At 42.7% G+C, this 144,179-nt stretch overlaps 1 protein-coding gene and 1 non-coding gene across 2 annotated transcripts; both read left to right on the top strand.

The window, feature by feature from the left end:
• Positions 1–34,678: 34,678 nt before the first annotated feature.
• LOC126284538 (uncharacterized) lies at positions 34,679–97,885 on the top strand. Its single transcript, XM_049983538.1, has 6 exons — positions 34,679–34,819; positions 43,387–43,453; positions 49,147–49,211; positions 49,308–49,343; positions 92,212–92,332; positions 97,662–97,885. The coding sequence occupies exons 1-6, from the start codon at positions 34,751–34,753 to the stop codon at positions 97,724–97,726; spliced, it is 423 nt and encodes a 140-aa protein (XP_049839495.1). The 5' UTR covers positions 34,679–34,750; the 3' UTR covers positions 97,727–97,885.
• Positions 97,886–102,963: 5,078 nt separating this feature from the next.
• Positions 102,964–103,038, top strand: Trnas-cga (transfer RNA serine (anticodon CGA)). Its single transcript has one exon. It is a non-coding gene; the product is annotated as a tRNA-Ser (tRNA).
• The last annotated feature ends 41,141 nt before the right edge of the window (positions 103,039–144,179 follow it).

The raw sequence follows: 144,179 nt of genomic DNA, 5'->3' as shown, positions 1-144,179 counted from the left end.
GTTTCTATACTAATTAATTAAAAAATAACGAAAGAGCAAGGTTCAAATTACATCCGATTATCTGTACCTAGGTTATCTGTTTCCTTCAACCTGTGCAATGGTGTTAAGTAGTTGGGGTGTGATGTAGGCAATGTTATGTAACAGAACCCTTGCAAATCAAGAAATAATTGCTCTGATAGAGAAACTTAATGAAGTAAACCTAGTTAGAACCTAAAGAATTAATGCATATGTAGGAGGTATCCCCTCATTCGTTTTGCTCAGAACGTTCTATGGAAACGTAAGAAAAATTAAATTAATATAATTCCGATCACATCTCATGGAGTTCAGTGATAAAGAGAGTCAATTTGTTTTTCCGGTGCTTTCTGCTCAGACTTAAAGTAACCACCCTCATTAGACTGAACGATGGCAGTAACCAGATTACAAGAGCATCACGTAAATACAGCTGTGAAAAACGGCAATATTCTAAAATTTGCTGGTGGAATGCTGTCCTTAACAGGAAATGAGTGCTTCGAAGTGATTCATCGTCATTTTCATTATTTTTTAAGTTCCTCTATGCCTAGAGAAGAAAATCTATCTTGGAAGTATCGGAGAGCTTTACATTTACCTAATATCTATTTTCGGCAAATAATCTCATCCCAATGAATTTCCGTCACTGGGTATCCGAATTCATCATGTCTGTAGATACGCTAGTCTATGTTGGTGTATTGTCATTAAGAGCAAGTCCACGGCTTCTTTTGCTGCCTGAGGAGATATATCTTGAATAACAAGAGAAAACATACTGTTTCTTTATTCTGTGCATTGACAGCACAAATAAAATATCAACACTCAAACTTCGATTTTATTACCAGTATATTTGCAAATATTCAATTATTTACGACTGAAGTGCAGATATTCTCCTAGAGTGAAACACAAAACGTGTCTATCTTCCCTTGTCGGTGTCAGATCAGCCAGGCTCAGTCCTTAGCTGAGACATCGTCTTTCGAAAAATGTGTTATACTGAGTCGTTGTTTAAACTGAGCTGAACGCCAGTTTAAGGCTAAATTTTGTGCATCAGAATAAACATGGTCCATCATTACACGTTTCCCGTTCCGTTCATATTTATGATATGTACGTTGAACTGTGTTGTCGTGAGGACAGAAGCGCTAAGAATATGCATAAACAGAAATTGCTACAAAATTAGGTAAATAAAAAGTGCAATTTATTTTTTAATACTTTTCTTATAAGCACTTACTAAGTCATTACATGTGTAATACATAAAACTGCCTAGAGCGTTGCCACTGGACACCGTGAGTTTCTGATCTCAATCCAACAACAAATATGAACCGCAAACGTCTAAAAAAACGCGTTAGGGGCTATAAGCATTCAGTGTTCAGTGCAAAGCCCATCCCACGCAGTACCTTGCTATTTGTAACAGTGGTACAAGCGAAGCGACGGAATGTGATTTATATCTCGTTCTCGGTAGGCAGGTTGGCGCTACAGCTTTTTCGTTCCGACATGAACCGAGCCATGTTCGCACCAAGCGGCGCTGTCAACGTGGTTCTCATTTGTCTTTCGCCTATCATTATGGCACATTGTGCAGAGAGACAATGTCCTCTTTTCACGAAAGGACAAATGAGATGCCAAGTATCGTCACTTTACACTATTCGGACAAGCGTAAATGTATATAGTGAACTTGAAAAGCTTTGCAGGTGGAAATCAGACAAAATGTTTCATTCTCTGTAAATTTGATACATGAAACTATTTTATTATAAATAGATCGAAAACGTGACGTCTGTTATCGGAAAGAGCAACAGCGAAACTAACACTGTACACATATTACACTGTACTGCAAATAGTGGTGCAGATTGTGGAGCTATTATATAGCGATCTTTTCTGTTCAGACTTCTGAGACTGTATTTCAGAATCTGTGACGAATATTTTCTCCATTGCTGTTGTCCATTATTCAAGGTAATAGTCCGAGTTCAAATTTAACTATCTGATATACATTCAGCAGAAAGAGCTTTGGTGCAGGAGAGTTAAGTCTTATCTCTTTAATTTTATTGAGAACGAAGAGACTGTAGAAGATGGGGGGCTAAAATGGAAGATGGACAGAGATGATATGGCAGCTTGTTAGAGGAGAAATGAATATATTTTGTGAATGCAAGTTGTTTCTCGTGTGTTTACGGTTTGATGGTGACATTTGTGGAGGAGAGCCAAAACCCTGAGGAACTTGGAAGCAGTTTAGGATTTTCAGAGACGAGCGGAATGAACATGTCACCCGAAAGGTGTGATAGCGGATGATGCATTGAAGTATTGCAGTTTCGACAGAGAAGGGTGTATGACTACAGACTGGACAGAAGAGAAAGATGAAAGAACTGATATCTACTGACACAGATTTTTGAGAGAGTCGACAGAGAACAGAGAAACGAGAATTTAAAAAAGCAGAACAACAATAATCGTATGAGTTTACTCAAAGAAGTTTATGTTTAGTGAACAAAAGAAGTGACTGTGTACAGAGCAGACAAAAGCTACTTATTTTGACTCAGAGAAACTGGGAGATAGTAAGCTATGGAGGAGAGGTGGCCTACGTAATTATAAGTGGCTTGTATGGTATCTTTCTTTTAGACAAGGTGATGCTGAACAGTTGTAGGGAAGCAGCCAACTCACTCCATATAGAATTCATATGCTTTCCATTGTGTGCCAGCCTAGTCCGTTGTAGCAAGCTATGACATCGCGAATGTTGCGCAATACATTGAAAGTAAAGTAAATAATCTGAAAAGTTAATAGCATGTCAGGAGTGATGCTAAAATCATAATATGTTACGTTTCAGTTTAGTATCTTTAACAGTTTTCGAAATTTGGACATATTACGGAAAAATCATCAGCACAACAGGAAGGAGCTAAAAACTTCAAAAATTATATTAGGATTCCTTTTTCGTTGTAATTTAATGGAAACAGCATGCTGGATCTCACAAAGTATTGTTTTGGTTGAAATTCATTATTTTCTGTTTTTGTGTCCTAAAACTTCGCAAGCAAGATAGATTAGGTAAGTGATTAGATAACGCTAGGATGTTTTGATTTAGGTAGAGTGGAGACTCGCTATAATAACAAAGATTTGAGAAGTTTCCAAAAGGTAGCTATAAAACTATAGCTGGAGCGTCTCTCCAAAAGGCAAGTTCAGAGCTCATCTATTGTGTGCAGCATAAATAAAATAGTTCTCTCGCCAAAAGTATTTAACCTATCTACACTCCTGGAAATGGAAAAAAAAAACACATTGACACCGGTGTGTCAGACCCACCATACTTGCTCCAGACACTGCGAGGGGGCTCTACAAGCAATGATCACACGCACGGCACAGCGGACACACCAGGAACCATGGTGTTGGCCGTCGAATGGCGCTAGCTGCGCAGCATTTGTGCACCGCCGCCGTCATTGTCAGCCAGTTTGCATACGGAGCTCCATCGCAGTCTTTAACACTGGTAGCATGCCGCGACAGCGTGGACGTGAACCGTATGTGCAGTTGACGGACTTTGAGCGAGGGCGTATAGTGGGCATGCGGGAGGCCGGGTGGACGTACCGCCGAATTGCTCAACACGTGGGGCGTGAGGTCTCCACAGTACATCGATGTTGTCGCCAGTGGTCGGCGGAAGGTGCACGTACCCGTCGACCTGGGACCGGACAGCAGCGACGCACGGATGCACGCCAAGACCGTAGGATCCTACGCAGTGCCGTAGGGGACCGCACCGCCAGTTCCCAGCAAATTAGGGACATGTTGCTCCTGGTGTACCGGCGAGGACCATTCGCAACCGTCTCCATGAAGCTGGGCTACGGTCCCGCACACCGTTAGGCCGTCTTCCGCTCACGCCCCAACATCGTGCAGCCCGCCTCCAGTGGTGTCGCGACAGGCGTGAATGGAGGGACGAATGGAGACGTGTCGTCTTCAGCGATGAGTGACGCTTCTGCCTTGGTGCCAATGATGGTCGTATGCGTGTTTGGCGCCGTGCAGGTGAGCGATACAATCAGGACTGCATACGACCGGACCGAGGCACACAGGGCCAACACCAGAAATCATGGTGTGGGGAGCGATCTCCTACACTGGCCATACAACTCTGGTGATCGTCGAGGGGACACTGAATAGTGCACGGTACATCGAAACCGTCATCGAACCCATCGTTCTACCATTTCTAGACCGGCAAGGGAACTTGCTGTTCCAACAAGACAATGCACGTCTGCATGTAGCCCGTGCCACCCAACGTGCTCTAGAAGGTGTAAGTCAACTACCCTGGCCAGCAAGATCTCCGGATCTGTCCCCCATTGAGCATGTTTGGGACTGGATGAAGCGTCGTCTCACGCGGTCAGCAAGTCCAGCACGAACGCTGGTCCAACAGAGGCGCCAGGTGGAAATGGCATGGCAAGCCGTTCCACAGGACTACATCCAGCATCTCTACGATCGTCTCCATGGGAGAATAGCAGCCTGCATTGCTGCGAAAGGTGGATATACACTGTACTAGTGCCGATATTGTGCATGCTCTGTTGCCTGTGTCTATGTGCCTGTGGTTCTGTCAGTGTGATCATGTGATGTATCTGACCCCAGGAATGTGTCAATAAAGTTTCCCCTTCCTGGGACAATGAATTCACGGTGTTCTTATTTCAGTTTCCAGGAGTGAATATTGCCACAGAGATATCGCTCTTTTTCAGATGTTAAGATTCAGTTCTGTAGCAGTTTATTTACATGTACTCTTGGAAAAGATACACCGAAGTATGACGTTTTATTTACTGGAAACCAATTTATTGCACATTCTATTTAGCGCAATGAAATCAACAAGCAGTATTCAAGCAACAACTAAGTTATTGTAATAACACATGTTACATAACTTTAAAAGTTATGTGTCCCTCTGAAAGTCAGATCTGGAAGCTGGAGAGATCTCGAGAGTGTGAATAAGAGTCTGACCGCTCTTTCCACCAACCTGTCGTCCAGCTCAACCTTCGGTCGTGGGATCTCCTTCGACGGAGGCTGCTACGCAGTCAATTCTAACCTGTGATTGTGCTTTTTGCGGGATGCCACTTGCCCAGGTTAGTATCTGTATCTACAGAGGGCTAGATCTCTAGTATTGACAATGATAGTCGACGACACTTCTCATTAATGTGCCCAGTGGGGTTATTATTCAAATGTTTACACTGTCCTTTACAACTCTCGGCATAGCTTTCTTAATTGTGTGGCAACTTTTCCATCCAACTTATGAAATATGATACATGTGTACGGCTCTCCGGTACGCTCTAGACACAGCGAGTATTACACTTTCCCAACTAAGTTACGCCCGATATTGAGCACAAGTACGTCACTGAAGAGTACCCTAAATAAAGTGACCGTTACATATTCACATTTAAGTAACGCACGATACTGAGATACGCGTCCAAATCTCCCGAATGCCCCGAAACAGAGATGCGTGTCCGGCCCTCCAGAACGCCCGAAACAGTAACTAGCGCAGACCTAGTACCTCGTCTCTCACACGCCGAAAGGACACGAATGTGTCCGAAGCACTTCGTTTGCAATATCGTTACTCTTACGTTTCTCAAAACTGGTGAAATTTAATAAACAAAAATTATAGACTCGTAGCGTGATAATGAGAGACTACCATTTCAAAAACTGGATTAAATACGTACAATGAAAAGTACATAAATAATTAACGAGAGAAGTTTTGGCGCTAGCACCGGAACGTGCCGACCAATCAGGAGCAAGTTCTGTGCAACTGGCGGACCTCCCACGGGAATGGTATGTACTGTATCATCTGTTGCTAGCACCTCACACCAATTATGTACCATATGCTACGTCACATATATCAAGCGGCATCAAGGCTAGCTTCTAGGAAAACTAAATACTAGCGGCCATCGCCAGGAATATTGCAACTGACATTAAATTTTTAAATGTTTTATGAGTTAAGTCCCAGAGACCGCACTTCATAGGATGTGTTTCAGAAAAGTCACGCCGTGAACTAAGGGTTAACCAGCTGTAGCAACCGTTATGAGACAATCACTTTGCGGTAATGCTAAACAATACTCTCATTAAAAAACGCAAATTTTATCATATCAGGTTACAGTATCCTAACGACCACATCAGCAGACCGTCACGCTCCCAGTAGTATCCACCATGCATTCACAATGGGGCAATTTGTTACAATTTTACTCTAAGCTTCAATATATTTGATAAAATATCATTGTCATATACCGATGTATGTTGAAAACTTGACAAAGTTTTGCGGTAACGCAGCGATATACTAACCAGTATAATCAATCTTGTGTAATATGGAGATGTATAAGGTAATTTTTTTATAATTTTGCTGCAAACTAGCGATATATAGAAATCTTGGGCCTTATAGTCTTCACTGTGTAATAGAATAGCATGGAATGATTATAACATTTGCATTAATCTGAAAAAATAGTTGAAAGTGGGTAGTTGATGCAAAAGGGTCAGGTTGTAGGCAAAGGGAGGGGGTCGGGGGGGGGGGGTAATATGCAACATACCAGATGAGACAAGTAATGAGACTGATTTTCCTTGTAAGATGTGGCAACGCTGCAGGCTTGCATTGGTACAATATCTTTGACCTGGGTCTATAAGGTGATTCTAGTTCAAGTGGCACATCGACGAAACTGCTGAATCGTGTATTGTACTGTAATCAGTTAACACGTGTTTGTGTCTCTCGTCACGAAAATTGAACCGCATAATATTGTGCTATGGTGTGCCATCTGCTTTTGCGTTAAATTGGGTGAAAACGTGACAACAACTTACTGTAAGCTTCAGAAGGCTTTTGGAGAGGAGGTTGTGTCAAGAGCTCAAATTTTTCGTTGGCATTAAGCGTTTAGTGAAGGCAGAACAAATGTTGAAGATGAAGACCGCAGTGGACGATCATCAGCCTGACGGACGGATGTCAACTTGGCCAGGGTGCGTGAACTCGTACGATCTTATCGAAGATTATTCGTGAAAACGATTGCAGAAGAGCTGAGCATCAATCGAGAAACGGGTCGTCTAGTAATAACTGAAGAGCTTGGTATGAGAAAGATTTGTGCAAAAACAGTCCCCAAAAATCTCACACCACAACAGCGTGAAACGCGGAGAAATGTAGCAGCAGACCTGTTAGAGCAAACGGAAATCAATTCAGAATTGTTGAGCCATGTTATCACTGGTGATGAAAGTTGGTGTTTCCACTACGATCAAGAGACCAAACGCCAAAGTTCGCAATGGTGCTCAAAGGGATCACCCAGACCAAAAGAGCTCACATATCAAAGTCAAAAGTGAAATGCATGTTTGTGCTCTTCTAGGATTCCAAGGTAACTGTTCGTAAATAGTGGGTGCCTCCTGGACAAACAGTTAATCAATATTACTACAAAGAAATTTTAGAAGGACTTCGTAAAAGAGTTCTTCGTGTCCGCGCCAACATTGCTGATATTTGGATTCTACATAACGATAATGCGCCATCCCATACTGCTCTGTCAATACAGCAATTTTTAACGTCGATACAAATTTCAGTACTACCATAACCAACTTATTCACCAGATATCACTCCGTGTGACTTTTTTCTATTTCCAAGAGTCAAAACGGCTATCAAGGACACCATTTTCAAACAACACAAGGTGTACAAAAAGCTGTGACGAGGCTCTTGGAGGATATTACAGAAGATGAGTTCCAGAAATGTTACCTTGAATGGCGGAAGCGCTGGAAAAAGTGGGTGCAATCGGAAGGGAATTACTTTGAAGGAGATAACGCTAAACTTGACTAAAACGGTAAGCAACATTTTTTTCACATCAGTCTCATTACTTTATTGTCACACCTCGTATACAAGAACCTAGAGGGCAGAATAAGACCATAAGACCAAGAACGTAGAGCTCACATTAAAAAGGGTGTAAGGTATGTAGTCTTTCACTCCTACTCTTCAGGCTGTACACTAAAAAAGCAACGATGGAAATAAACCATGAGGCCGAGAGTGGGATTAAGATTCATGGAGAAAGGATATCAGTGATGACATGTGCTGATGACATTGTTATCCTCAGTGACAGTGAAGATGAATTACAGAATCTGCATGGAATGAATAGTCTAATGGGTACATGATATGTAATGAGATTAAACTGAACAAAGACGAAGGTAATGTGAGTAGCAGAAACGAGAACAGCGAGAAACTTAAGATCAGAATAGGTGGGCATAAAGTAAACAATTCTGATACATACTCAGCAAGACAACCAATGACTGATAGAGGGTGAAGGATATTATAAGACTAGTACTGGCAAAGAGAGCATACCTAAGAGAAGTTTGCTAGTATCAAACATAGGCGTTACTTTCAGGAACAGATTTCTGAGAACGTACTTTTGGAGTACGTAACTGTACAGTAGTGAAACAGAAGAGGATCGAGGTACTTGAGACGTAGTGCTACAGATGAATGTTGACAATTGGGTTGACTTATATGGTAAGGACTAAAGAGTTTGTAGGGAAGAAAGGAACATATGTGAAAAATGGGACAGTATTGCAGGACATATTTTAAGACATCAGGGAGTACCTAGCATGTTAGTGCAGAGAACTGTAGACGGTAAAATCTGTAGAGAAAGGCAGAGATTGGCATACATCTAGCAAATAATTGAGGACGTATGTTGCTATTTCCAAAAGGTTGACAAAAAGAAAAATTAGTTGTAGGCCCAGGCAAACCAGATGGAAGAATGATGATTAAAAAAACGAAAAAGCTGAGAAAGAGTAACCCTCATATCTTACCTGTATGAATGTGCATTGCTACTATTTAGTATGCTATTTCACTGAAGTGTGTTATAGAATAAGTCAGCCTTATCAACACAAAATGGATATTTGTAGTTTCTACTTGTATCAGTACAAGTCAGTCCTCAAAAAGTAAACTTTAACGCGCAAGTTAGAAACACTAGTGGGATGAGTGTTCTGCTACTTCACGGAGCAAATCTTTACGTACTTTGATAAATAATACAAAGCATCTAATCCCACTGCAGAGCTCGAAATTTCATAAGTAATATTATCTGTAGTGATTTTTGCATATTGTGATAAGAAGCTTGCTTATGTTGCAATTGTAATATTTAAGTATTTTGATTAACACAATTTCATTTTGGCGCCAGAATCGAATTTTTCAGAGATCGAACTTTCCTATGTGAAGATCCTGGTCCTTTCCAGTTTTCGACCATGTCGTGTTTACTCATCGTATTTGGTGCATGTCGAAGTTATGATTGCGTATTACGAAAATATGTACTTCAAGTGATTCAACGAATTGAAAATCTCATCAAAATGCACTACCTTTAGTGTAGTTTGTTGTGCTAAGGTTTTGAGAAATGAGACGTCAGTCGATAAATATACGGAGAGTGTACAATCCAGTTCAAAAGATACCTTAGCCAGTTGAGTGGGTTAAATACGTTTTTCTTGGTGTTTCGTCTTTACCACCTCACTGTGACACTTGTTCAGTTCGTTTTGGTACTACCAGTAACACAGCCTCACTCTAGCCTGGAATGGGCAATTTACGCACCATGCAATTGCTAGGAAAACACTCATATGGAAGGACTTGACCCTAAGGGTGTCAGCAGGATCAACCGTTTAATTTCAAAGTATATATTTATCATAAGCGTTCAGAACACGACAATGTCATTCAACAATTAATCAATCAAAAAAGGTTACTTTAAACCATCAATTAATACAGAATTTGCTTTACCAATATGAAGACTATGGAATATGACTCTAATTCAAACATAGAAATCAAGGTTCGCAGGTTCGCCAACGCTCATAATAAAAAGTGCAGTACAAATTTTTCCGTTACAAAAAAAATTGTTCAACAAAAAAATGCAGCCTTTAAGAAAGTTAACTGGATCAAAATAACAACAGAAGTTAACGTTTTTTCGTTAATAATGCTTTAGACAAATAAGATCCAGAACAAAACATAATTAAAGGAGGACTGAAAACCATTAATTAACATAGAAACAGACCAGATGCAAAAACATTGAACAGTACTGGAAGGAACGTCTTGGGACAAGCGAGACAAATAAGTTTCAGTTATTACATGAAATACTGGAGACCGAAGATCATTTTCCAACCACAATGAACACCAGCTTAACTTCGCGAATTAGTTACGTGGACTAGCTGCAACTGGCACAATACGTACACGGCTACACACAGCAGGATGTGCGGAATGACCAGCGCGACCTTCTCAGCAACCCAAGCGTGGACGATTAATGCAAGCAAGGTAGACCAACGCTACGACGGAAGTCACACCTATAATACACAAACCTTATTAGTTGATATAAAGGTGATTGCACGAGGTCAGTAGACCAAATTTGAACTACAGTATGAATATGAAATTTTCTTTAGCAACCGGTCGCAACAGGCCACTACGAATGAGACTGACACAAATTTAAGCAATCACACAAAACACTTCGATCTTACTATCTTAAAACCTCAGTAACTTGAAAAGATTACACGCACACGACACAGCAAAAAAAATTTAGAGAATAATAATTTTCAGTAAAATATTTATCTGGGTCACAAATTTACGTGACTAACACCTGCTGTCCTGGGCAGCATGCTACGTGTAAAATTGCAGAACTTAAAACGAGGCACATAAAGCTTCAATACAGTTTAACACAATTCCAGCTGTGCGCCTACGAGTAAATAACAGGTCATGTACACCCAACGGAATAACCGGCCGGTGACGTAACCGTAGTTAGCACTCCACATGGGCAGTACTGGAAAACAACAAGATTACCACCAGTTTTCAATACACACAAATACGTAACATAAAACAATTTGCTCACATGCAGCTTAAACAACCTCACATTGACCACAGCCGGAATCGAAGGAGCTGAAGACATATATTTAAAATACAATCGGAGGCCATCTCTCAGGCCCCCGGCAATAAAAATGCAGAAGGGAGCAGCTATAACGCTTTCGTCCAGAGCTCGCAACAGTAATACCTTCGCTTTCGGAAGATCGGCTTCGTTCATTGCAAATATGGCCTTTGTTGGGCAAACGGAAGGCGGCAAACATCTGTTCTGCCCATCGTGCAACCAAAATACGACATGACCACCAAGATAGCGACCACAGCATAACGCTGCCAACACTCACAGCTTGCGGACCTACCGCGGGCGAGCAGCACGGCCAACAGCGGACACTTCCTCGCAGATGGTGCCGCCAGGTTCGGGGAAACCTCGTCCCCGAAGATAAGCCTCCTCTCTCACGCTTACGATTAGCTTACCTCTACGCCCCAGAGCGCCACCTAGCCAAGCAGTGAGGCAGCGAACACAAGATACGCAAGCAGCCATGGATGAACTCGAAACGAGACCTCATGCTCAAAGCCTAAGACGAAACGCCAGCTATTCCTGCATTATTTTTCAGCATAATACAACATAGTAATTACACACTTATAGTAACTGAAAAATTATTTTACCTAACCTAAGTTCTGTAGTTATAGAAGGATCATATTTACAACTTGTACTTGGAAATAGCATTGTGGCACTTGATAATCCACACTCATGTTTTCAGCGTCAAGTATTGCCTACATTGTAAGTGTTTGCTTCCTGTAGCCTAAACACAATGTCAGGTTATAAGGCGCGCAAGCGAGCACAAACATACACACACACACACACACACACACACACACACACACACACACACACACACACACACACTGTCAGCCTTTAGTGTTAAAATATTATTTGGGTGCATAATTGAGCCGTGGTAAAATTAGCTCTATTGAAAAGTGCACCGCAGTCGCCTTCCGTTTCAGGTGGTGACACCGCTGTGGCAATCGCAGCTTTGGTGTCTCCCTCTGGTGGGAAAGGGGAAAAGTTGCCTCTCCTCGTGCATTTAAGGGGCGCTTTGAGCTCTGCAGTCAGTGAGTCTCTCAGTCTCTGAGTCTGGTCAGTTGGTCAGCCGGGTCAATGTGGGGCAGTCAGTGTCTGTATTTCGTCCGGAGTGCTAGTATCTCTTAAGGTCTGGCCAGACAGAATGCGGCCTGGCCGTCCGGCCTGTGGCCTTGAACCGCAGCCGGCAGGCCGCACTGTTGAATCGCTCGTTATGATATGGCGGCGGTCACACAGAGCGCGGCTTCGACGCAACGGCAACCGGCCTGCGGCACCGGCCGCCGCAGGGTTGTCACAGATTACAGATTCGCCGCAAGCCAGAGCCGCTGCTTGCTTCTGTTGGCGCACTCAACAGCTCTGCTGTCACACTGGAAGCAGCGGCGTGAGGCGGTTTCCGTCTTACAGCTCATAGTGCATGCGTCATGGACACAGAAGGACTTACAGAGGAGGAGAGAGAATAAAACTTTTTGTATGACACGTGGGATCATGATTTGGAGGTAGAATACTTTTGCCCTCGATATACTCTTGATAGAAAGCTGAATTCTCAGAAACAGTATTGACACTGTGACATCCATAACTTCCAATATCAACTACTGTAAACTCGTAGTACGGATAAACGATAGCCAGGAGAAGCAGTGAAAAGAAGTGTTTGTAACAGAAGAACTGGGATTCTCTATCCTTCGATCATTTTAACCTCATATGCTTCCCATCTATGCTTCCAAGGCAGTTCAGAAACCCCCAAAGTTCTAGAAATCCTTCTTCAGATTTCTTCCACATCTCTGTTGTAGGATTAGGTAAATACTTGGGCTGTAGAACAGTCCATATTGCCTGGCAAATTTGTTTCACAATTTCTGAGACTGTTGAAAGTCCTGACCGAAAAGAAAAGCTATTTTCTGGTGACTGTCGCTTGTAGTCAAGTATCTGAAGAAGATTGAAATGAATTATGCCGATAGGACGAATATGTAAGTTAACAACCAAAGATAAGTTTGTTTCAATTCAATGAGAATGTTATGAATACAATGAAACAAAACAATCTAATAAGTAGAAAGTTTTCTCTAGCGGGACATACGGAACTAGATGTTACTATCGCTTGCTGTATTCGTAAACACTACATACAAATTTATCACTCCACTCGTAACTACATAGTGGGATAGCACTTTCTTCCGTCGAACCTTTCATATGATATAGCAAAACTGAAGTGGAATAATTTATATGACTTCTGTTTGAAGCACAAAGAGGCCACAACCTGTATAACTTACCTCAAACAAATGGCTAGTCTGTGCCTTGTATCAACTGACTTTATCCAGTTCGTTTTACACTTCTCGGTGCTATCGTTATAACAGGCGATGCAGTTCCTCGAGCCGGCCAGAGTGGCCGAGCGGTTCTAGGCGCTACAGTCTGGAACCACGGCGACCGCTACTTTTGCAGGTTCGAATCCTGCCTAGGGCATGGATGTGTGTGATCTCCTTAGGTCAATTAAGTTTAAGTAGTTCTAAGTTCTAGGGAACTTACGACCTCAGCAGTGGAGTCCCATAGTGCTCAGAGCCATTTGAACCAGTTCCTTGAAACATTCTTGCGACATACGAAAATATTTGAAGAACCTTCTTCATCAGATTCTAGATCAATACACAGACTATTGTATTCTCCTAAGCTTTCTCTCTTGCTATTCTTCTTGGTGCCATTTCGTATCGCTAGTGGGAGCTACTCATTTCTGCACTTAAAACACTTAAAAAAAGGACTCACACAAAGGTGACGTGTCCCTCGTGAAGCTTCCAAATCATCTAACGCCAAGACAATGACGCTACGCATGCAAGCTTAATAATGGGGTTCGGCCCTTTCCACAGTGTAACAGCTGACGCATCAAGAGCCGCTGTGGCCGGTGAGCCAGCCCTTGCCTGTGTGGCGTCCCTGAACGCTGACGGGCCCAGATTTTGTCTGGCCAGGCCTTCAGGTCTTCAGTCTGTTCGAGTTTTAGGTCTGGTCAGACAAAATCATGCCTGCCGCTGAGACGCACGGCGCAGCGGGAGGCCGGGCCCGTCAGCGTTCAGGGACGCGACACAGGCGACGGCTGGCTCACCAGCAGCAGCGGCTCTTGATGCGTCAGCTGTTGCACTGTGGAAAGGGCCGAACCCCATTATTAAGCTTGACTGCGTAGCGCGATAAGTGCAGAAATGAGTAGCTTGCACTAACGATACAAAATGGCACCAATAAGAGGAGATGTTGGGTGCACGATATTAATAGCAAGAGAGAAAGCTTAGGAGCATCCCATCGTCTGTGTATTAATGTATGACGAAGATATTTTCGTATTTCGCGAGAATATTTCGAGGAACTGCATCGCCTTATATAAAGGTAGCACCGAGAAGTGCACAACGAACTGGAGAAAGGCAATTGATACAAGGCACAGAGTTAAGTTTTACCATTTGTGGCCTCTTTGTGCTTCAAACAGAAGTCATGTAATTTATCCCATTTCAGTTTTGCTGTATCATATGAAAGGTTCGGCGGATTTATCTGCAGTGTTTACGAGTACAGCAAACGACAGAACATCTAGTTCCGTATATTCCACTAGAGAGAATTTTCTACTTAATAGTTTGTTTTGTTTCATTGTATTCATAACATTGTCACTGAATTTAAATAAACATATCTTTGTTTTGTTTTTGTCCGGGACCGCGCGACAGCCTCTGATTGCGCGCCGGCCACCAGGCGACGGTGTCAAGCGCCAAGCGCCAACCGCCAACCCTTCCCTGCCCTTTTTACTTCTTCTTCTTGGGCGAAGCCTTCGCCTTAGACGGCGTCGCCGTCGCCTTCTTCGGGCGCGGCGCCTTCGGCTTCTTCGTCGGAACCTTGGCGGCCTTCTTCGCCTTCGACGGCGACTTGGCCTTGGCCGGCTTGGCCGCAGCCGCCTTCTTCGCACCCGCGGGAGCGGCCGACGCCGCAGACGCCTTCTTGGCGGCGCCCGCCTTCCTACCGGTCGCCGCCTTCACGCCGCCAGCCTTCTTTGCGCCGGCCGCACGGGCCCCCTTCTTCTCCTTGCTGGCCGGAGCGGCGCGCTTCTTCTTCGCACCACCGCCACCACGAGCCTTGCCGCCCTCGGCCGCCCCGCCGCCGGCGCCGGCAAGCTTGAAAGAGCCCGACGCGCCCTTCCCCTTCGTCTGCACCAGCTCGCCAGCCACGACGGCCGACTTGAGGTACTTCTTGATAAAGGGCGCCAGCTTCTCCGCGTCCAGCTTGTAGTGCGCGGCAATGTACTTCTTGATCGCCTGCAGCGACGACCCGCCGCGCTCCTTCAGACTCTTGATGGCGGCCGTCACCATCTCAGAGGTGCGCGGGTGCGCAGGCTTGGCGCGCGGCTTCTTCGCAGACGACGCAGACTTGGCCTTCTTCGTAGTGCCGGTGGCGGCGGGTGCCGCGGCAGTCTCGTTTTAGGAAGTAAAATAACTGATGATGGTCGAAGTAGAGAGGATATAAAATGTAGACTGGCAATGGCAAGGAAAGCGTTTCTGAAGAAGAGAAATTTGTTTACATCGAATATAGATTTATGTATCAGGAAGTCGTTTCTGAAAGTATTTGTTTGGAGTGTAGCCATGTATGGAAGTGAAACATGGACGATTACTAGTTTGGACAAGAAGAGAATAGAAGCTTTCGAAATGTGGTGCTACAGAAGAATACTGAAGATAAGGTGGATAGATCACGTAACTAATGAGGAGGTATTGAATAGGATTGGGGAGAAGAGAAGTTTGTGGCACAACTTGACTAGAAGAAGGGATCGGTTGGTAGGACATGTTTTGAGGCATCAAGGGATCACAAATTTAGCATTGGAGGGCAGCGTGGAGGGTAAAAATCGTAGAGGGAGACCGAGAGATGAGTACACTAAGCAGATTCAGAAGAATGTAGGTTGCAGTAGGTACTGGGAGATGAAGCAGCTTGCACAGGATAGAGTAGCATGGAGAGCTGCATCAAACCAGTCTCAGGACTGAAGACGACAACAACAACCATCTTTGGTCGTTAACTTATCTGTTCGTTCTATCGGCATAACTTATTTTAATCGTTTCCAGATACTTGACTACCGGCGACAGTTACCAGACCATAGCTTTTTGTGCTCGTATAGGACGTTCAACAGTCTCAGAAATCGTGAAACTAGTGTGCCAGGAAATATGGACTGTTCTACACCTCCAAATCAGGATCGCGTGTATTATACAAAAAGTTGTGTTGTCTCACCTCCTCTATAAGTCTTTCTGTGTCCATGATGCATGCACTACGAGCTGCAAGACAAAAACCACCTCACTCCGCTGTTTCCAGTGTGACCACAGAGCAGTTTAGTGCGCCAACAGAGGCAAGCAGCCGCTCCGGCTTGCGGCGAATCTGTAATGTGTGACAACCCTGCGGCGACCGGTGCGGCAGGCCGCATGCCGATGCGTCAGAGCCGCACTCTGTGTGGCCGCCGCCATACAGTAACGAGCGATTCAACAGTGCTGCCTGCAGGCTACGGTTCAAGGCCACAGGCCGGACGGCCAAGCCGCATTCTGCCTGGCCAGGCGTTTAGGCAAAGGTCATTGGCGGTTGGATCGATCGGTTGGTCGGTCACGCACTGGGACACAAGATGACTTGTCCGTCTTGAGCGTCGGAGCGTGTGAGGTCGCCACGTGAGTCCAGTGGGCCGCGGCGTATAGCGAGGGGTAATGGCTTCGCGGCCGACACGAGAGCAACAGGAGTCAACCCTCGACATCGGTCTGGCCGGCGCGAGCTGCGACGCTGTGAGAAGATCGGCGCGCTTTCCTGCATCCGTTGAAGCGGCTGGCAGTGTACGGTTCCGGTGAGCGTTTTGGGGATGCTGCATCAGGTCTTCGCCCGACATCGCAGTTTATTAGAAGTTAAGTGATTCGTTATATGCTGTTTCATTTAATTGTTAAATTCTACTAGTTTTCTTGGCCACAATCTAGTCCCCAGCTTGCTCGTCTGTGTCCCGTCCTCATTTGTTAGGCAGTTAGTGTCTGTCTATCTGTCTGTCTGGCGTACTTTAATAGCTGCCTCTGTAATGTTTGTCGGATTCGTTGTTAACGAATTTATTACTTAAGGTGTAAAGGCCGAATTTCTGATATATGTTTTTATTTTGCCTATCATCTTGAGAGGCGGTATATGTGTAATGTAAAGCATGTTTGTACATTTTATGTAAGATTACTTTCATGGTTTTTTTAAATGGTTATTTTAGTATATAAATTTACCACTCTTCCACCGTAAGAGTTTTCTTTTGAAAACAAGTTGCAACTTCAGTGGCAAGTAATTTTTTTAGTGTGAATGTTTTCCACCATTTCCATCGTTCCTATGGGGTGCATAGCTTATGTGTTTGTGTGAGTTGTCAAAATTTTTAGTTTTAAGTAGTCTGGTGTGTTGCGGATTTGCGCCAGTGTAGTTTTTCAGAGGTTGTTATGAGCGGTTGTGACTACGGCCTTGTTAAAAGGGAGCGGCAAGGTTCGCATCCCGAAATATAAAAAAAAAAATTAAGAAAAATTTTTATTCCTGCAGCTGAATAAATTGACAGAAGGTGCTATTGATGGTAATTTTAAATCTGTTCTTTTTTTTAAAAAAAAGGAAAGGGTTTTTAGGAATAAAATTTCCATTAGTTGTAAGAAATTGGTTTTCATCAGTTACCCACTGGCAACTACTTCCACGCTCACATAGTGTGATTAAATGTGTTAATGTTCTTGACGAATCGCTAGTAAATAAAGTAAATTCTATGATAAATATTTTGAAAGTAAATCCACGATTCAAGAATGAATATTTGTTCGTTCCACCTGTCAGTGCATTGGCTGCTTAATGTATGAACTAGCTTCAGCCATACTTGTTTTGTGCTGTTGTAAAACAATTTAGACACTGAAATGTCATTGTGGCACATCATTTAAGAATTTGGCAAGGGACACTCGCTCTTCCAAGACTAAAATATTATTTTACCGAACAGATGTTTTACAGAATACTGACATTTTTGTTTTGGTAATAATATACTTACATTTTACAGGCAAGAGATGTATTGTACAGTTATAGATCAATAATAAAGACAATTACGTTTTGGGAATCTTTATTTTTGGCTCCATAGTGCCAGACACCATGTACAGTATACAAATCAAACAATGCTGAATGACAAGTAGCGAGCTAACATCCCATACATCTTCTGGCTCACATGCGGTTCCTCTTCGTCGAAATGTCTTGGCTCAAACTTGTCCAGGGGTGGAACCGTACGTGTCGTATTACACGCCCTAAATTAGACACTTGTGACCCTTTGGTGAAATTGTCTAGCTGATAGCATGTTCGCGTAATTCTATGAAGTTATTATGACTTGTAATACCAGTAACAGTAATATCAAGAACTAAATTAACCACCCATAAATGATGTAGGCCGTATAGTTCCGATTTTGTTATAATAATGTTTATAGAGAAAGCAAAATAATAGCAAAAGTGGTCGTATTTGGAATTACTATTATACTCGAGCGCATATCCATTTGACACAGTTCTATCACTCACAATCTCATCACGAAACACAAGTCCAATACTCCACTTCGTTAACTACGCGAAAAGTTACAGTTCACACCATGCCCGAGGCCGGCTCAGAGACCATGTCCCAAGGTATCTAAGCGTTTTCACTTCCTATCTGCTTGAAGACCGACTGTCCTCTTTGGCGTCCCACGTTTCTCACGCGCCGAATATCCTCGCCCAACTCATCAGGTAGTTCCCTTTCCTGAAGCCGTCCACCTGATTAGCTGCAGCTTATTCTACATTATTTTACATTGTAACATATTTAAATAATCAAAGCTTGACCACTTTGACGTTCTAAATAAAGTTACAATAATACCCATTAAATAATAAACGTTAAATTCAGGAAGAATATATTAATTCCAATCCCAAGGAAAGCAGGTGTTGACAGATGTGAAAATTACCGAACTACCAGTTTAATAAGCCACAGCTGCAAAATACTAACTCGAATTCTTTACAGACGAATGGAAAAACTAGAAGAAGCCGACCACGGGGAAGATCAGTTTGGATTCCGTATTGGAACACGTGAGGCAATACTGACCCTACGACTTATCTTAGAAGGCATACCTACGTTTCTAGCATTTGTAGACTTAGAGATAGTTTTGGCAATGTTGACTGGAATACTCTCTTTCAAATTCTAAAGGTGGCAGGGGTAAAATACAGGGAGCGAAAGCCTATTTACAATTAGTACAGAAACCAGATTGGAGTTATAAGAGTCGAGGGACATCAAAGGGAAACAGTGGTTGGGAAGGGGGTGAGACAGGGTTGTAGCTTTTCCCCGATGTTATTCAATCTGTATATTGAGCTAGCAGTGAAGGAAACAAAAGAAAAATTCGGTGTACGTATCAAAATCCATGGAGAAGAAATAAAAAGTTTGAAGTTCGCTGATGACATTGTAATTCTGTCAGAGACAGGACAGGTATAGAAAGAGCAGTTGAACGGAATAGATAGTGTCTTGAAAGGAGGATATAAGATGAACATCAACAAAAGCAAAATGGGGATAACAGAATGTATTCGATTTACGTCAGGTGATGCTGAGGGAATTATATTAGGAAATGAGACAAAGTAGTGAATGAGTTCTGCTATTTGGGGAGCAAAATAACTGATGATGGTCGAAATAGAGAGGATATAAAATATAGACTGGCAATGGCAAGGAAATCGTTTCTGAAGAAGAGAAATTATTAACACAGAGTATAGATTTGTCAGAAAGTCTTTTCTGAAAGTATTTGTATGGAAGTGCCATGTATGGTAGTGAAACATGGACGATAAATAGTTTCGACAAGAAGAGAATAGAAGCTCAAGGAATCTGGTGCTACAGAAGAATGCTGAAGAGTTGATGGGTAGATCGTAAAACTATTGAGGAGGTATTGAATAGGATTGGGGAGATGAGCCGTTTATGGCACAGCTTGACTAGAAGAAGGGTTCGATAGGTAGGTCTAGTTGTGAGGCATGAAGGGACCACCAATCTAGTATTGGAGGGCAGCGTGGTGGGTAAAAATCGTAGAGGGAGACCAAGAGATGTATACACTAAGCAGATTCATAAGGATGTAGGTTGCAGTGGGTACTGGGAGATGAAGAAGCTTGCACAGGGTACAGTGGCATGGAGAACTGCATGAAACAAGTCTCAGGACTGAAGATCACAACCACAAATTCTTTTACATAAAACCAATACAATTTCTTTCTTAACTTTGAACGTCATGCCAGTAGACTTGCACCAACGTGCTTTCTGATAAATAAATAAGAACAATTGTAAGTATTATGTACTAAACTTTACAAGAAATAGACTGTTACTTAATGAATCAAAAACGTGCCAATGCTGTCATCGTTCAAAGTGTTTTCTGTGGAGGAAATGATGATCTGATGCTTAACTGAAATACTAATAATTTAAATTTACTATATCTTTTAAACAAATAAAGATACAGAGTTGATATTTACAACATTTGTTATTTTAATGATTCGCTTCTATATGAAATGTCGATAGTTAAAATCGACTTAGGCGTTCAGATTGAAGCATTCAGGTCTTTCTAAGAAAACTTGTGAATTTATCTTTAACAGTAAATCCTGAACTATTACCGATATGATCAATATTCAAATTTTATTGGGATGACCATGAAATTTTATGAAGTATGGTGGATTAAAATTATTGTGGCTTAATTCCCTGAACTACTACAGAATTAAATCGTTTCCATGAATGTTTCCCTTTATGGCTGATCTTAGGTCCTCCATATTTAACACTGCTACGTCTCCCTGGCCACAAACGCCTTCTACTGGATTTCCCCAGACGTAGGTTCTCGTCTGTCTCACTCGCTCAGTATAGCGGTAGGCCTCAATAGACAATGGACGCCTGTGAGTTTCCCCATATCGTGGTGAATCTGTGCTCTTTGTGTCACACGGTCCTGGACGACAGGATTCGTTTCACAATTCCTGTAGGATGACTCTTTCGGCCATATATTTAAATGAGAGCGCTCGTTAACTCACAAAGTCAACTTACCTTGTAAATTAGATCACCGATATGTCAAGTGAATTGTAATAAATGCTGTAAATATTTTAGATGTGAGAATATTTACTTTTGGAAGCCATTCTGCCTGTCACGAAGTGCTGTACAAAGACTGAACTATGGTCATAAACTGTATATATCACTCACGTACTTTTGGATATGGCGCTAATTTATGCAAAATTTGGTCCTACAAGTACTTCCATACATAGCGACTCTAAAGCTACATACTAATTGGCAGTTCGTTTTAAGTAGTGGTAAAATACTGGGCTCAGGATATCTGTTTCATTTTAAAAATTAGCATTTACTAATTACCGTATCTCAAATTAATAACCGACATAATGCCACTATCAGTTTATGCAGTCCGCCATCCCGGATGCTGACTTAATTCCTCTGCTCCAACATCTAGGCAATATATATATATATATATATATATATATATATATATATATATATATATATATATGTGTGTGTGTGTGTGTGTGTGTGTGTGTGTATGTGTGTGTGTGTGTGTGTGTGTGCGTGTGTCCATGTGGGTGAGACGTCATGTGCATGGTAAAGAGTGTGTGCCAGCACAAGGGTAGATAAAGCATACGAGATAGTAGATAGCTCTCAGCCATGGTGTTAGTAAATCAGAAATCTATCAGTTGCAGCCCATGTCATCGACTATGGAAACAAGTGGTGATCCCGTTGTCTACTCAGTGGCACCCCATATCATTATGCTAGTTGATGGACATTTATGAAGGTGGCTACGTTTGTTCTTCTCACTGTATCCACACCAGAAAGCATCATTCGTGATGCATTACATAAATCAGAGATTTGTCTTAATACATGACATTAACCCCCTCGGGAGTCGAGTAAGGATGACAGCCGCACCACTGCTACAGAGAAGACCTGTATTTTCGTGGAGGTGGACTGACTGTAGTTACGATTGCTGTAGAAGGTACAGCGGGAGTCCAACACACAGGCAGAAACCAAGAGCTGTTTACTGCAAAGTTATGTCATTTTATGTTAAATCAAAAAAATGGCTCTGAGTACTATGGGACTTAACTGCTGAGTTCATCAGTCCCCTAGAACTTAGAACTTCTTAAACCTAAGTGACCTAAGGACATCACACATATCCATGCCCGAGGCAGGATTCGAACCTACGACCGTAGCGGTCGCGCGGTCCCAGACTGAAGCGCCTAGAACTGCTCGGCCACTCCGGCCGGCTTATGTAAAAATCAGATAGTTTTATGCATTCCAGTTAATTGTCTAAGTAAAGGACTGTAGTGATTGTAGACTTGTGCTGGAACTTGAGTGTGAACTCGGTGCAGTATTAACGCCGATACAGTAATGTTGAGATATTCTAAAGTTTTAGTTTCTCTCTGGTCGTCGTTTAGATATTGTCCTGTTATCCCAGTAAACAGTTTGCCGGCAGTTTCAGATTCCCTGAAATTTAGCCAGTCAAAATAGGTGAATTGGAGCTACTGGCGAATATGTAAAAAATTACAATTGCAATTCTCTGTGTTAGACAGATTAGCCACTATATTGCATTTGTGTCATTTGTGTTTAGTATCATTAATAGATATGGAAGCGTATATACATAGCGTAAACAGCGACAGATGTGCAGTAAGCACTTACAAGTGTACAAACATACCATGTACTTTTGCAAGACAGTGATATCAGCTTCTGACGGAGTTTTAAATGGGCCACATTGTGGCTCTCCATTTGGCCAGATGATCGAGTCAACCAGAACGTAGTTCTCTAGCGCATACAAACGTCGCAGTTAGTTAATTACACCGCGTAGGGTTTATTCTTTAGTACCAGTCACGAAACGGCACTTAAGAAAGCAAAGTTTATTTTCTTACAGTCTTGTCCTGGATAAATGATTTTCTGTTATGTCTGAAACTTGCTTTGATATCCGCCAGTCAAAATTTACACTATGTAATCTAAAGTATCTGGACACCTGGCTGAAAATGACTTAAATGTTCGTGACGCTCTCCATCGGTTATGCTGGAATTCAATATGGAGTTGGCCCACCCTTAGCCTGATGACAGTCTCCATTCTCGCAGACATCGTTCAGTCAGGTGAAGGAAGGTTTCCTGGGGAATGACAGCCCGTTCTTCACGCAGTGCTGCACTGATGAGAGGTATCGCTGTCGGTCGGTGAGGCCTGGCACGAAGTCGGCGTTCCAAAATTTCCCAATGATGTTCTATAGGTTTCAGGTCAGTATATTACAGGGATGTTATAGACATGCAACCATTCCTCCACAGGCCGTGCATTATGAACAGGTGCTCGATCATGTTCAAAGATGCAATCGCCATCCTCGAATTGACCTAACTGAAAGTGTCCTGTGACTAGGGCCTCCCGTCGTGTAGACCGTTCGTAGGGTGCAAGTCTTTCGATTTGACTCCACATAGACGACTTGAGCGTCAAATGTTCAAATGTGTGTGAAATCTTATGGGACTCAACTGCTAAGGTCATCAGTCTCTAAGCTTACACACTACTTAACCTAAATTATCCTAAGGACAAACACACACTAATACCTGAGGGAGGACTCGAACCTCCGCCGGGACCAGCCGACTTGCGCGTCGATAAGGATGAAATGATGATGATGGTGATTAGGACAACACAACACCCAGTCCCTGAGCGGAGAAAAGACCCAGCCGGGAATCATACCCGGGCCCTTAGGATTGACATGCTGTCACACTGGCCACTCAGATACCGGGGGCGGTCAGCGAATTGCTCTTCAACAGTGGGAGGCAAGAAGGATCTTAAGACATCAGTGAAGGCCTGTGCTGGGGTACTGCCATGCAAAACAACAAGGGCAGCAAGCTCTCTCCAAGAAAAACACGACCTTACCATAACACCACCGCCTTCGAATTCTACTGTTGGCGTTACACACGCTGGCAGATTACGTTCACCGGGCATTCACCATACCCACACCGTACCATCGGATGCGCCACATTCTGTACCGTGATTCGTCACTCCACACAACGTTTATCCACTATTCAAACTCCCAATGATAACGCTCCTTGCAACAAACGAGGTGTAATGTTTGGCTTATGAGCAGCCACTCGAACCTGAAATCCAATTTTTCTCAACTCTCGCTTAACTGCCATAGTACTTGCAGGGGATCCTGATACAGTTTGGAATTCCTATGTGATGGTCTGGATAGATCTCTGCCTATTACACATTACGACCCTCTCCAACTGTCGGTGGTCTCTGTCATTCAACAGATGAGGTCGGACTGTACGCTTTTGTGCAGTACGTGTCCTTTCACGTCTCCACTTCACTACCTCACTACCACATCGGAAACAGGGGACCTAGGGATGTTTAGGAGTGTGTGTGTGTGGGGGGGGGGGGGGGGAGGGCGGGGGGAGGGTGATGCGTGGTACTGTCTGCCCCCTATTCTTAGAAAAAAATGACATCTGACCTGCTAGTTAATATTTTAAAGTATTGAAACAGATATGTATCCCTATTGTTCTAAATCTTTCAGCAAATTCTATAAATACTATAACTTATTAGGACAACATAATGTGCAAATAGTCAATTAGTATGGCGTACTACTTAGGCAATTTCGAGACATTATGAAGAGAAGTTTCACATGTTAGTGATGTACCGGTGCGTTGCGACTCTTGAGCACGAGCTGCTGTCGTAATGAGGTTAGCTTTCAATTTCCGTAATCAGTGGAACCCACTAATGGAGTCCCACTCATCTTTTTATTTATAGTTTTCAACACTAGTCATATTATGCCGCAGATACTACATTTCAAAGTTAGTCTGATGAAAAGACACGTGTATTTGTATGAACTGTTATTGAATTTCAAACGTTATTTGACTGCTAACTAATTTTTATTACTACAAAATAAATTGCGAAACTTTCAAACTTTATCAAGTGACTTCAGTTTTGTTCATATTTCATAGGCAACAAACGAGAAATTGCTTCTCGTAAGGATGCTACTAAAATACATTGAATCGTACATCGGTCAATATTCGGGACCAGTATTTGCGGAAATATTACGGTAGCATGACTTGTATGGAGCTTGAACGCTAAACATGTGGCCGCTGGTGTCTCGTGCTCAGGGCCGCCATGAACCGGCATCACTAACGCGTAAAAGTTCTCTTGTGATTTCTCGAAACTTGGGGCCTTCCCTTGTTAGTAGTAGGTGTCAATTCTCATAATGAATGACATGTTCAGTACTTTCAAGTAGTGAAGTATCGTCCACTTGTAAAACGTGAAGTATTTAAAAATTAAGGAATCCAATACAGTAATCTGCTACTTAAATTAATGCATCATGGTAGTATATACACGATTTCACAGAAAGTGCACAAAAGCGAGGAGTCGTGTAGAAATAAAAACAGTTGATATTTCTGTCAGTAAAGATATTGTCTTCCCTTACCGACCATTGCTTATGTAGAAAGATTTTCACGCTTTATTACTAAATAACATGAAACAAGAAAACCATTAAATACATTGATATATGAACAAAATTCACTAATCTACAAAAGCACTGTTCACGTATTGCAACGATCATAAATAAAATACAGTACACCTTCTTCGTGCACTGTATCCATTCATCTTCAAACGATTTACAGCATGTTACACTTGTTTTCGTCTGTCTATAGAGTGTACCTACCAAATTCCAGCTTCTAATGGCGCTTTTTATTTCTTGCATCACTATTTTGAACTATTTACTTGTTTGCTTCTGGTAGACAAATCAGACGTTTCTCTATCGAGCGCTTATTCTGTCTTCAATAACTTCAAACTTTCGCGGCCATGTCAGCAACTGTATAAATATTAATTTTAATTTTAATGATGAACAGCAGCAGTTGCACAGTTTACCTAGAAATTTACCTAGGTTTCAGTCGGGATAACCCAACCTTCTTCAGAATAACGGTATCTATAGTTTGCCCATAGTGGACATAGTAAAACTAAAACTACAAATCCATAAATTATCGTCAGAATGTAAAACTTCTGTGACACTGCCTCGGCCAGACTTCGCGACCGCGATGTGACAGCCCCGAGTGCTGTACTGGAACTATGGACACACGATAGATACTGTTATTCTGTAGAAGGTTGGGTTTTCCCAAAAGAAACCTAGGTAAATTTCTAGGTAAACGGTGCTAGTGAGGCTGTTCATTATTAAAATCAAAGTTAACCTGACTTCCGTTCCTCTCCTCTTTGCCTTTATTGGATCACTAAAGTGCTCCTAGGGACATGAAAAGACACAGCTGCCTGCCTGACTGTCACTGTCTACATCTATGTCTACATTACCGTAGACACTCCGAAAGCCACCGTATTCAGTTTTTGTAATCCACATATTCTCTTGAGTTCATTATCTTTTCATTTCCTCCATATTCCCAGCCATTTCAATTTGAAAAGAAGAGGAAGAGTTTTTGTTAATTTTCCCCTAACGTTCGGGCTAGTCGTTACTGGAAGACGACCGGGGTTCAGATACTACACGGCGATCACGCAATGATAACGATACCAATTGCGTATTGTGTAATACCAGATGTCCTGAATCTTTTACGGCTGCCGTATCCTCAAAAACTACAATTAAAATAAATGTAGAAATTAATTCAATTACTCACCTCAGAAAAGTCTACTACAGTCTTGAAACTACATTATTGGCTATTATAACTGCTGCACCACGAATATGATTTGCTGCAGACGCGAAATTTAACCGACAGGAAGAAGATGCTGTGATATGCAAATGATTAGCTTTTCAGAGCATTCACACAAGGTTGGCGCCGATGGCGACACCTACAACGTTCTGACATGAGGAAAGTTTCCAACCGATTTCTCATAGACAAACAGCAGTTGACCGGCGTAGCCCGGTTAAACGTTGATGTGATGCTTCGTGTAAGGAGGAGAAAAGCGTACCATCACGTTTCCGACTTTGATGAAGGTCGAATTGTAGCCTATCGCAATTGCGGTTTATCGAATCGAGACATTGCTGCTCGCGTTGGTCGAGATCCAATGACTGTTAGCAGGATATGGAATCGGTTGGTTCAGGAGGGTAATACGGAACGCGGTGCTGGATCCCAACGGCCTCGTATCACTAGCAGTAGAGATAACAGCCATCTTATCCATATGGCTGTAACGGATGGTGCAGCCACGTCTCGATCCCTGATTCAACACATGGTGACTTTTGCTAGACAACAACCCTCTCCACTAACAGTTGGACGAGATTTGCAGCAGCATCGACTATCAGCTAGGAGACCATGGCTGCGGTTGCCCTTGACGCTGCGTCACAGACAGAAGCGCCTGCGATGGTGTACTGAGCGACGAACCTGAGTGCACGAATGGCAAATCGTCATTTATTCGGATGAATCCAGGTTCTGTTTACAGCATCATGATGGTCACATCCGTGTTTGGCGACATCGCGGTGAACGCACATTGGAAGCGTGTATTCGTCATCGCCATAGTGGCGTATCACCCGGCGTGATGGTATTGGGAGCAACTGGTCACACGTCTCTGTCACCTCGTGTTCGCATTGACGGCACTTTGAAGAATGGACGTTACATTTCAGATGTGTTACGACCCGTGGCACTACCCTTCATTCGATCCCTGCGAAACCCTACATTTCAGCAGGATAATGGACGACCGCATGTTACAGGTCCTGTACAGGCCTTTCTGGATACAGAAATTGTTCGACTGCTGCCCTGGCCAGCACATTCTCCAAATCGCTCACCAATCGAAAACTTCTGGTGAATTGTGGCCGACAACTGGCTTGTCACAATACACCAGTCACTACTCTTTATGAACTGTGGTATCGTGTTGAAGCTGCATGGGCAGCTGTAACTGCACACGCCATCCAAGCTCTGATGCTCCGCTCAGGAGGGTCAAGACTGTTATTACGGCTAGAGGTGGTTGTTCTGGATACTGATTTGTCAGGATCTATGCATCCAAATTGGGTGAAAATATAATCACATGTCAGGTCTAGTATAACATATTTGTCCAAGGAATACCCGTTTAACATCTGCGTTTCTTTTTGGTGTAGCAATTTTAATGGCCAGTATTGTAGCTTGTTATGCGCTCCTCTTACAGAAACAACAATATACGCTCACAACTCACAAATAACTGAACGCAGGACAAAATGCCCGATGTGTCATGAGTGGGATCATGACGTCACCCACTCACCACTTGTATCTTCTACCAACAAATACCAGAAACAGGTACTAGTAATGGCCGGTACTGTAACACGATCGATACTGTAGGACTCTTCTCTAATGTTTTTGTTGTTTTCATACAGTACCGCCAGCTTGGTGTTATATGTTATCGAAGTGGTTTGATACTGCTGATAGCATGATAAGAGATTTTTCGGACAGGACTTCCAGCAAATCATTAGCCCTTTAAGAGTGTGTTGTTAACATCAAGTCAACAACCATTATAGAACTCTATTCATGTTTGTGGTTTTTTGTTGGGTGGACATAAAGTACCTTCCCCCCTCCCCTTGACACCTCCCCCCGGAACCCCTTGGTAATGTGAGTAATGGAAGAAGCGCTGTCATTGGTAGGGTTAACAATCTCTTTTGTTGCTTCCTTCCTAATACAACGCTAGTATCGTCTCCGAAAAGTACTACTTCTGCCAGTTGAATGATAGTGGAAGATCATACGCACAACAGGAATAGGAATTGTTCCAATTTCTTAGCACCGCCGCTTATCATTTTAGCGTTCTGTTTGCTAATAATGGTCGAAATATGCTGTGTGTAAGATCATCATTTTCATTAAACTTGCAATCTTGTATCAGTTTACCAATATGTAAACCTTGACACCTCGGAAAGACAACAAGAAACACGAAATTCCGATATTTTATTGTTTAAGTCTTGTAATGTTTGGTCGACGATTGTATAAACAGTAATCTTAGTCTAGCATTTCTTCTGGAATCTAAACCGTTTTAATCTAAGTGCCCTGTTTCTACATAAATGAGAGACTACTATTGAGTTCATTGCCTTTTGTGGTATTGTGCAAAACGTTCCAGGAAGTAAACTGGTCGATAACTATTTAAGTATTTTTTGTCACTTTCTTGTAATGAGGTTTGACAGTTACATATTTTCAACTGTTTGATTACACGACTTACTTGGTTTTCTAGCGTATTTTCTGATTAGCTTTTAGGAAAGCAACTTTAAAATGTTGACATAAATTTGCTATAGGAAAACCTTAATGTGACATAAGTATCTCTTTCTATATATATCGCATCCCGTATCATATATTTTAACTTTCTCTTGAAACATTACATCCGGTTTTCGTTATTAAGCCTCACTGTTTTGTTTCAGTCTGCTTCAGGGCTGTAAGATGCTATAATGTTTATTTCCAGTTTCTGTGCATTTTGATCAGACAGACCATTAACAGGTGGGTTCACATCTGGTTCAATTTGAGCACTTTGAATAAATATGCTCTAATATCAAAAACTGGATTAAGGCACTCAAATAATTCTTCCAGTTCATTTTCGTTGTCTGTAGTTTTTAAGAAATCTGCGTTTAAATCTACACAAACAACTAACTTTTTCTTCTTGTTTGACAGGTAACTCAATAGCGCATTTAGATTTGTCACAAATAGCTGTAACTTCTTAGAGGGGATTTGTAGGCTGTTACAATTACCACGGAAGTATTCCGCAGTAACATTTAAAAAGCAAATACTTCTAGGTTCTGGTCCATGCTAAAGTTGTTCATCTCTATACTTTTGACTATTGTCCAGTTCTTAAAAATATTGCAACTATTACTTTTTCCATATTAGTTCTACACAGAAATGATAATAATCCATATTCAATGATATTCGATATTTCCATTTCTGTGGTTACATGACACAAAATGTGTCACTTCGTAATTTTCCATATCTCCTAGGTAAGCGAGAAAGACACATACCTTGTTTTCGAACCCCCTAACATTCTGATGAAACACATTTATTTTATTCTATAAAAACTATTGTGTATAATACTATTCCTGTTCCTTTCTTATTTCTTTGAAGGCTTTCTGTCTATAACCTGACTAAAAAAGAAAAAAAAAATGAACGCCTCTGACTCTAGAATTCTCAGGTATTTTGAAACGTGTTCGTGTGCTTGTGTCCCGCCTTTCACTCTCTGACAAATGCTCAGCTAATCTGTCCTTCCTTTTCGTATCAGGTGCAAGCCATGGTGTGTGTATCCAAGTATCTCAACTGTAGCAATGGGCACAGCACAGATACGATGCTTTGTTTCGGTGAAAAGCAATCCACTATACTACCAGTTTACATGTTTGGTATGTCTGTCAACCAAGGGATGGTCTTGGCACTTGAAAACCTCCACAAACTCTACACAGATATGTGCTGTTACTGCTCCTATATCCTCCATGTCATCTTCAATACTATAAGTTGCTGGTCTGGCTGTTTCCTGCTCCTCCTACGGAATGTACCTGACACTCTCCATCAAAATTTCTACGTTCTATCGTCTGGCTAAACTAGGCACAAGGTTTCACCATGCGTGTGACGAAATATTCCGCCTGATATTCCACTTCATGGGAAAGTGATGGCAAGGATACTCTTCAAGGTTACAGTCGACCACCTCCAGCCACCACAAGGACGGATCACCATATTGTGGACTAAGCACATGTTAACTACTTCAAATCGAAGCCTGCAACCGAGAATGTTGACTTCCTGCAACATTCTGTCGTTATGCACAACTGATCCGAGACTAGAAGCAGCCGGAGGGAATTACCGTCCGAAGTACAGGCTGCCGTGAACACCGTAACACAAACTGTTGCGTCTAGAGAGATCCCGTGACCAGAAGACAGGGACTGCTGAACATATCGAAATACCTTGTACGTAATTTGACGACACTGTGTCTACTGTCGGCTGTTTCAAACGGTTACAGTGAAAGAATGACTCAGAGTTTCATTACCGAGCATCAGTATGATTCAGCATTGTTCCTGACGCCAACTGCTTGCTGTTAGCATGTATCTGTGTACCCTTGTTGCTTATTTCCATGATTAAAATTTTTCTAGCACATTCATATCCAGGTTTGTTCCACTGACGTTCTTGTCACTAAAATGTGAGGTTCGCTGTTCAGTGTGACAAGTGCAGTATTGGCAATAGTTGCTTACAACGTTTCTTGGCGCCTTGTGAGAAAATTGGAAGCTACCATCACAAGCACGATATTAAGTTAGGAGCAAGGTAATTTGATTATCAAATATTGGCTTAATTAGCGACTGCTGACAATCCACTTTAAAAGACATGACTTTCAAATATTATTTAATGTGTGTCCAGTGTTTCTGAAGTCTTGTAATCGCTAATTTGGTAGATTTTATGAATGTATTGATTTGTTTAATGTGTCCAATCTTACGATTATGTCACTATTCTCATTGTGGTAGGATTAGATATTATCCCATATAGTTCTGAAACTAAGCATTTTCTAAGATCAGAATTAATTTCTGCTGAGGTCTATTGCCTTAAAGGAAGCTAAATTCAATTTGCACAAGGTATGTGGATTTGTTATTGTCTGTGAGATTTTAACTACAAAACGAATGTTGGTCACTCATTTTCTTGTACAATTAATTTCTTCTACCTAGAGAAGATTGCTTTTTTACTTTTCATTACTGCATTGTGCCTTTCGTTGAAATGGGCAAGTTATGGACTACCCTAATTTCCTTTATGATGTACAATTACTTGGGCTGGTTGACTTTGTTGAAGTAAGTTTTTTATGATATAATGAAATGCAGCTGATAGACACGTGGTGCAGGAAGTGGCAACTGACCCTTAACACAGACAAATGTAATGTATTGCGAATACAAAGAAAAAAGGATCCTTTATTGTATGATTATATGATAGCGGAGCAAACACTGGTAGCAGCTACTTCTGTAAAATATCTGGGAGTATGCGTACGGAACGATTTGAAGTGGAATGATCTTATAAAATTAGTTGTTGGTAAGGTGGGTGCCAGGTTGAGGTTCATTGGGAGAGTCCTTAGAAAATGTAGTCCATCAACAAAGGAGGTGGCTTACAAAACACTCGTTCGACCTATACTTGAGTTTTGCTCATCAGTGTGGGATCCGTACCAGGTCGGGTTGGCAGAGGAGATGCAGAAGATCCAAACAACAGCGGCGCATTTCGTCACAGGGTATTTTGGTAAGTGTGACAGCGTTACGGAGATGTCTAGCAAACTCAAGTGGCAGACTCTGCAAGAGAGGCGCTCTGCATCGCGGTGTAGCTTGCTGTCCAGGTTTCGAGAGGGTGCGTTTCTGGATGAGGTATCGAATATATTGCTTCCCCCTACTTATACCTCCCGAGGAGATCACGAATGTAAAATTAGAGAGATTCGAGAGCGCACGGAGTCTTTCTGGCAGTCGTTCTTCCCGCGAACCATACGCGACTGGAACAGGAAAGTGAGGTGATGACAGTCGCACGTAAAGTGTCCTCCGCCACACCCCGTTGGGTGGCTTGCGGAGTATAAATGTAGATGTATATTTACATTTAGATGTAAAGATATAGTACCGATAGTGGCACTGGTGGTTGTTTTTCTCCCACGTACCTTTAACCTGCACACAAACGCATCATTTTCGTTGGCAGATCAAGAACAAAATTGTACCCTTACTTTCCTACTTTGCTTACCTTTTGTTATGTGAAATAAGTGAAGCAGCCGTCCGTGATACTCTCATGAGTAATGCGACTCGTGGGGCACTGCCAAAGAATTAATGCGTGTACTCTACATCTACATTTACATCTACATCCATACTCCGCAAGCCACCTGACGGTGTGTGGCGGAGGGTACCCTGAGTACCTCTATCGGTTCTCCCTTCTATTCCAGTCTCGTATTGTACGTGGAAACAAGGATTGTCGGTATGCTTCTGTGTGGGCTGTAATCTCTCTGATTTTATCCTCATGGTCTCTTCGCGAGATATACGTAGGAGGGAGCAATATACTGCTTGACTCTTCGGTGAAGGTATGTTCTCGAAACTTTAACAAAAGCCCGTACCGAGCTACTGATCGTTTCTCCTGCAGTGTCTTCCACTGGAGTTTATCTATCATCTCCGTAACGCTTTCGCGATTACTAAATGATCCTGTAACGAAGCGCGCTGCTCTCCGTTGGATCTTCTCTATCTCTTCTATCAACCCTGTCTGGTGCGTATCCCACACTGCCGAGCAGTATTCAAGCAGTGGGCGAACAAGCGTACTGTAACCTACTTCCTTTGTTGTCGGATTGCAATTCCTTAGGATTCTTCCAATGAATCTCAGTCTGGCACTGACTCCACGAAGAGACGAATATTTCTGCATGAAACGAAATATTTGACGAACCTTACTAAACTATGTACCTTGTAACATTAATGATCGAAGCAAGGACAAAGAGACTGACTTCTTCAGAAGAAAAAGTGTTCACATTAATGTGTTACTATAAACTGGTTAAAGCGAATGTTATGATACAGAACCGTTTATATCATTAACAAGACTAGATGGCTGCCTAGGGCTGCAAAATTTTAGGGATGGAAAAGGGAGCAAAAATTAGTTTCACATTGAACACCGAGAGAATTAAGCTAGTGAGGAAAGAAATTGAAAAAGAGGAAACCTTAACACACTGAATTGTTTTCAAAAGCATACGTAACTGTATCTTTATAATTCTTTAATTGCTTTGAGGAAACAACAAACATTACTCCTACCTGCCTCAAAACGAAAGCAGTCACTACTGAAACTGTGACCAAATCAGTGGACTAGAAACAGTCGACCGTCCCTAACTTAGGGCCACTGACTGCAGGGAAAAAAAATCCAGTGCCTCACAAGGATTCAAATCCGAACCAGTTCCGGAAGAGTGATTAGAATACAATCCCTTAGACTTCGGCGCCACTGGGATGGCTAATAAAATTTGTAGAATTGTCAGTAGAAAATGAAAACATGCCGACCTTATTTGATCGTAAGGAAGTGGGTACTGAAAATAACGAGATTTGTTCTTCATACTAAACACATTTCAATCACAACAGAAGCTAAACAACACCACGAATATTCAGATGAAGTAGTCTGATGTTGCGGCATATCTCCCATTTGTGCAGCAAATTTCTAAATTCAAGGAAAAGTTCATCTGCACCAGAAAATGGTTCCCAACCTTTACTAGCCCATATACTTGTAACGAAATAAAATAACTATTTCATGCCAAATTTGATTTCACCGGTGTATTCAGCTGAGTTCTAGTTTAAAATGGTCATCACATTCATCTTATTTCAATTACTTTTAGGAATTTCAAAAACTGGGAAAAAATAATAAATTGAAGATATTTATTGTCTTCAATCAGTTTTAAAGAAACTGAGGACATAGCAGGACATAGTAGAGACCATTGTTAGCAAAAAAAAGGGCGTCATTTTTCAGTTCTCTCTTAGGGCGGCAAAGCAACTAGCAATGGCACTGCCGAAATAAATTTGTTGTAAAATATTTTGCTACTCGCATGTTTTCAATGTGCCGATTTGCTCCAGATTTAATGGCCTTATGGTTGATGCGACAGTAACACCTAATATCATTTATTTCTTATTGTGGAAGCACTTCAAAAACATTAGTTAATCACTGCTGCAAGTTTGTATCCTGTGCCGTCAAGACGTACGCAACACTGGCCTATGAAGGAAAGAGAAAGGCTCATGGCGTGCGTTAAACCGTGGCGTGATTTATTACCTGTTCGCTCAAGGCGGGGCAAGGCTAATTTTTTTGTTGTTGCATCAAATACTATGTTTACATAATACGGCACTGTCTACCGAATTACCTTGGTCCTGACAGCACTCAACAGTAACCGGAAACAGAGGATGTCCTTTTCACGGTGCAGGTGTGACAGTTGTGGCACCCATAGTTACATCACAGTGTCTGTACCTACATAAAAGGTATACGAGAAGTAGAAATCCCGCCAGTCGACGCCTAGATAAATAGTGCACAGGCACCATCTGCGCATAGCTGAATTTCGTATATATATTACTAGCAATGAGGGTGCTAAAGATTTGCTGTTTTATCTGTGCTATCATAGTTAAGATTTCCTGTGACTCTGGTGAGGTAAGTATTTCACTTTATGACGTTGTGAAAAATATTGTAAATGAACAGTATGTCTATAGGTAACTAACCAGAGTTATTTTCTGATAATTCATTTAGATCCTCTGTCGAGGGTTATGAGATGCCATTTCCCTGTTTTTCCTAATAATTTCTGTACATGTATTTCTTATTTTTTGTACGCATAGAGGAGATTTTGCGTAGAGTCTATTACCACATTCAGATCAAAGCAGGTGACAGCCCTAGAGTACTAATTTTGATATTCTGGCGATTCTCTTTTCTTTAAGTGTTGGTGTTTGCAAACGTTGTCTTGTTGATGATCATCCCAACCTCCTTTTTCTGAGCTCTGTTCAGAACATTTCAGAAAATTTATTTCCTTAAGCTATGTTACTGATTTCAAAGATTATTTGCCCATACACCACCGGCCGTTGTGGCCGAGCGGTTCTATGCGCTTCAGTCTGGAGCCGCGCGACCGCTACCGTCGCTGGTTCGAATCCTGCCACTGGCATGGATGTGTGTGATGTCCTTAGGTTAGCTAGGTTTAAGTACTTCTATGTTCTAGGGGACTGATGTTGAGTCCCATAGTGCTCAGAGCCATTTGAACCATGTGTCGATATACCCTTCAAAGCACTGCTCTTCCCTAAACACACACTTTTCGCAGCGGTGTTTCCATCTCGCGAGGCAGTCCTGCATAGTTTCATTTCAGTTGGCCTTTAAAGTGTGTGCGACGAATTTGCTCTGTGACAGTGATAAGCACATATACAGACGGCAGGAGTATCACGCGCAAAAGGTATAAAAGGGCACTGTACTGGCGGAGCTGTCATCTGCAGTCAGGTAGTTTCATGTGGATAGTTTTTCCACGTGATTGTGGCCGTGCGACGGGAATTAACAGCATTTGAAAGCGGAGTAGTAGTTGGAGCTAGACGAATGTGACATTCCACATCGGAAATCATTAGCGAATTCAATATTCCGAGTGTGCCTTGAATTACTCCACGTATTATTTCTCACCACGGACAATGCAGTGGTCGATGCCCTTCACTTAACGGCCGAGAGCAGCAGCCTTTGCGTAGAGTTGTCAGTGCTAATAGATAAGCATCAGTGAGCAAAATTAAGGCAGAAATTAGTGTGAAAGGTAAGGTGAACGTATCCCTTAGGATAGTGCGGCGAATGTGGCGTTCATCGCTGTGGCACCACACGACAGACGCAAGTGTCTTTGCTGATAGTACGCCATCGCGTGCAGCGCCTCTTCTGCGCTCGTGACCATATCGGTTGGACCTAAGGCGACTGAAAAACGTTGTCCTGTTCGGGAGAGTCCTGAGTTTAGTTGGTTTCGACTCAGGTCTTTCAGTGCTCTGTCAAACTCTTCACGCAGTATCGTATCTCCCATTTCATCTTCATCTACATCCTCTTCCATTTCCATAATATTGTCCACCAGTACATCGCCCTTGTATACACCCTCTATATGCTCCTTCCACCTTTCAGCTTTCCCTTCTTTGCTTAGAACTGGGTTTCCATCTGAGCTCTTGATGTTCATACAAGTGGTTATCTTATCTCCAAAGGTCTCTTTAATTTTCCTGTAGGCAGTATCTATCTAACGCCTAATGAGATAAGCTTCTACATCCTTTCATTTGTCCTCTAGCCATCCCTGCTTAGCCATTTTGCACTTCCTGTCGATCTCCTTTTTGAGACATTTGTATTCCTTTTTGCCTGCTTCATTTATTGCATTTTCTCCTTTCATCAATTAAATTCAATATTTCTTCTGTTACCCAAGGACTTCTACTAGCTCTCGTCTTTTTACCTACTTGATCCTCTGCTGCCTTCACTATTTCATTCCTCAAAGCTACCCATTCTTCTTCTAGTGTATTTCTTTCCCCCATTCCTGTCAATTGTTCCCTTATGCTCTCCCTGAAACTCTGTACAATCTCTGATTCTTTAAGTTTATCCAGGTCCCATCTCCTTAAATTCCCATCTTTTTGCAGTTTCTTCAGTTTTCAGGTCATAACCAATGGATTGTGGTCAGAGTCCACATCTGACCCTGGAAATGTCTTACAATTTAAAACCTGGTTCCTAGATCTCTGTCTTACCATTATATAATCTATCTGATACCTTTTAGTATCTCCAGGGTTCTTCCATGTATACAGCCTTCTTTCATGACTCATAAACCAAGTGTTACCTATTATTAAGTTGTGCTCTGTGCAAAATTCTACCCAGCGGCTTCCTCTTTCATTTCTTAGCCTCAATCCATATCCACCTACTACGTTTCCTTCCCTCCCTTTTCCTACACTCGAATTCCAGTCACCCATGACTATTAAATTTTCGTCTCCCTTCACTATCTGAATAATTTCTTTCATCATACATTTCTTCAATTTCTTCGTCATCTGCAGAGCTAGTTGGCATATAAACTTGTACTACTGTAGTGGGTGTGGGCTTCGTATCTATGCGTTCACTATGCTGTTTGTAGTAGCTTACTTGCACTCCTATTTTCCTACTCATTATTAAACCTACTCCTGCATTACCCGTCTTTGATTTTGTGTTTATAACCCTGTAGTCACATGACCAGAAGTCTTGTTCCTCCTGCCACCGAACTTCACTAATTCCCACTATATCTAACTTTAACCTATCCATTTCCCTTTTTCTGTTTTCTAACCTACCTGCCCGATTAAGGTATCTGACATTCCACGCTCCGATACGTAGAACACCACTTTTCTTTCTCCTGATAACGACATTCTCTTGAGTAGTCCCCGCCCGGTGATCCGAATGGGGGACTATTTTACCTCCGGAATATTTTACCCAAGAGGACGCCATCATCATTTAATCATACAGTAAAGCTGCATGCACAGTTAGTACGAAGAATATTCTGGACAGTTCCAGAGTGTGTTATCAGTGTGAAATTTTCTTTTGCCGTAAGCTAATAATCACAATCGCTTACTGCTGCGGAAAAAGAACCAAGCCTTTCGCCGTTGTTCACTGCGTTTTACTATAATTTATTTGTACTGTACTGTTCTGTTTCATTTCCAACTACTGACGACTTCTACTAGATGCAACAGTCTTCTGAATGTTTCGATGTGCCACCAAAGCCTCTAATGTGACGACCTTTCTATTTCTCCTTCTTCAAGAATATCTACATCTACATACTTACACCATAAGCCACAGTATGGTGCATGCAGGAGGGTATCTTGCCTCAGTACTAGTCATTCTCTTTCCTATTTAAGTCGCAAATGGAGTGAGGGAAAAAAGACTCTCTAAATAACTTTATATGATCCCTAATATATCTTATCTTGTCGTACAGTCCTTACAAGAAATGTAAATCGGCAACAGTAAAAGATGTCAGCAGTCGGTCAAAATATCGGTTCTGTAAATTTTCTTCTCTCTGGAGATTTCCATTGGAGTTCACTCAACCTCTCCGTAACAGTCGTCTGCTTAAAGGACAAAACCGATAACAAATCTAAGAGCACGTTTCTGAACTGCTTCGATGTCTACCTTAGGACAGACCTGGTGAGGATGACATAAATTCGAGTATTACTCAATGATGGGTAGAACTATTGTTCTACATGTGGTCCCTATTACGGGTACGCTACACATACATAAATTTCTCCTAGTGAACGGCAGTCGACCACTTACCTTTCCACCTTATCTCCAATTACTTATATTTTTCTAAGTTGACCATATCAAACATAAAATCTGTCAAAGACATCCTCAATCCTTGCACAGACACTCAAGGCCCTGACATTTCGGAAAACCTATTCCACAGACAAGGATTTTCGTTAACTGTCTGTATCAGACTCTTTCCGAATATCTTCGAATATGAGTTTCGTTCTAGTGGTTGTTTGTAACTCCATGCTAATTTGTGGATAGAAGTCTCAAGGAAATTCATTACATTCGGACATTACATTCTACATATGCTGTAGAATTCTGCAGCAACCCGATGCGCAAGATACGGTCTCATAATTTTGGGCTCTATTCCTTTAGCCTTCTTGTACAAGTATACAGGAATTGCCTCCTCTTTTGCCCAATGCCTTGGGAATTTCCGCTAGACGAATGATTTGCGATAAACGCAAGCTACGTAAGAGGGCGATGGCGAAATGTACTCTATGTAAAACCGACCTAAAATTCCATCTGGATCTGGAAACCTTTGTTTTCAACCCTTTCAGATTCATCTCAGTGACACGTATGTTTATTTTTATGTTATCCGTATGGTACTGGTCGAACTATTGTACGAGGGCTAATTTTTTTCATGATCTGACCAATAGCGAAATTAAAACCACAGTGAAAATCCGATGAAACTTTGTGCAGATGTGTTCTGAAGTGTATCTAGTATTCCTACCAATCGTCTCAAGTCGTCCTTTTCAATCACGAGGCCACAATGAGTGCATAAAGATGTACAGAACACTGAAGCCTCCTACAGTTTGTGAAGTGCAAGCCATTGTTCAATTTCTTCATGACGAGAGTTTCAGCCTCATTTCAAGCAGCCCACATAACTGTCATGCATGACACCAAAGTGCGGCCGTGGTGCAGGAACCTTGGGGCTGGACGTAATAGATATTCATCATGCAGGCAGTTAGGTAAGGAAGCGAGCGTCAGCCGATGATCTTGTTCAGCGAGTGGATCGAAGTGGATCGGGCAGCTGGAGAAAATTGTCCATGGAAGGCAATACAGAACAAGCGAAGAGGAACACTATCACCATGCATTGTCGCTCTTCAAGAAAATGCTTAGCCATACTTTGCAACTGCAACGAAGTCGCTCCTGCAGCATTTTCTTTTGGAATTGTTTGATCACCCACCATACAGACCAGACTTGGCAACCTCTGATTTCCACATCTTTAGTCACAAGAACAGCTGATTAAGAGGACAGAATTTTGACGCAGACAACGTAATTTAGACAAGTGCAAAGAACTTCTGGAAGGCAGAGGCAGTTGCCTTCTATGATGAGGGTGTTAGAAGATTTGTTCAATACTATGATAAATATGTACGTCGGAGCGGTTACTATGAGAGAAGAAGACGGAAAGTTAAGTTAAATGTTGCAAATAAAATATCTTTTGTTTCCATTTTGGTATAGATGTCGTAAGTGATTGAACCTTGAAAAAAAAAATAAAGAATTACCCTTGTATTTTTATACGACGATCCCTCGTGAATAAAAGTTCAACTTTTCTTAAACTGTCTTTTCTTGCCATATCATATTATTCAACGAATTTCACGTAAGAGGCCTGCGAGTAGCTTAGTGTCTTTATGTACGACCAAAATTGTCGCTGGTTCTTGGCAAAATTTTCGGCTGAACTGAGCCTGTGGGAGTAATTTTATGATTTGCCTATCGATATTTTTCTAGGCTATAACTATTGCCTGTCGACATTTCCTCGCCCTTTTTGAACCAAGGGTGCAAGAATCTCTGCTTGCTCAGAATTTTCCCAGTTTAGGTATTAAAACCAGGTTGGTCTTACAACTGCTTTTCTGCTCTTTTCGGCCTGAATAATCACCTAGACTTCATGATGGACTTAATAACAGCAGTAACAATCATCAGTAAGACAACATAATGACCACCAGTGCCTGTGAAGCCCGCATCTCGTGGTCGTGCGGTAGCTTTCTCGCCTCCCACGCCCGGGTTCCCGGGTTCGATTCCCGGCGGGGTCAGGGATTTTCTCTGCCTCGTGATGGCTGGGTGTTGTGTGATGTCCTTAGGTTAGTTAGGTTTACGTTGTTCTAAGTTCTAGGGGACTGATGACCATAGATGTTAAGTGCCATAGTGCTCAGAGCCATTTGAACCAGTCCCTGTCTCTATTCTGACATTGTTGAAAGTGTCAGGCCTGGTTGGTTGTTGCTGCAAGGTCTAAAATATTTGGATTGGTTGGGCCAGCTCTAAATAGCTGCTGAAGACGTTTTTCGGCTAACGTCTTCAGAATTACAAGGCTGTTTGGTCGTATAGTCCACAAAGTATCCATATAGGTTTCAATCTATAATCGGCAGCTTACCGTTACGTAAAACTAGCATCATATGATAGGGGTACTTCCTCGCTACTGAACTACACTTTCTTTGACTTATTTCACAACTACTACAGCGAAATCCGGTAGCCGGTGATAACATCCGGTGATCAGACTAACTTCAACGACGCCGGTTACTCGCCTCCAGATAACTCCGCAGTTAGGCTCAATTTCAACCTCCGTAAACACAACGTGTTCGTCGACTGCAGTTGACACTTCCCAACTATGGCGGCTAGTCTGTTTTCTCGACGCACCTCCTGTGCCCCGTTAGATATATCCAAACTTTCTACTTAGGGTTTCATTCAGTCCTCGTTTCCTAATATAGTTTCCATCTCCGACAACGGTCTCAACTGGTAATTAAACTCAAATCTCTCTTTTTTCTCCGAGTAGTGTTTCAGCGCTATATCCTCCATTTATTAGGAATTATTCGGTAATTTACTGTCATAAATTTGACATTCGAGTGGTCTTTACTTTGTGTGCGATCTGATTGCGCACACTACGTTTAGACTGGCAAGCGTTCATCAGTGGACGTCAAACTATCACCTAGCCTACTAAAATTCCTTGTACAAACACTTGCTATGTGAGCAGCTGCTTCCTCTGCATGGTGCACCACTCATCTATTAATGGATGTACCACGATCCTCCACCTCATAGCTCAGGTCCAGAAAACTGCAGCCGAGACCGTCTCAGAATCGAATTGGCCTGTAGCTGACGCCTTCCACTCGGATCCAGACAAAGTGAGCCAGGGAATTTTGAGTACTATTCTGGAAATTAGAAGCTATGCTGTCACCTGCGTGGGAGCCAGCAGTCTTCACCACTTCCACTAGCCGCCCTAACGAGCCGAGGTTGGCCATGGAACCCAAGCGAAACACGTCATCGGTGCCGACATGAGTCAAAGCTTCTAAATGACTGCACCCTGTAGTCCCGACAGCCGAAGCCAGAGCCTCCGATATAATTCGGTTGAAGTTCCCGGTTAGAAATACGGAGCGCACATTGGACTTCTTTCCAGCCCTATACGCTCTTCCCCTAAGGGTATGCATTACACGCCTAACAATGAGGAGCTCACCATGTATCTGCTCGGAACCTCCTGAAGGAGCGTCATCTTGTCCCGTCTTAGGGAGAATGCAGGCGGCGACACCGCCAGTCCCCACACTGTCTCTCCACTATGAGTGGTGTGATCGCATTGCAACATATTAACAAAGGAAATGAGTGTTCCGTATGAATCAGTGGTAAACATTTTGTAAATGAATCCATCTTAAAGAATGCGCCATTTTGGGCTACGCAGTCAACAGACACCCACGGCTTGCCATCTGATGCGACTGTTTCTCCGCATACACTATGGCCCTAGGTAGCAACCTCCAGATAGCCGTCCGTTGCCAAAAACGTCTTCAGTTGTTCGCAAAACTAAGGACAGCTTCTCGTGCGTCCGCACACACTATGCACACACCTTATGCCTCCTAACATTAAAAATCGAATTGAAACAAAGGGTAGGCCAGATGAATGAAAAAGAGCCTCGTTAGCTTGTAGACAAAGGGCTGTCCTAGCAAACTTGTTAGAAACACACCTGAAAACAGACACTGGCATTACGATCCGAGATGCTGGACGGCGGTCATATGTGCGTGAGGTGTGATTACTTGTGTTTGTAAATGTGGGTGTCTTCTTTTCTGAAGAAGACTTTGGCAGAGAGCTGTCTGCAACACAACGTGTCATCTTTACGGTGAACACCAGTTTATAAAACTTCAGATGTTCAAATGTGTGTGAAATCTTATGGGACTTAACGGTTAAGGTGATCAGTCCCTAAGCTTACACACTACTTAATCTAAATTATCCTAAGGACAAACACACACACACACCCATGCCCGAGGACACGAACCTCCGCCGGGACCAGCCGCGCAGTCCATGACTGCAGCGCCTTATAAAACTTCCTAACTGGTTAAAACTGTGTGCCGGACCGAGAGTCGAACTTGAGTCCTTCGCCTTTCGCGGGCAAGTGCTCTACCATCTGAGTCGCCCAAGCGCGGCCCACCACCCGTCCCCACAGCTTCAGTTCTACCAGTATCTCGTCTCCCACCTTCCAAAACTACACAGATGTTCTTCGACCAATCTAGCAGAACTAGGATTCCTAGAAGAAAGGGTATTGCGGAAACATGGCTTAACCACAGCCAGGGGCTGCAAGGTTCGCAGAAGAGCTTCTGTAAAGTTTGGAATGTTGGAGAGGAGGTACTGGCAGAACTGAAGCTGTGAGGACTGCTCCTGAGTCGTGCTTGGGTACCTCAGATGGTAGAGCATTTGTACGCGAAAGGCAAAGGTCCCGAGTTCGAGTCTCGGTTCGGCACACAGTTTTAATCTGCGAGAGAGTTTCATAACAGCACACACTCCGCTGCAAAGTGAAAATATCATTCTGGGGCAGTTTATACTTTTCCTTCTGTTGTCAATGTTACAACCTGGAGTTTCCATTGTTTGTTACACGACGTACGTTATATGTGCATCAAGTACTTCGTATATTTCCTATATCAATCTATCTCCTTTTTAATTAAAAGGGATTTTTGTATTTTTTGTAAAAGAAATATTTCCACTTTACTTCATAATAATATTGTTTTCAGGTCACAGAAGAAACTGAAGATCAAGGAATTGTGATGAAATGTGCAAATGAAGTGGGCTTGTCAAGAGGTTTGTACTCAGTGCTTCCTCGGTGTACCATTAAGAAATCTGTAACTTCACGTCACCTGATGACGTACGAAAGTAACTCAATAAGCCATGCTACCAATTTCTTTTCTTCTTACACCTTCATTTGAAATTTCAAATGGCTATGCCATACAGTTATTATCCACCATATATATAAACTATTTTGTGCAGCTTCTGGCGAAGAAAATGGAGAAGATTACACACATTCAACTCACATGTTCGTCAGATGTGAAGATTGAATTCTGCTTGGACTAAACGCTTGGTGTCTCTATATTTCACTCTACTTACTTCGGTTTAGAGATTGAAAGTATTGTCTGAAACACGTAGACTTCGGAGGCCCTTCCTTGCAGCAGTTCAGGTGAACACTCCCAAAATTTTGTCACAGTTCATTTTTATGTTCTCGGGGGATGCATGGCTGTCTGGTGGAAGCTGTGTTTTTTTCCATTATTTCTTGCTCATATTCGAGGGGTATTTTAATGTTGCAAGTATCACTACGAAAAATAAATTTCAGTTCCGATAACTATTTTATTCATTGTTTACCGGCACTTATCGGCCATCCTGATATATAATGAAATTTACCCATCTCTGTAACGCTGCTCTTTGCTGGAGAAACCATTACAAAATGGCGCAGTCGACTGATAATGAAGAGGAGGAGAGCACTATTTTATTTTGTGCAATTGAGCTGTGTGCTACATTACAGCGACGCGAGAGTTACAATGTATGGGGCATTACGACCACAGTCGCGTATCTCAAGACGAAAACAAAACATTAATTACGCAACTTTGTTTTTCGTTGTGATAATTAAAGCTTTCTGGACAAATTGTTGTAGATGACTATGATGAGTTTATTTCTAATGGTCTCGCAGCAATGTAGTTTTCCGTTACGTTGAAGGATTGAGAATGCTGCTGATTGATATTGCCACTTAGTAGGAACGTAAAGTGGCTGTACACTGTCGCATAAGTCAGCAATCGAATTCGGAATGTTTAGGAAACCATGACACGACACTGTCTGGATACGGTGATTGGTAATTTTACTCAGTAGCCAACGAAGAGGAATACTTCAAACCAAATTAGCTAATGTCTAGGCGACTCCACGGTGATTTTGTGCAGATTCACAGTCGAGGACGAAACTACAATCCATTAAACACTTTTAATTCTTAGCAACAGCTCTGATAAACGTTAGTAAGTTCCCGCTTAAGAAGGTTAAATCCATCTGTCAGGTGTAGAGCTTATGGAATCTGCTTTTAAGACTTCCCAGTGCGTGCTCCTGACACAGTGCCAGGGCCAAGGTAGGCGTATACGAGCGTAGCTACATTACTGTGACCAATTACCAAAAGATTGAATTACTTTCTCTTGCAGCTCGGAGCACTACAAGATGTGCAGGGAAAGAGTCAGCAGGGTCCTGGTAAGACAGTGATGTGGAACCCAGCCGACGTCAAATCAGTGGCCAGCTGCGAATGGTTTCTCGTCTGAGAATCCACGGCACCAACAGCACCATCGAGCTGGTATCATAGATTCTCTATTGAAGTAGAACTCAAGGAGTTATGGTGGCCACGGAAATATGGTACACTCATCCTGGTGCACATCGAACCACGTACACAGAGAGCTGTGCGATACGCTGCGTTGTCCTGCAGGTAGATGCCATCGTGCCGCGGAAACTGCATGTACAGGGTGTTACAAAAAGCTACGGCCAAACATTCAGGAAACATTCCTCTCACACAAATAAAGAAAAGATGTTATGTGGACATGTGTCCGGAAACGCTTAATTTCCTTGTTGGAGCTCATTTTAGTTTCGTCAGTATGTACTGTACTTCCTCGATTCACCGCCAGTTGGCCCAATTGAAAGAAAGTAATGTTGTCTTCCGTGCTTGTGTTGACATGAGACTCATTGCTCTACAGTACTAGCATGAAGTACATCAGTACGTAGCATCAACAGGTTAGTGGTTTTGCAGTCCGTACAATGTTTACAAATGCGGAATTTGCAGATGCCCATTTGATGTATGGATTAGCACGGGGCAATAGTCGGAGCAATAGTCGTGGCTCGGTATGTTTGTATCGAGACAGATTTTCAGAACGAAGGTGTCCCGACAATAAGACGTTCGAAGGATTTGATCGGCGTCTTAGGGAGAACGGAACATTCCAGCCTATGACTCGCGACTCGGGAAGACCTAGAACGACGAGGACACCTGCAATGGACAAGGAAATTCTTCGTGCAGTTGACGATAACCCTAATGTCAGCGTCAGAGAAGTTGCTGCTGTACAAGGTAACGTTGACCGCGTGAAGGTATGGAGAGTGCTACGGGAGAACCAGTTGTTTCCGTACCATGTACAGCGTGTGCAGGCACTATCAGCAGCTGATTGGCCTCCACGGGTACACTTCTGAGAATGGTTCATCCAACAATGTGTCAATCCTCATTTCGGTGCAAATGTTGTTTTTACGGATGAGGCTTCATTCCAACGTGAACAAATTGTAAATTTTCGCAAACAACATGTGTGGGCTGACGAGAATCCGCACGCAATTGTGCAATCACATCATCAACATTGATTTTCTGTGAACGTTTGGGCAGGCATTGTTGGTGATGTCTTGATTGGGACCCATGTTCTTACACCTACGCTCAAAGGAGCAGGTTATCATGATTTCATAAGGGATAGTTTACCTGTGCTACTAGAACACGTGCCTTTACAAGTACGACACAACATGTGGTTCATGCACGATGGAGTTCCTGAACATTTCAGTCGAAGTGTTCGTACGCTTCTCAACAAGAGATTCGGTGACCAATGGATTGGTAGAGGCGGACCAATTCCATTGCCTCCACGCTCTCCTGACCTCAACCCTCTTGACTTTCATTTATGGGGGCACTTGAAAGCTTTTGTCTACGCAACCGCGGTACCAAATGTAGAGTCTCTTTGTGCTCGTATTGTGGACGGTTGTGATACAATACGCGATTCTCCATGGCTGCATCAGAGCATCAGGGATTCCATGCGATGGAGGGTCCTCGCTAACGGAGGACATTTTCAACATTTCGTGTAACAAAGTGTTTGAAGCCACGCTGGTACGCTCTGCTACTGTGTGTTTCCATTCTATGATTAATGTGATTTGAAGAGAAGTAATATAATGAGCTCTAACATGGAAAGTAAGCGTTTCCGGACACATGTCCACATAACATATTTTCTGTCTTTGTGTGTGAGGAATGTTTCCTGAAAGTTTGGCCGTACCTTTTTGTAACACCCTGTATAGGTCAACGTGGTCCCCGAGGTTTGATGCATACTTGCGTTGATCCGCTGCGTCTTGCAAACTGGACGAAAGAGATTAAATGGTCCCTAATGTTAGATGCACACTTGTGTTGATGCATTGCGTCTTCCGAGTAAAGGGATCACCCAGGGGCTGCCCTCCGGCATGGACCCTGTTGGCGATTGTTACAGGGTACTACTTTCAGACATGCCACGTCTTAAGCGCCAATCACCATGCGACCGATGGAGCATACATTGTGATTCATCTGTCACGACTCATTGGACATCCACTTGCGATACTGGCGTATAAATTCCACCCTTCGTCGCCAATGTACTGCAGTCGGAATAGGTACTGTGGAAGCCCATATGCAGCAACGACTGCCGATCGGCCTTTGATGAAATGCTGTTGATATCTACTTGCTTCAGCTAGGGGGTCAGTTGCTCAAGAGTTGCAGGTCTGTCTGCCCGGACACATCTTCTCAGACGTATTTCAACCCTCTTCTCTGTAGCCCGAGGTGCACCGCAGTTGCATCGTCGCCTGCTTCCGATAGCGCCATTGTGCCATACACGGTATACCTTGATCACAGCTGTACGCGAACAGTTTACAGACTTTGCCGTTTCGGAAATGCTTACATCCCTGGCCCTAAGGCCAATTATAACTCCCTTTTGAGCGGCAGATAAGTCGCTTCTTTTCCACACAACGAGAACGACTGCACTATTTTCCTCATCTGAACGACATGTTTCATACAGCCTCTGCTGATCGTGCGGCCACTGTTAGTGGTTATTACACACTGATGTCGAAGATAGATTCAAATCACATGGCAAGGGGGCTAAATTAAAAATAAAAGAGTAATATTAATGAATAAATGCAATAATTTTACTAGCTGTGTGACCGATTACGAAGTCTCGTAACTGTTTGGCACTGACTAGTATTAGCACGCAATCTGACTGCATAAAATAAAAATAAAGAATGAGAAGGAATTTCCATTAAGACGATTGTTTAATTAAGTGCCCTGCAGCTATAAAAGCTAAGAAACAACAAAGCACAAGAGTAACTGTTCTGTGTGTGGTAGTGTGACTCAACGTACATGTATCTGGCTCGGTTCTTTCTCAATACAACAAAATATTTTAAACACAATTTACAATGAACTAACTGAAAAAGCAGAGATACTGTAATTGCACATAGAAACCAGAATTACAAGTCTAATAAATGCACACGAGCCAGATGGTTTGTACCTGTGAGCAAGAGGGATTGTTATTAAAGAAAACTGTAATATCTTTTTACCTCATTATATATTGACGAAAATATTCCACTGTAACAGCATCATAAACCAAAAGCCCGTTTCCTTTCTCAAATATATTCTGACAATTGCATCTTCTTCCATCTATACATTACACCAGTACAACGTTTCAGTCAACACTCAAATCGTCTACTCTCTCGCCCAACAGAACAACGACTGCTCTCGACATCCTTTGAACTACTAATGCGCCCAGTGGAGGCGGCGGAATAATAATCTTTGGCGCAATCTCTGGCGCTGTGACTCAGTGTAGCCACGTTTCAACATGAATAAGAATGGACCGTATGTAATTGGTCCTTTCAAACTGTATCATTTGATCCTTGGAGGTAGGAGTTTAATGAAAAAATTCCAGAGGGTTACACAAGCGAGAGCGCTTACACGACGAAAACTTTACAACTGACATTTTAAGATTAAAATTCACGAATATTTATTACGCTATGTACTAATTAACTCAGTATGGGATTTGTGGCCCTGAATCATTTTAATTTAATTTGAAGCCATGTTGAGTCCCTTTACATAAGAATTTTAATGCTACTGATGGACTCGAAAACTAGATGTGTCGTTAGGTCAACGTGGGAATACGTAGGTGTCGTCTGCTGCAGAGTCCCATGTTGAAAAATGAGCTCTGAACGCTGTGCTGCGAGGCGCTCGTGAACTCACCACCACTGTGTCCTGTCTGCCACTGACTGTGGCCTATCTTGCTTAACTGAGCGGACAATCGTCCGATATCCACTTTCAGCGATGAGATGTGGGCATCCAACACCTCGTCTGTTACACGTGGGTTCGCCGCATTTCATCCACTATTCGCAGGTACTGAAGACAGTGGCAGCGGAAAAGCCGAGCAGATTCGTCGTTTTCGAGATTCTCGTTCCCAGTGACTAAGCCACAGCAAAGTGTACCGTATCAAAATCAGCTACGTCAGTGTTTCCTCCTTTACCGATCCGTATGGTCGATAGAATGCTTCCCCATTCGCCTCTGCTCTGCTTGTAGACTTGTCTTATAGTGTCATGTGCGTACAAAGCCACTAGGTGCCATTTAGTTTCACGTTGGGTAGCGGTTATAATATTTTGTATCAAGAGTGTATGTATATAACGTTGAGCTGTTTCTTAAACACCAGCATTAATATTTTTATGTTTGTCTTTATCTCCAGATATAGCTGAGACCATATTGAGGAACAATTTTACCGTTCCCGATGAGACTAATGAAAACCAAAGAGTAAGTGTAATAAAATGATTATCATCATAATAATAAAATGTAATTTGCACAATAAGACTCCGTAATAAAGACCACTGATGGTGCGTCTCTTTTCAGTGTTACGTTCACTGCATCGGACTGAAGATGCGATACGTAAGTATTTCCCTTAATTTAGAAATATGATATTTGTGATGTAATGACACGCTCAGACACAAACTTCCATTATGTTGATGTTTTCATGTCACAAACTGCACTCATACACACAAATGTAAATGCTGGGCAGGGGGTCGCCGGGGGTGGGGGAGGCGGGTGGGGGAGGCGGGTGGGGGGTGGGGGGAAGCGGGCGGGTATAATTTAGCTGAAATTAGCTGCTGGGCCGCGGCGAATAAGTACGATACAGCAGTATCGGTGTTGTTGAGGAGAACAATGCAAAGTCCTTCGGACATGCGTATGCGTAAACCGGGATATCTGGGTTCGATTCTCATTTCGGCACAAATTTTCATTCGCTTCAGCCTCTTGTTGTTCACAGCTGCCAATAAATGTCATTTATTTAATAACGTCGGTAGTCGTACCTGTTCTTGCTCGGACATTTATACAATTTACACTACTGGTGACTAAAATTGCTAAACCAAGAAGAAATAGAGATAATAAACGGGTATTCATTGCACAAATATATTATACTATAACTGACATGTGACTACATTGTCACGTAATTCGGGTGCATAGATCCTGAGAAATCAGTACCGAGAACAATCACCTCTGGCCGTAATAAGGGCCTTAATACGCCTCGGCATTGAGTCAAACACAGTTTGGATGGCGTGTACAGGGACAGCTGCCCATGCAGCTTCAACACGATCCGGCAGTTCATCAACAGTTGCGACTGGCGTATTCTGACGAGCCAGTTGCTCGGCCACCATTGACCAGACGTCTCCAATTGGTGAGAGATCTGGAGGATGTACTGGCCAGGGTAGCAGTCGAACATTTTCTGTATCCAGAAAGGCCAGTATAGGACCTGCAACATGCCGACGTGTGTTATTCCGCTGAAATGTAGGGTTTCGCAATTATCGAATGAAGGGTAGAGAACACACCTGAAATGTAACGTCCACTGTTCAAAGTGCCGTTAACATGAACAAGAGGTGACCGAGACGTGGAACCAATGGCACCCCATACCATCATGCCGAGTGATAAGCCAGTATGGTGATGACGAATACATGCTTCCAAAGTTGCGTTCACCGTGATGTCGACAACTACGGATGCGACCATCGTGATGCTGTAAACAGAACCTGGATTCATCCGAAAAAAATGACGTTTTGCCATTCGTGCATACAGGTTCGTCGTTGAGTACACAATTGCAGGCGCTCCTGTCGTGAAGATGGTTGTTGTCTTGCAAACGTCCCCATCTATTGTCTCAGGGATCGAGACGTGGCTGCACGATCCGTTACAGCCATGCAGATAACATGCTTGTCATCTCGACAGCTAGTGATACGAGGCCGTTGGGATCCAGCACAGCGTTCCGTATTACCCTCCTGAACCCACCGATTCCATATTCTGCTAATAGTCATTGGACCTCGACCAATGCGAGCAGCAATGTCGCGATACGATAAACCGTAATCCGATAGGCTACAATGCGACCGTTATCAAAGTCGGAAACGTGATGGTATGCATTTCTCCTCCTTACACGAGCCATCACATCAACGTTTCACCAGGCAAAGCCGGTCAACTGCTGTTTGTGTATGAGAAATCGGTTGGAAACTTTCCTCAAGTCAGCACGTTGTACGTGTCGCCATCGGCGCCAACCTTGTGTGAATGCTCTGAAAAGTTAATGATTTGTATATCACAGCATCTTATTCCTGTCGGTTAAATTTCGCGTCTGTAGCACGTCATCTCCGTGCTGTAGCAATTTTAATGGCCAGTAATGTACCTACCAAACGATAACAAGCAGCGACTTTCAATTAAAGTATCCCCTGTACGGGAATTATTTATCGGGATTTTGTGGTGGTGGAAAAGTCCTTTACGACTGAAGCTAGGTTCGTCATTCGTTTTCACGTTATTTATAAAGTGTTCGTCACCTTCCACTTGGTGCCAAAGCCATTCACAGAACTGCACATCTCGAATGCGATGTTCTGGCTGTTGGTGTAATGGTATGGATGCAACAAGTCAAATAAAAGTGTTTGAGATAGGTAGAACTTCCTTGCAGTATCACGGGTACTTTCCTGAAGTAACTGATACGGTATCAAAAATCGTGTCGTCTGTGGAGCACAACTAGTCTTTGCACGAGGTCTATCCGCCGAGATGGTTAGCGCTGTGGTTAGCACAGTGGACTCGCATGGGGGAAGGCGACGGTTCAAACACACGCTCGGACATTCTGATTTAGGTTTCCCGTATTTTCCGTAAATCGCTTTAAGGCAAATGCCGGGATGCTCCCTTCTCTATCCTACATCTACATAATACTCCGCAATCCACCATACGATGCGTGGTGGAGGGTACCTCGTACCACAACTAGCTTCTTCTCTCCCTGTTCCAATCCTAAACAGAACGAGGGAGAAATGACTGCCTATATGTACGAGCTATAATCTCTCTTATCTTATGTTTGTGGTCTTTCCGCGAAACATCAGTTGGCGGCAGTAAAATTGTACTGCAGTCAGCCTCAAATGCTGTTTCTCTAAATTTTCCCAGTAGCGATTTACGAAAAGAACGCCTCCTTTCCTCCAGAGACTCCCACCGAGTTCCTGAAACATTTCCGTTACACTCGCGTGATGATCAAACCTACTATTAACAAATCTAGATGCCCGCCTCTGAATTGCTTCTATGTCCTCCCTCAATCCGACCTGATAGGGATCCCAAACGCTCGAGCAGTACCCAAGAATAGGTCGCATTAGTGTTTTATAAGCAGTCTCCTTGACAGATGAACCACATCTTCTCAAAATTCTACCAATGAACCGAAGACGACTATCCGCCTTCATCACAACTGCCATTACATGCATGTCCCACTTTATATCGCTCTGGAATGTTACCCCCAAATATTAAATCGACGTGACTGTGTCAAGCGCTCAACTACTAAAGCAGTCTTCAAACATTACGGGATTCTTTTTTCTATTCATCTGCATTAATTTACATTTATTGATATTTACAATTAGCTACCATTCTTTACACAAATCACAAATCCTGTCCAAGTCATCTTGTATCCTCCTACAGTCACTCAACGACGAAACCTTCCCGTACACCATAGCAGCAAACAGCTGCACATTGCTATCCACCCTATTCAAAAGATCATTTACGTAGATAGAAAACAACAACGGACCTACCACACTTCCCTGGGGCACACCAGATTATACCCGCACCTCCGATGAACACTCACCATCGAGGACAACATACTGGGTTATATTACTTAAGAAGTCTTCGAGCCACTCACATATTTGGGAACCAATCCCATATGCTCGTACCTTAGTTAGGAGTGTGCATCGGGGCACCGAGTCAAACGCTTTCCGGAAGTCAAGGAATATGGCATCCATCTGATGCCCTTCATCCATGGTTCGCAAGATATCATGTGAAAAAAGGGCGAGTTGCGTTTCGCAGGAGCGACGCTTTCTAAAGCCGTGCTGATACATGCACAGCAACTTCTCTATCTCAAGGAAATTCGTTATATTCGAACTAAGAGTACGTTCGAGAATCCTGCAACAAACCGATGTCAAGGATATTCATCTGTAATTTTGAGGATCCGTCCTTCTACCCTTCTTATATACAGGCGTCACCTGCGGTTTTTTCCCGTCGCTCGGGACTTTACTTGGGGCAAGGGATTCGCGATAAATGCAAGCTAAGTAAGGAGCCAAAAACGAACTAGAATCTCATCAAGACCCATTCAGCTGCTTCACAACCGCAGGGATGTCTATCACTATGTCCTCCATACGGGAATCTGTACGAGACTCAAGCGGCGGTGTGTTTGTACGATCCTCGTGCGTGAAAGATTTCTCAAACGCAAAATTTAAAATTTCAGCCTTCGTTTTGCTGTATTCCGTTGCCAGGCCAGACTGATCAGTGAATGACTGGATGGAAGCCTTCGACCCGCTTATTGATTTTACGTAAGACCAGAATTTCCTTTGGATTTCAGCTAGACATTTAGCCAAGGTATAACGGTGGTAGTGGTTGAATGCTTCGCGCATCGCTCTTTTTACAGCAGCACGAATCATTACTAACTTTTGCCTGTCCTTATTCTCCCGATCTTTCTTGTAGCGCGAGTGCAACTGTTTTGCATCCTGACCGTTCTCCGAGTTGCGCTGTTAAGCCACGGTGTGTATTTTCCGTCCCTAAACCACTTTTTCGGTACATACTTCTCCAATGGGTGATTTACAATGTGTTTAAAATTATCCCATAATTCTTCCATGTCCATCGTATCGGAAGCAAATGAAGTCGATTCATTTACTAAATGGGATGCTAACAACTGCTTAGCTGCTCTTTCTAATAAGAATACTCTCCTAGCCTTCTTGACTGACTTTTCAACTTTCGTAACCATAGTCGTAATGACAACATCATGATCACTAATCCCTGTCTAAACACCTTCACCGTCGATGACGTCTGGTCTGTTCGTGGCTACCAGATCTAAAATATTTCAATTACGCGTTGGCTGTCGATTTAGCTGCTCAAAATAATTTTCTGATAATGTGTTCAAAAGTAATTCACACGACGGCTTGTCTGTATCACCTGTACTGAAAGAATAGACACCCCAGTCTACACTATGTAGGTTGAAGTCGCCTCCCACTAATATAGTATGATACGGGTAATTCTACGAAACAGAGTGCAGATTCCCTTTGAACCATACTAGGACTTTCACGGTGGAATCTGGTGGCCGGTAATAACACCCAACAATTAACTTTACTTCTCCTAGCCCTGTTAAACGTGTAGATAACTTCACAATCACCTTCTACTTCTACCTCAGTAGACACAATATTTTTGTCAACTGCAATGAAGACACCACCTCTAACGGTGTCTAACTTTCCGATACACGTTCCAAACCTCACTAAATATTTCAGAACTTCCTATCTCAGGGTTCAGCCAGGTCTCAGTACCAAGAATAATTTGGGCGCCACACGCTTCCTGGAGGTCAGTAAATTCAGTAACTTTATTTCGAACACACTGAAAATTTACTGCTAATAACTCGATGCCTAATTCGCACTTGCGCTCCGTCCCTAATGATCTCAATGCCGTTGGGTTCTTATAAGCCAATCTCCTCCTCCTTCCACCGCCCTCTGTCCATTACTTCTGACCGAAGATTAGCAGCTGTCTGAAGACGTTGCTCCCGGTGATGAAAAACATTCTTATCGACATGGTGACTTTGAGTGTACCTTGTAGGATACGCATGAACAGCAGCAGCAGTTTGGTTATCGGGTCCAGAAAGCACCAAAAACATATCAGGAGGCCGACGAACGTGAACCTGACACGACCAGTTATGGCTGCACACTACGCAGGTGGTAGACACATGCAAGTCGTTTAATTTATCTCACTGTGACAGGCTGTTGCCATATGACAAAACGATGTCCTGCTTATAAACACGAGAACTATGGAACAGACGTCTAAAAAATTAAAACTCGAATTTCACGTGGATTCGAGCCATAGCTCCAAGGTTGGTGTGGATTTGACCTATACTGAGCAGTCTACTCAGTGAGCTACGACGGACTGTACTAGGATGCATGGTGATACACGTTCTATTATACATTTCAGTGTGCTGCAGGATGTAACACTGTGGCCAGCTCCTTGTTTTCATACATGCGTTTTCAAAACGCATCCCATCTGATTCTGATAGATAAACATTCGTCTTGAATCTGGGTTAAGAATCGCATACCTATATCCAAGTAACGCCTTTTTTCTTCACCCTGTAGCGTTATTTTGAATTTGTTCTGGATGCCTTTTGGGGTCGTCACAGGCGTCAGTTAAGCTAAAGAAGGAAATTCGTGTGCACCAATTGCATGTGAACCATATTAACGTTTTTGTGATTGTTGTATCTTATTTTCTGAGGCGTACATTGGAGGCCAACACAGTATTAGCTAAACTAGTATGGAAAAACTAGTATAACCACACTCAGATAGTCTGATTTACAAGGCCAGTGTTGATTTTCCTACTATGTGCTTTCTAACCGGCCACTATTTGCTGCTCTGTCTCGTTAGCTAACTCTGGATGTTCCTGAAAGAAGCTTGATTGAGATTAATTGAATCGATGAGATGGATCAAGGATCATGTTCAGATTCCAGCCGCTACCGTGGCGCCATGGACTCCGACGACGGTTTTACCAATCACTTTACCAATCTCTTCTCTTCCCAGCAAGCACCGTCTGTCTGACCATGTACCAGAGTCCATTCTACCTGCTACGTATAACGTGTGGTTCGGCGCATCACGCCCGCAGCCTGACGCGACTCCGACGTCAGTGTCAACACCACAGACTGCTGATAACCTCCAGGCCGATGATGCTGGTCTCACGTTGTTTACCGTCCCCGCGAGGCCTTCCTCCCGGGCACCCACGACATCCTCCCGACTTCTGAAATAAGCTCACCTAAACGGTGCAAGAGGCAAGAGGAGGCCTCGTACGGTCTAGGAAAGAGACAACTTACCTCCTCCTGAAGCCTCGGAGAAGCTACACAAAAAACAAGAGTGATTACATGACTCCGGATCTGGCTGCGCCTGTACCTACACCGCCGTCTCTCTCGGATGTACTTGAACCTATGGAATCCATCGTTACGACTGCCGCCGAGACTTTTTCCACTCCAACGGACTTGAAGGAACATTAGAACACCATGACAGCAACCTCAGTGACGTGGAGTGACGACGACGATGACGATGAGCATCACACACGGGGGACCAAGTTACCCCTGACGAAGACCTCGTTAAGCTGACGCCAACGCCGTCAGGTGGTGTACTGCACGGCTCGCTGCTGCCTCAGTCCTCTTCATCCCCCGCTGATGGAGCTCCCCTCCATGGCGGGGCTCGACTCCAAACGTACTGAGACACAACGATTAACAGTAACTACTTTAGCTCTCGAGTGAAAACTGATCTGCTGCAACAGATGATATGGATATCGGACGTAGACATAGCACTACTACAGGAAATGCATTTGCCCACACGTCCGAACGTCACGGGGTATAGCACTTACCCTCTCTTGGTGACTAAGTGACATTTGGCGTAGCCATACGGCCCGCGAGAGCATGGCGGTAACTGATGTCACATAGCTTCCGTCCACCAGAGGCATGGAGATTATCATCCCCATCCTCAGACTCCACAGACAGATATGAGAGTGCACGCATCTACTCACAGGAAATCGCTTCTTTACTTCTTCGGCTCTGACCATTATTGTGATGTGAAATATGTCTTTCATCCCACAGATCAAATACCCCACCACAACACCCGTCAATAACTGTGCTTTGTCGTCCGTGATCTATTGCTCTGCGACAATTGGAAAGCTCGGCACGGCGACGCACCTGAATATACTAGGGCTATTCGGAAAGTGAGGAACGATGGGTCGCGAAATGGAAACCACCGTGAAAATTCGACGAGGCTTTTCACAGACGTTTTCGGCAGTGTCTCTAGTATGCCCGTCGTTCGCATCAAGACGCTCTTTTCAGTTGTGAGCGCACTGTGAGCGAGTTAAGGTGCCTAGGACAACAATGTTTCCCCCCAAGTAGGAGGGTCCGCTGAGAGGTTTCCCCTTAATGAATGCAGCCAATCTAACACAGCTGTCACGCACTTTCTTCTTCATGGCATTTCTAAGCCGCACTCTGCTCCTGCAGCCTTTTCGATGGGAAGTGTTCGATTGCCAACAACATAGCCGTAATTGCCTCGTCCTGAGTATCATCTCTGTTCACATGAAACGCTGTATACGAAGACAATACTTGGGCGCAGGCTGCGCGCTATAGACCAGCGTAGAAAATTATCGCAGAGCACAGGCGGCTGCCCTCTATGACGATGGTGTTGGAAATTTGATATAACGATCCGACTAATGTCTAACTCAGAGCGGCGACTATGTAAAAAAAAAGTACACCGAAGGTGTAGCTAAATGCGCAAAGAAAACAGTTTGGATTTTCACTGTGGTTTCCATTTCGCGGCCGATCGGTCCTGAGTTTCAGAACAACCCTCGTACTTACGAGACGGGTCAGTATGCGAACCATCTCGGCATGATTTACGTCTCTTGGGAACTCACGCCTGCAGTTCAAGATACAGAGCTTTGGTCCTTGGCCTTCCCGTACCATCGTGCCTATATCTGCAATATTCTCCTTCGGCAACAAGTGGTCTGGAGCAGGCGGCCACCGTGGAAATTAAACAACTCCCACCTCCGCGATTCCGAATGTCTTGAACGTGTTATCGAGACATGGGTTACTGTGGACGTTCGAACAACCCTACCACAACAACGGTCAAAATTTAATAATTTTTGTGGTTTTGCTCACGCTACTAAATACTGAATTTTCGGGCAACAGCAAAGTTATTATGTGGCAGGTGTCATCAGAGCACAGTTAATAAAGTCATTTCATGTAATAATGAATAAACTAGGCACTTATCTTTTCGTGTTTCCCACGCTGGTCTCGTTGTAGAATCATAGCTCAATCGTCGAAAATCTAGGTGGTGATGATTCCAAGCTCGGAATCTGCGATATTCAGAAGTTTTGTAGATGCGCTTCACAAACCATTCTTGAACATTAAACCTTTGAAAGTGAGCACAATGGTGATGTAAAAAAATAATCAGCACTCCGAATTTAAGTTACGCTTCTTTTTTATTGCTTGTGTTGCAATATCACGTAACACACAAAACATCACTTCACAATACAAAACATACTTGAAAACATCTTCCTCACTGTTAAAGTTCACATTTTATAAGCTGACTAAAATAGCGTCTTTCCAACATGTCGTCCAAGATTTGACTTTTTCGAGGCCCGAGTCTCTAACTACAAACTAATAATCACTTACGCGCCCATAAATCAGAGTTACAAGTACGTCAAAGATCATAGTGACAAAAGAAAGAATACACACAAGAATAATATCATTGCAACATAAAGATATCGACGTGTCAGAGTACCTCTACATTAATTAAATAAAATCTGAATGTTGGCCGGTCGGGGTGGCGGAGCGGTTCTAGGCGCTACAGTCTGGAAACCGCGCGACCGCTACGGTCGCAGGTTCGAATCCTGCCTCGGGCATGGATGTGTGTGATGTCCTTAGGTTAGTTAGGTTTAAGTAGTTCTAAGTTCTAGGGGACTGATGACCTCAGTAGTTAAGTCCCATAGTGCTCATAGCCATTTGAACCATTTTTCTGAATGTAGTCTCAGAAACAAAGTAGAATATTGCTGGTATCGAGAGGTTGAGGTGCCGTAATGGTTACGTAATTCAAGTACCATTACAACGTCCCTTGCCTAAGTACTTCACAACTCTGGCTGCAATGTGTGCAACCTGCCATCAGAGCTACCTTGATTCAGTACTGCAAGGATTTGCTGTATGACGCCGGTGAACTACCGAATATTTCTACGCCTTCCTCCGTGACCTGGTGACCCACCAATGTAACCCGGTGGGTATGCAGTAGGATTAAGGCACATATCGTGATGTAGACACTACAGGGGGTGGTATCGAAGACCAGACATCAACACTGAGCGGCACAGGAAATCCCCACCTCTAACAACGACGACAACGACTCATCACCGAGATCTACATCTGAAGCGCCCAGCACGTCACTTGTCATGACGCAATCGTCAGTGCCTTTGTCGACCACTGCGCACATTGTATAAAGAGGCGTCTGCGAAGAACACCCAAGCTGAGAAGTTTGTGATACCACACGTCACACGAGTCCTCCCCTGCGATGTGAGGACGAACTGGCGGAACCAGCTACTTGCGACGAGATCAACGATTCAGCGTCAAAGAGGCTTCAAATACACTCCTGGAAATTGAAATAAGAACACCGTGAATTCATTGTCCCAGGAAGGGGAAACTTTATTGACACATTCCCGGGGTCAGATACATCACATGATCACACTGACAGAACCACAGGCACATAGACACAGGCTACAGAGCATGCACAATGTCGGCACTAGTACAGTGTATATCCACCTTTCGCAGCAATGCAGGCTGCTATTCTCGCATGGAGACGATCGTAGAGATGCTGGAAGTAGTCCTGTGCTACGGCTTGCCATGCCATTTCCACCTAGCGCCTCAGTTGGACCAGCGTTCGTGCTGGACGTGCAGACCGCGTGAGACGACGCTTCATCCTGTCTCAAACATGCTCAATGGGGGACATTGTTCTGTTGGAACAGCAAGTTCCCTTGCCGGTCTAGGAATGGTAGAACGATGGGTTCGAATACGGTTTGGATGTACCGTGCACTATTAAGTGTTCCCTCGACGATCACCAGAGGTGTACGGTCAGTGTAGGAAATCTCTCCCCACACCATGATACCTGGTGTTGGCCCTGTGTGCCTCGGTCGTATGCAGTCCTGATTGTGGCGCTCACCTGCACGCATACGACCATCATTGGCACCAAGGCAGAAGCGACTCTCATCGCTGAAGACGACACGTCTCCATTCGTCCCTCCATTCACGCCTGTCGCGACACCACTGGAGGCGGGCTGCACGATGTTGGGGCGTGAGCGGAAGACGGCCTAACGGTGTGCGGGACAGTAGCCCAGCTTCATGGAGACGGTTGCGAATGGTCCTCGCCGATACCACAGGAGCAACAGTGTCCCTAATTTGCTGGGAAGTGGCGGTGCGGTGTCCTACGGCACTGCGTAGGATCCTACGGTCTTGGCGTGCATCCGTGCATCCCTGCGGTCCTGTCCCAGGTCGACGGGCACGTGCACCTTCCGCCGACCACTGGCGACAACATCGATGTACTGTGGAGACCTCACGCCCCACGTGTTGAGCAATTCGGCGGTACGTCCACCCGGCCTCCCGCATGCCCACTATACGCCCTCGCTCAAAGTCCGTCAACTGCACATACGGTTCACGTCCACGCTGTCGCGGCATGCTACCAGTGTTAAAGACTGCGATGGAGCTCCGTATGCCACGGCAAACTGGCTGACACTGACGGCGGCGGTGCACAAATGCTGCGCAGCTAGCGCCATTCGACGGCCAACACCGCGGTTCCTGGTGTGTCCGCTGTGCCGTGCGTGTGATCATTGCTTGTACAGCCCTCTCGCAGTGTCCGGAGCATGTATGGTGGGTCTGACACACCGGTGTCAATGTGTTCTTTTTTCCATTTCCAGGAGTGTAAGTAACCTGTCGTTGACGTTTTGCCGACACAGTTTCATTGCGCGTTTCTTGCGCTAATGACGTCGTGGTGGACAATGTTTCATGAACTGTTAATTCCTGACGGCACTATACTGCTAGCGTTTGTCACGGGAAAAGCTGACGTCGTGAGACTACATCATATCACCGCCCCAGCATAACGCCGATTATAAAACATTAGCACGCCTCCTCATGACGCGCTTTCGCATGGTTCCCCACTGGATTCCCTTCCAAGAACATACAATGCCAGGTGGTTCAGTTAATATACAAACGGCCTCAGGGGAATGACACGACATAATCGCACTGGCAGCGGCGTGCAGGTTTCTCGCCGAGATGGTCACCATTGACTTTGACAGCGCATTCGACAAGGTGTGGCATCGTGTTCTCCGTACCGGGTATAACGGTTTCCCCAGCCCCCTTTATTGCTGTCATCTGCCACCTGTAAAGCGGCGCAGCGCAAATGGCCGTGTGGTGGTTCCAGTAACTATTAATAGTGTAGAACCGCTTTACTGTAACCATTGCAGGTGCATTCCAGAATTTTCCACCTCGTCCGTGACGATGCCCTCCGTTCGACTTGTGCTGTCATCATTGATGTCTGGATACTGGTCGACAGTTCGTTGCCTGCTACCTTTGCGTTCTGCTGTATTCGATTGACACGTGAAGTTTAGTCCATCCTAAGGATAATTATTTCTTCGTCACCAAAAACGTGCGGTTATATGGGCCAAAGGACGGACGTTCACTTACCAGCATAGTGATGGCTATAAACCATGCCTTGGCTTCTAGCTACTTACAAACCGCCCACAAGAAATTCGAGATCAGAATGCGCTACTGGACCTTCTTCACCAGTCACTTTCGCGCAATCGTGACGTGAGCAAAACTCAGCTGGAAGGTGCCACACGTGGTCTCCACTGACACCCCACTCCCTCCCCTCACCCTGCCACCTGATGCTGAAGGCTGAGACTCTAGGCGCTACATTTCTTTATCTTACGCCACCCATGGGCTAGGCGTAGCTACTTTGATTCATAATCATAGCGTCTCAGGTGCCACGTTAGAATACCGCCGCTGCTTAAATTTTGATTAATAATCAGCACTGGCGACCGAAGAATTCCGGCATAAGAAGTCACACCTCATTGTGCCAAAGGGCCTTGTCAAAGAGGGTGGAGGAACGGACAGAGCTTCAGGGCACTATCTACTCCAGGGGTGGGAAACTATCTCTAAAGACGGAAGAATCAACAATGATCAACGACATGAGGCAGCAGAAGGCAATGGAAACCACTAAATTAAAGACAAGTAACGTGTATCGACAGGTGGTCTGTGGTAGAAAAAGTGCCATCATCTCTCCATTGGCATAAGGTTCCGAAATAGTCCGCCATTCGAATCTATGGGAGGGGACTGTCAAGTAGAAGGTTACTATGAGAAAAAGGTTGAGTAATCAACGGAAGGATAACGTTCTATGAGTCACAGGGTGAAATGTCAGAACCTTGAACGTTTTAGGGAAACTAGAATAATCTGTAAAGAGCAAGGCTAAGGCTCAATCTAGATATAGTAGGAATCAGTGAAGTGGAAAAAAGATAAGGATTTCTGGTCAGATGAGTATAGGGCAATATCAACAGCAGCAGAAAATGAGATAGCGCGAGTTTGATTCGTTATGAATAGGAAGATAGGGCAGGGAGTATGTTACTGGGAACAGCTCAGTGACAGGATAGTTCATGTCAGAATCGACAGCATACCAACACCTACAACGATAGTTCGGATATAAAAAACTACGTCGCAAGCTGATGTTGAAGACATAGAGAAAGCGTATGAGGATATCGAAAGGGTTATACAGTATGTCAAGGGATTTGAAAATCTAATAGCCATGGGAGACTGGAATACAGTTGTAGGGAAAGAAGTAGAAGAAAATGTTACAGGTGGGTTTGGGACAAGGAGAGAAGAGATAAGCTAATAGATTTTTGTAACAAGTTTCATCTAGTAAGAGCGAATACTCTGTTCAAGAATCACAAGAGGAGGGTTGTGCTTGGAAAAGTCCGGGTGATACGGGAAGATTTCACTTAGATTGCATCATGGTCAGACAAAGATTCCGAAATCAGATACTGGATTGTAAGGTGTACACAGGAGAAGATACAGATTCGGATCGCAATTTAGTAGTGATGTAGAGTAGGCTGAAGTTTAAGACGTTAATCAGGAAAAATCATCACGCAAAGAAGTGGCATAAGGTCATACTGTTGGCTCAATTGAAGGAAGGTAATGTTGACTTCGGTGCTTGTGTTGACATGAGACTCATTGCTCTACAGCACTAGCATCAGGCACATAAGTACGTAGCATCAACAGGTTAGTGTTCATCACGAACGTGGATGTGCAGTCAGTGCAATGTTTACAAATGCGGAGTTGGCAGATGCCCATTTGATGTATGGATTATCACGGGGCAATAGCCGTGGCGCGATACGTTTCTATCGAGACAAATTTCCAGAACGAAGGTGTCCCGACGGGAAGACGTTCGAAGAAATTGATCAGCGTCTTGGGAACATGGAACATTCCAGCCTATGCCTCGCGACTGGGGAAGATCTATAACGACTAGGACACCTGAAATGGACAAGGCAATTCTTCGTGCAGTTGACGATAACCCTAATGTCAGCGCCAGAGCAGTTGCTGCTGTACAAGGTAACGTTGACCACGTCAAGGTATGGAGAGTGCTAAGGGAGAACCAGTTGTTTCCGTACCATGTACAGCGTGTGCAGGCACTATCAGCAGCTGATTGGCCTCCACGGGTACACTTCTGCGAATGGTTCATCCAACAATGTGTCAATCCTCATTTCAGTGCAAATGTTGTTTTTACGGATGAGGCTTCATTCCAACGTGAACAAATTGTAAATTTTCGCAATCAACATGTGTGGGCTGACGAGAATCCGCACGCAATTGTGCAATCACATCATCAACACAGATTTTCTGTGAACATTTGGGCAGGCATTGATGGTGATGTCTTTATTGGGACCCATGTTCTTCCACCTACGCTCTAAAAGTACGTCGCAACATGTGGTTCATGCACGATGGAGCTTCTGCGCATTTCAGTCGAAGTGTTCTTACGCTTCTCAACAACAGCTTCGGTGACCGATGGATTGGTGGAGGCGGACCATGGCTTCCACGCTCTCCTGACCGCAACCCTTTTGACTTTCATTGATGGGGGCATTTGAAAACTCTTGTCTTTCGCAACAATGAAGATAACTGCGAAGAAACGATGAGTAAAGGGAGAAATCCTTCAAATGTTCGATGAATGTAGGAAGTACAAAAGTGTCCCATGAAACTCAGGAGTAAAGAAACACACGTCGGTGGGAAATGAAATAAATAGGAAGTGCAGGGTAACTACAAGGAAATGGCTGCAGGAAAAATGCGAAGACGTCGAAAACGAAATGATTGTCGTAAGGACAGACTCAGCATAAGGGAAAGTCAAATCACCCTTCGGTGACATTAAAAGCAAATGTGATAACATTAAGAGCGCAACGGGAAATCCACTGTGAAATGCAGAGGGGAGAGTGGATACGTAAGAAGCGTACACTGAAAGCCTCTATGAGAGGAAATATTTGTCTGCTGTGATAGAAGAAGGAACAGGAGTCGATTCAGAAGAGATTGGGAATCCAGTATTGGAATCAGAATTTAAAAAAGCTTTCGAGGGCTTAAGATCTAATAAGGCAGAAGGGATACGTAACATTCCATCAGAGTTTCTAAGATCATTGGAGAAAGTGGCAACAAAACGACTATTAACGTTGGTTTGTAGAATGTATGAGTCTGGCGACATATCATATTACTTTCGGGAAAGCATCATCCACACAATTCCGAAGACGGCAAGAGCCGGCAAATGTGAGAATTACCGCTTAACAGCTACCGCATCCAAGTTGCTTATAAGAATAATATACAGCAGACAGTAAAAAAGACAATTGGTGATGCGCTAGATGGCGATCAGTTTGGCTTTAGGAAAGGTAAAGGCACGAGAGAGGCAAATCGACGTTGTGATTAATAACGGAAGCAAGACTAAAGAAAAATCAAAACACTTCCATAGGTTTTGTCGACCTGGAAAAAGCGATTGACAATGTAAAATGGTGCAAGATGTTGGAAATTTTGAGAAAAGTAGCCGTATGTTATAGGGTGAGACTGTTCATACACAATATGTCCAAGAGCCCAAAGGAAATAATGAGCGTGGACGACCAAGAACGAATTGCTTGTATTGAAAAGGATGTAAGAGAAGGATGTTGTATTTCACCCTACTGTTCAATCTGTTCATCGAGGAAGCAATGATGCAAATAAAGGGTATCAATGATACTATTCTCTGATGATATTGGCATCCTGAGTGAAAGGGAACAAGAATTAAATGATCTAATGAGTTCACAGTATGTATTGACAGTAAATCAAAGAAAAACGAAGGTAAAGGGAAGTAGGAGAAATGAGAACAGCGAGAAATTTAACATCAAGGTTGATGGTCAGGAAGTTGATCAAGTTAAAGAAATTTTGCTACCTAGGCAGTAAAATAGTCGAGTTGGAAGAGCACTTGCCCTCGAAAGGCAAAGGTCCCTAGTTCGAGTCTCGGTGTGGCACACAGTTTTAATCTGCCAGGAAGTTTCATTAAAATAACCAATGACGGACGGAGAAAGGAGGACATCAAATGTAGACTGTGTTGTTGGTGTGGTGTTCAGTCCAGAGATTGGTTTGATGCAGCTCTCCATGCTACTCTAACCTGTGCAATCTTCTTCATCTCCCAGTACCTACTGCAACATACGTCCTTCTGAATCTGCTTAGTGTATTCATTTCTTGGTCTCCCTCTATGATTTTTACCCTCCACGCTGCCCTCCAATACTAAATTGGTGATCCCTTGATGCCTCAGCACATGTCCTACCAACCGATCCCTACTTCTAGTCAAGTGGTGCCACAAACTTCCCCCCAATCCTATTCAATACTTCCTCATTAGTTATGTGATCTACCCATATAATCTTCAGCATTCTTCTGTAGCACCACATTTCGAAAGCTTCTATTCTCTTCTTGTCCAGACTATTTATCGTCCATGTTTCACTCCCATATATGGCTACACTTTCAGAAACGACTTCCTGACACTTAAATCTATACTCGACGTTAACAAATTTCTGTTCTTCAGATACGCTTTTCTTGTCTACATTTTATATCCTCTCTACTTCGACCATTCTCAGTTATTTTGCTCCCCAAATAGCAAACTCCTTTACTACTTTAAGCGTCTCATTTTGTAATCTAATTCCCTCAGCAACACCCGATTTAATTCGACTACATTCCATTATCTTCGTTTTGCTTTTGTTGATTTCCTTCTGACATCCTCCTTTCAAGACACTGTCCATTCCGTTCAACTGTTCTTCCTAGTCATTTGCTGTGTCTGACAGAATTACAATGTCATCGCGAATCTCAAAATTTTTATTCCTGCTCCATGGATTTTAATTCCTATACTGATTTTTTTTCCTTTACGGCTTGCTCAATATACATATTAAACAACATCGGGGATAGGCTACAAACCTGTCTCACTCCACTGTTTCCCTTTCATGCCACCTACTCTTATTACTGTCGTCTGGTTTCTATACAAATTGTAAATCCGTTTTCGCTGCCTGTATTTTACCCCTGCCACCTATTCCAGTGAACTTTGTCAAAAACTTTCTACAAATTCTAGAAACCTTGGTTTGTCTTTCCTTAATCTGTCTTCTAAGATAAGTCGGAGGATCCGTATTGCCTCACGTGTTCCAACATTTCTAAGAAATCCAAACTGACGATCCCCGAGGTCGGCTTCTACCAGTTTTTTCATTCGTCTGTAAAGAATTCGTGTTAGTATTTTACAGCCAGGGCTTATTAACCTCATAGTTCGGTAATTTTTACATCTGTCAACAGCTGTTTTCTTTGGGATTGGAATTATTATATTCTTCTTGAAGTCTGATAGTATTTAGCCCTCATATCTTGCTCACCAGATGGTAGAGTTTTGTCAGGGCTGCCTCTCACAAGGCTATCTGTAGTTCTAATGGGATATTGTCTACTCCAGGGCTCTTGCTTCAACTTAGTTCTGTCAGTGCACTATCAAATTTTACATGCAGTATCATATCTCCCATTTCTTCTTCAACTTCATCCTCTTCCAATTCCATAATATTGTCCTCAAGAAAATCGTTATTGTATAGACCGTCCATTTGCATCTTCCACCTTTCTGTTCTCCCATCTTTGCTTGGAACTGGGTTTCCTTCTCAGCTCTTGATGTTCATGCTAGTGGTTCTCTTTCTCCAAAGCTCTGATTAATTTTCCTGTTGGCAGTATCTGTATTACCCCTAGTGACATTTGTCCAGCCATCCCTGCTTAGCCATTTTGCACTTCATGTCGATCTCATTTTTGAGACGATTGTATTCCTTTTTATCTGCTTCATTTACTGCATTTTTGTGATTTCTCCTTTTATCAATTAAATTCAGAATCTCTTCTGTTACCAAATGATTTCTAGTAGCCCTCGTCTTTTTACGTAAATGATACTCTGCTGCCTTCACTATTTCATCTCTTAAATCTACCCACTGTTCTTCTACTGTATTTCTTTCCCCCATTCTTGTCAATCGTTCCCTAATGCTCTCCCTGGAAATCTCTACAATCTATAGTTCTGTCAGTTTATCCAGGTTCCACCTCCTTAAATTCCCACCTTTTTGCAGTTTCTAAGTTCATAACCAATAGATTGTGGTCAGTGTCCACATCTGCCCCTGGAAATGTCTTACAATTTAAAACCTGGTTACCATTATATAATCTATCTGATACCTTTTAGTATCTCCAGGGTTCTTCCATGTATACAACCTTCTTCCATGACTCTTAAACCAAGTGTTAGCTATGATAATGTTATGCTCTGTTCAAAATTCTACCAGGCGGCTTGCTCTTTCATTCCTTACCCCCATTCCATATTCACCTACTTTGTTTCCTTCTCATCGTTTTCCTAACATAGAATTACAGTAACCCATGACTATTAAATTTTCGTCTCCTTTCACTATCTGAATAATTTCTTTTATCTCATCATACATTTCGCCAATCTCTTCGTCATCTGCGGAGCTAATTGGCATATAAACTTGTACTACTTTGGTAGGCGTGGGCTTCGTATCTATCTTTGCCACAATAATGCGTTCACTATGCTGTTTGTGGTAGCTTACCCGCATTCCTATTTTGCTATTCATTATTAAACCTACTCCAGCGTTACCCCTATTTCATTTTGTATTTATAGCCCTGAAGTCACCTGACCAGAATTCTTGTTCCTCCTACCCACCGAACTTCACTAATTCCCACTATATCTAACTTTAACCTACGCATTTCCATTTTTAAATTTTCTAGCCTACCAGCCTGATTAAGGGATCTTACATTCCACGCTCCGACCCGTAGAACGCCAGTTTTCTTTCTCCTGATAACAACGTCATCCTTAATAGTCCCCGCCCGGAGATCCGAATGGGGGACTATTTTACCTCCGGAATATTTTACCCAAGAGGACGCCATCATCATTGAATCCTACAGTAAAGCTGCATGCCCTCGGGAAAAATTACAGCTGTAGTTTCCCCTTGATTTTATCCGTTCGCAGTGCCAGCACAGCAAGGCCGTTTTGGTTAGTGTTACAAGGCTAGATTAGTCAATCATCCAGACTGTTGCCCCTACAGTTACTACAGCCACTCTTCAGGAATAACACGTTTCTCTGCCCTCTCAACAGATACCCGTCCGCTGTGGGTGCACTTACGGTACGGCTACCTGTATCGCTGAGTCACGCTTCTCTGAAATAAGGTTAGCACAGGAGAGCAATTCGTGGAGGACCGCATCAAAGCTTTGAGAACATTGATGATCAAAAATAGAAAATGCCACATGGCGGTAGGCACATAGATTGAGACCCATTTCTCCATTCGTTTCGGAAAGGATAAGTACATTTCCGGTTTTGTTTATTACGATATGTTATACCACACATCCTCCAAAATAATGGCAAATTCAGTAGCAGATGATGGAGATGAACAGAAATCATGCCCCTTTGTCTCTAAATTAAACCACAAGGCTCATCTGGTGGTAGCTGCCGTGATGGGACAATTCATTGCCGTCTTCACAAAATGAGTCCTTTGCAATGCGAGTTGTGTCAATAGTGGCCCTATCATCTTGGATTACATCACCATCATTGGGGAACAAACGTTGTACTACGGGACGGAACTGACCAACCAAATGTTAACATAATTATTGCCGGTAATGCGACCTTTCAGAGCAATCATGGGGCCCATGAAATACCACGATACGGCTGTCCAGATAGACTTCAAAACCACTTCATCTTTCACTCTCGGGACGTAAATACGTCCTCAGATTGGAAACAGTATGGAAGAAGACTCGTTCGGCCAAATGATTCTTTCCACAGCTCTACAGTCCAGGTTTTATGTATCTGGCACCACGTTTTTCTCTTTTATGCAGCAGTGATCAGCGGTTTTCCATATTCCTGCTGATGGAGCTCCCTTCGCGCTGTTTGACGCTGACAGTATTCGTGTGGCATTTAGCTCTGCAGTTGCTTCTGCAAATGCAGTTCTCTCCATTTTCGTCATAGTCCTTTCAGATACCGTCCACCATGCCCACTCATCACGTACTTTCGTCCACGTTCCTAATTACCGGATGATGCTCCACAAGAGGCCATACGTTTGACCCCCGACCGTCATAGAGACTATCCAGCCTATCAAATTCTTGCCTCGGCAGGCCTATCCATCACCCATAACCGATCAGGCAACAGAAACGCTTCAGGTGACTTCCGCGCCTACATTACTTAAAGAAGTAAAATAACCGTAACATGGACTTTGAGTACGAGTTCAAAATTCTTTGCATCTATAAGCAAACTTTGAAAACCACAGTGTAATGAACGGCAGAGGGTACGGAAAACGAGAAGAACGACTGTTTTAATGCCTTGTTATTAGTGTAAGGTATCCTAACAATATTATTTTTTCAATAATTCACAGTATTTGGGTAGATGTAAAATGATCAGATTCCTTAATGAATGATACATGGGCTGGTTGTATCCTACTGGGCACTGCTCTCCACTCTGGACTATCCACAGCGTGTGGACTGCATAACTATTGCAACCTACAACCATTTGAACCTGTCGGCAGCATATATTTGGTCTCCCTTTGCCATTGCTACCTACAAATTAAATTTTCGTAGATGCCCTCGATTTTGTGCTCACCAACATGTGGCTTAAATTAATAAATTTGTGTCATAAATCTCTTTTTTTGATGATCTGGTTGAGTATCTCCTCATTAGCTGCCTTTATTCTTCTGGAATGGTATAAATATTATAAACTAGTGGTGTATCCAAGAACCGTGGTATCTCCATGCAGAGCATGATATACATTTCGTCGATATTACTTCGAATGTACTCCACAATCTCAGGTTTTCTTCGTCAGGAAATGTGATATAAATGCGACTACTGCGGTAGTTGCACAGTCACACATGAGAAAAACCACAAGGGAAATCTTGGGTGTTGCCCGTTCCATAACCTCACGTGCTACTGGCATCAGTTTCGCATAAAATAGCCTCGTTATTCTTAAGGTCAATTACTGAACCTGTAAGACGCATGCTGAGAGTGGCATTGTGTTCATGGAACAAGTTATAACAGACGGTAGGATTCGCGCATAGTACTACTGTCGAGCGATATTCGGTGTAGGAGCATGAAATGTACAATTCAAGATGATTTTATGCATCGTTCTTAATGTATCGTCTGTACCTGTATTGCTCATTCTTTGTGGTCATGTGACTAGAGACAAATGCTTCGACCATTGGACAAGTACCAACAGTCTGAACTCATTCGGCATAGTTCCATATGAAAACGATTTCTGAAAAGCTGCGATCATTCAGAGGAGAGAACTCTGAAATATTCCTGACGTAATACGTATTCAGTGTCGTTGTGTGATGGTAGCCAAGTAACATCGTCCCGATACAGTTATATTTGAACAACCAGACAACCTTCTTCATTTCAGTTTTGTACTGGACTCTACACAAAAAGCCTGGGAGGGGTTGGTTGCTACCGACAGACGATAACACCATTGATGCTTGAGTAAGTCTCAAATGGATGGGGGGCTGGAACCGGACAAAGGGCAGTCATGCAGCCAAGACCTACGCACATGCACTACCTTATAATTTTCAGTACAAACATAGCCACATGAACCAGCAGTTTCCAATGGAAAACACAGCTCAAAATGGTTTCCCATTTGTCAGCTGAAATATTGTAATAAGACGTCGCTGACATTACGCTGCCGTCTCGAAAATATGTCATGGAAAATTCTGTCGTACTAAACCACTGAGGATGTCATCAAGGGCCTCCGGCAAACTTTCCGATCCTGTACATAATTTTTTTCATACTACTCTTATCTAGTTTGATGAACCCCGCTACGAATTACTGCACTTGTGCCAAGAAATTCATGTCAGCAGTTGTGCCCATCAATTATATGTTGAACATACTCCAATCTCTTTTTTCCCTACAAATCTTACCATGTACAGTTCTCTGTTGTACTTAGAACTTATTCCTTGACGTCTTATCACATGTCTTATCATCATCATCACATGTCTCATCATCCTTACTTTTCCAAATGTCCCTCTCGTTACTGATTCTTCTGAGGACCTCGTTTCTTACCTGTACGCAGCTTAGTGTAAGGATGGATTGTATTGATAACACAAGCTGCACGCAGTGGATCAGGAATTATATATTGATGCAAGTTTAGCGATGAAAACTTTATGAATATAGAGACAAAGTATCACTATAGTATGAGAGTAATTAATTACTTGTTAGCATCGTCTGAATATCAGTGGCACATGTAGCGTACATGAGTTCTCTGGTAACGCACGTAATGACTTGATGCTACATACACCGACGACTAATCAAATGGATATGTCGCCTTTTCCAAGCAGATGCCTTCAATTTATCCGCGAGGGTTTTGGACGGCAGTTCTCCCCCCGCAAACCACTTCGCCTTAATTTACAGTAGTTGCGTGAACTGTGCAAAGACATCTGGTGCACATAGCTACAGAAACAAACAAAGGACTTCTTGGATCCTTCCACACAAAATTGCTGTTGTATTGCGTCCGGAGGTGGACTTACACTCTAGTAAGGAGGTGGTATCTGCCAAAGATACTGAGAGGCCATGCCTCTGACTCCACATTCTGTAATGATTCGTCGATGTTTAAAACTTTGGCGCCCAAACGTGGCTTCGCGTTTTTTTTTTCTTTATTCAATTTCAATTCCCCACAGGGGCTGGTTGGCAGCAGCATATGCCCGGCTCTTCCGCCAAAATACAATAATGATACATCAGAAAACATTTAAAATTACAAAGGAAAAAAATAGTGGACAAAAATATAAGAAAGGAGGAACAAAATGGACGAGAACAGCCTAAAATGGTGTAACTTTCATGGTGAAGTTCCACATCCGGGAGGGGGAGGTGCTGGAAAGTGCCCTGATTAAGGTGGTGGAGAGTGTGGAGTCGGAGAAAGGGAGGGAGCAACAGAGGTGCGACAACGGGCGGGGGATGGACGGCCTTGTAAAATCAGGTGAGTGCGAGATACAGGAAATGCTGGCATAGGATATGGCAGATGAGGGATTTGTAGGTGTGGAGGTTGGTGTAAGGATGTAATCCCCATACCCAGCAGACAAAATGAACTGGTCAAGGTGGGTTTGGAGGGTGCGTTGAAACCATTAAAGTATAGGATAGTGAGCCAGGAAGGTGGTGTCATCAGAATATTAGAGATAGTGGGCAGGTGGGGGTGGCTTGGGCATATCAGCGGTGTACAGAAGATAGAGGAGAGGGTAGAGGATGGAGGCCTGGGGGACGCCAGCTGTAGATAAAAGACACGGGGATTTGGTGTTGAGGAGGTTGACATAGGAAGGATGGCATGAGAGGCAGGAACCGACCAGACAGACAAAATTGAAAGGCATGGTGTAGGATTAGAGTTTAAATAGGAGATTGGGATGCCATACACGGTCATAAGCATTTTGGGTGTCAAGCGAAACAAAAATGATGGAGCAGTGGGAGTCAAGCTGTAGGGTTGGAAACCACACTGGGTAAGGGGGAGGAAGTGGTGTTGATTAAGGTGCTGGTGGATACGACAGGAGAGGATGGAGTCGAAGACCTTTCTGAAGATGGAGGTGAGGCAGGTGGGATGACAGGAAGAGATGACTGAAGGGGATTGGTTGGTTTTGAGGAATAAGAGAATGTAGGAAACCCCCCTTAGGTCAGGGTAGAAGCAAGTAGAGAGGATGACGCTAAAGGGATGGGCAAGGACAGTAAGGATGGAGAAGTGGCTTTCAGTAAGGTGGCAGTAGGTGACACAGTCGTGACCAGAGGCTGTGTAGCATTTGTACTGGAGGAAAAGTGTAATGTCTTGTGTTGTGTTTGGACTGTTGATGTCAGAGGGGGTCAACTGCCCCAAGTACTGGAGACTAGGAACAAGTGGAGCGACCAAGTTATCGGCGAGTTTCATGATGGTGGGGAAAAGAGAATAATCAAAATGGAGATCATCAGGGATGGAGAATACCTTGAAAAGGCGTGGGAAGCGGTCAGCCATACTGAGGTTGTTGGGAAGGGGGCGGTAATTATGGAGAAGGAGGTAATGGGGTGCAGAATGGGAACCAGTAAGTCGATGGCAGCCAGACCAGTACTAGGAGGAGTTGATAGGGCGGCGTTGAGCTACATCTGGCGCCAGTCCCAACGTTTCTTTGCTGTAAGTGTCGCTGTATTTGTCTTCTGAAAGAAGGGCGAGGTGTGGATGATGTCATCAGGATGGTGATTGGTAAGAGGGTGGCTTTGGAGCTGGGTGGCGATGGATTCCTGGTAGGCATTCCAGTTGTCACAACATTAGTCATGGACGGCCTTGGGAGGGGTTGCAGGTTTGGGAGCTGGAGGGAATGGTGAGTAGATGTCATGGTAAGAAGGACGGGGATATGGTCGCTAGCTGTGAGGTCAAGGATTTCGATGGCAATATTCCTGAGGAGGTTGGCAGAGGCAATGACAACATCGAGGGTGGTGTCCTTTTCAGTACAGGTGTGCTGAGGAAAGGGAACAAGGTCACCTTCGATCGTTGAGAGGAACTGATGCCAATGTCGAAGTTTGGGAGTGAAGCAGCTATGGATGTTGATGTTGGTGGCTATCACTTAGCTGGGGGAGGTGCGGTCAGTGTTGGAGATTTAGTCATAAAGAAGAGGAGCAGTGGAGCAAACATAGATGGTGGCGCAGGTAATGGTGAGGGAGAAGTAGAAGACGCTGAGAATAAAGTGTTCATTGGGGTCATTGAGGAGGGTTTTTGGCCAGATGGGGAATACGTTTAAGGTGGTCAATTGCGACTCCATCCTGGTCCTGAGTATCAGGGGCATGAGTGCTGTTGAGGGTATAGAGAGAGGTGCCGATAGAATGGTGGGGCTGGAGAAAGGTTTAATTCAAGTGTAAGGTGTAGACGTGGTGGTGAGCGAGAATGATCTTGAGTAGGTATTTGTTGGTGTGGATGGAAGGAGTGGATGTCCTGGAAGAGGAAGTAACACTCGTGTCGCGCTATGACGGGACAAGTGGAGGGGGGGGGGGAGGGAAGGGAAGAAGGTTAAACTAGGGTGTCGAGACAGGTGAAGGTGAAGTGGGTGTGGTTGTGAGAGTAAGTGGCAAAGGTGTTCAGGTGGAAGATAGAGTGGGTGACAAGGGAGATCTGTTGGAAGGTGTGGGGATGCTGAAAAGGAAAAATGTTTTGGAGGACCGTGGCAAGGAAACAGATGATGTCCTCAGCCATGCAGGTGGACAGAGGGAATTGTTGGGGGGATGGGGGGTTCAACGGGATAGACTGGGACTGTAAGCTCGGGGGTCGCAGGAGAGGCTTTAGCTGTACACTTGTGGGAATAGGTGGGATGGGGGCCATTGTAGGTGTTACAGGAAGGAGGAGGCGAGAGGTTTGGGCTGTTTTTAAGAAAGTGGGAGGCCTTGTAATGGAAACAGGTGGGGGGATTTTTGCAGTTAGGTGATCATTGTACATGAGGCATCAGTGGCAGTGGTAGGATTGGGGAGCGAACTTGGAGGATTCAACAGGGTTGCGATGATGGAAAATCATGGCACCCTGTGTGAGGAGATGGTGGATTCCTAATAGACCTGCATGAGATAGTTGGGACCCAAAGCATTGTGTATAAGCTGGGCAGAGCAGATTTCCAGTTCTGGGTGGGAGTTCAGTTCCACCAACATGACATCCTCCATGAACACTGGGCTGAGCGAAGAGATCACGGCTGTGTAGGTGGGTGGACGACGGGGAGGCTGGGGGCTGGTGAGGAGAGGAAGATACGAGGAAGTGAATCAGAGGTGTTTGGGGGCCAACCATAATGCATGGAAGATTATGGAGGGGGAAGGAGACTTGATGAGGACTGATTGCCTGTGAGGACTGAGCTGGGAGATGAGAGTACCAGGGAGATACTTCCGTATCTGCCTGCTGAGGGTACAGGTGTCAAGCAACTTATTGTCTGGGGTTGACAGGACAGTGGTATGGAGGGTGGGGGCTGGAGTATGGGTGGGCTCAGGAGGGGTGGTATGTATGAGGATGACAGGAGAGAGGGAGATTGTGGTGACTTTTTGTGGGAAGTGGCGGGAGCATAGTCCTCCATGACACGTTTTTGGGGATTTTGAAGACTGCACGCTGGGGGGAGGGAAGAGGTACAAGGAGGACAGGGAGGTGGCACGTGGCAGGTCTCGTTGGCGTGGTGAAGATGCGAGAGGGTTAGCTGGTTCAGTAGTGCCAATGGTGGCCAGGTGTGCAGCAGACACAGATGATGAAGAGGCGGGATGGCTGCAGAGGTGGATGCGGAGGCATCCATGAGGGCGGGGGCAAGTGTGAGAGATGCTGTGGTTGTGGAGGCTGGCAGAAGGGTGTAGATGTGGTGATACATGGCAGGGGAGGAAATGGGTGAATGGGTGAGTGGAGGAAGAGGAGGCGAGGTGTGTGGAGGGAGGCCAGGGGCGGCGTTCCAAGAAGTGACAGTGGAAGAGGGAGGTGTACATGACAGTGGAGATGGAAAGACCCTTGATGAATGGACGGCTGCAGACGGAAAGCAGGCGGTGGCGGCAGCGGCGATTGACGAACAGCTCGTAGTGGTGGCGATGGACGGTGGCGGACAGACGAACAACCGGCGGCGACGGCGATGGACGGCAGCGGCGACCAACGGACGAACAGACAATAGGTGATAAGGAGCACCGGGCGGCCTCGGCTGCGGGGAACTGGCAGGAAGGCAGTAAAGGGGACGAACGGACAACAGCGGTGGCGGCGGCGATTGCGGAAGGACGACAATGACAGGCAGGCTGGCGAACAGACAGATGGACTGACGGATGGATGGACGAACTGACAGCAACAGCAACAGGCGCTTCGAAAGCGTAGATTCCACCCTGCCTCTACCCCAGGCTTTCGAATCTGTCGCCTTCGAAGGATAGGATTACACCCTCTACATCCGTGGCTTCGCCTATTCATCCTTTACCCATAACTGACAGTAGCATACGAAGGCCCGATAAGCTTCGCCATTTCCGAGATTCACATTCTCAGGCGCCAGTAAATAATGATCACACTTTTGTTCGTTTTTAAGTGGGTTTTCCAAACTGCAGTGCTATATCACGGGTATAATTGATTTGCTGTTATTCTCTATTGCGATCCTGTATATCTCTTCTGCTGCGTCGCTTATCTGCAATATCTGCAACCCACAACGTCACCAGATGCGCTCAGATTCAGTACGGGTACAGCATTTAAGATCATCAGACTATAAAATTGTGGCCTTTCTTTTCTGGACGTTCTGAGACATGTACTGGATGTCAGTAACATTTAAAGTTCATCTTTCATGTTAATCATTGTTTGATGAAAAATATGTGCGCATGTAAAAGTGATGTTAGTCCATGAATGAATGCCCCCCATCCTAATTCCATAATTTTCCTCAGATCTCCATCTCGCTTTCCTCTTCCGTTTACCTCTCACACAAGGATTCTTTACCGACTCATCAAATTCGCACGTATCCTCAAACACACAGAACATCCGAGAACAACCTACACCATCTCCAAACTCGGCTCCAATATTCCATCAATTTTCTAATCCTCGTATGTTACCGTGAATTTACCAACATATTCCACCAACCACACACCTATAAATCATACCCATAATCTCCCAAAGGCTTGAATGATCTCCCCCCTCCCATGTCATGAACTCAACCCCAACGTTTATCCATGCTACCACCTCTAAGTCCACTCTACTCATTCCATATCATCAGGACTCCATCCCCTCCTAATATTCCCTTACCACCATTTTTCCCCACCTGCCTTTTTTTACCTACCGCCCTTTCCCTTTCACCTCTTAGCCTCACCAAAACCCCATTCCCACTCAAAACTCACCTTTGGCCCAACAGCCACACCTACCCCATGCAGTGCAACAGTCCCCATCATCATATCACCACATTCCTACGCTCCTCACCTACGAAACCATTCCCCTTCATCAACAGACTCGCTATCCCAGGACAAGTCTTTCCAGTTTTAGTGCTTCTTTCAAACCTCAGTGATTCATCACGATGCCTTAAGTGTTTTAAACATGCTCTTACTCTATTTCGTTTTACCTTTTATTGTTGCTATTTTTAACTACGAGGGCAACCAGTCATTTCTGTTGTATATATAAAAATTTCATTTTCAGCATTAAAAAGTTTTGAATTCATTGTATCTATCTCCCCTTCTTGTTATTTGTCTATTTTCCCATTTAGGTTTTGTTTTCATTTGGCTGAAGAACGGGTTCAATAAAGAAAAAAATTAAAAGAAAACAATGACTTACTTGGGAGAGTGATTAGAACCACGTGATTCAAAAAATATGTGTTTATTGATAGAAACAGACTGCAAAATTCGAAGTCATAATATTTAATTCCTCCCCCCATTAACCACGGACCTTGCGTTGCTGGTGAGGCTTGCGTGCCTCAGTGATGTAGATAGCCGTACCGTAGGTGCAACCACAACGGAGTGGTATCTGTAGAGAGGCCAGACAAATCTGTGGTTCCTGAAGTGGGGCAGCAGCCTTTTCAGTAGTTGCAAGGGCAACAGTCTGGATGATTGACTGATCTGGCCTCATAACAATAACCAAAACGGCCTTGCTGAGCTGGTGCAGCGAACGGCTGAAAGCAAGGGGAAACAACGGCCGTAATTGTACCCGAGGGCATGCTTAAATGGTTAAATGATAATGGCTTCCTCTTGCGTAAAATATTCCGGAGGTAAGATAGTCGCCCATTCGGATCTCCAGGCGGGGACTACTCAAGAGAATGTCGTTATCAGGAGAAAGAAAACTGGCGTTTGCCGGCCGCGGTGGTCTAGCGGTTCTAGGCGCGCAGTCCGGAACCGCGGACTGCAACGGTCGCAGGTTCGAATCCTGCCTCGGGCATGGATGTGTGTGATGTCCTTAGGTTAGTTAGGTTTAAGTAGTTCTAAGTTCTAGGGGACTGATGACCACAGATGTTAAGTCCCGTAGCCCTCAGAGCCATTTGAACCATTTTTTAAAACTGGCGATCTACGGATCAAAGCGTGGAATGTCAGATCCCTTAATCGGCAGGTAGGTTAGAAAACTTAAAAAGGGAAATGGATAGGTTAAAGTTAGATATAGTGGGAATTAATGAAGTTCGGTGGAAGGAGGAACAAGACTTCTGGTCAGGTGACTACAGGGTTATAAACACAAAATCAAATAGGGGTAATGTAGGAGTAGGTTTAATAATGAATAGGAAAATAGGAATGCGGGTAGGCTACTAAACTGTAAGACATTTCCAGGGGCAATCTATTGATTATGAACTGTAGGTTAAAACTGGAGAATTTGCAAAAAGGTGGGAATTTAAGGAGATCGGATCAGGATAAACAGACTAAACCAGAGGTTGTACAGAGCTTCAGGGAGAGCATAACGGAACAATTGGCAGCAGTGGGGGAAAGAAGTACAGTAGAAGAAGAATGGGTAGCTCTGAGGGATGAAGTAGTGAAGGCAGCCGAGTATCAAGTAGGTAAAAAGATGAGGGCTAGTAGAAATCCTTGGGTGACAGAAGAAATACTGAATTTAATTGATGAAAGGAGAAAATAAAAAAATGCAGTAAATGAAGCAGACAAAAAGAAATACAAACGTCTCAAAAATGGTATCGACAGGGAATGCAAAATGGCTAAGCACGTATGTCTAGAGAACAAATGTAAGAATATAGAGGCTTATCTCACTAGGGATAAGATAGATGCAGCCTACAGGAAAATTAAAGAGTCCTTTGGAGATAAGATAACAACTTGTATGGATATCAAAAGCTCAGATATAAACCCAGTTCTAAGCAAAGAAGGGAAAGCAGAAAGGTGGGACGAGTATTTAGAGGGTCTATACAAGTGCGATGTACTTGAGGACAATATTATGGAAATGGAAGAGTATGTAGATGAAGATGAAATGGAAGATATGATACTGCTTGAACAGTTTGACAGAGCACTGAACGATCTGAGTCGGAACAAGGCCCCGGGAGTAGACAACATTCCATTAGAACTACTGACAGCCTTGGGAGAGCCCGTCCTGACGAAACTCTACCATCTGGTGCGCAAGATGTATGAAACAGGAGAAATACCCTCAGACTCCAAGAAGAATATAATAATTCCAATCCCAAAGATAGCAGGTGTTCACAAGTGTGAAAATTACTATCAGTTTAATAAGTCACAGCTGCAAAATACTAACGCGGATTCTTTACAGACGAATAGTAAAACTAGTAGAAGATAAGTTTGGATTCCGTAGAAATACTGGAACACGTGAGGCAATACTGACCCTACGACGTATCTCAGTAGCTAGATTAAGGAAAGGCAAACCTAAGTTTCTATCATTTGTAGACTTAGAGAAAGCTTTTGATAATGTTGACTGGAATACTCTCTTTCAAATTATGAAGGTGGTAGGGGTAAAACACAGGGAGCGAAAGGCTATTTACAATTTGTACAGAAACCACATGGCAGTTATAAGAGTTGAGGGACACGAAAAGAAAGCAGTGGTTGGGAAGGGAGTGAGACAGGGTTGTAGTCTCTCCCCGATGTTATTCAGTCTGTATATTGAACAAGTAGTGAAGGAAACAAAGGAAAACCTTAGAGATGGTATTAAAATCCATGGAGAAGAAATAAAAACTTTGAGGCTCGCCGATGACCTTGTAATTCTGTCAGAGACAACAAAGGACTTGGAAGAGCAGTTGAACGGAATGGACAGTGTCTTGAAAGGAGGATATAAGATGAACATCAACAAAATCGAAACGAGGATAATGGAATGTAGTCAAATTAAGTGAGGTGATGCTAAGGGAATTAGATTAGGAAATGAGACACTTAAAGTAGTAAAGGAATTTTGCTATTTGGGGAGCAAAATAACTGATGATGGTCGAAGTAGAGAGGATATAAAATGTAGACTTTCAATGGCAAGGAAATCGTATCTGAAGAAGAGATATTTGTTAACATCGAGTATAGATTTAAGTGTCAGGAAGTCATTTCTGAAAGTCTTTGTATGGAGTGTAGCCATGTATGGAAGTGAAACATGGACGATCAATAGTTTGGACAAGAAGAGAATAGAAGCTTTTGAAAAGTGGTGCTACAGAAAAATGCTCAAGATTAGATGGGTACATCACATAACTAATGAGGAAGTATTGAATAGGATTGGGGAGAAGTTTGTGGTACCAATTGACTAAAAGAAGGGATCTGTTGGTAGGACATGTGTTGACGCATCAAGGGATTACCAATTTAGTATTGTAGGGCAGCGTGAAGGGTAAAATTCATAGAGGGAGACCAAGAGATGAATACACCAAGCTGATTCAGAAGGATGTAGGTTGCAGTAGGTACTGAGAGATGAAGAAGCTTTCACAGGATAGAGTAGCATGGAGAGCTGCATCAAACCAGTCTCAGGACTGAAGACCACAACAACAAATATTTAATCATTTTATTACAAATCCTCTAGGTGTCCGCCGGCAGCAGCAAAGATAACTTCTGCATGACAAATAATCCTGAGCAAATAGGGAGTATTACAAATGGAACACGGGTTAGAGGCCACAAAGTCGTTGCAGCAGGACTGTATACCGTTACATCCAAATAGAGGAAAGTTAAACGCAAAATATATCTATTAAGAAAACAGATAAAAATTCAGTTGGTCTTCTTAAGGGATAGCCTCCATTCATTAAAATCAGCTTATTTTTGCTTAGATCAAAGCAATATCCCCAAGATTGTCGAAGTTCTACGAAAGCTTGAACGTTAGAGCTAACTTAAATGCGTCATGCATTTTAGTGCGAGATGCATTTAATAGCTTCATCAATGAAGCTCTCTCTCGATATTTGACAGAAAAGCCAAAGATATTCTGTGTAGTGTCTAACGCAAAGAGCGGAAGCACACAGTCAACGCCACCACTGCACGATAGCAATGTTGATGTTACTGATGTCACTAGAGCAGACTTATTAAACAAGTTTCTCTAGAATTCCTTCACCAAAGAAGACGACGTAAATAATCTATTATCCGAAACAACTGACCACGTAGATATCCTCGAGACCTTGTACATAGATTATATACCAATTAGGATCCTTTAAGAGTATGCTTCATCCTAAGCCGCCATATGCTACTTATCGCTAGTAAACGATCTGTGTCTAAGGACTGGAGAGTAGCACGGACCGGATGAACACTCAAGAATGAATATGGGTCTAATGTGCTGACTTACAGATCTTTACCACTATGATATGTAGTAGTATTTACGAGGATATAATGCGTTCGAAAATTACGAAGTATCTCGAAGAAAACGATTTATTGGCAAATATGCAGTAGGGACTAAAAAAATTATTTTTGTGAAATGCAATCAGTTTTTTTTTATTTTCGCGAAGTATTGAGTCGTGTTGACAGGCGATATCTAATTGATTCCATATTTTTAGATACCCAGAAGGCTTTTGACACTCACAAGTAAATTCTAATCAAATTGCTTGCCTACGGGGTATTGTCTAAGTTGGGCGACTGGTTTCGTGATTCGCTGTCAGAAAGGTCATACTTTGGAGCAAGTGACGGAAAGTCATCGAGTAAGACGTAAATACAAAAACAGTAATAATATCTAGCGTTCCCGAATGCAGTGTTATAGATCATGTGCTGTTCGTGATCTATATACACGATTTAGGAAACAATCTATGTAGCCATCCTCGATAGTGTGCAAATGATGCTGTAATTTATCGTAAAGTCATGAGATAACGTCATCAAACAGAAACATTATTTGGATAAGGTATTTGTATGGTGCGAAAATTGTCAATTGACTCTAAATAACGAAAAGTGTGAAGTAATTCCGCTAAATTTCTATTACAGTATAAATAACAGAAATCTGAAGGCTGTGAATTGAAGTATGTATGAAGAGATTACAATTCCGTACAACGTAAACTGGAACGATCATGTAGATAATTTTGTGGGAAAGCGAACCACAGACTGATATTTGTTTGCAGAACACTTAGTATATTCAACAGATCTGACAAACAGACTGCTGACACTAGGCTCTTCTGAAGTACTGCTGCGTGGTACGGAGTCCGTATCAGACAGGACTGACAGAGAGTATCGAGAAGTTTCTAAGAAGGGCAGCTCTTATTGTACTGTCGTAAACAGGGGAGACAGTGTTACGGTTATGATATGTGAATTAGGGTGGCAGTTATTAAAACGAAGCATTCTTTAGTAGTCGACCGAGAGAGACGCAGCAACAGGGAAGTAACCGCTTTTGTGACATTTACGAGCTCGTAACCTGGAGAGAATTTTATTATATCATCTTTGTGCTTCAATAGTTTAGTTTTTTGTGTTTCTGCGCGTAAATTTAATATCTCCAGGCACAGTTCCCACGTTTTCGTTTGCGTCGGAAAGCAAACCGTTTTTATGACATATTAAAAGTTGCTAATCAGGGGCAAATTATTTAGTTTCACATGAGTGCTTCGGTAGTTAGGTTTTTAAATTTCTGCGTGTTACTAGACACAGTTCCTGCGTTTTCGACAGGGTCTGTAGCACAGTTGCGCAGCAGGTGCCCATAGTCCGTTTATATGCATAGGTTAGTTTTCCACAGTATGGACAGGGGCATCAATTCTTCTGTGCGGATGCGAGCCGAGTTGGTGACACTTCACTCTCAGCTTCAGGCTCTGATAGCTTCGGTTTCACAGCTTGAGGTTGCAGTTAATGGGCCCCACTGTTATGGGCCGGCCGTGGGGATCCAACGGACAATGTTCACTCCATGTGCACACCGGGTGGTATTCTAGATGTGGAAAGGATCCTCCCGGATGCCACGACGAGAACAGGGTGTAACCAACTGCAGGTGGTCGCTCACATCGGTACCAATTATGTTTGTCACTTTGGATCAGAAGGAAATCTCTCTGGTTTCGAGCGGCTAACAGAGGTGGTACAGGCTACCAGTCTATCTTGAAAGCAGACCTGACCATGTGCAGCATAGTCGACAGGACCGATTGCGGGCCTCTGGTTCAGAGCCGAGTGGAGGGTCTGAATCAAAGGCTCAGACGGTTCTGCGACAGTGTAGGATGCAGATTCCTCGACTTGCGCCAAAGGATGGTTGGGTTTCAGATTCCGCTGAATACGTCAAGTGTCCACTACACGCAGGAGGCAGCTACACAGGTAGCAGGGACTTTGTGGCCTGGACTGGGCGGTTTTTTAGGTTGGAGGGTCTTGGGGAAATACAAGAAGGGCTTGTCACAAAGGGTGCAGGCCGAGCACAGGAAGAACGCAGATACAGGCACAGTTGGTGGCGGCCGCCGTGGTCCCAGGTCCCAGGTTCGAATCCTGCCTAGGGCATGGACGTGTGTGATGCCTTTAGGTTGGTTGGTTAGGTTTCTAGGGGACTGATAACCTCAGAAGTTAAATCCCATAGTGCTCAGACCCATTTCAACCATTTTTTTTTTTTTACAATCGGTATAACAATTGTAAATTGTAGCAGTGTTAGGAAAGTACCAGAGCTCCAAGCGCTAATAGAGAGCACTGATGCTCAAATCATTATAGGCACTGAAAGCTGGTTGAAGCCTGATAAAAGATCAGCCGAAACTTTTGCGAAGAACCTAACGGTGTTCAGAAAGGATAGGTTAAACACGTTTGGCGGTGGCGTGTTTGTTGCTGTCAGAGGTAGTTTAATTTTCGCGAATTTGAAGTAGATACTTCCTGTGAGTTAGAATGGGCAGAGGTCATTCTTGGCAACCAGAATAAAATAATAACCGGATCCTTTTACCGACCTCCCAATTCAGGTAGTACAACTGCTGAAAGATTCAAAGAAATCTTGGGTTTGATTTTAAACACATACCCGGTTCATACGATAATACTTCGTTGTGACTTTAATTTACTTTTTATATGTTGGTGAAAATACATGTTTCATTCTGGAGGCACGCATAAAATGTCATCCGAAACTGTTCTAAATGCATTATCTGAGATTTATTTCGAGCATTAAGTTCATGAGCCCACGCGAATTGTAAAAGGTTGTGGAAACACACTCGACCTCTTAGCAACAAATAATCCTGAGTTAACAACGAGCATCAAACCTGATACAGGGATTAGTGAACACAGTGTTGTCGTGGCGAGATTGAATATTGTAACCCCCAAATCCTAAAAAAAAGCGAACTATATACCTATTCAAAAAAGCAGATAAAAATTAACTTAACCCCTTGCTGAGAGACAATCTCCAGCGATTCCAAATTAATAATACAAGTGTAGACCAGATGTGGCTTGAATTCAAAAAAATAGTACCAGCAGCAACTGAGCGATTTATACCAAATAAATTAACAAACGACGGAGCTGATCATCGGTGGTACACAAAACGGGTTAGAACAATGTTGCAGAAACGACGAAAGAAACATCTCAAATTTAAACAGACGCTGAATCCCCTAGATTGCCGATCTTTTACAGATGCTCGAAATTTAGAACGGACTACAATGTGAGATGCTTATAACAGTATTCACAACGAAGCTTTGTCTCGAAACATGGGTGAAAATCCAATGAGATTCTGGTCATATGTGAAGTATCTTAGCTGCATGAAACACTCAATGCCTTCTCTGCGCGATAGCAATGGAGATGCTATCAAAGACATTACTGCCAAGGCAGAGTTACTAAAAACAGCCTTCCAAAATGCCGTCAGAAAAGATGACGAACTAAATAATCCAGAAGTCGTATCGACAACAGCTGCCAACATGAGTAACGTAGAAGTAACTATCCTCGGAGTAGTGAAGCAGCATATATCACTTAATAAAATCAAGTCTTCTGGTTCAAAGTTTATACCAGTTATGTTCCTGTCGGATTATGCTGATACATTAGCTCCATACTTAACAATTATATACCACCGTTCGCTCGGCGAAAGATCCGTACCCAAAGACTGGGAAGTTTGCACAGGTCACACCAATATTAAAGAAAGCTAGTTGGAGTAATCCACTTAATTACAGAGGTATATCGTTAACGTCGATATGCAGCAGGATTTTGAAACATGTATTGTGTTCGAACATTATGAATTACCTGGAATAAAATTGTCTATTGTCACACAGTCAACATGGGTTTAGAAGTCTTCGTTCCTGTGAAACACAACTAGCTCTATATTCATATGAAGTGTTGAGTGCTATTGACAAGGGATTTCAGCTCGATTCCGTATTTCTGGATTTTCGGAAGGCTTTTGACAGTGCACCACACAAGCAGCTTGTAGTGAAATTGCGTGCTTATGGAATATCGTCTCAGTAATGTAACTGGATTTGTGATTTCCTGTCAGAGAAATCACATTTCATAGTAACTGACGGAAAGTCATCGAGTAAAACAGAAGTGATTTCTGGCGTTCCCAAGGTAATGTTATATATCTATATAAACGATTTGGGAGATAACATGAGCAGCCGTCTTCAGTTGTTTGCAGATGAAGCTGTCGTTTATCGACTAATAAATGGCTCTGAGCACTATGGTACTTAACATCTGAGGCCATCAGTCGCCTAGAACTTAGAACTACTTAAACCTAACTAACCTAAGGACATCACACACATCCTTGCCCGAGGCAGAATTCGATCCTGCGACCGTAACAGTCGCGCGCTTTCGGACTGAAGTGCCTAGAACCACTCGTCTACCGCGTCGGCTATTGAGTAATAAAGTTATCAGAAGATCAAAACAAACTGCAAAACGATTTAGAAAAGATATCTGAACGGTGCGAAAATTAGCAGTTGACAATAAATAACGAAAAATGTGAGGTCATCCACCTGAGTGCTAAAAGGAATTCGTTAAACTTCGGTTACACGATAAATCAGTGTAATCTAGAAGCCATAAATTCAACTAAATACCTAGGTATTACAATTACGAACAGCGTAAATTGGAAGGGAAATATAGAAAACGATAAAATAAGGGAAATGGTTCAAATGGTTCAAATGGCTCTGAGTACTATGGGACTTAACATCTGTGGTCATCAGTCCCCTAGAACTTAGAACTACTTAAACCTAACTAACCTAAGGACATCACACACATCCATGCCCGAGGCAGGATTCGAACCTGCGACCGTAGCAGTCACGCGGTTCCGGACTGAGCGCCTTAACCGCTAAGGGAAATCAGAGCTCGTACTGAAATATATATATATGTGTGTTCGTTCTTTCCCCGCGTTATACGAAGTTGGAATAATAGGTAATTGTGAAGGTGGTTCTATGAACCCTCTGCGAGGCACTTAAATGTGATTTGATGAGTATCCATTGTAGGTGTAGATGTGGATGTAGAAGCCTTTTCTCCTAGAGGAAGGACCTCCTCAGAAAATTTCAATTGCTATTTTTCTCTTCCGAATGCGGAGATATTTTGTTGGCGCGCACAACAGCATAATAAAACAAGAGAAATGAGGGTTCGCCAGGAAAGATTTAAGTGTTCGTTTATCCAGCTCGCTGTTCAGGAGTGGTATAATAAAGAGACAGTTTGAACCTGGTTCGATGAACCTTTGCTAGACACGCTGCTGTGAAATTCAATAATCATTTAGATATAAATTCTTTTTAAGTTCCATGTAACATATCTACGTTGACGGAATTCACTACAGCTCTCATTCAAATTTAGTTCATCTAGGTCACGCGGTAAAGAAGGGAAGAAAACTGTTTCCTGCACATAGCATCCCAAGAAAATTATAGTGGGGTAATGGCTGGATATCTTGAAGGCTACAAATGTAGGGCACGGTCTCGTAGTCCCGTGCGCTTATCCAGAGCTGGGTCGGCTTGTTGTTGAGAGCTCGTGGTGTTCGTGATACTCTCGTTGCTTCTGGGTCGCGGGCTTAAGTGTTCGATTCCCAGCCGGTTGCAGGTTTTGCTCCCTTGAAGACTGGGTTTTTGCCTTTTCCCCATAATTTCATCTAATTTTCATGATGTGTAAGTTTCTGAAGTGTCGTCAAATAGACTGACTTTAAAAAAACACGACCGAAAAACCCTGGACGGGATCTCGCGGTAAATGATGCCATAGGATCATTCTGTTTCATTGAGTAATTGTTGTACCTTGCTGTGACAGAGTGGTGGAATTCAGTCCTCCTGGAATATGAAGATGAAGTCAACAGCGTCCTGCTCGCATGGTAAGAATATGAACGTTTGCAGCGTTCGATGGTATCTCTTTCCAATTATCACATTTACGTCATATACGTAGGCACCATTAACTTTTCCTTAAGAAATTAGGAAAAAGTCATTCACTTTAGGCGAGTCTGTTTCTGGTTCAACAACTGTACGAGGATTCTGAAGCTTCCTCAAGGGGACATCGTGTCTGTTCGCTTTAGCGCTAACATGAAATGTAGCTTAATTACTAAGAACTAACTGTAATAAAAATCTATCTTCTACTATCCCTTCCGGCAGAACATTGTTGAAGTCAGGTCGCTTACTTTTACAAATAGCCCAGAGAGCTTATTCTACTTTCAGTCTGTGGTGTTAACAGATCAAATGTCATCATAACACTCAGCGAACTGTTATACGAGGTACTGCAAGTTCGAAGCTTGGGTAGCGAGTAGACTTCTGTGGACGCTGCACAAACATTTGCCGACTTCCTTCGACCGTTTCATCAGGAGTGAAGGGTCGATGTGGGACCTTGTTTAAACATTATTTCTCTTTAGGCAGAGGATATAAACGAGGAATATTTTTGGGTTAGGACGGATAAACTCAGTCTTGCAAACCATAATACACAAAACGCCCCTGTTGAATGGACGAATTATTACTTCAGAGTCACTGAGAGCACTCATATTCCGGCTTGCAGCAGCTATTCTCTAAGACTCTTATAGACACATTCAATCAACGAAAACCCTTGTCCGGCACGCGTACTGCTTGGTAATTATTACACTCCAACATCAGGACATTCTTTAATATGCAGCCGACATATTTCTCCTCGAGTCTTATAAGAGCGTCGATTATGTGCGGAGCCTTGATTTTCGTAAACATTTTTTATGTTTTGAGTAACTAAACTGATACCGATTTAAATCTTTCTCTTACCTTTCCAAGGGGCACAAACCATTCATAGATAGACAGATTCGGAGAGGAGCGCGACTGCGAAAGTATTATTACCCTTCTGCCTGACACACAAGATTGATTGACATGCCCTGGAGAAGCAACCCTGGTCACCAAGACATCTCCACCTGGTTTACATTTTTCGGTTCTGGTGATGAAGTCGTCTTCCACCAACCCGGTTCCTGATGTCTGGGTCACGTCTAATGAAAACAATATGATGGTTTAATGCTCTGCAAAATTATGACAAACATGTGCTGACGTATACAAAAATCTTTACTATTGTCCAGCTTTTCTACACATCTTCGAGTTGTACACAATATGAAGTCATTTTAACATCGCATCACTACTGATTACTCACTTATAAGACAGGGGTCTTAGACTCCCCCTAATCGATTTTTCCGTATAATGGATGCTCAGATTTTTCTACAAAGCATTATCCCTGTAATGTATTGTGAAATGCATATTTTCTATTCAAATGGAGTTCGAAACATTGTTAATGCACATTACATTTCACAGTCACTCAATAGCTAGGAAATGCTAAGTTCATAGGCCTTATATGAAAAGTAACCACGTATATCTTGTTGTTGTAGTGGTCTTCAGTCCTGAGACTTGTTTGATGCAGCTCTCCATGCTACTCTATCCTGTGAAAGCTTCTTCATCTCTCAGTACCTACTGCAACCTACATCCTTCTGAATCAGCTTGGTGTATTCATCTCTTGGTCTCCCTCTACGATTTTTACCCTCCACGCTGCCCTCCAATGCTAAATTGGTGATCCCTTGATGCCTCAGAACATGTCCTACCAACCAATCCATTCTTCTAGTCAAGTTATGCCACAAACATCTCTTCTCCCCAATCCTCTGCAACACCCCCTCATTAGTTGTGTGATTTACCCATCGAATCTTCAGCATTCTTCTGTAGCACCACATTTCGAAAGCTTCTATTCTCTGCTTGTCTAAACTATTTATCGTCCATGTTTCACTTCCATACATGGCTACACTCCATACAAAGACCTCCAGAAATGAGTTCCTGACACTTAAATCTATACTCGATGTTAACAAATTTATCTTCTTAAGAAACGATTTCCTTGCCATTGCCAGTCTACATTTTATATCCTCTCTACTTCGACCATCTTCAGTTATTTTGCTCCCCAAATAGCAAAATTCCTTTACTACTTTAAGTGTCTCGTTTCCTAATCTAATTCCCTTAGCATCACCTCACTTAATTTGACTACATTCCATTATCCTCGTTTCGATTTTGTTGATGTTCATCTTACTTCCTCCTTTCAAGACACTGTCCATTCCGTTCAACTGCTCTTCCAAGTCCTTTGTTGTGTCTGAAAGAATTCCAATTTCATCGGCAAACCTCAAAGTTTTTATTTCTTCTCCATGGATTTTAATACCTACTCCGAATTTTCTTTTGTTTCCTTCACTGCTTGCTCAATATACAGATTGAATAACATCGGGGAGAGGTTACAACCCTGTCTCACTCCCTTCCCAACCACTGCTTCCCTTTCATGCCCCTCAAGTCTTATAACTGCCATTTGGTTTCTATACAAATTGTAAATTGCCTCTCGCTTCCCATATATATTACCCCTGATACTTTCAGAATTTGAAAGTGAGTATTCCAGTCAACATTGTCAAAAGTTTTCTCTAAGTCTACAAATGCTAGAACCGTAGGTGTGCCTTTCCTTAATCTAGCTTCTAAGATAAGTGTTCCAATATTTCTACGGAATCCAAACTGATCTTCCCCTAGGTCGGCTTCTACTAGTTTTTCCATTCGTCTGTAAAGAATTCGCGTTAGTAATTTGCAGCCGTGACTTATTAAACTCATAGTTCGGTAATTTTTACATCTGTCAACACCTGCTTTCTTTGGGATTGGAATTATTATGTTCTTCTTGAAGTCTGAGGGTATTTCGCCTGTCTCATACATCTTGCTCACCAGATGGTAGAGTTTCGTCAGGACTGGCTCTCCCAAGGCCGTCAATAGTTCGAAAGGAATGTTGTCTATTCCCGGGGCCTTGTTTCGACTCAGGTCTTTCAGTGCTCTGTCAAACTCTTCACGCAGTATCGTATCTCCCATTTCATCTTCATCTACATCCTCTTCCATTTCCATAATATTGTCCTCAAGTACATCGCTCTTGTATACACCCTCTATATACTCCTTCCACCTTTCTGCTTTCCCTTCTTTGCTTAGAACTTATGAAATTTATTTTTAACATTACAACTAGAATAACCAGGCACAAAGTTAAGCACTATGAAAGTTTCTTACTTGGCGCGTTTGGTAATTGTGAGCCGCGTATGAGACGAGATAGCCGCACAAATTGATGGTAAAGTACTTAAAATAAATAAATAAAATAAAATAAAACTGGGCAAGAGGGAACAGGACTCGCCCTCATACAAACTTAGTTTTCGAGGGAATCGAGAATCTCGCAGATTTCTGCCTTTCTGCCTTCGAAAATTGCAAGATACTAGTCCCGTAAATTCCAGGACATAAAATTTATTTATATTTTGTTAATTTTGGAACCGCTATTGTAATTTTTCATTTATTTTATCAACTTTCGTGTTGTATTAACATACTATTCTAATTAGAAATTGCAGGCGCATGAATTCGTCTGCTCTGGTCGATCATTAGTAAAATTCGACGCTAGTTGGTAATGACATTGTTTTCACTGCGGCAGGGGACATCACGTTATCTTAGCTCTGCCTATAAACACGAAACACATGTAAATTAAGTACACATACCATCCTCGTGAATCACTCTATCTATCTCTGAAAAACAGGTCGAAATCCCTACACTAGTTCCTGAGATTTCTGACGGTTTACGAATACAATGTAAGATTCTGAAGGGAAAAAGTATTTCTGCGATATCTTTACAAATGAAGAGTTTTCCGATTTTAACGTTTACTTGAACCATGAATCCTTGCTTTTTGCCAAATTTCATGATTCTATATAACCTATATGTTTTGATGAGACGGCTAGAGAAGAGAAAAGAGCCCTTTCTTTTGGAGCATTGACTTACAAGCTTAAAAGCTTAACGAAGTCAAGGGAGCGTACAGCTTAGGGAATGATACAAATTTTATGTCAATGTCTTCATCAGTAGCTGAGAAAAAACGAATTTAACAGTCAGAAACACAGATATACATATAGTGAACAAAATGATAAGATAAGATTCCCTTATTACCAATTGAGATACGGAGCATGATGCACCAGAATATTTTTTACTTGTTGTTCGTTGCTCACGACAAAAGTACGCCTCTTACCAGTTAGGCACTCAATACCAACGCGTTTCAAAATAGAAAACCACGATATTAAGAATATTTAGCTAACCCTGTGTTAAAGTATTTCCAATAAATTTGGGATAAAAGTCGTTGGTGATTCACCGCTAAAGACAGAATACTTCCCGCGTAGTTTTCGCATAGGGCCTCAGGGCGACTAGTGCTATAGCTTCATGAAACTGACAGAGGTGATCTGAAGTGCCGGTGGGGTTTCACCAGTAATTTGGTTGAGTTGACGGTTCCTTCAACGGAAACGGTTACATCGATCTGCTAGAAAAGTTTTCCTTTATCTTCACTTGTCGGATAACGGAACCATTTGGTTATGTCGAGCTAAAACTGTATCTTGATTGTGTGAGGAACGGTGCATCTGCAGTCAAACATCTTGTGCAAGACGTTTTAACAAGACTTTTGATGTCCAGTATCTGCTTCCGGGATCTCTGCCTGACCATGATGTAATCTAACTGAAGCTTCCCTTAGAACATGGCATTTTCCAAGAAAAATCTTCTCCTCTTGTGACTCTTGAAGAGATTCTTCGCTGACACCAGCTGAAATTTGTTAGAGAAGTCAGTAAGTCTTTCTCCTCTTTTATTCCTTGTCCCAAGTCCATAGTCCCCAGTAACCTTCTCTTCTACTCCTTCTCCTACAATTGCATTCCAGTCCTGCATGACTATTAGATTTTTATCTCCCTTCACATTCTGTACTACCCTTCCAATATCCACATACACTTTTTCTCTCCCTTCATCTTCAGCATGGAAACTAAAGGGAATCATTCTTGGAAGTGTCAGAGAGAACGTGGCTACATTTCGTTCATCTAAGCTCTTTCACACATTGTGGTAACAAAAGGGAGATCTGAGTCTCTTTTTTTATTTTTTTAAAAATAATTCCTGTTACTGTTTAATATCGATTAATATTGTGGGTCTCTAACTGTTCATTACTATTCATTTAAAGCTCTCACACAAATAATATCTGGATATACCTTTTGCATAATCTTATGTTGCTATGCAATCAACCTTTGTTACAGATTACGTCGGAGGGGGTCCTAAACGTAGACGATATGTTCAAACAAGCAGACAAGTTCCTAAAGGATAGAGGACAGACGAAGACAACCTTGAGAGAGGAAATTGAAGAATGTGCAAAGAAAAGTGAGTTCCTATTAAATAATTGTATCATCCCGGAGCAACTATCAAACGGGAACCCAACGGTAGATTAAAACAGTGTTTGTTAGGTATTACGATTTTCTGTATGCATGACAGTGTTTTGGCAATATTATTCTCGCATCTAGCGTCTCTATAAGCAAATATTTTGCCTCACCACAATACAATAAAATTCCGGAATCATTAAAACAGGCACAAAAATGTATTGCTTTCTCACAGTCTCGATACTTTTATTTTATAAGCAGCCAACTACCCGACGTAAATGACATATTTGTCTCATTTGTTGTGTATTATAATGTTACCAGGAAAGGGGCTGGGGGGGGGGGGGGGATGGCGAAACATTATGCCACGAGGAGTGGCCACGTGGTTAGGGGAACCACGTCACACTGACTGCGCGGTCCCTCTCGCCAGAGGTTCGAGTCCTCCCTTGGACATGGGTGTCTCTCTTGTTCTTAGCATACATTAGTTTAAGTTAAAGTAGTGTGTAAGTCTAGGGACCGATGACCTCAGAAGTTTCGTCATTTAAGAATTAACACACGTGTATTAAAAGCACTGAGTTCAGTCTCTTGCTGTTCCGTATCGTTGACGCTTGCCAGAAGAAATAATATTATTCTTTTCTTTGTTGTACGTTTGCTATGCTATTTCTTGTTATTTGTATTCTGACTGGTGTGATGCGGCTCGCCAAGAATTCCTATCCTGTAAAAAACCGTTCACCTCAGAGTAGCACTTACGTCATGCGTCCTCAATCTCATGTTCGGTTGGTTTCAAACTCTGTCATCCTCCCACACTCTTTACCCCATACACCTCCCTCGAGTATCCAGGAACTTATTAACTGATGTTACACTATTATCATGTTACTTCTTCATTCAGTCTTTTACACATGTTTCCCATCTCGCCGACTGTCCAGACAACCTTCTCTTTTCTTATCTTATCCACCCACGTAATGTTTAACATCCTTCCATTATCTTTTTTTCCCTGTGTCTTTTCATTCTTCGTCATATTAAGATAGATGTTAGATCACAATAGAGCTCTTTTGGCAGGGATGTCTCGTTTGCATTTGCCAGTACGCCTCTTATCTGCTTCCTGCTTCGTCCAACACGTGTTAATTTCCTTCAGAAGTATCGAAATTCATACAATGTTGGTTACGTTTTTCACTAGTTTCACTTCTCCTGCTCATCATTAACGTCATCGTGCGTCTACCTCCATATTATGTTCTTAGTACACCAATTAATACTTTCAATATGTCGTCTAATACATCCTCAGTTTCACTGAGGATATATCAATATCGGATCTCATCAATGCTGTCCTTTCACCCGGAAGGAAATCCAACTGCTGAATCTTTCTTCGATTTCTGCCATTTTTTCTTCGATGTATAGATTGAACACTATGTATTTGACACGCTTTTTAATCCGAAAATTGTGTTCTTCCTTTCTTACTTTCCCTTTCTGTTCTTGTGCGTACTGTATATTGCCTTTCTTTCCCTATAGCTTCCTTCTATTTCCCTTAGAATTTCGAATATCTTGTAGTAGTTTACGTTGTAGAACGCCCTTTTAGGTCCTGAAATCCTATGAGCTTGTCTTGGTATTGTTAAGTCTTTCTTCCATTACTAAGCGCAGTACCAAATCTCGCTCTATGATGCCTTTGGTTTTACTAAAGTCGCATTATTGTGGGGCATCTAACCGATTCTAAACTTTATTAACAGTAATGAAATTTTCGCTCAGCAGCGGAGTGTGCGCTGATAAGAAACTTTCTTGCAGATGAAAAGTGTGTGCCGGACCGAAACTCGAATTGGGGGCTTTTGTCTTTCGCGTGAAGGTGCTCTACCAGCTGAGCTACCGAAGTACAACTCTATATCCATCTTCACAGCTTCTTCTTAATATTATTGTAGCTGGTTACTGTATAAGAGACTTTAATTTGATTGTACAGGATTTATTGCACTTATGGGCCCTGCTACCTCCAGGAAAAACGTGGTTATATGTCAACAGCAAGTACCTCCTATAAACCGACTTGAACAGTCGTTTGTGTAACACTCTCTTAATGATTTTAGAAACCAAGAGGGAATGTTACCTATGTCTTCCACCTTAATTGATAGTATGTAAAGTTTCTAATACCTTGCGTAATACTGGATCCTCTATTTCTGCCTTCTAAATTCCAATTTTTTTTCTGTCACACTGTGAGCCAGATCTTCCTCTTTGTAGTGACATTCTATGTAGCTTTTTCACTTACTAGCTCTCTCTTCTGCGTTTACCAGTGCAATTTCTCTTTCACTCATAGGTTTATCGCCTTTGCATTTCACGTAAGGTTGTTTTAACTTCTGTAAATGCTTAATCAAACCCCCTATGACCACTAAGGTTTCAATTGCCTCGTATTTTTCCTACAGCAGTTTTGTCATGGTTAACCTGCACTGCCTGTTTAACTCAATCCTAAGTTACTTATACGACGTCTTCGGAAATATCTGTTAAAAATTTCTACGACTTGTACACAGGAGTGAGCACATAATATTTTGAAAAGAAACCCGTTCTACGAGGGTTTTATTTCAGATGTTGAACTCACTTCTGCTTGAGGAATTTAATTAGATATTATCCAGCACAGTTGTCAGGTAGCAATTTGAAAGGAAACAAAAAGAGAAATCCATTTATGACTTAAGAAAATTTGTTTGTGTTAACAATTAAACACCATGTGTTTAAATTATTCCGAAGAAAAAGGGAACCCAACATACTGTACGTATAGAACAGTACTGCCTCATTGCAACAGCGGCTCGATGTGGCGACCAAAAACGTTGTTACAGACATTGTAACTATGAAGCACACACTCTGCATCCCACCTGGCGTCTCTTCAATTTCTAATACGGCGCCCAGAACTCGTGGCAGCAGTCTTCTTCAGTCTCTACTGGAGTCTCGTAAATTAAATTTTGTAGACTATCCTACAAGAACTAGTGCGTAGGAGTACAAATCATCCTGTCTACAGTATTACATACCAGAACAAGCAACTCTGCGACTTTCCTCTTTCCCTCAACACACGTGGACAGTCTACACATCTGAGATGAAAACATCAGAGAATAGAAATCTTACGTTTCGCATATAGGTTTGTATGTCAGTGATAGTTTGTGTCAGCACATGACGAGTTTTCGGTAGTGGCTTACTCCCCTCTACAAGTCCTAGACGTTTGTAACGGGAATCATCGAATACTCTGTATTCCTATATTACTGTCTGTTTTTGAACATTTGTGTACTTCCTTTTTTGGTCGATCAATTGAAGTCACTTTTTGTGTTCCTATATTCGTCTCTTCCACGTCTGTGGTTGCCCTTTTCAGAGATGTCGATACCTCGTCAACTGAACTGTCTGTCAGGGCATTTGTTAGCACCGTATTTTCAGGCTTCACCAATCAATACTCGTCTTTCATAGCAGAAAGTTGGTAATCCATCACGCGATCCTGTCATTGCAATTTTCCCTGTCTTTTGCACTTGGCCCCTGTTTGGCTAGTCTCCTCCTTGCCTTTTCCATCCATCGTCTCGGTGTCCTCCCCTAAAATCTTGAATTTTGCTTTGGATCATCATCTTCTCCTATGTGACCAAAGAAGTGGCTGGAAATAAATACTCGAGAACCTCTTCTCCACTAAGCGTTGTAGAAGTACTGCGCAGTCGGTTTGTTTGCCCTACAGCGTACCGTACGTCAACATCTCGAATGCATCAATCCGACTGAGGTGCTTTTCAACTGTTGCCTACGTTTGAGCTTCGTAAAGGAAAATTACAGACGTCCCAGGTTTCAGAACTCTCAGTTTGATATAACTCGTTAGAGCTTGTTCTTTCTAAATCACTGGCGGCTGTAGCTTTAGAGAACTTCAAACAAATCTCATTCCTTAGTACATCAGTGTATGACTTCACTCCACAAGAACTTTTTCCATACGATTCGCTTTAACATCAATCTGTTGTTGAATATCACGAAATTGTTTTCTGTGTCTATATCTGCTCCTAGGTACGTTCATCAGTCCGATATCTTGTGTCGAAATCTCTATCTGCCATGGTGTAACCTAATGGGTATCATGCCGACTTCGAAGGCCTGTTGTGATTTTTTGTGTATGTGTTGTATAAGGTGTGCAATGTTTCCAACCCCTATCGCTATACACAGTTGCCTTCACACGTCCGCACATGCGTCAGTCCAATGGACTTGAATCCTGGGTATGCGGTACTCACTCCAACAGGCGACTATCTGAATATCCAGCTGCACCCAGGCAGATAGTGCGTAATGAGATGGGCCACCCCAGATATGTATTTGTTATAGCGGACCAGTGGACTAGCTACCACGTTTCCAGAATGTAATTTGATATCCACTGGCGTGGATGTGTGAAGAAAATGGTTTAAGCGTTGCAGTTTAGAAAACGTGCACAACGTAAGGAGTGTATTGTTAGACTGGTGCTCTCATTCCAGTTCCTGTGTTAGTTCAAGTCCATGGCTAATGTGCGAAGCACATAACAACAACCGTATAACATGCTGGCCAACATATCGACGACAGCCCGAAATCTTTATTCGTTATCAGCAGCATTCGCTTCGCTCTACATAAGATTCGACAATAATCGACAGTGACTATAGCACTGCTCATTTGGGATACGCTGTTGTTTTTTCCTTTTAACTATTTTTCTGTCTATAACGTCGGATGTGCCTCTTTCCAAAACGAATGGCATCCAAGATAGTGGCTTCCAAAAGGGCCACTGTGGTGCTAAGGGACACAGGCTTTTGTTTTAGAAGGAAGATGGTACCACACAGGCGAGGCACCGTGTTTATTTTAGTTAGTGACTCTCAATCAAAAAATGCGAGATGTATGGAGTATTCCCCAGTAATCACCACTCCACTTTCAAAAATTTAGAACAGTTATTGGATAGAGCGAAAAGCATTACCTATACTTGCAAGTAATTCAAGCGCGTTTAAGTCACTACCGAAAACTCGTCATGTGCTGACACAAAGCTATCACTCACATACAATATCACTTATTGGGTAGTTGTTAGTATCTACGAAAGAAGTAGTTACATTTTGATCATTCTGTGATATGTTTATTTGTCTCTCTCTCTCTCTCTCTCTCTCTCTCTCTCTCTCTCTCTCTCTCTGTGTGTGTGTGTGTGTGTGTGTGTGTGTGTGTGTGTGTGTGTGTGTGTGTGTGAGTGTGAAATATAGAAACATTGCGACAGCTGTCGTACATAGCATGTGACCATAAGCAAATGCGTAAAAGTTTTAGAGGTATGCTACAAGTGAAAATAATTTTACCTAATGTCTTATTTACCTTATAACTTAATACTCATTTAGGATTTTACGTATCTTTTTCAGCTGGGACTGGAAAATGTATGACGTCGTACGTAAATATCATATGTTTGTTGGGCACTGTCAGCTGAGATGGTCACCGTTCTGATAAAGAGGCAAAAATCTGCTGCGATTTTCCTTTTTCTTCCAGCTGTTTGGAAACCATTGGCAATACTGTTACCTATTTTAGCACCGCACAGTGTAACATTCAGTACATTGAAGCAATAAACGAAACGAATACACGTAATCCATTTTCTCGAGTTCTCAACTTGATAACAAAACCCTATGTACCAGCGAAGCGCAGTTTTATTTTGCAGGTCGGCATGGTACTTGTACGACTCACTTAGAGTGTTCGACCATTTAAGGATATGAGTAAATTCTTCTGTAATCAGACACGTATAACAGATGTGGTCCAGTACATCAAAGGTATGTTACCCTTCTCTCAAATATTATAGTCATCCCATGTGATTCTCGGTTCCTCTTAAATTATCAGCATTTTCTATAACTCTGCTATATCATTCTAAAAATCACTGAAATTACTGAAATAAATTCTTTGCAAGGTGCCAAAATTTAGCAACACGAAGTTGAGACTACAAAATACGCGCTTATTGCTACATAAGAAACTGTTCAACTAGCGAATAATTTGTTTCACTTTTTTTTATGCAAAACTATTGCGTATATTAGAAATACGAAGGAAGAAAATTAATGAAATTTAAGTTCCGGTCATATCCGGAACAGCCTGTTTCATGGCGTAATCTGTCTCACTAAATCGCTACTGTGGAGCCCGATACTAATGAAGGTTCCCATCTAATGGATTCAAGAGAAATCAATAATCTGATTTTAAAAACTTCGCTTAGTTATTGACGGATTTTAAAATGCTGTCATAATCTAGCTATTAGTAGGTAAAATTTAATGTTAAATTTTATCACGATAAGACAGACAGTGTACCTGGCGGTGCACAAATACCCATACTTCGAAACCGGGGACCAACAAACAATGGATAGGTATCGTCCGGCCGTAGCCCTCAGTGGTTCCCAACCCCAGTACAGTCCACAGCAGTCCACCCACCACACCACCGCCCCACACTGAACCTAGGGCTATTGTGCGGTTCGGCCCACAGTGGACAACCATCCCCCATCCCCCCTCCCTTCCCGGAAACGACTCATACCGGACGAGACGACTGTAACCCCAAATGTTTGCGTGGTACAATAATGATGGTGTACGTGTATGTGGAAACGGTGTTTGCGCAGCAATCGCCGACACAGTGCAACTGAGGCGGAATAAGGGGAACCAACCAGCCCGCATTCGCCGAGGAAGATCGCTGGCCGAAACATCGGACCTCGACACTAATCCGCCGGGAGGATTCGTGCCGGGGACAAGCACGCCTTCCCGTTCGGAGAGCAGTGCGTTAGACAGCGCGGGTAGCCGAGCGGGCTAATATCCGTATGTAGACACTATTTGCGAATGAAAGCATTTATCGACTTACCACAAACCTTACACATAATTTCAAATCATTACGAAAATGTTTCTCGCAGATGTAATAAATAAAATTATGAAAAGAGAAAAGTTTAATGCGTACTGCCTTTCAAATGTTCAATCAGTCAAATTACAGTATCACTCATTTTGATTCACTACAACCTTACTACAGACTATGCGACAGTATGCTACCATTACCCCTGAATTTAACTGCATAATTATATCAATATACAACTCGTAGTTTAGAAGATATGACATTATAAACATTTAGAGGATGGAAAAGCTACATTTTGCTTGAAATGGCGCGCAGTATATCTTTAAAGTTAAACGTTTTATTATACATATCTCCACGAAAGTTTTGAATATCATAGAATTTATTACAATGACTTCTTATAGCATACCCATTGAGGTTTGTACGATAACTTATTAACAAAGTAATTGTAAGTCTTTCCATAAACAAGCACTATCTTGGTTGGTTACAAAAAATACACTCCTGGAAATTGAAATAAGAACACCGTGAATTCATTGTCCCAGGAAGGGAAAACTTTATTGACACATTCCTGGGGTCAGATACATCACATGATCACACTGACAGAACCACAGGCACATAGACACTGGCAACAGAGCATGCACAATGTCGGCACTAGTACAGTGTATATCCACCTTTCGCAGCAATGCAAGCTGCTATTCTCCCATGGAGACGATCGTAGAGATGCTGGATGTAGTCCTGTGGAACGGCTTGCCATGCCATTTCCACCTGGCGCCTCAGTTGGACCAGCGTTCGTGCTGGACGTGCAGACCGCGTGAGACGACGCTTCATCCAGTCCCAAACATGCTCAATGGGGGACAGATCCGGAGATCTTGCTGGCCAGGGTAGTTGACTTACACCTTCTAGAGCACGTTGGGTGGCACGGGATACATGCGGACGTGCATTGTCCTGTTGGAACAGCAAGTTCCCTTGCCGGTCTAGGAATGGTAGAACGATGCGTTCGATGACGGTTTCGATGTACCGTGCACTATTCAGTGTCCCCTCGACGATCACCAGAGGTGTACGGCCAGTGTAGGAGATCGCTCCCCAGACCATGATGCCGGGTGTTGGCCATGTGTGCCTCGGTCGTATGCAGTCCTGATTGTGGCGCTCACCTGCACGGCGCCAAACACGCATACGACCATCATTGGCACCAAGGCAGAAACGACTCTCATCGCTGAAGACGACACGTCTCCATTCGTCCCTCCATTCACGCCTGTCGCGACACAACTGGAGGCGGGCTGCACGATGTTGGGGCGTGAGCGGAAGACGGCCTAACGGTGTGCGGGACCGTAGCCCAGCTTCATGGAGACGGTTGCGAATCGTCCTCGCCGATACCCCAGGAGCAACAGTGTCCCTAATTTGCTGGGAAGTGGCGGTGCGGTCCCCTACGGCACTGCGTAGGATCCTACGGTGTTGGCGTGCATCCGTGCGTCACTTCGGTCCGGTCCCAGGTCGACGGGCACGTGCACCTTCCGCCGACCACTGGCGACAACATCGATGTACTGTGAAGACCTCACGCCCCACGTGTTGAGCAATTCGGCGGTACGTCCACCCGGCCTCCCGCATGCCCACTATACGCCCTCGCTCAAGTCCGTCAACTGCACATACGGTTCACGTCCACGCTGTCGCGGCATGCTACCAGTGTTAAAGACTGCGATGGAGATCCGTATGACACGGCAAACTGGCTGACACTGACGGCGGCGGTGCACAAATGCTGCGCAGCTAGCGCCATTCGACGGCCAACACTGCGGTTCCTGGTGTGTCCGCTGTGCCGTGCGTATGATCATTGCTTGTACAGCCTTCTCGCACTGTCCGGAGCAAGTATTATGGGTCTGACACACCGGTGTCAATGTGTTCTTTTTTCCATTTCCAGGAGTGTATTTGTAAGTTTAATTTCTATCTGACTGCTCAGGGAAAAGTTAGGACTACTGCTTCTCTGTCTCAAAATCTCTGTTCTATGATGTTCAGCGTCAAACCCTGAAGATAGACATGTAATATTGCAAGATTGTCCGCGATATTACCTAGCCTGTGATAATTAAGTTGAAGATAAACAGATCATTCAAATTTGGGTTTACTTACATTGCAAAATGAATTTTTGACCTAGGTTTCGGTCACTTCTGAGAGGGCCTTCATCAGAAATAGAACATTTAAACTGGCCTTCTGGGTTTAAACTCTTCCGCTGGCCTCCAAACTCCCCAGGCACTAACATTGTTGATCATATCCGGAATGCCAAGCAACGTGCTGTTCCAAAGAGATCTCTACCCTTCGTACTCTTGCGTATTTACGGACAGTGCTGCAGAATTCATAGTATCAGTTCGCTCCAGCAGTAGTTCCGACATTATAAGAGTCCATGCCATGTCGTGTTGCCGGATTCCTGTGTGCTAGCCGGGTCGCATATGAAGTTAGACAGGTATAGCATTTCCTCTGGAACTAGATTGTGTAACAGCTGCATTTTCCTCTTAATGTAGGCCATGGCACAGTACCAGCTTTAAGGAGTGTGTTCGCAATCTCAGAATAGCACGATAAGTTGAAAATTCCAAAATTACTTACTGGAAAAGCATTAGGGCTAGTGAATTTACTTAAAAGGTGGAAGAGCAGATATTTTTGACATGTCTCAGATACCATGGGTAAATATTTTTGTGCGATTATCTGATACTTGAACAACTTCACCAATAGACTACCGAAGGCTTTCCGTAGAATCGTTTGACATTTTATTTCACAGTGCGGCATTACCTGTATGACAGAATAAGCTCCCTGAACTGGAAGCCTACTCCTGTATTTATTATGTATATTCTGATACGTTTCCTACCCACGCATCGTTTCATTTGGCGAACTGCGACAGGAAAAGTCGGACTAATTTGTCGATAATGTTGTATATTCTGAGAGGAGAAAACGAAACACGACAGATGCATTCGGCTTTAATGAAGGCTGTCTGCTATAGCTATCTCCCACGCAGCTACACATCGTGCGCTCAACCGCATAACGCGGTTGCTTTAATCCCTCACTCGTTCGTAGCAGTGCGCTAAAAAAGCACATATTAAATTCAGCGTTACTGCAGATTTAAGCATACGTGCCACCGGTAAATTAATCATAAAACTCTGTCCCACTCTGTGAACACATTGTGCTGTTTATCAGAGAGATTACCGTACCGTAGACTGAAAAAAAGGCAGTTGAGATAAAAAGTGATTCCATGCTAGGACGAGGTGGTGTTGCCAGTCAGGACTGTCGCATTGCCCCAGATCGCGCATTTTTGTAGCTCCGAGCGGTTTAAATTGCACTGGACACGGCCAGTGTTTGTATGATTGGTCGCTGAACAGAAACGGGTTTTTCAATAAGTGCAGTTTCAAAGACATCAGACTGTTTCCGATGGGAGGAGCACCGTTATGACAATGATAAATGAATGTCCGTATTTATGAAACTTCCTGGCAGATTAAAACTGTGTGCCCGACCGAGACTCGAACTCGGGACCTTTGCCTTTCGCGGGCAAGTGCTCTACCAACTGAGCTACCGAAGCACGACTCACGCCCGGTACTCACAGCTTTACTTCTGCCAGTATCCGTCTCCTACCTTCCAAACTTTACAGAAGCTCTCCTGCGAACCCTGCAGAACTAGCACTCCTGAAAGAAAGGATATTGCGGAGACATGGCTTAGCCACAGCCTGGGGTATGTTTCCAGAATGAGATTTTCACTCTGCAGCGGAGTGTGCGCTGATATGAAACTTCCTGGCAGATTAAAACTGTGTGCCCGACCGAGACTCGAACTCGGGACCTTTGCCTTTAGCGGGCAAGTGCTCTACCAACTGAGCTACCGGGCGTGAGTCGTGCTTCGGTAGCTCAGTTGGTAGAGCACTTGCCCGCGAAAGGCAAAGGTCCCGAGTTCGAGTCTCGGTCGGGAACACAGTTTTAATCTGCCAGGAAGTTTCATATCAGCGCACACTCCGCTGCAGAGTGAAAATCTCATTCTGGTGTCCATATTTATATTTGTAACTTTTTCAGAATCACCAACATAGATATTGCTGGAAAAAGTGCTGATTCCCAAATTGTTGTCCCTACACTGGGATGGCGTTAGTGGACTTTGGAAAAAGCATTTAGAATATACGAGGGTTACTCCAAAATGAATGCACACTATTTTTGTAAAAATACAGTTTTCATTCTGCATGTGTTAAAGTTTTACAATGTGTAGATACATCCTTCCCACTTGTTTTCAAACTTAGTTCAACCTGTTCCCGTCAGTGGCGCCGTCACAGCATGTCTTCAAGATGGCTACTACGCTTGACATTCGTCAGAAGCAACGTGCTGTCATGGAATTCCTGTGCAGTGAAAGCGAGACAGTGGTCAACATCCACAAGAGGTTCAAAAAGGTCTCTAGAGATGCTGCTGTCGATCGCAGTACAGTTAGTCGATGGGCAAGCAGGTTACGCGATGAAAGCGGGCACGGCAATATTGAGGATTGTCCTCGCAGCGGCAAGCCTCGTACTGCACACACTCCAGACAATGTGCCGAGAGTTAACGAATTGGTGACTGCTGACAGACGCATCACAGTGAACGAATTTTCACGCTACGTTGGGATAGGGGAAGGAAGTGTTTGCAGAATACTGAAAATGTTGGCGTTAAAAAAGGTTTGTGCCAGGTGGGTTCCCAGGATGTTCTTAGTGGTTCACAAAGAAACAAGAAAAACGGTATCCATCGAACTTTTGGAACAGTACGAGAATGCTGGAGATGAATTCCTTGGAAGAATTGTGACAGGTGATGAAACATGGCTCCATCATTTTTCACCAGAAACGAAGAGGCAATCAATGGAGTGGCATCGTGCAAATTCACTGAAGAAATATTAATTCAAGGCCACCGTTTCTGCTGGGAAAATTATGGCTACGGTATTTTTCGATTCCCAAGGACTCTTCTTGTGGACATGATGCAAAGTGGAACCACCACAAATTCTGATGCATATGTGATAACACTGAAGAAACTTTGAGCTCGACTGAGGCGTGTTCGACCACATCGGCGAAAAGCAGAATGTTTTGCTGTTACGCGAAAATGCACGGCCACATGTCAGTCAAACTAACCATGAAAGCGATCACAAAACTCAGATGGACAACACTGAAACACCCGCTTTACAGTCCTGACCTGGCTCCATGTGACTATCATCTCGTTGGGGAACTGAAAGACTTGCTTCGTGGAAAAAGCTTTGAAGATGATGGCTCCCTTGTGCACGCTGCCAAACAATGGCTCCAACAGGTTGGTCCAGAATTTTACCGTGCAGGTACACAGGTGCTGGTTCCTAGATGGCGTAAGGCAGTTGAGAGGGATGGAAATTATATGGAGAAATGAAAATATTGTTCCTAAAAGATGTATCTGCACACTGTAAAAATGTCAAACATGTAGAATAAAAGAAGGATTTTAAAAAAGTTGTGTGCATTTCTTTTTGAGTGACCCTCGTGTATTGTAAGACAATAAATGACACACAACGAGGCAGTTATCCGAATGGGACAGAAATCGATAGATCTCACGTACTTACAGATAACTGATTAAATGTTTCAAATGGCTCTGAGCACTATGGGACTTAACTTCTGAGGTCATCAGTCCCCTAGAACTTAGAATTACTTAAACGTAACTAACCTAAGGACATCACACACATCCATGCCTGAGGCAGGATTCGAATCTGCGACAGTAACGGTCCCGAGGTTCCAGACTGTAGTGCCTAGAACCGCTCGGCCACACTGGCCGACGTTTAATTGGTGTGTTTATGTGTGTGTGTGTGTGTGTGTGTGTGTGTGTGTGTGTGTGTGTGTGTGTGTTTGTGTGTGTGTGTGTGTGTGTGTGTGTGTGTGTGTGTGTATGTGTGTGTTTGTGTGTGCAAGGCATGTCGGTTCACTTAACGCCATCATCAGTTGCACTCTCTGTTATGCAGCACATGATGAATACTGTCCGTGTCTCCTCTCCACCCCTAAATACCTACGTACAGAACTATAGAAACACTAGTAAGCCAAAACTTTATGACCATGTATTTAATAGTGCGTTGTTCTACTTTTCAAACACAGTGCAACAGAGTTACTGCTTGGCATAGATTTTACAAATCATTGACAGTTTTCCAGAAGTGTGTGGCATCAGATGTCCACGCAAAGATCAAGCAATTTCCGAAAATTATTGGAAGGTTGCATAGGAGCACGCCACTGGTCCCGTGGGATACAGGTCAGGCACGTTTGCTGGCGAAGACAGCAATGTGTGTTCACTATAATTCCCCTCAAACCACTGTAGCACGATTCTGATAATGCAAGTCGGGCAGTTCGCGTGCTGGGAAAGATCACGGAGGGGTCGCGTTATGTTCAGATCCTCGTTCAACAACGGCCTTTAAACCATCAGCAATATAGTCTGTCGTCAGATCTGCCACAGATCGCTGCCTATTGTGGATTCCACAGTGGGGGATACTCCAACGTTTGCGTTTTATGGTGTAACGTGATCGTCCAATACCACACGGCGTACTCGTTATTTCGCGCGACGACTACGGTCGTAGTTCTAAGTTCTAGGGGACTGATGACCTCAGAAGTTAAGCCCCATAGTGCGCAGAGCCATTTTGTACTTGTTATATCACCACCTTTCAACTACTTTGCATAGTTGCTCACGACCGCAGTACGCTAGCAGGCGACCAGCTTGTCCAGTTCAGATTCTCGTTTCCAGCCGCAGCCCCACAACAATGTGCCTTAGTCAAAACCGCTTACATCAGTGGATTTCCGCATTTGCCGCTCCACTTCGTCTCTCTGCCGCTTACATTCTTACCTTGCTGCGTTACGTACTCGCTACACCACGAGGAGGCGTTCAACCACATGGTGGGCAATGGCCATAACTCTTAGGCTCATCAGTGTATAGAATGCAGTTTGGAAAAAGTGAAACCAGAAAACTAAGAGATGTGTTCACAATGAAATTTATTCCACTGAGTAGGGACGTGACACTACGCATACAATCAGCATCATAAACTGATACAAGCACAATGATTGTAGAAATTCAGTACAAAGTGGCGTCACCACTTACCTGCAACCAGAGCTGCTAACGTCGTGGTATGGATTCAAAGGGCGCCTGAATTTACTGCTGGGGAATATTCTGCAACACGGTTCGTTGGCGCCTCCACAAAGCACACAAAGCATTAACTGCTGCTGCAGGAGTACATGACCGAACAATTTAGCAACTAACCATATCCCAAACATGTTTGATGGGCGAAATGTTAGGCGTACTGGTTGGCTAGGTAGGCAGTAGTGCCCGTCGTTGTTCGAAGAAGGCCTGCCCGTTCCTCGCCACAAGCGCCTGAGTGTTGTCCTGGTAAAACATTGCATATGAAACGGTATTCAGGAGGGACATTGTTTCAAGCTGTACAACCTCCGTGATCTAGGAGCAGCTGCAGTCAAGAGGTAAGGGGCGAGATCGCAAGCTACAGGCAATGGCGCACCAAATCATCACTCTTGGCTCAACAATATAGTCTCCCAGATTGCACTCGCCACGATAGCGTCAAAGTGACATGAGGTCATCACTATAGGACAAGCTGAGGAACGACTCGTCCGAAAACACTAAATGTTTTACACTCAGCACGTGAGTGTCAACGAGCATGTGCCCATTTCCGTCTGCGGTGTTCGAGGGTTCTGATCAATGGAAGCCGACGCAATAGCAACCGTGTCACCAGTACAACTTAGCCGAGAGGTCTAAGGCGCTTCAGTCAGGGACTGTGCGGTTGGTCCCAGCGGAGGTTCGAGTCCTCCCTCGGGCATGGGTGTGTGTGTGTGTGTGTGTGTGTGTATGTGTTTGTCCTTAGGATAATTTAGGTTAATTAGCGTGTAAGCTTAGGGACTGATAACCTTGGCAGTTAAGTCCCATAAGATTTCACACACATTTAAAAAATTTTTTGAACCAGTCCAGCCATCAGAAGACGGCGTCAAAACATCAACGCAGACATGCCCACACGCGTTTCAGTGCGCCAACGTCACGCCAACCACGTGGACAAACTGTTCCGTCCGTTACGGCTTCTCCGACTGCATGACCAGCGTCTCGCAATCTGGTCAGATTGTGCCGTCCAGTACGCCGTCTGCGGTGCGTACGGCCTCTTGCTCTCCACTGGCTTCACGTATGCCTCACTGTCTAACAGCGTTCCCTGCACGAGCCGCAGTGTTAGGCAACGACACACCCGTCTCATGCAGACTAATCATTCAGCCACTTTCGAACTTACTCACACACCGCAATGCAGGCTAAACATAGTGGCATTAGATTAAACGTTTCCAGAATGTGTGACAGTTCCGCGCTGACTGACGAATCGCAACGCTGACCTGTCCTGTCAGACACAGAAGATCTCTGTTGGTCCAACGTTCACACCACCTCTCTGTCATTTAAACCACATACTTCAGATCCTCTGTTCTACACATTCTGTTATTATGGCATGTTGCATTCCACTGTTTCTGCGAGTTTTACATTCTACAAAGCGTAGCGTTGATATATAAGAAAATAAACAGGGTAATCCATGGATCATGACCGGGCCAAATATCTCACGAAATAAGCGTCAAACGAAAAAACTACAAAGAACGAAAGTTGTCTAGCTTGATGGGAGAAACCAGATGGCGCTATGGTTGGCCCGCTAGATGGCGCTGACATAGGTCAAACGGATATCAACTGCGTTTTTTAAAATAGGAACCCACATTTTTATTAAATTTTCGTGCAGTACGTAAAAAGATACGAATGTTTTAGTTGGACCACTTTTTTCACTTTGTGATAGAGAGCATTGAAATAGTCACAAACGAATGGGTCATAACTTTAGAGGAACTGTTGGTAACAGGTAAGTGTTTTAAATTGTAATACAGAACGTAAGTTCGTACGAACATACATCTTGTTGGAAGTACATCGCCATTCTGTCATGCAGTGAAGCATCTTGTAGTAACATCGGTAGAACATAACGTACGAAATCAGCATACATTGTACGATTTAGATTGCCATCGAAAAATGGGGACCAATTATCCTTCCTCCCATAATGCCGCACCATACATTAACCCGCCAAGGTCGCTGATGTTCTATTTCTCAGAGCAATCGTGAATTTTCCGTTGTCCAATACTGCATATTATGCCGGTTTACTTTGGTAAATGACGCTTCCTCGCTAAATAGAACGCGTGAAATAATTCTGTTATCGTCCCGTAATTTCTCTTGTGCCCAGTGGCAGAAGTGTAAACGATGTTGATGTAGCATTCTCGTTTCTGAGACTCCCGATTCTCGCGCAGTTTTGTCTGCTACTGATGTGCAGTTTAGTGGCGACAGCAGCTAGAACGCCTACTTGTGCATCATCATTTGTTGCAGGTCTTGGTTGACGTTTCACATGTGGCCGAACAGTTCCTGTTTCCTATATAACGTAACTATCCGAGGAACAGTAGAGAGACACTTTTGGATGATGTCGTCCAAGATACCGAGCAGCATACATAGCACAAGCTGTTGGGCATTTTGATCACAAAAGCCATATATCAACACGAAATCGATCTTTTCCGCATTTGGTAAACGGTCCATTTTAACACGGGTAATGTATCACGAAGTAAATACCGTCCACCCTGGCGGAATGTTACGTGATACCATGCTCTTATACGTTTGTGACTATTACAGCGCCATCTATCACAAGGCGAAACTTACTACACGAACATATAATAAAAATTGGGATTCCTATGTTAATAAACTCTGTTGATATTCGTTTGACCTATGGCAGCGCAATCTGTCGGGCCAACCATATCGCCACCTGGTTTCCCCCTTCAAGCTATAAGAGTTTCGTTCTTTGTAGTTTTTTCGTTGGATACTTTATAAGTGAGATATTTTGGCCCACTCACTATCAATGGACCACCCTGTATATACCATTCCATCTACTTCAGGTTACACTTGCCCTTCAAATTGTCTCCATAGATGCTCATGACAGTATTGCATTAACGGTTGCCCATCTTCGCATGTTCAGGTGTATGCATCCCACACGCCTAGTCCTTCATCAGAATAGCTTATGTCATTGGATTTCCCCATTTTCGAACGGTATCGTCTCTAGAATGATTGCGATTCATCACTGCTCCACTTATGTACTTTTCTTACTGGATGTTAACGCAGCCTCAACGCCACGTCGCCATTCATTCGTATGGTGGCAGAGGTGGTAATGTTTTGGCTCGACTGTGTTCTGGGTATGTAGAAATACTTGCCGGCCGCGGTGGTCTCGCGGTTCTAGGCGCGCAGTCCGGAACCGTGCGACTGATACGGTCGCAGGTTCGAATCCTGCATCGGGCATGGATGTTTGTGATGTCCTTAGGTTAGTTAGGTTTAACTAGTTCTAAACTCTAGGGGACTAATGACCACAGCAGTTGAGTCCCATAGTGCTCAGAGCCATTTGAACCATTTGTTTAGAAATACATCCTTAATATCTAAAGATGAGAACACGGCATATGCCATAATCTGATTTCCCAAAAACTTTGCTCGGTGGAAAAGGAGTGAACATAAACGGACACGTGTTTCAGATTGTCCATAGATACTCGACCGTTTCTGAGAAAATCATGGTCAAATTTTTCGACTTCATGTCGATGTGTTTTAGTGGGTGATAATCCCAACTGATATGGTAGCATAGTGGCTAGCGTTTTGCGTCGCGCGTTTGGAACTCGATTATTGTTTTTATTTGTCTTAGTTCATTATCATTTTTTATTTACCTACACGTGTTGGCAAAATGCTTTTACTGCAATGTTCCTTGTCAATCTAGGGGATGCAAGGATGTTATATTACGTGTAACATTACAGCTGGATTTCAAAATGGCATAGATTTCTTATACGGGGTGAGTCACGTAACATTACCGCTGGATATATTTCGTTCACCACATCAAATACTGACGAATCGATTCTACAGACCGAACGTGAGGAGAGGGGCTATTGTAATTGGTTAAATCAAACCATAAAAAAATGCACTGAATTATGATTTTTAACACAAACATACGTTTCTTAAATGGAACCACGTTAGTTTTCTTTGCACATCTGAACATATAAACAAATACGTAATCAGTGCCGTTTGTTGCATTGTAAAATGTTAATTACATCCGGAGATATTGTAACCTAAAGTTCACGCTTGAGTACCACTCCTCCGCTGTTCGATCGTGTGTATCGGAGAGCAAGGAATTACGCAGGGATCCAAAGGGAATGGTGATGCACATTAGTTACAGAAGAGACTGGAACAGCACATTACGTCCACGTGCTAACACCTTTTTATTGGTCTTTCTCACATGTACCATGAGGGGCAAGGTACACGTACACACGTGGTTTCCGTTTTCAATTACGGAGTGGAATAGAGTGTGTCCCGACATGTCAGGCCAATAGATGTTCAATGAGGTGGCCATCATTTGCTGCACACAATTGCAATCTCTGGCGTAATGAATGTCGCACACGCCGCAGTATATCTGGTGTAATGTCGCTGCAGGCTACCACAATACGTTGTTTCATATCCTCTGGGGTTGTAGGCACATCACGGTACACATTGTCCTTTAACGTACCCCACAGAAATAAGTCCAGATGTGTCAGATCAGGAGAACGGGCTGGCCAATTTATGTGCGCTCCACGTCCTATGAAACACCTGTCGAACATCCTGTCAAGGGTCAGTCTAGTGTTAATTGCGGAATGTGCAGGTGCACCATGATGCTGATACCACATACGTTGACGCGTTTCTAGTGGGAAATTTTCGAGCAACGTTGGCAGATTATTCTGTAGAAACGCGATGTATGTTGCAGCTGTTTGGGCCCCTGCAATGAAGTGAGGACCAATGAGGTGGCCGCCAACGATACGTTTACATCCACGGTCGCTGTCGCTCTGCCTGTCTGAGCCAGCGAGGATTGTCCACGGATCAGTAATGCATGTTCCGTAGATTCACTGCCCCGCTGTTTGTGAAACCCGCTTCATCGGTAAACAGGTAGAACTGAAACTCATTCTCTGTTAATGCCCATTGACAGAATTGCACTCGATGATTAAAGTCATCACCATGTAATTGCTGATTTAGCGAAACATGAAACGGGTGAAAGCGGTGACGATGCAGTATGCGCATGACACTACTTTGACTCAGTCCACCGGCTCTCGCAATGTCCCGTGTACTCATGTGTGGGTTCATGGCAACAGCAGCTAACACACCAACAGCACCCGCTTCTCCTGTCACCCGGCCTGTTTCGGACCCGTTTGCGTGCTACGACCATACCTGTTTCATACAGTTGGCGGTAGATGTTTTGCAATGTGCGGCACGTTGGATGCTCTCTGTCCGGGTACAGTTCTGCATACACCCTGCAGTCTTCAGCTGCATTTCGTCGACACTCGCCATAAATTACAATCTCCGCCTGTTCAGAGTTCGAATACACCATGGTCACAGTTCCTACAACACTACACTATCACAGACATCTGGTAACACGGTGTACTACAGTGGGTCTGCGTGCGGAGACGAATGCAGAATAACAATAGCAGCAAGCGCTACATGCGGACACTGCGACAGCTAGACCAAACCTCAACACTGCACTACAGCCACACTCGAAAACACGGCCGTCATCGTAAACAAGTCCCTGCAGTTGCTGCTCGTCGACCGTGGCTCCTGTTTCTTACAACACGCAACTGAACGTCGGAGGTTTAAAGCGTCATCTTTAGGTTACAAAATCTCCGGTTGTAATAAACATTTTACAATGCAACAAACGGCACTGATTACGTACTTGTTTATATGTTCAGATGTGCCAACAAAACTAACATGGTTCCATTAAAAAAAAAAACGTAGGTTTATGTTAAAAAAACATACTTCCGTGCATTTTTGTATGGTTTGTATTAACCAATTACATTAGCCCCTCTCCTCACGTTCGGTCTGTGGAATCGGTTCGTCAGTATTTGATGTGGTTTACGAAATATATCCAGCGGTAACGTTAGGTGACTCACCCTGTATAATACATATATGTACGGTATTTTCAGGAATTAGATTGTTTTAAAATTCCCATGCTCTTATAAGTCATTCTTCTATCAATTCTTATATTAATTCTTATATTCATTTCTTATCTTATTCTGCAGCAAGATCTGGTGCATTGCCTTGGATAATACCGATCGTAAAAACATTCGAAGCATAGAAATCCCGAATTCCATGAGCCTCGGACGACGACAAATTTACCATAGAAACATTTTTTCTTATGAATCTCACGTGGGTAAGGAACGGCGTAAAGTCATAATGCATCAGGATTCGTAAAACTGGTGCCTACAGTTGAATATGAATAAATATAAATTACAAGAGCTTCAGCGAAAGTAATTTCAGATAAATGCCTCAAGCATTTCCTGCTTTTAAAAATTAGTTTACCAGATATATAATTAGTAGACGAATTAGAAGAAGCTCATTTCAATAAACACTGGAAAGCATTCGTGTAATAACCTTCTACGGACACGGTCAGGTAAACTGAAAACCAAAATTAAAAATAATAATCGATTTCAGAACACAGGACAGAATAGTGTAATGACGCGACGCTAGTCACTGAGCCATCACTTCGACTGAACTATTTAACCACTAAAGAGCACATACAGTACCTTGAAAACTGTGACGTGGTTTTCTCTGAAACGGTAGAGTATCTACGGTTAAGTCAAGACACATGTTCTCTCATTTCGATCCCTCCTCCGCTGTGCGAAGTTATGGCACCGTGTTCTCCTCGTAAGAGAGGCTACGATAATTCTGTGTGAATGGTTACGTCGAAATACTGGACTGAGTTAAGCTGTTGACTGTGGTGCTTAATTTTACCAGCTGTGGCATCTTAGAAGACGATAACACTGAACAACGAATTTGGAGTAAGAGTGTGTAATCTGCATGATTTTGAACTATGTTTATTTCAGTTATTTCAGTATTGAATTATACGAAATCTTCATCATCTTAAAAAATATTTTGATCCAAATTTTTAAAAATGTAAGCTACGTTTTTGTATAAATAACTCACTAACTAAATATGCATTCATATTCCAAGATTCAGCATAACATATTTTAAGTGAATAGTTACTTGAATTATGTTATGTGTTATGCATTGATAAATTACAGTGCAATTCTGGAAGTACAAAAGTAGAATATTAAACGAAAGTGAAGATAATATTACATGAATGACAATACTTTGTAGTCTACTTTGTACCAGAACTATGTAAAGCAGAAAAGAAAATATATAAATTAACTGGCCACAAATATTAAATGTCCATATGTACAGTTTATACAATTACATATTCTGTTCAGAGATAACTTCCGAAGATGACCGTTTCACTTGGCTTCACGTTTATACACATACTCGGGAACATCTCTTGTGGCAGTCCAGCAGTAATCAGCTAAAATAGTAGGGCTCTACTTTCCTGCGTACCTCTCCTCAAATGTGGCAATATCTCGATGAAATCGCTCCCCATATTCATCACATACTGCACTACAGTCTTTGGGGAAGAATTCAAGATGACTATCTAAGAAATGCATTTCAGTGACATGTTACAACCAAGTTTTCCATAAGATGTCAACATGTTACTTACAGTCTCGTAATTTGTTGCGCTTTTGTTACCTATGTACTGTAACCAGGTTCTCTTAAAACATACCCATCCATGCTTCTCATCGCCTCGTATGATTCCATCACATGTATGGTCTCCAAAAAGCTCTCGAATCCGTGGGCCTACAAAGATGCCCTCCTTTACTTTGGCATCACTTAAGTAAGGCAATATTTTTCTTAAGTACTTAATTTCGTCACTATCTTTGTTCATTCCCTTAACAAAGTTTTTCATGAGACCCATCCTGATACACAAGGGTGGAAGCAGAATAATTTTAGGGTATACTCGAGGTTCACTCTTAATGTTCTTCATATCTGGTTTAAGATATTTTCTGGTGGGCCATTTATGTTTACTGTAATGAGATGCACGAGCTCAGCTACCGAAGTGATAGAGAAAGAAGTAATGTTTAGTGTGCCCTAACTGCATACCTAATAGAAGTGCAACCAATTTCAAGTCACCACAAATCTACCATTTAGAGTCATTGTACTTGATGGCTTCTAGTAAAATTTTCATGTCTTGGTCTGACTCTTACATATGCACACTTTGCACAACTGGAGTAGAAGGAAGCTCATCAGCAATATGTAAAAGCACTGCTTTCATGCTCAACTTTGACGAGTCAATAAAGAATCTCCACTCATCAGACTTATAATTAATTCTAAGAGCCTTCATCAGACCATTTATGTCCACATATGCCTCAAGACTATCTTGCATGTTAGAAAAAGGAATGAATTGTTGTTCTCTTGTGTGGTAGAATGAAACACTTCCATTGCTTTCCAGAAAATTGCGCTGCTACAGTCTTGATGCTATAATCTTAGCCTTAGCTTCACAGAGCTCCAAATCTCTAATGATATCATTTAATTCATTTTGAGACAACTTTTGTGACTCCTCACTTGAGGGTATATTTGGAAGAAACTCTGGGTCTTGTGGGGTTCTTGGTTTAGAACATTCAGAATCCCCATCACAAGTAATCTCATGCTCTGTCGGTGATTCAGGTCTAGGTTACCCTTCACCATGTAGAACTGGACGTATGGCAGATGTACTTTTAGGATAGGTCACAGTCCTCTGCTCCTTCTTAGATATTCCGTTCTTGATAGGAGGAACCATACAAAAGTAGCAGTAACTGACATGGTTATTTGGCTCATGTCAGTTCATGGACACTGCAAAGGGCATTGAACGTCCTTTCCCATGCATCCAATTCCTGAGGTTGCCGGCACCACTGTTGTAGATCACATGTAGATCCCTGGTTTATCCTTGTCACCTATTTTACACCCAAAGTACGAACTACTTGATTTTTAATCAATGGAGTTATTTGGTGTTTTTGTGAAGAGCAGTAAACTTGAACAACTGGTAGTTACAAATGTGCAAAAATTATTACATGCTTATAAAGTCACTGAAGTTGAAGAGGAGTGAGATAAAAATAACTAAAATCGCTATGAAAATGTTTATATCTAAAATATTGCACACAGCTAAACCAGGGACAATAATATAATCCATTTTTACTAGTTATTCTGACTTTGAGAAACCTTTATAATATTTAATTTTCAATTTAACATAAAAATCCGTATACAGTTATCTCACCGTAAAAAAACATTGTAAAATGAAAAATAGAGCTAACTTTGAATTGTCTTTGTGATATTAGCGATTAGCATCGCATGCTTGTTTTACTTTAGTATTTCTATTGTGCATCGTTGTCGATGAAATGCAAATTTAAATGCCCTGTCGATATTTGAAGATTAATTTCAGTGCTCGCTTCTGCCAGAGACATTTTAACAAACTCGAGTGTCTAAATAAAGGCATACAGAATGGAATAATTTTGTTACGGAAAATCGGTGAAGCTTTATCCAATAGAAAATCGTCAAAAGTAGCTCTCACTGAAATTGTCTGTATTCATACAGTGGGGCTTAAAATTGAAGGAACAACAGGAAATTTTGGAAGGTTATGTTCATGTTGCAACAATACAGTACGAACATGTGATAGTAAAGTACAAACAATGTAAAGAATACAGGACACAAACAACTTTAATCTGCATAAGGGTAGTCTAAAATGCTATTCGTTTTTCCCATCATAACAGGTTTGCACACACATTGCGACAACTGGGCAATGTGCAGCCATACAGCCCTGACAACGACGGGCCATGCTGTGACTGCTGTCATCAGTCTCTTGTTGAGGCAACGATTCCCCTTCCTCCTGCAGAGCTACTCGCAAGTATTGGAGATTGTTTGGTGGGTGCTGACGTGCAACCCATCTCCTTAGTGCATTCCAGACTTGCTATATGGGATTCCAATAGGGAGAACGAGAGGACCACACAAATATCTTCCATTTTTAAGTAAACGCTAACTCCCTGGACTCTATGAGGTCGACCATTATCGTACATCAATATGAAATATGAGTCTACAGCGCTGCACGTTAGGTCCAAAGATTTCGTCACGTTACGTGACAGCCGATTCACCTGTTCAACTTTTTTAAGGGATGTCAGAGTCGTGAACTTAATCCCTGCCCACACCATTATGGATCCTCGTCGGTGTCGATCTCTTTCCACAATGATTGGGTCCCGTAATCGTGTCACATGTTTCCTTCAGATGCAAATACATCGCGAACAGTCTCTAGACAACATCGGCACTCACCTGTGAAGAGAACATTGGCCCACTGTTCGAATGTCCATGTTGTATGTTGACGACTCCACATTAGGCAGTCCCTTCTCTGAAGACGCGCCAGAGGTACACAAACAGCAAGTCTCCGACAGTAAAAGCCACTCTGCCGAAGCCTTCTTACAACGTTTACTTCGATAAAACATGTCTAGTGTATGCTGCACGGTCAAATGTCAGTCGCGGTGCAGTACTAAGGCAGTACTGTCGTAGCCTTACAGCCAAATAACGGTCTTACTTTCTTATGTCACATTTACTCGGACCTTACCTGGTCTTCGGAATACAGTTTCGCTCTGTATGCAGTGTCCCTACATCCGAGAAACAACAGAACAATTCACTTGAAGCCACAGGGCTACATCAGTTTGCGACTGCCTTTTTATGTTAGTTAGGTTTAATTAGTTCAATGTTCTAAGGGACTGATGATCTCAGATTTTAATTACCATAGTGCTCAGAGCCGATTCAAACATTTTACTCCGTCTGTGACTGTGTACACAGTGATTATGGATGTGGACTACCCGACCAACACTACCCTGTCTGAGAGGTGTCCTGACGTCATCGCTGACGTTGTTGTCCGTTGAGTGGAATGCCATCTTCGTCCAGAACCCAATCGTACAGACATCTGTTGGCAGTTTGTATGAGTATGACACAGGACAGGAAAATAACGGTTTGTTGCTTTTTATTTTGGACACGAGTGTATATATATAATCCCACTATCTACTTTCTCTCTCATTGTTCTGCCTCTGAATGTCTGTAAGGAATATCATATCGCAAAAACTTTTCGATGCTGCCCGAATGTATCATCACAAAAATATACGGTAAAAATTTCGGCGATCTACACGTACGGAAGTAGAGAAGTGACAGTCAACGTAATTGGAACTTTCCATACGGAAATATGTTTTTTCCAATTTTTCTCAGACAGTGCCCATGAACAAATGTTGCATTTTTAAGCCACCTAAGGTTCACTCTAGACTACACCTAACGCAAAAGAATCAACCGATTTCCTCGATCTGTCTCGGCTGGAAGAAATGTATGATATTTAAATTTTGTCCCTATACTGTATAATAGGTATAGTATTCCCGTTCTTCCGATAGGTATACTGATGGTTGATAGGGAAAAAGCCATCCAAAACACTTAACCCCTTACCTCTGTGATCAATGGAAGTAGAGGTATGGTCCGCACGTGACTTTTTGGAACACATGGATATCGTGCACACGGACCGATTATGCATTTTGCGTTACTATATGTATTCTAGCTTCTTGTATTCCAATGGCACCCTCACCGCTTACGCCCTATTATCCTATCATTATCAGATATTTTGAGAATGATATGATCATTAGTTTTAATTAGTAGAGACAGACAGTGAAACCGTAGGCTTTCCCGGCGTAAACTATTGATGAAGATTTCTTGGGTCTCCAGCCGGGTGGTAGGGTTGATATCTCACGACGTTTCGGGAAGTGTCATACTACCCATCTTCTGGCAAACTGTCGAGCGAATCTCGACACTTCGTCAGAAGATGGGTAGTATGACCCTTCCCGAAACGTCGTGAGATATCAACGCTACCACCCGGTTGGAGTCCCCAGAAACCTTCATCAGACAGTGAAACCGTTAACCATTTATAGACAAGGCATGAACGTGGAGTTTAAAATGTATTGAAGTCAAATATCGTTTATAATTTGGAATTAATTCAACAAAAAATCTTCCTGCCTGTTAAACTAAAACTAAGAAAATATTTTTAACGGGAACTTGAATACTTTCTATCAGCCTCTGCCTCCATGATCCAAAGATAAAAAAAATTCGACAGTGCCACGTCTAGTGAGATCTGGTTTCTCTCTTCTACTCAGCCCACCATGAAGAAACTTAGCCGCATCACCCAGATGACATGAAAGCAACATGCAAAAACGTCCAGAAGAAAAAGTCGGTGTTTGCTGCAATGCGATAATGCTTCATTATTTCTCACAGCCTGTCAGTGAAAACTGTTTGGCACCAGTGAATCATAGCTTCTTATCATTAAAAAATATCACTTTAAGTTCCTCTGATAATACTCGATGTTAGTGCTAATTGTGGCCTCTGTCATTTATTGACCTGACTGGCCAGTTTTATGTTTCCTGGTGTTTTCAAGTGTCTAGTTGAAATAGTCTATATATACAGGGTGTTACAAAAAGGTACGGCCAAACTTTCAGGAAACATTCCTCACACACAAAGAAAGAAAATATAAAATGTGGACATATATCCGGAAACGCTTACTTTGCATGTTAGAGCTCATTTTATTACTTCTCTTCAAATCAAATTAATCATGGAATGGAAACACACAGCAACAGAACATACCAGTGTGACTTCAAACACTTTGTTCCAGGAAATGTTCAAAATGTCCTCCGTTAGCGAGGATACATGCGTCCACCCTCCGTAGCAGTAAATCCCTGATGCGCTGATGCAGCCCTGGAGAATAGCTTATTGTATCACAGCCGTCCACAATAAGAGTACGAAGAGTCTCTACATTTGGTACCGGAGTTGCGTAGACAAGAGCTTTCAAATGCCCCAATAAGTGAAAGTCAATAGGTTTGAGGTCAGGAGAGCGTGGAGGCCACGGAATTGGTCCGCCTCTACCAATCCATCTGTCACTGAATCTATTGTTGACAAGCGTACAAACACTTCGACTGAAATGTGCTGGAGCTCCATCATGCATGAACCACATGTTGTGTCGTACTTGTAATGCCACATGTTCTAGCAGCACAGGTATAGTATCCCATATGAAATCATGATAACGTGCTCCATTGAGCGTAGGTGGAAGAACATGGGGCCCAATCAAGACATTACCAATAATGCCTGCCCAAAAATTCACAGAAAATCTGTGTTGATGACGTCATTGCACAACTGCGTGCGGATTCTCGCCAGCCCATTCATATTGATTGTGAAAATTTACAATTGGATCACCTTGGAATGAAGCCTCATCCGTAAAGAGAACATTTGCACTGAAATGAAGATTGACACATTGTTGGAACAACCATTCGCAGGAGTGTACCCGTGGTGGCCGATCAGGTGCTGATAGTGCCTCTTCACGCTGTACATGATAGGGAAACAATTGGTTCTCCCGTAGCACTCTCCATACAGTGACGTGGTCAACGTTACCTTGTACAGCAGCAACTTCTCAGACGCTGACATTAGGGTTGTCGTCAACTGCACGAAGAATAGCCTTGTCCATTGCAGGTGTCCTCGTCGTTCTAGGTCTTCCCCAGTCGCGAGGCATAGGCTGGAATGTTCCGTGCTCCCTAAGACGCCGATCAATTGCTCCGAACGTTTTCCTGTCGGGACACCTTCGTTCTGGAAATCTGTCTCGATATAAACGTACTTCGTCACGGCTATTGCCCCGTGCTAATCCATACATCAAATGGGCATCTGCCAACCCCGCATATGTAAACATTGCACTGACTGCAAAACCACGTCCGTGATCAACACTAACCTGTTGATGCTACGTACTGATGTGCTCGATGCTATTACTGTAGAGCAATCAGTCGCATGTCAACACCAGCACCGAAGTCAACATTACGTTCCTTCAACTGGGCCAACTGGCGGTGAATCGAGGAAGTGCAGTACATACTGACGAAACTAAAATGAGCTCTAACATGGAAATTAAGCGTTTCCGGACACATGTCCACGTAACATGTTTTCTTTCTTTGTGTGTGAGGAATGTTTCCTGAAAGTTTGGTCGTACGTATTTGTAACACCCGGTAGATTCCGTACTTTTTGAGCTGTCGCCTCGTCTATAATTGTCGCACAGTTTAATTCAAATGGTCCTCACGGATCCTCTTTCCGGTAGAAGAGCTCCATTTGTACATTTCATGTTTAGCAAACATATGTCCATAAAAATTGTAATTATTTGATATGAACACCAGGGGAAAAGAGCCGCTGTCTTATCAGAAAAATGATTTCCACCTGATTAAGACATTGACTGAGAAATTGAGTAACAGATGCCTCATTCTACTTTTACCAGCTCCGTTAACAACTTCACAATAATTTTTGCACGCGAACAAACTCGCGTCTTTTTAATATGCAAGTCACCTCGCACTCCTACAAGTTTCTGTATGTTTAACTTGCACACACCCATAGTCCCTCACTGTAAGTCGATCATACCGATCCACTCCTACTTGCCCATTCCAACTCACTCATTCAGCTCCACTCTCTATAATTATATCTTTATGTACCTCTGTCAGTCCTCCTGTCTCAGAGCTACAACCTTCTTCATTCTGTTCTACCAGTACTCACTCCCTCTCACCGTCACTCTCTTATTGTTACTATCCCATTCATTCTCCCACCCCCCCCCCCCCCCATCCGCTACTGCCATCTCTTTTCACTATCTCTCTCTTTCTCTTTCTCGTTCTCGTTGTCGTTGTCACACACTGTCTCTCATTATCATTGCCGTTCATCCACTTCCATTTTCTCCTTCTCTACCTTCCTCTACTAGTGACAGTGTCTCCATCCCTATGTTCCTGTGCTACTGTGTCCCTCCCTTTCTGTCACATTGCCATTTTCTGCTTCTTTCTTTCTATACCACAACCATTGTCCACTATCGTCCGGTATTTATTACGTCTCCGTCTCTTACGCACTGTTACGGCCACCATCTCTATAAGCATAGAAAAAATCGCGAATATGTCTTCAAGGCAAAGTATTTGGGAAAATTCTTAAAATTGCTGGAGAAGGTTGAATGAGGCAACAGGCAACAGTTACCCCATTTTACAGTCAGATTGTCTTAGAAAGGAGCATATTTGCGTGTTTGTGATCCGGTAGGAGCATTTTTCCTTTGATTGCATTCCTTTCCCTGCCACAGCAGCGTATGTGACTCATATGATAACAAAACTTATCTGAAGCTGAGATTACGGAAAACTTGATTTCGCATACACCAAAATTTTGCATCTGCCTGAGTACTACATCTTGAGATTCTCAGAAGGCTTCATACGATGACGGAGACACTGGATATAATATTTCAATCGTGATAAGCCACTTTATAAATTACGTTTTCACCTAAGACAGTATTTTACTTGCATATTTTACGCGTACAAGTATGGTAACGTTGGACCTCTCTATCACGGAAATGGATAAAGTCATTTACTGTCAATAACTGAGATATCCTGCAGACGCAAACCAAGAACAACGACCAGGAATACTGCGTGAAGTAATACTGCTCCACGTTAACACTCGCCGGCATCCTGCTAGACTGATAAAAAAAGACACCACACTGGACATGGGTGGGCAAGTCATACCGCATCCTGCTCATTCACCAGATTTCGTTCCCTCAGATTTTCACCTTTTCCGCTCGCTATCAGGCAACCTTGAAGGAACTTCCTTTCAGCTTGAAAATGCACTCCCAACATAGTTGGACTTGTTCTTCTCCGCAAAACCACGTGATTTCTACAGTTGTGGAAACGAAATGTTACCCCAGCGATTGCAGACTGTTGTAAATAGTGAAGGAGAATATATTGTGGATGACTCAGACCTCTGTTATGTGTATTTGTTGTGTTTATTAAACTTATGGCAAAACGTAACGAACTAATAGAACAACATAATACGATAAGACTTTTGCTACCATGTTTTTTTTTTTTGCTCGTTTGTTGCTTTCTTTATACTTTACTTTTTCTTTTATAGCATTTTAAAAGGGACATATTACTCCTTACATAATAAACTCAAATTTCATATAAATGACAATTTCTTCTCGTAGTCTTTCGATTCACTTAGTCGGTGGTTCATAGATGCTGTTTGGGCAAACGAATTTCGAATGTTTAGGGACAGAGATATAATACATTTCTTTTTTGCGGCTGTACAACTCCTATCTTGTATTCGCCTTCACCTTTTTCGACGAAGGAGGAGTCACGACTTGGCTGCTTAAACTAGGAGCAATGTCCCTGGGACGATGCTGCAACAATTCAGAGAGAACCTAGAGGCCGCTGACCCTCGCGAAGTTGGAAGAAGGGGAAGGGCGTGGTTTTCAGGAACTGTGGGCGTGTCACAGCTGCCTGACGTGAACTGTAGCAGTAGATCACTTGCACGATGCTTGCAGCCACAATGAGTAGCGAGAAGTAGATCCTGAGCGGCCATCTTCTGCGATTTCAGGATACAATGAAACTCGTGCCAGACTGGTGGACGGAGTTGCTCTCGTGTTTTTTACTGCTGTAGCTAATTATCTTCGGATTCCTGGTTCACGTGGAGAACGTAGTACACCAAGGTAATCCGGTTACTGAACTGGAATGTACTGCTGCAGACTGGGTGGCGGTGGTCTCAGTGAATTTCTTAGGGAGTTCCTTTTAGTTTTTTGTAAATTCTTCCATCCAGCGCCACCTCGCGCTAATTTGGTAACGTAGCTGCCAGTGGGACGCAGATGTACCTTATGTCTGTCGTTAGGTATCTTCAGAACTGTAAATCATGATCATTTTCCGCTTAACAACATCAGCTTTGCGAGTTTCTCTTGTGGAAAGCAATGTCAATTTGGTTTCCAGCGTATACCTCCATTGCGAAGATGTATAACATCTCGGAGTTGCACATGGCGTGGATTTTGATATCTTACGTGGTACGTTTTGACGGGATATATTGAATGAAAGAGCACTGGTCACGAAAATTCCTCAGTCTCTCGTCGATCGTGATGTAACTGTACTTGCAGTTACTGTTGAAAAGGTCGAAGGGGTGACGAATGGGACTGAGTTTACCCTGTAACGACGAACCTGTCGAGTTTTCATACCGTCGAACCTGAGACAACACAGGTGGAACCTGAATCAAGGGATTGTCATCGTCAGGGGAAAATCTCAACACCAGCCCCGTCGGTGGCCCAGAAGTCTTACAGGTTCGTTCCACACGCTCTGAACCTTCGCATTAGACATAGAAGACCGAAGATGGATGTGCCCTCAGTTTGTCTGTACTCCTGCACTAACTTTTCATGTTGGCAGTGTGCTTTTCAGTACAGTTCTCGATCTTATTGTTGGTACAGCCGAAGATGATCTGGATAATATCGTGGCAGTTAAAAGACAGGGGAATTGTTCTAGAGTCTCTGAATTTCACAGGTAGATGCCGTGTTTCTTGACTTCCGCAAGGCGTTTGACACAGTTCCCCACAGTCGTTTAATGAACAAAGTAAGAGCATACGGACTATCAGATCAATTGTGTGATTGGATTGAGGAGTTCCTAGCACGTCATTCTCAATGGAGAGAAGTCTTCCGAAGTAAGAGTGATTTCAGGTGTGCCGCAGGGGAGTGTCATAGGACCGTTGCTATTCACAATATACATAAATGACCTGGTGGATGACATCGGAAGTTCACTGAGGCTTTTTGCCGATGATGCTGTGGTGTATCGAGAGGTTGCAACAATGGAAAATTGTACTGAAATGCAGGAGGATCTGCAGCGAATTGACGCATGGTGCACGGAATGGCAATTGCATCTCAATGTAGCGAAGTGTAATGTGATGCGAATACATAGAAAGATAGGTCCCTTATCATTTAGCTACAAAATAGCAGGTCAGCAACTGGAAGCAGTTATTTCCATAAATTATCTGGGAGTACTCATTAGGAGTGATTTAAAATGGAATGATCATATAAAGTTGATCGTCGGTAAAGCAGATGCCAGACTGAGATTCATTGGAAGAATCCTAAGGAAATGCAATCCGACAACAAAGGAAGTAGGTTACAGAACGCTTGTTCGTCCAATGCTTGAATACTGCTCAGCAGTGTGGGATCCGCACCAGGTAGGGTTGATAGAACAGATAGAGAAGATCCAACGGAGAGCAGCGCGCTTCGTTACAGGATCATTTAGTAATTGCGAAAGCGTTACGGAGATGATAGATAAACTCCAGTGGAAGACTCTGCAGGAGAGACGCTCAGTAGCTCGGTACGGGCTTTTGTTAAAGTTTCGAGAACATACCTTCACCGAAGAGTCAAGCAGTATATTGCTCCCTCCTACGTATATCTCGCGAAGAGACCATGAGGATAAAATCAGAGAGATTAGAGCCCACACAGAAGCATACCGACAATCCTTCTTTCCACGTACAATACGAGACTGGAATAGAAGGGAGAACCGATAGAGGTACTCAGGGTACCCTCCGCCACACATCGTCAGGTGGCTTGCGGAGTACGGATGTAGATGTAGATGTAGATGTTTTTACTTTTGTCGTTGCTCCAGAAATCTATTTGACGATGTTCCACGATTTTCTCTGTATTTGCCGCGGGTCTTTTTTCGTCCACTAGGATATTCCATCCTTACCGAGGTAGAAGACTGCACATTTGATTAGATTTCATAGTTGCTGGAGTCTTCACTTGAATCAACATCGTATTCATTCTAAAATTAGACTTTAACACTCCTCAGCACCATTACAATCAGGTAGCGGTACTTTCTCTTGGCCTTCCTCTAAATTCTCCTCCTTCACTCATTGCTGCAAGTTAGACAACCTAGAAGTGTCGTGTTTATACTACCACAACCGATATTTAACATAATATAATGAAAAACAGTAATTACAATGTGATATAATATACCTTAAGACAAAAAAAAAGCGATGCACCACGAGGAAACATCCGAACGGGTTGGAAACCATAGATGTGATGTACACATAGGAACAAAATGGACTTCAGTTTCAGGAAATTCAACAAGTGAATAACGAGTTGGTCCACCTCAGGCCCTTACGGAAGCAGTTATTCGGCTTGGAATTTACTTTCAGATGGATAAACGTCCGTAAGGACGGTATTATGAGAGCAGCGACTAATGATCAGTACAGATAAGAAATTTTCTGCGTCAGTCACTTGTTTACGTGGCCACTACGGGTCTCAATAGTTCATATTATCGTCTTTGGGTGGAGAACTTTTTATTTACATGGTTGCTGTTGGTGAATAGTACAGACGTCGTTATACAGTAGCAGACAAAGGTCAGTACAGGTTATCTTGCACGGTTTGCTAATGATGAGATTGTTTATTTTGAAAAGACACTTTAGAACTCAAAAAATCGAATTTCGGACAGTGAACTGCGATGTTAGAGTTTTAAAATGTCTGCATACTGTTGACTGATATATGTCCTCTCCCACTGCACATTACATTTACACTGTCATTTCAAAGGTGTTGTACAAGTTACAGATGTGTTTGTTTACATTGGATACAGAGATACAACATTAAACGCTTTCTACAAAACCATGTTTCTCTTTTTTTAATATATGAATTAGCTGTTCCAGGAGAGTCAATTATTATATTAGGTACTTATACGTAAATTAAATTTTTTTACTGTGAGTAATTCTGCAGCATTACTGCGCATTGCAATTGTAAATTATCAGAAGCCTTAAGTACTTCTTCAAAGCTTTTGAAATGTTGGTTGGGCCTCTTTCACTACAATCACTGAAAATACGTTCCGCAAGTTTCTTTCTGTGTGTAAAGATCACTACACGCACAGAAATAAATTAGATTATTGCCCATATCAGTACTCTGATGTAGCTGATTCATGTTTTTAAAAAATGCTAAATATATTTTGGTAGAAAACTTGAAATCTGGTATCTCTGTAGCCAATGTAAACGAACATACCTGCTAAACGCACATCTTTAAAACGAAAGTGTGAATGTAATGTGTAGTGGACAGGACATACATAAGGCAACAGTATGCAGATCTTATACAATTCTACCGTTCCTGCAAGTACAATTCAGTGTCTTAAATACATGCTCTTTAACCTTCAAAGTGCCTTTTCTAAATAAACAATTTATATCATTAAGAAAACACGTCCACTAATCTACACTGCCCTTGATCTGCGACAGTGGAAAAAACGTCTGTACTCTTCACCAATACCAGAAATGTTCATAAACCGTTCTGCAACCGAAGACAATGGTGTGAACTGCCGAAACGCACAGCAAAGCAAACACGTGACTGACGCAGCAACTGTTCTATTTGTAGTGATTGATAGAGTTGTTGGATGCCTTTCTTAAGGATGTCGTGCCAAACTCTGTCCCATTTGCACACTAAAACGTATAAATCCCAGCTGCAGCGCGCTACCCACAATGCTCCCATCTTTCTCAACTGGAGAGAGATCCGGCGACCTTGCTCGCCAAGGTAGGTTTTGTCAAGCACGAAGACAAGCTGTGGGAACTCTCGTCGTTTCTGGAAATGTAAGACGACGATGGGTTGCCATGATGGGAAACAAAACGAGGTGCCGTAAGGCACCGTGGATGACAACCAGAGGGGACCTTCTATGAAACGAAATGGTATCCTACACCATCACTCTTCGTTGTCGGACCATATGGCGGGCGAAAATGAGGTTTGTATCCCATCTCTGTCCAGGCGTCTCTAGACGCCAACTAGCCCGTCAGTGGGGCTCAGTTCGAAGCGCGACTCATGACCCAAGACCATTATGCTCTATTATATGAGGCTGTTGGCCACAGACTTTCTGCAGACACTCAGAACAGCGGTGGGTTACCAACATGCTTGTTGACCACCAAGCGGCAGAACAAGGAAAAGTGTTCGTCTGGCGTGCCATTTACTTTCGTAGCATGACCTCTTCGGTTGTCTTCACGGTACCCTTATTCTGTGAAGATCTGTCTCGTGAACAAACTATCCAATTTTTCTGGAATTGTAATTATTTGCTTTTTCTGTTCAAGCACGTAACATCCACTATTTTCCGTCCCATTTGGATGACTCCATAGTGGTGTCCCTTTGTGTTTGTTTGGGACTGTACAGTACACGAATACCACTAGGATAGATATAATACAGAAACTGCTATTTTCATCTGAAATTTTAATAATTCTATAATAATATGATACTGTAGTACAGGTATAAAAAATTCGTCACTTACGACTGGCGCAACAGTGGTAAAAAACCAAGAAATAAGCTTAAAAATATGAATTTTTGTTAACCCCACTCCAGTAACAAGCTTGGATATTTGTGATGCAGTAAACACGAACGGGGGGAGTGGATATGTTTACTCGTCAAGCTCTAGTGCGTGAATGAGGTAAACGCGTGGAGTGCACATTAGTGATTGCCATTTATAGCTATACATATCCTGAGCACTATCCCTTACTGCATCTACGCGTTGTAAACGAATGCGGAACCCGTGAGGTGTGTGACATTCCTTCTCCCTAACGAGGGGTTAACAACATACAAAATGTCAGGGACTATTCAGAACAGTGAGTAAGAAGTAGCAATATAGTAGCTGTCTGGGAGCTCGTAGGGAACTAGCTGTATATTGTATATCTGATAAATTTTGTGTACTCTCTTATTCGGTGGACTGAGTCCGTTATCAAGACTAGGGACTGTGTTATATGGTATATACTTGGCTTCGGGCGTAACTAACGTTTTTGTCATGTGTGTTTATTAAGACTTGGCTGATTTACCATCAGTATGAACAGATTCTGCTTTCTTTGTAAAATTGTGCTTTCTTTGTAACAAATGCAATACTAACAAGGGGAGATGCTATACATACCACACAGTTTTGGTGATATTGCGCGAATATTTGAAAGCGTAAGTTCAATCTGCAAAACTTCAGTTGTGAAACACCATATTGATAGATGACTTTATGGTGACGACTTAACGTGAGTAAAAAATTTTAAAAAATGGTGCTTTCAGAAGAGATTTAAAAAGACCTCATCGTCGTGCAATGGCTACTTTACATTAAGACAGAGTGGCACGAGGGGGGAAGGGAGTTTTAGAAGGTGCAGTTGGTAAGCGAAAAATGTGTATAGGTATGTCTGGGGTCTATAACTATAGAGACCTATGGCACAGCTGCACCCACCTGCGTAATTATTCGTTTAAAAAATGCTGGGTACTGTCTAATTTGTTGAAATTTACTGTATATGTGAGTGTGAGCATGTGCGCGCGCGAGCGCGTTTGTGTGTGTGTGTGTGTGTGTGTGTGTGTGTGTGTGTTTGCAAGCGTATCTGCATGCATCTGTGTCAGTGTGTGCTTGCTTGGGTGTGTTCGGGCGACATGAGGATGAAAAAAAACTACGCGCGAGCCAGAGTACACATAAATTAAAAAGGAATTTGCAAAGTTGCTTGCGGCTGTTGTGGCAAGCATCACGTTACAGTGGAGCTGTGCAGACCCGAGAGATATATTACCTTAATTTTACGAAAAAGTTTAACGTTTCCAGGACACAGAATTCTGTGTAGTACAGCCCCGCAGCAGCACCAGTCTGTTATCTTACTTAGGCTTGGCGGCGATGCTCTCATACACTCGCTCATTTCCTTCTCACAGGCGGGCCGAGAAACGCACAGTATGTCATTTTTGCATTTCCCCATCCACCAAACTCCGTTAATCAGAGACTCCTGGTAGTAAAATTAATTTCCTGGTCCGATACCTGGTACACAGAATAAACGAGAGGGTAAATACTGCTCTCGCATTCTAATAACGAGATCTAACTTCACCAATATGTTGATCAAAGTTGTTTTATCAGGAAGTGGGTATTCTCCTCATTCGAAGAGTGTTGTAGGAAATGTAATTCTTTTTTCCATCAGGTCATATTAGTTTCTCTGGAGAGTGACTGTTATTCACTAAAAGTTCTTCTTATTCAGGTATTAGGCAAATTACCTCTTACAATACTTCATCTCTAGTATGATCTTCCTACATTTCTTCTTCCAGTGCATTTATAATTGAGAGCCTTTTTCAGGTATCTTTGTGCGTTCACACGGCCTACATTTCAATCTATTTTTTCCTACTTCACTTATTTTTCGTGTAGCTTATATAATCTTAAATCTTTATATCTTCATTTTTCTTTCGATCTTCCCGTGTACATCATTCTACCCCTTATTACAAATACCATTTCTGGGGCCAGTATTCTAATTTCTTGACTTTTGTTGTTGTCCAAGCTTAACTTCCACAGGTACTGCTACAGTTCTATAATACTACAATTGGGTTTTCTTCCTCGCTTTATTCTGCAAAGTTTTAAAGGTGCTACCACATATGGAATTAAATTTGTTCAACTTTTGGTTCACGTCATGATTTTATTTGTAAGTGATTTCACACTGTAGGTATTATATTCGTTTCACTTGCTCCAAGACTAGTTTAAATCTTACTGGTTCTCTTTCCTGAAAAGCCATCATTTTTCATGTTTCCAGAATGAGATTTTCACTCTGCAGCGGAGTGTGCGCTGATATGAGTTCGAGTCTCGGTCGGGCACACAGTTTTAATCTGACAGGAAGTTTCATTTTTCATGTTATCTACCAATATTGTTGAGTTGGTAATCTTAGGGTATCTACTGTATACTTTCGTCTGCTTATAAAATAACATTTGGTCTAGTGTCACAATCTCAAAAAAATACATTTATGTTCAGAATTTTCCACTTGCTGACAATTTCATCTACAAATATATTGAAGTGTGTTGGAGAAATACAGCGTCCTTGTCATATCTCTTTGTGTTCATTAGCTCATTGGCATTGTTGTCATACTTCCTGTTGCTATTAAAGTTTCGGTGTTTGTCGACAGGCTCTTAATAGTATTTATGAGGTGTCATGGATAAACTCGTTCATCCATGGTATTTCATAGCATTTCTCGATCCACATTATAGAAATCTTTCTAAAAATTCACAAAAGCAAGATGCTTTCCCTTGTTCAACTCTCGACTCTTTTCTACAACGCGTTGCAGTTTAAAAACATCCATCAGCCATGCATGACTCGCCATCCCACCATTTGGTATTTTACACCTTGTTCTAATGTGATTCCATCTCACCACGTTAATTTAAATTACTGGCGTTACTGAGTTGCTGTTTTGCCTGACCGTCATCGGCATTAGTAGCGCGTATCGATATATCCATTCTGATAGGATCTTTGTTCGGCTGCTATGACTTCCCGGTTGTCATGGGTAGTAGCGTGAGTCGAAAGGTGCGAGGAGGAGAGTTCACGGCGTCAGTTCGGGTCGTGAGTTGGGTCGTGAGTTGGGTCCTGCGAGGGAGTTGCAACACGGCTGGAGTGCAGCCCGGGCCAGCCAGTCGTCCTCATGCAGCAGCAGTGAGCCCTGCGTGGACGTCGGCCGCTCCACCGTTGCCGCCACGCACCACTTAAGACGGACCTGGCCTTTGGTGGATTGTTGGTCGACAGGTTGGTCTGAGGACGTCTCCGTGCGGTGTGGTCGACTCGGTCGCTGCCGGTCTCTGCGCAGCGTCGGAGTCTATCTGGAGCTAGAGGATCGGTACGAGCATCGTCGCTCGCCGACCTAAGACGTGAAGGATAAGTGGTTTTGAGCAATCGTTGTTGGTTCCGGCTTTGCTGTTGTGGAGGTTTTCCTGTGAGCAACAATGAGTGAAGAGTTAGAGATAGCCGCCGTCAGCTGTAATTGATGAAATTAATTTATCCATAGTTAAATGCACCAGCGGAATTTTCTGCCATGTGGCCGTTAGTGTTCTTGTTACCTGCCATGACCGTAAACGTAAATTCAGGCAGTGTTCATTATGTGTGAAGTTAACCGTATTATCTTCTTTCGTAGTTAAGTGAACCAGTGGAATTTTCTGCCTTATGGCCGGTAGTGTTCTGGTTACCTGCCCTGGCCGCTAACGTAATTTTTAGGCAGTGTCTTTTCCTCACCGGTTGTTGCTGTCCAACATAGTGTGTAGTTTTGGCAGTTCAGTTCACATACGTGATTGTTTGTAGATAGTGGTACTTGTAACTTTTTTTGGGGGGCTTTGAATTTACGTGTACTCCGTTGTGGCAAGCAAGCAGTTGGTCGGTCGATCAGTGACTGTTCCTTGGTTGGTTTCGGACGAATCGAATGTAGTTGGACTCACCGCCTGTCTGTTTATTTTACAAGGTTTTTTGGGGCTTTACTGTATTTTATATTTTTAATTGGGCAAGCCCTAGGAACATGTTATCAGAGTTTCCTTCAAGTCAAAACACTATTGACTTCCGTTCTTCTAAGGTTATTGTAATTTCCTGTGAAAGATTTTGCAAGTTATTGCAGGCCTTCCGCCGTTGGTGTTGCAAAAGGAAATTTGTAATTTTAATGTATTGTTTTACGGATTGTTGCAATATATATATATATATTTTCTTAATTTTCTGAATTTAACTTTGCGGCCTTCAGCCACCTTATTGCGTTTGCTTATCTCTTTCTGTGCACCTTGAGGGGCATCAGTCATTTTAGCATCTTAAAACAGTGTGGCCTTCTGCATTAAGTAATTATCATAGTATATATGGAATTTGGAAGAGTTAATCCGGCGGCCTTCAGCCGCTCCGCATGCTGATCTCATATATCTATACGACTTATCTTATTCGTAAACTTAACGGTGTGTCATGTCTTTTCTAAATTGAACTTATTCTATAGCTCCTATTTGGAGGCCTTCAGCCACGAAGAATATTTAATTTAACTCTATTTGTCAAGTAAATGATAATAAATTACAATTATGAAATGAATCCGACCGAAACTCTCTTGACCCTTTCCACAACCCTAATTAAGTGTTAGCCCTGAGTGAGTTAGAGTTCGTTTCAGTCTTTAATAGTCGACAGTTCTTCAGATATTAGCTTTTCAATGATATTTTTAAGTTCTGCATTCGGTATTCGGTCATATAATTTATAGACTGAATACAGGGGGACTCTTCCTTGATCGTTACTACCTTGATTTTTATCGCCCGTTTTAAGGATAGATATTACATTGGCTCTCAGCCTGTCCTATGGTGCTTTCTTATGTCTTAAATATTGATTAAATATGTGAAGGAGTCTTAGACGTAGGAATAACATTCCACACTTTTATAGTTCCTTATTAATACCATCTAAAACAGCGGCATTCCTATTTCTTTCTTTTTTTGTTTACCTTTGAAAACTTCCATCAGTTCTGTCATAACAGTATCGTCCAGGCCTTTTGTATTATCCAGTTCACATATTGTCTGAATTAACAGTATTACGAATTTTTTTAGTGTCTCATCCATTCGTTCTCTCCTATATTATTAACACGCATACCATGGGTTTCTTGCCTGTTCAGTGATTTCTTCACTTTATAACTGATTGTTTTCCTGCCATATTCTATATAGTTTAAAAGGTGCTCCCATGATTATGCGTGTAATGATTAAAAGTAGGATAACGTCTCAGTATTTTTTCGTTTTCATTACATACGTTTCCTTCAAATGTGACAAGTACATTTGGTACCACTACATTTCCAGTATTATCATTGAGATCTGCCATAAGCAAAATCCGACTTTTATTATACCTGTTTAAGACCACTGTTTGTAAAACGCCTTGGACTCGTCGACTTTTCCTTATTTTGGGGCATAAGTTGCTACTATTCCGAGGATTCCTCTTGGACCTTTAATTCCTCCAAGTACAATGCATTCATTTACAGATTTTTGATTCAGTATTTTATCTACCCATTTTGTATGAATTTAGATGGCAACACCTTTACCTGCTGCTTGCTCCCGCTTTACGCCACTGTAGAACATGATATAGTCCTCTACTTATTTAGTTCGAGATGTTCTCTGCATTGCTTCTGTAACTGCTGTCAAACACATTTCCTATTCTTTCGCATGTTTAGCTAATTCCTCTCACGTTCCAGGTAGCAACATTCTAAGCTGCATTAAACGATTTCCTCTTGTAGCTATTTGTTGCCCCTTTGTTACAAGCCTAATGCGTCCTGTTTCCTTGACCAGACTGAATACTGAAATTACGCTTATTGAGCCCCCAACGGGATACTGATCCACTGCAGGTAAACCTGGCTATAGACTGCCATCTCCGAGCTTTACCAGCCACAGCTCGTACGTTACATAAGTAAGTATGGTACAGAATTTTCTCGGTACTCAAAGTTGTGGCTACACCGCTAATACTCGGTCGTCAGAACCTCGTCTGCTTGGCGGGGTGCACCACTAATTGGCAGTTGCGTGGGAGAGGTTGTATTTTCGAGTTACCATCTCATTAGTACCCTAATTAAAAGGGTTTCACCTGTAAATATCAAGGTGCAGGCTTCACATTTATACTTTACTTCATCGTAAGGATCCTTAAAACCTCAGGGCAGTCTTCACGCTTAAGAGCCATTACTTCTTTATTTAAGTTAGAAGATTATGACCTTCGTTTCATGGCCTGAATATTAAGTATTACCTTCAAGTAATTACATGCACTCTCTTAGAAATATTATTTTGGAGTGGAAAGGTTTCCAACAGACAGCAACAATAAAAAAATGGGAGAGTTAAACAGAGTAACTCGAGACAAATCTCAAATTACAGTGACAGAACTGAACTTAAAGTAACAGAACTGATATCAGAGTCTTCACTGTAGAACTAATGAATCAGCTGACTTTTTATGTAAAGAAATTATGTCTTGCAGGTATAATTTGTGTGAAGTGAATCTTCTTACGCCAGTGCCAGTAGGACTGCAATGATGATTGTGGATACCTCAGCTTAGAGAGGTGACAATCACCTAGTGGCATCTTTTCTCTGATTATCGATTTTAGCATCCGTACATGAGGCGATCCATACACTTCTTCCCCCTACATTTCCCTCCCTTATACTCATTAGCTTCTCCCACTTTCCCCATTCCTGTCAATGGCAATATTGTATAAAATGACGCACTCAATAAAATCTTCAAGATACCAGAAGCAACACAGTTGTGCTGGTGGTTAATTCAGAACCTTCTCCCTTCATCTTCCTACCAGTCAGAGTCTAATACTAAAATGAGTCATGAAAATGGCAGCACATACCGTGTAAAAAAAATTTAAATGCAGCTTCGAAGTAAAACGTCAACAACGATAAAGTCAGTCAATCAAATAATATAACTTAAAAACCCAAATAGTTCAAATAAGTTTTGTACCAAAATGAGAAGGAGAGCCAGTCATGACAAAACTCTACCAGCTGGTGAGTAAGATGTATGAGACAGGTGAAATACCCTCAGACTTCAAGAAGAATATAATAATTCCAATCCCAAAGAAAGCAGGTGCTGACAGATGTGAAAATTACCGAATTATCTGTTTAATAAGTCACAGCTGCAAAATACTAACGCGAATTCTTTACAGACGAATGGAAAAACTGGTAGATGCGAACCTCGGGGAGGATCAGTTTGGATTCCGTAGGAATGTTGGAACACGTGAGGCAATACTGACGATACGACTTATCTTAGAAGAAAGATTAAGAAAAGGCAAACCTACGTTTCTAGCATTTGTAGGCTTAGAGAAAGCTTTTGACAATGTTGACTGGAATACTCTCTTTCAAATTCTGAAGGTGGCAGGGGTAAAATACAGGGAGTGAAAGGCTATTTACAATTTGTACAGAAACCAGAAGGCAGTCATAAGAATCGAGGGGCATGAAAGGTACCTACATAGGTAGGAATGATCATCAAAATAAAATAAGAGAAATCAAAGCTCGAACAGAAAGGTTTAGGTGTTCGTTTTTCCCGCTCGCTGTTCGGGAGTGGAATAGTAGAGAGATAGTATGATTGTGGTTCGATGAACCCTCTACCAAGCACTTAAATGTTAATTGCAGCGTAGTCATGTAGATGTAGATGAAAGGGAAGCACTGGTTGGGAAAGGAGTGAGACAGGGTTGTAGCCTATCCCCGATGTTATTCAATCTGTATATTGAGCAAGCAGTAAAGGAAACAAAAGAAACATTGGGAGTAGGTATTAAAATTCATGGAGAAGAAATAAAAACTTTGAGGTTCGCCGATGACATTGTAATTGTGTCAGGGACGGCAAAGGACTTGGAAGAGCAGTTGAACGGAATAGACAGTGTCTTGAAAAGAGGATATAAGATGAACATCAACAAAAGCAAAACGAGGATAATGGAATGTAGTCAAATTAAATCGGGTGATGCTGAGACACTTAAAGTAGTAAAGGAGTTTTGCTATTTAGCAAGTAAAATAACTGATGATGGTCGAAGTAGAGAGGATATAAAATGTAGACTGGCAATGGCAAGGAAATCGTTTCTCAAGAAGAGAAATTTGTTAACATCTAATATTGATTTATGTATCAGGAAGTCGTTTATGAAAGTATTTGTTTGGAGTGTAGCCATGTATGGAAGTGAAAAATGGACGATAACTAGTTTGGACAAGAAGAGAATAGAAGCTTTCGAAATGTGGTGCTACAGAAGAATGCTGAAGATTAGATGGGTAGATCACGTAACTAATGAGGAGGTATTGAATAGGATTGGGGAGAAGTTTGTGGCACAACTTGACTAGAAGAAGGGATCGGTTGGTAGGACATGTTTTGAGGCATCAAGGGATCACAAATTTAGCATTGGAGGGCAGCTTGGAGGGTAAAAATCGTAGAGGGAGACCAAGAGATGAATACACTAAGCAGATTCAGAAGGATGTAGGTTGCAGTAGGTACTGGGAGATGAAGCAGCTTGCACAGGATAGAGTAGCATGGAGAGCTGCATCAAACCAGTCTCAGGACTGAAGACAACAACAACAACAACAACTGAAATGAGGCATAAAATAGCACCAAAGTGCAGTTAAAAGCTACATAATCTCAACTTGAGAGACAGGTTACAAACACCACTTCAATTGGAAGGTACATTTTTAATTTTCAGTATTTAAAATGCGACCGGTTTCGGGATCTTACACGCCCTTCGATAGGTGATACACTGAAAATAAACAAGAGACCGGAGTTAATAATAGGTTTACACACAGTAGTACATATAAAGAAGCAAAAGAAGTCTATATAACATTGTAGAATGCAGCGGTCGTGCTAGTTGCGGTGAGACGGAAGTCAATGGCAAAGTGACACTAGACAATACTACGGAGGACTGCCTGGGTAAAGAAATACCTACTGTAAATAAGGACGCTTACACTCTGTGTTGTGACCCCGAGCGTGGCGGAGGAGGAGGAGGAGGAAAAGGCGATTAACGTCCTGTCGACTACGAGGTGATTAGAGACGGAGCACAAGCTCGGATTAGGAAAGGATGGGGATGGAAATCGGTTGTATCCTATCGAAGGAACCACCTGGAATTTGCCTGAAGCGATTTAGGGAAGAACTAAATAAAATTGGCCGGAGATTGGTTTCAACCGTCGTCCTCCCGAATGGGAGTCCAGTGTGCTAATCATTGCGCCACCTCGCCGGGTCGAGCGCGCGATGAACGAGTTCAGGACGCGGTGTATCACCATCGAGCACAACGCACCGAGTAGCGTACACGAAGGGGGAAGTAAACTGGTAATCCATAGTGGCCACAATACTGCCATCTACTTAGGGTCAACTAGCCCGGACGTTGATAATATGAATTATCGATTTACATTCAAAACGAAAAAAATGAATTGCACTGAAAGTTACATTAGGGGTGGTAGAGAAACATACCAAACAAGGGAAGTACAGAACTATAGTAAAAGAAACTGGAACCCGGCGACGTAAAGATTTATGTATAAACCGTAAACTGGCATACAAGATTTTATTTTAGTGCGGGTCTAGGGGTAGCGGCATTGATTCATAATCAAACGTCTTCGGTCCCGGGTTCGATCACCGCCACTGTCTAAATTTTGACAAATAATCAGCATTGGCGGCCGAAGATTTCCGGCATAAGAAGTCAGCCTCATTCTGCCAACGGCCTTGTCAAAGAGGGCGGAAGAGCGGATAGAGGTTCAGGGCACTCTCTTGTCCTAGGGGTGGGAAATTGCCCCTAAAGGCGGAAGAATCAGCAATGATCAGCGACATGAGGATCCAGAAGGCAATGGAAACCACTGCATTAAAGACACGTATCGTGTATCCACAGGAAATGTGGCCTGTAGTTGAGAAATGTCATGATGATCTCTCCATTCGCAAAAGATTCCGGAATAGTCCTCCATTCGGATCTCCGGGAGGGGACTGCCAAGGGGGAGGTTACCATGAGAAAAAGATTGAATAGTCAACGAAAGGATAGCGTTCTACGAGTCGTGACGTGGAATGTCAGAAGCTTGAACGTGGTAGGTAAAGTAGAAAATCTGAAGAGGGGAATGCAAAAGCTCAATCTAGATATAGTAGGGGTCAGTGAAGTGAAGTGTAAGGAAGACAAGGATTTCTGGTCAGATGAGTATCGGGTAATATCAACAGCAGCAGAAAATGGTATAACATGGTTAGGATTCGTTATCAATAGGAAGGCAGGGAAGAGGGTGTGTTACTGTGAACAGTTCAGTGACCGGGTTGTTCTAATCAGAATCGACAGCAGACCAACACCGACAACGATAGTTCAGATATACATGCCGATGTCGCAAGCTGAAGATGAACAGATAGAGAAAGTGTATGAGGATATTGAAAGGGTAATGCAGTATGTAAAGGGGGACGAAAACCTAATAGTCATGGGCGACTGGAATGCAGTTGTAGGGGAAGTAGTAGAAGAAAAGGTTACAGGATAATATGGGCTTGGGACAAGGAATGAAAGAGGAGAAAGACTAATTGAGTTCTGTAACAAGGTTCAGCTAGTAATAGCGAATACCCTGTTCAAGAATCACAAGAGGAGGAGGTATACTTGGAAAAGGCCTGGAGATATGGGAAGATTTCAATTAGATTACATCATGGTCAGACAGATATTCCGAAATCAGATACTGGATTTTAAGGCGTACCCAGGAGCAGAAATAGAATCAGATCACAATATGGTACTGATGAAGATTAGGCTGAAGTTCAAGACATTAGTCAGGAAAAATCGATACGCAAAGAAGTGGGATACGGAAGTTCTGAGAAATGACGAGATACGTTTGAAGTCCTCTTACGCTACAGATACATCAATAAGAAATAGCGCAGTAGACAACACAGTTGAAGAGGTATGAACATCTCTAAAAAGAACCATCACAGAAATTGGGAAGTAAACTATAGGTACAAAGAAGGTAGCTGCAAAGAAACCATGGGTAACAGAAGAAATACTTCAGTTGATTGATGAAAGGAGGAAGTACAAACATGTTCCGTGAAAATCAGGAATACAGAAATACAAGTCGCTGAGGAATGAAATAAATAGGAAGTGCAGGGAAGCTAAGACGAAATGGCTGCAGTAAAAATGTGAAGACATCGAAAAAGAGAACCTTTGGTGACATTAAAAGCTACGGTGGTAGCATTAAGAGTGCAACGGGAATTCCACTGTTAAATGCAGAGGAGAGAGCAGATAGATGGAAAGAATACATTGAAAGCTTCTATGAGGGTGAAGATTTGTCTGATGTGATAGAAGAAGAAACAGGAGTCGATTTAGAAGAGATAGGGGATCCAGTATTAGAATCGGAATTTAAAAAAGCTTTGGAGGACTTACGGTCAAATAAGGTTGAAGGGATAGATAACATTCCATCAGAATTTCTAAAATCATTAGGGGAAGTGGCCACAAAACGACTATTCACGTTGGTGTGTAGAATATATGAGTCTGGCGACATACCATCTGACTTTCGGAAAGAGCTGACAAGTGCGAGAATTATCGCACAATCAGCTTAACAACTCATGCATCGAAGCTGCTTGCAAGAATAATATACAGAAGAATGGAAAAGAAAATTGAGAATGCGCTACGTGACGATCACTTTGGCTTTAGGAAAAGTAAAGGCACGAGAGAGGCAATTCTGACGTTACGGCTAATAATGGAAGCTAGGCTAAAGAAAAATCAAGACACGTTCATAGGATTTGTCGACCTGGAAAAAGCGTTCGACAATATAAAATGGTGGAAGCTGTTCGAGATTCAGAAAAAAGTTGGGGTAAGCTCTTATTAAGTGCTCGTATTAAGAAGGGTGTAAGGCAAGGCTGTGCCTTTCGCCCCTACTCTTCAATCTGTACATCGAGGAAGCAATGATGGAAATAAAAGAAAGGTTCAAGAGTGGAATTAAAATACAATGTGAAATGATATCAATGATACGATTCGCTGATGACATTGCTATCCTGAGTTAAAGTGAGGAAGGATTGAATGATCTGCTGAACGGGATGAAAAGTCTAATGAGTGCACAGTATGGTTTGAGAGTAAATTGGAGAAAGACGAATCTAATGAAAAGTAGTAGAAATGAGAACAGCGAGAAACTTAACATCAGGATTGATGGTCACGAAGTCAATGAAGTTAAGGAACTCTGCTACCTAGGCAGTAAAATAACCAATGACGGATGGAGCAAGGAAGACATCCAAAACAGACTAGCTATGGCAAAAAAGGCATTTCTGGCTAAGAGAAGTCTACTAATATCAAATACCGGCCTTAATTTGAGGAAGAAATTTCTGAGGATGTACGTCTAGAGTACAGCATTGTATGGTAGTGAAACACGGACTGTGGGAAAACCGGAACAGAAGAGAATCGAAGCATTTGAGATGTGGTGCTATAGACGAATGTTGAAAATTAGGTGAACTGATAAGGTAAGGAATGAGGAGGTTCTACGCAGAATCGGAGAGGAAAGGAATATGTGGAAAACACTGATAAGGAGAAGGGACAGGATGATAGGACATCTGCTAAGACATGAGGGAATGACTTCCATGGTACTAGAGGGAGCTGTAGAGGGCAACAACTGTAGAGGAAGACAAGAGATTGGAATACGTCAAGCAAATAATTGAGGACGTAGGTTACAAGTGCTACTCTGAGATGAAGAGGTTAGCACAGGAAAGGAATTCGTGGCGGGCCGCATCAAACCAGTCAGTCACTGATGAGAAAAAAAAAAACACCGTAAAAAACTGTTACACGAATCAGCAGCTAGCAGCAATAGCCCTGAAGGGACTCATTACAATTAGGATCAATTTAAAAAGTGCTGACTAAAAGACGGCTACTCAACGAGGCTTACATAAGATAAGATCCGAGACAATCCACAGTGAAAGATAATAAAATTTTAATTTAGTGAGCACACAGATAATGATGCACAATAATGCGCCGTAGTTTTGCGATAAAACATTAAAAATGTACTCACTTGTATTAAGAGGACATTTTACAGCCATGTAAAACAATGTGGGTGGACCCCACTTTAGAAGATAAGCATATGCCCTACAGTAGCTAAGTCTAATTAAGAGCTAACAAAGCAATAACGAAAACACTGACCCAGTTAAAAAGTATACACGTGAAATGTACAGTTATCAGAAACCAGAAGGAGAAGAGGCTGGACGATGCTTCAGAAAAGGTAATTTATTCAGTAGGCTTGCGTACCTAAGCCGACAGACCTCTGTTAATGCTATGCATAATTTCTAATACTTCTAAAATGTTTAAAACTAGGTCCTTACGTAGAATATGTAGAATGCTACAATTCGTAGTTGTATCTGAAATGGAATGATTATGATCTTTCAGGTGGTTAATGAGGGCGGATTTAGAACTGCTAAGGTCCTGATGCTCTCTGAACTATATGCCAAAGGAGCGGCCAGTTTGGCCTATGTAGGAATAAGGACATTCACTACACTGGGTGCAATAGATACCCGACTGTGTGTAGTTATTGTGTTTTCTGGTTTCATGAGGCTTCAAAAGATGTCCTACTTTATAGGAGGTGTAGAAGATAGGTATAACCCCTTCACTTGCCTGTGCACCGGACGTAAGGCCTATATATGGGATACTGCAAAAAATTGTTTTACAATTATCATTACTAGGAGGTGATAGGGTAGTCTGAACCAGATTGTTATGGGTGGCTTTTGATTGCGTTTGCTGGTGAAGAACATCGATAACATTTGGCAGGTGACCTTTAGCATGTGCTATAAATTTTATGATATCCAACTCATGCTGGCAGTTTCGTTTTCAGAGACAGGCTCCCCGAAAAGCACTGCACGAAGAGCAACAATCTTTTGTGGCTTCGGATGAACTGAAGACCAGAGAATAGTAGAACCAGTGGTCGGTGTCCTAAATGAAAGATATTAATGTGAACTTTGCTGTCCTGTAATGTAATTTCTAAATCCAACAATGGAAGTATGAAGCCAAAGTGCTATTCTATCGTACACTGAATCTTGGGGTGCATTTTGTTAACTTAGAAACCAAAGATAATGATTATTTACTTGCATGTCACACAGCTCTGGCGTAAAAATGGAATTAAGTTAATTTATTTCTGCAAGAGATATAAATGTTTGTCTTGTTCTATTAAAACGTTGCGTAAAAATTGTCTCAATTTACATTGTTTATGTGAACATACTTAAATTTAAATAATGTAGAAATGATGTCAAGGGTAACGCTATGTATTATGTACATAAAATTGCATACACATACATACCGCTGACACGGTATTTGAAATGACTCTCTGCCCGCATCTCGTGGTCGTGCGGTAGCGTTCTCGCTTCCCACGCCCGGGTTCCCGGGTTCGATTCCCGGCCGGGTCAGGGATTTTCTCTGCCTCGTGATGGTTGGGTGTTGTGTGATGTCCTTGGGTTAGTTAGGTTTAAGTAGTTCTAAGTTCTAGAGGACTGATGACCATAGGTATTATGTCCCATAGTGCTCAGAGCCATTTGAAATGACTCTGACGTTAAATGTATCCATTAAACACATATATTGGCTTACTCAATTGTGTATGCACAAATCTTTGTAACTGATAGGTCAAATCCTGTACTCCACACACATGTGATTCCTCCGTATTTTGTAAGTCAAATACTATAATCCTTAAACACACATGTGATCTCTCTCACACAAAGTAACCAGTTCTCATTGTATCAGATATGCTAAAAATAGCGTACCCCTTATTAACATTAATTAATTTCTAAGAGCGGTTTCATCGAGGTTGATTGACATAATAAAAATATGCAGTGAATAAGTTATTCCTTAAACAGTGTTTTAAATGTCAGAAGTGAAAGATATTACTTTTCTGATTATAAAATGTGAAAATGAGCTTCTTCGGAACACATAGCTTGATGACGCTGAATGTCATTATAACCTCCTCTGGACATGATGGTAAACCAGAAAAAAGTTCACCTAAATTTTCAAGATACTCGAGGTCTACGTGTAAAATGCAGCCCGTATATGAAGTATCAGCTATGCTCATCACATAGAAACACTCGACAGGCGTCAAATCAAAATTACAGTGTGGTAGGCACTGAATCATGACCCATCTGCAAAGAGGGTTAACAAGTAGCCGTATAATATACAACTCATCCTTATTTTAACTATAGACAGTCTTGTACCCGTTGTTTAAAACCGATATGTCTACGGGACTAGTGAACCTTACCACCTACGAGGCCACACTCGTCAAACTGAAATTTTGCGTTATTGGCAATAAGTTGCTATTTTTCTTTAGTGGTTTTGAGCAACACATCCCATGCTAAGCCAGACTAGATTAAACAACAGGTGCCACCGAAATTATTATGTTTTAAGGTAAAGTGTGCCAGAACGAAGACAATGGTCTTTAAATATAAATCACAGTATTTCCTGATTTCTTACCATCAAATAAGCTTGTCACTTTGCAGTCTTCGGTAATCCTTTCCTTTGATTTCTAATTCAACGTTAAGCAAGCTTTTGAAATCCTCAAACATTCACAATTGTTCCTCCAACAAAACGGATTCGTCATTTAAGTGCCCTTAGTAAATGACGGCTTTTTCCTTTTTTTATGAAAGTGAACAGGTCGCTGTTGATGAAAACACCCCTTTGCAATTTTTATCTTTTTGTGCTTCAAATTCAGGGCCTATTTCATGCCGCTACGATACCCCACTGCGATATATTGAGTGAGTCACAGATATTTGTGATTATAAATTGCGCATCCTAATTCATTAGATTGTGAAACAAAACAGGCAAGTTGTAGCATGTTTGGTCCCACGAAATTTGCCTGTCAAATGGCAGTGGTTACTGTGTTTTGCATATGTTTCCAAGACGGATGCTAGCAACTATCAAAAATTTCTGTCGTAACTGAGAATAATCAACTAAATTAGCTTCCAGCTGCTCTTTGGGACGGAAGTAACAAATCCTTCGTTCGCGTACTGTAATTGACTACTAAAAGCAGCAGAGCTGATTTGTGCGACCCAAAAATTATTTTTAAATTTAACAGAAATAATAAATTTCTGAGTTTTCGAAAAGCAAAAATAAGACATATACATGCTTCACACATTTAGGAAATTTTGAGACATGTTTCCTCCTTTTTGTTGTTGCTATGCCCCTCCTCTAACTACACATTCATGCTCACATTACTGCACGGCATACACGTAAACAGTTATATTTATAATTAAATGTTTCGTTGAGATATTTAAGTCTCTTCTTATTATCGACAATAACGATCGACGAAGACGAAAGGAATTAAAAAGTTTTGCGGCGGCCGGGACGCAAACCCCGGACTTCTGCCTTGCTAGGCACAAATTCTAACAGTTACTTCACCGTATAACGATGGTTAAAATTGCTACGCGGTGTACATATGCTGAGTGCCTTCCCAAACACAAACATCAGTCCAAATTCCCTTACATGTTGTCACTCCTGCCAGGGCTCTCCGGTATTGGCAAGCCCCCCTGCATTGGACGTAATGGGAAATTTTATCTGTTTCTAAACATTCTTGGTGGTGTCTGTTAGTTCTATATCATGTCTCCCTACCACTTACGCGCAACGACGCTCTGAGCGTGTTTTTTTTGGGAATTGACTAGTTTGAACCTGGGACCTGTTGCTGGTAAGGAGACGCAAGACCACACATGACATGTAGAATTCAGAAGAGTTCAGTGAGTCTGGCGATGATATAACCAAATACTTAATGATGTCAGCGTCAGCTCCACTGCACTCCCTGTAAAAGAATCTTAATACTAACTAAATTTAGTGGAAGGGGTTCAAGGCTTTCCTATTTTTAGTTAGCTGGTAAAGTAACGTCGAAAAAGCAGTTAAGTTTACCACTGGAAACTTTATTCTACTCGCAAAACGTCGTTTATAAACTGCAATATTGATAATAGGAAATGATTTAATACAGGATGGCAAAAACCAACTGCGTTCAACAAAAATGTGAACGAATATTGCCTGAATGGGTTTCCAAGTTCTACAATGGATCGAAGGATGACCTATACCATATCACATCTATAATCTAGGTTTAAATTAAGTTTCACAAAAGAGAAAACTATCAAAATGGTCTACAGTGAACCTCAATTATCTTTAATTACTTATCTAACTTGTCGTAAATTACAGTGGCTGATA

Source organism: Schistocerca gregaria, chromosome 8 (assembly GCF_023897955.1).
Source record: "Schistocerca gregaria isolate iqSchGreg1 chromosome 8, iqSchGreg1.2, whole genome shotgun sequence".
NCBI classification, from domain to species: domain Eukaryota; kingdom Metazoa; phylum Arthropoda; class Insecta; order Orthoptera; family Acrididae; genus Schistocerca; species Schistocerca gregaria.
This window is presented reverse-complemented; position numbering and strand designations above follow the sequence as displayed.

What these genes read in the sequence shown, in the direction of transcription:
- LOC126284538 (XM_049983538.1), top strand. Translation starts at nt 34,751, where the DNA reads ATGAGGGTGCTAAAGATTTGCTGTTTTATCTGTGCTATCATAGTTAAG. An exon ending in TCGGACTGAAGATGCGATAC is followed by an intron (nt 49,344 to 92,211) that starts GTAAGTATTTCC and finishes CCTTTGTTACAG; the next exon opens with ATTACGTCGGAGGGGGTCCT. An exon ending in TGAAGAATGTGCAAAGAAAA is followed by an intron (nt 92,333 to 97,661) that starts GTGAGTTCCTAT and finishes TATCTTTTTCAG; the next exon opens with CTGGGACTGGAAAATGTATG.